General features: G+C 43.6%; 6 protein-coding genes and 10 non-coding genes across 18 annotated transcripts; 3 read left to right on the forward strand and 13 right to left on the reverse strand.

The window, feature by feature from the left end:
- Positions 1–2,918: 2,918 nt before the first annotated feature.
- On the forward strand, positions 2,919–9,001 carry LOC114855724 (interferon-induced GTP-binding protein Mx-like). Of its 2 annotated transcripts, none has more exons than XM_055508955.1 (12): positions 2,919–3,754; positions 4,027–4,149; positions 4,594–4,751; positions 6,620–6,758; positions 6,849–7,047; positions 7,126–7,204; positions 7,291–7,413; positions 7,505–7,646; positions 7,720–7,869; positions 8,020–8,096; positions 8,193–8,402; positions 8,489–9,001. In XM_055508955.1, the coding sequence occupies exons 1-12, from the start codon at positions 3,568–3,570 to the stop codon at positions 8,711–8,713; spliced, it is 1,812 nt and encodes a 603-aa protein (XP_055364930.1). In that variant the 5' UTR covers positions 2,919–3,567; the 3' UTR covers positions 8,714–9,001. The 2 variants fall into 2 exon arrangements, with proteins under 2 accessions (XP_055364930.1, XP_029006952.1); XM_029151119.3 differs by having other exon boundaries at positions 3,618–3,758.
- Positions 9,002–9,063: 62 nt separating this feature from the next.
- Positions 9,064–10,835, reverse strand: thoc7 (THO complex 7). The gene is made up of 8 exons (XM_029151120.3): positions 10,707–10,835; positions 10,325–10,445; positions 10,093–10,220; positions 9,889–9,975; positions 9,663–9,720; positions 9,475–9,541; positions 9,323–9,392; positions 9,064–9,176 (listed from the first exon to the last, which is right to left on the reverse strand). The coding sequence occupies exons 1-8, from the start codon at positions 10,723–10,725 to the stop codon at positions 9,115–9,117; spliced, it is 612 nt and encodes a 203-aa protein (XP_029006953.1). The 5' UTR covers positions 10,726–10,835; the 3' UTR covers positions 9,064–9,114.
- A 715-nt stretch (positions 10,836–11,550) lies between these two features.
- Positions 11,551–30,985, forward strand: LOC114855595 (ataxin-7). The gene is made up of 13 exons (XM_029150880.3): positions 11,551–11,708; positions 13,554–13,653; positions 15,849–16,067; positions 16,262–16,330; positions 21,020–21,124; positions 24,366–24,651; positions 24,962–25,269; positions 25,460–25,542; positions 26,055–26,335; positions 26,447–26,636; positions 26,767–26,888; positions 27,023–28,163; positions 28,454–30,985. Exons 3-13 carry the CDS (start codon positions 15,857–15,859, stop codon positions 28,469–28,471), a joined length of 2,814 nt encoding a protein of 937 aa, XP_029006713.1. The 5' UTR covers positions 11,551–11,708; positions 13,554–13,653; positions 15,849–15,856; the 3' UTR covers positions 28,472–30,985.
- Positions 30,986–31,490: 505 nt separating this feature from the next.
- psmd6 (proteasome 26S subunit, non-ATPase 6) lies at positions 31,491–35,756 on the reverse strand. Its single transcript, XM_029150881.3, has 8 exons — positions 35,492–35,756; positions 34,297–34,502; positions 33,812–33,957; positions 33,520–33,739; positions 33,320–33,428; positions 32,192–32,360; positions 31,787–31,864; positions 31,491–31,712 (listed from the first exon to the last, which is right to left on the reverse strand). Exons 1-8 carry the CDS (start codon positions 35,634–35,636, stop codon positions 31,616–31,618), a joined length of 1,170 nt encoding a protein of 389 aa, XP_029006714.1. The 5' UTR covers positions 35,637–35,756; the 3' UTR covers positions 31,491–31,615.
- A 686-nt stretch (positions 35,757–36,442) lies between these two features.
- On the forward strand, positions 36,443–40,282 carry slc2a9l1 (solute carrier family 2 member 9, like 1). The gene is made up of 12 exons (XM_029150883.3): positions 36,443–36,466; positions 37,120–37,215; positions 37,314–37,474; positions 37,543–37,667; positions 37,875–38,004; positions 38,135–38,283; positions 38,377–38,564; positions 38,641–38,751; positions 38,846–38,947; positions 39,026–39,101; positions 39,172–39,299; positions 39,371–40,282. Exons 1-12 carry the CDS (start codon positions 36,443–36,445, stop codon positions 39,551–39,553), a joined length of 1,473 nt encoding a protein of 490 aa, XP_029006716.1. The 3' UTR covers positions 39,554–40,282.
- Positions 40,283–45,932: 5,650 nt separating this feature from the next.
- On the reverse strand, positions 45,933–106,929 carry prickle2b (prickle homolog 2b). Of its 2 annotated transcripts, XM_029150691.3 has the most exons (9): positions 106,560–106,929; positions 106,117–106,202; positions 56,085–56,268; positions 52,418–52,531; positions 51,468–51,605; positions 50,170–50,373; positions 49,628–49,814; positions 47,598–48,479; positions 45,933–47,480 (listed from the first exon to the last, which is right to left on the reverse strand). In XM_029150691.3, the coding sequence occupies exons 1-9, from the start codon at positions 106,596–106,598 to the stop codon at positions 46,546–46,548; spliced, it is 2,769 nt and encodes a 922-aa protein (XP_029006524.1). In that variant the 5' UTR covers positions 106,599–106,929; the 3' UTR covers positions 45,933–46,545. The 2 variants fall into 2 exon arrangements, with proteins under 2 accessions (XP_029006524.1, XP_029006525.1); XM_029150692.2 differs by lacking the exons at positions 106,117–106,202; positions 106,560–106,929 and adding an exon at positions 60,893–61,385.
- Positions 106,930–115,061: 8,132 nt separating this feature from the next.
- Positions 115,062–115,133, reverse strand: trnag-gcc (transfer RNA glycine (anticodon GCC)). The gene has a single exon. It is a non-coding gene; the product is annotated as a tRNA-Gly (tRNA).
- A 9,922-nt stretch (positions 115,134–125,055) lies between these two features.
- trnag-gcc (transfer RNA glycine (anticodon GCC)) lies at positions 125,056–125,126 on the reverse strand. The gene has a single exon. It is a non-coding gene; the product is annotated as a tRNA-Gly (tRNA).
- A 550-nt stretch (positions 125,127–125,676) lies between these two features.
- Positions 125,677–125,747, reverse strand: trnag-gcc (transfer RNA glycine (anticodon GCC)). The gene has a single exon. It is a non-coding gene; the product is annotated as a tRNA-Gly (tRNA).
- Positions 125,748–125,922: 175 nt separating this feature from the next.
- On the reverse strand, positions 125,923–125,995 carry trnam-cau (transfer RNA methionine (anticodon CAU)). Its single transcript has one exon. It is a non-coding gene; the product is annotated as a tRNA-Met (tRNA).
- A 384-nt stretch (positions 125,996–126,379) lies between these two features.
- Positions 126,380–126,450, reverse strand: trnag-ccc (transfer RNA glycine (anticodon CCC)). The gene has a single exon. It is a non-coding gene; the product is annotated as a tRNA-Gly (tRNA).
- Positions 126,451–126,743: 293 nt separating this feature from the next.
- Positions 126,744–126,814, reverse strand: trnag-gcc (transfer RNA glycine (anticodon GCC)). The gene has a single exon. It is a non-coding gene; the product is annotated as a tRNA-Gly (tRNA).
- Positions 126,815–127,364: 550 nt separating this feature from the next.
- trnag-gcc (transfer RNA glycine (anticodon GCC)) lies at positions 127,365–127,435 on the reverse strand. The gene has a single exon. It is a non-coding gene; the product is annotated as a tRNA-Gly (tRNA).
- A 175-nt stretch (positions 127,436–127,610) lies between these two features.
- Positions 127,611–127,683, reverse strand: trnam-cau (transfer RNA methionine (anticodon CAU)). The gene has a single exon. It is a non-coding gene; the product is annotated as a tRNA-Met (tRNA).
- Positions 127,684–128,067: 384 nt separating this feature from the next.
- Positions 128,068–128,138, reverse strand: trnag-ccc (transfer RNA glycine (anticodon CCC)). Its single transcript has one exon. It is a non-coding gene; the product is annotated as a tRNA-Gly (tRNA).
- Positions 128,139–128,421: 283 nt separating this feature from the next.
- On the reverse strand, positions 128,422–128,492 carry trnag-gcc (transfer RNA glycine (anticodon GCC)). The gene has a single exon. It is a non-coding gene; the product is annotated as a tRNA-Gly (tRNA).
- Positions 128,493–129,435: the final 943 nt, after the last annotated feature.

Raw genomic sequence — 129,435 nt, forward strand, 5'->3', positions numbered from 1 at the left:
GTCATACTGTAACTGTATGGGCCGTATAGTCAACTTTAATCGTTAATAACTAGACTTTGGTGCATAGTTCCAGGCCCAGACCACTTTCCCCTTGTTCTACTAGATGTGTACTATCACCCCACAAAAATTCATGTATTTTTACTGTATAGTTTATGATTTATTAGTACTTGAAAGTACTATGTCATACTGTAATACAGTCAACTTTGATAATCAATAACTTGACTTTGGTGCATAGTTCCAGGCCCAGACCACTTTCTCCTATTTCTGCTAGATGTGTACTATCACCACACAAAGATTCGTGTATTTTTACTGTATAGTTTAGGATTTATTAGTATTCAAAACTTCCAGGTCATACTGTAATACTCTATGGGCCTTATATTCAACTATGATGATGAATAACTTGACTTTAGTGCATAATGCCAGGCCCAGATTATGTCACTTTTCATAAAAAAACTGAGTGAGGCTAAGCACACACACATTAAATCCTTTTATTACCATCTGTTAGGACTCCAAAGTGTGACTTTTAATATTGAAACTAAATTTTAATGTTTAATATAAAGTCATGGAACAGTCAAAAACTGAATATTTATGTGTGAAACATACATTAACGTGGTGGAGGAGTTTGTGTGCCTGAATGACCCCGGGAGCTATGTTGTTGGGGGCTAAATGCCCCTGGTAGGGTCTCCCAAGGCAAACAGGTCCTGGGCTGGGCTGAACTGGAGGAAGTGTCCGGAGAGAGGGAAGTTTGGAGTTTGCTTAGACTGTTGCCCCCGCGAACGCCCCAAGAAAAAGCAGTTGAAAATGGATGGATACTGAAATCGTTATTTGTTCTCATTAAACCATTTCCCATGTCTGGAGTTTGTTTTATCAAAGTTATTGCCGTCTCTGTTCTTACACATTGTAATATCTAGTTTTGAACACTAAAATGTAAATACAAAATGTATATAACCAAATATTCAGGATTAGATTTAATGCAATTATTCTCTCTTCACAATACAGACTTAAAACAATAAAAAAAAAGGTACACACTACACTGTTTGTAGTGCAGTACTTATTGGTTTTATGCTTGACTGTAAGGGCCATATTTCGGCATAACATGGTACTACTAAAATCCTAAACTATACAGTAAAAGTACACAGATCTTTGTGGGGTGATAGTACATCTCTAGTAGATCAGGGGGAATGTGGTCTGAGCCTGGAACTATGCACCAAAGTCAAGTTATTGATCATCAAAGTTGACTGTATTACAGTATGACATAGTACTTTCAAGTACTGCTAAATCCTAAACTATACAGTAAAAATACACGAATCTTTGTGGGGTGATAGTACACATCTAGCAGAACAAGGGGAAAGTGGTCTGAGCCTGGAACTATGCACCAAAGTCAAGTTATTAATGATCAAAGTTGACTGTATTACAGTATGACATAGTACTTTCAAGTACTAATAAATCATAAACTATACAGTAAAAATACATGAATCTTTGTGTGGTGATAGTACACTTCTAGTAGAACAAGGGGAAAGTGGTCTGAGCCTGGAACTATGCACCAAAGTCAAGTTATTAATCATGAAAGTTGACTTTATTACAGTATGTCAAAGCACTTTCAAATACTGCTAAAACGTAAACTATACAGTAAAAATACACAAATCTTTGTGTGATGATAGTAGACGTCTAGTAGAATAAGGAGAAAGTGGTCTGGGCCTGGAACTATGCACCAAAGTCAAGTTATTGATTATCAAAGTTGACTGTATTACAGTATGACATAGTACTTTCAAGTACTGCTAAATCCTAAACTATAAAGTAAAAATACAAGAATCTTTGTGTGGTGATAGTACACTTCTAGTAGAACAAAGGGAAAGTGGTCTGAGACTAGAACTATGCACCAAAGTCAAGTTATCAATGATTAAAATTGACTGTATTACAGCATGACATGGTAGATTTGAATACTAATAAATTCAAAACTATACAGTAAAAATACACGAATCTTTGTGGGGTAATAGTACACTTCTAGTAGAACAAGAGGAAAGTGGTCTGAGCCTGGAACTATGCACCAAAGTCTAGTTATTAACGATTAAAGTTGACTATACGGCCCATACAGTTACAGTATGACATGGTAGTTTTGAATACTAATAAATCATAAACTATACAGTAAAAATACACGAATCTTTGTGTGATGATAGTACACATCTAGTAGAACAAGGGGATAGTGGTCTGAGCCTGGAACTATGCACCAAAGTCAAGTTATTAATGATCAAAGTTGACTGTATTACAGTATGACATGGTAGTTTTGAATACTAATAAATCATAAACTATACAGTAAAAATACATGAATCTTTGTGTGGTGATAGTACACATCTAGTAGAACAAGGGGAAAGTGGTCTGAGCCTGGAACTATGCACCAAAGTCAAGTTATTAATCATGAAAGTTGACTTTATTACAGTATGTCAAAGCACTTTCAAATACTGCTAAAACGTAAACTATACAGTAAAAATACACAAATCTTTGTGTGGTGATAGTACACTTCTAGTAGAACAAGGGGAAAGTGGTCTGAGCCTGGAACTATGCACCAAAGTCAAGTTATTGATTATCAAAGTTGACTGTATTACAGTATGACATAGTACTTTCAAGTACTAATAAATCATAAACTATACAGTAAAAATACATGAATCTTTGTGTGGTGATAGTACACTTCTAGTAGAACAAGGGGAAAGTGGTCTGAGCCTGGAACTATGCACCAAAGTCAAGTTATTAATGATCAAAGTTGACTGTATTACAGTATGAACTGGTAGTTTTGAATACTAATAAATCCAAAACTATACAGTAAAAATACACAAATCTTTGTGGGGTAATAGTACACCTCTAGTAGAACAAGGGGAAAGTGGTCTGAGCCTGGAACTATGCACCAAAGTTAAGGTATTAATTATAAAAGTTTCACAGTATGACATGGTAGTTTTAAATAATAATAAATGCTTAATTTTACAGTAAAAGTATACAGATCTTCATTAGGCGACAGTTTTTCTATATATGCAATATTTTGTTTCGTATTTTTCAATATTTTGAACAGACCAGACGTGTCGCTATGAAAAGAGGAAGTCGCGACGAGCGTGTTTTGTTCTCTGCTGTAAAGCGCGTAATACGGGCGCAAGACGTTTCTGAAGCGCGGCTGGCTGAACGACGGATGAACGAACGACGGCTCACTTGACCGCAGTAGTTGCAACGATGCATTTGCTACATAAATGAGTTTGATCCTATTAAAAATAAATAAATTTTCTTAACCTACTGTAGAGCTCTGCAAACATAATAAAACATAATATAATACAAAAACATAATAATGAAACAGATGCAGACAACGGACATAATTCTCTGGATTTATTCTGGATCGTGACCAGGAAGCGACCGCTGCAGCATTATCCGCGTGTAGGAAACGAAACTTAAGTGAACCCACTTCATCAGGTGCGATTTTCTCTGCGAGACTCGTCGTCCTCTTGCAGCACGAACCTTTTACTCAACGTTCATCTATCGACTTCATTCCTTGTAAATATCGCGTTCACTTAGACAGAACCTGTCGCCATGAACAGCCTGAACCAACAGTTCGAGGAGAAGGTGCGTCCCTGCATCGACCTCATCGACTCTCTTCGCTCTCTGGGTGTAGAGAAGGACTTGGCTCTGCCTGCTATCGCCGTGATTGGGGACCAAAGCTCAGGGAAGAGCTCTGTGCTGGAGGCGCTGTCAGGGGTGGCTCTGCCCAGAGGAAGCGGTAGGTGAGAAAAGTCACTTTGAAGGAAACCGTGTTCGCCTGTAAATGATGTGGGACATTGGGTTTTCTATAAGATTGCGAGCAATTTAATGACAAATATCATATCCGTCTTTAATTCTCACCTTCACACAACCTCATGCAATATAAACAGTTTGCTCCTGGGTGTTGCACAGAAAATATATAAACTAATATGAAAGTATATGAATAACTATCAATCTCTGTTAATGTTGTGTACTGGTTATTATTGATTATAATTTCGTCCCCATTCTCAGCCCCTCTCCGTTTAAAGATGAAGAAAAACAAAGATGGAGCGGAGTGGCATGGAAAGATAACCTATTTGTACAATGAGGAACAAATAGAAGACCCTGGGGATGTGGAAGAGCAGGTCCAAGAAGGTATCTTTGTTGTGTTGGTATTCTTAAATGGCACACAAAGATTGATATTATAACCATTTTAGCATAATCACTTAATCATGACAATTGATGTATGATTGAAATACGCCCTCAAACAGTTGAGACATTAACCCACAACAGTTCATAAGAGCCAACAGGCCAGCCTGGTAAACCCATATAACAGATCAAGTACTACTGTAAAGTTGCTGTGGTGCATGACAAGGAAGTTAGAAGCACCCCATTCTGATTTGTTTTTTGTCAAATCCATTCTCATGATAGTCAGTGTTCTTACAATATTGTGCTGTAAAAGTGTATGTATGTTTTATGTTTGAGTATGTATATTCACAATAGGTATTACAGTATGATGCATTGTACTGAAATACATTTGATTATCAGAGGCCTTTTGCAATTGAAGGCCCAAACTGACTCCCTGATCTTGTTCTCCAGCTCAGGATATAATGGCTAATGGGTTACATTGGGCCAACAGTGATGAGGTGATCAACCTGGAGATTGAGTCTCCTGATGTTCCTGACCTGACACTCATTGACCTGCCCAGCATTGTCAGGGTGGCTGAAACAGGACAGCCAGAGAACACTGGTGATCAGGTGGGTTTGCTCACCACACCTAATACCTCTAAGTTTGACTATTTGCTTGATTCCCACCACTACATGTTGTATGAGTAACTTCTTTCATCACCTCTGGTTTATAGTGTGGTATGAGGTGCCTTAGGGTGCCTTAAGTCTATGACTTATTCAGGATTCAAACAACTCTATTAATCCCAGAGGAGAATTGCACACTTTGATCACTGTCACAGATAGAGGTACGCACAAGACAGTAGGGAGATTAAAAATAAGAACGCTAACACATCTACACACACTCACATCTAATTACTAGCTAAAGTTTTATTATACATGGTATTGCAGATTCTCTACGTACAATGTTAGACACAGTGGCTCCTCTGAAGAAGGCAGTGAATTAGAGGAGGTTAGCTCCATGGTATAACCCAGAGATCTGCAGCCTAATGCACAGGACCAGACAACTAGAAAGGCGTTCCAACAAAATAAATGTAAACTACATAGCATGGAAGGAAACACATTATTCCTCCTTAATCAAGGAAAACAAAAACAACCCCAAGTTTCTTTTTTAGCACTATAACCAGGCTGACTAAAAGTCATAGCTGTGTTAAGCCAACCATCACCTTAAATCACGGCAGCAATGACTTTATGAACTATTTTACTAATAAAATGATCACTATTAGTGAATTAATTCAGCAAGGACTTCCTCCAAATGACAGAAATCACTGTCTGCATCCAACAACTTATATAAACCCAGTCCTCACTTATAGAGCTTTCCCCCCTCATGGAGTTAACTTCAATAATTAACTCTTCCAAGTCGTCCACCTTTATTTTAGACCCAATCCCAACCAGATTACTCAAAAAGCCTTTTGCCTTTAATCAGCTCGTCCATATTAAATCAAAATCAACCAATCTTTACTAATAGGCTACGTACCACAGGCTTCTAAGGTGGCCGTGGTCATACCTTTATTGAATCTTTATTGAATCTAAAAAACTATAGCCAACTATAGGCCCATTTCAAATTTACCCTTTATGTATAAGATTCTTGAAAAAATCGTGGCTAAACAATTATTTGACCACCTGAGTAGGAATAACCTGATTTTCAGTCAGGATTTAGAAAACATCATAGCACAGAAACAGCTCTGTTTAGAGTCACTAATGATCTTCTCTTAGCTTCAGACAATGGTCTAGTTTCGTTCCTTGTCCTGTTAGATCTTAGTGGTGCATTTGATACAATTGATCATAACATTCTATTACAGAGATTAGAACATAGCATTGGAATCAAAGGCATAGCACTGGCACCGGTAGGAAGGATCTCATGGCGTTCTGTGGAGCACCTAATACTGATCAGCCTCTGGCTGAAGGTGCTCCTCTGTCCAGCCAGCACACTGTGTAGGGGGTGGGAGGTGTTGTTTAGCAAAGAGAGGAGTTTGACCAGCATCCTCCTCTCAGCTACAACATGTAGGGGATCCAGCTCCACCCCTAGAACAGAACCAGCGCTCCTGATCACTTTGTCCAGTCTGTTACTGTTTGCTACATTCATGCTGCTGCCCCACAGACCACAGCGTAAAATACTACAATGGCCACCACAGACTCATAGAACATCCTCAGCATGGAGCTGCACACGTTAAAGGACCTGAGCCTCCTCAGGAAGTACATCCTGCTCTGAGCCTTCTTGTACACAGCTGGTTCTTTTTCCAGTCCAGTTTATTGTCCAAGTCATTATTGGTGTTATGTTTATAAGAGTGCAAGTATTGCTCACTTGTTCACTCTGCATCAAAGACTTCTCTTTACACTGAATGTGAAATTTACTCTTTTTTTTAGAGGATTTCAACCAGGTAAAACAGATGTATTTATGACAGGAAACTACCAACAAGAAAAATCTTTTTTGCTTTCAGATTAAGAGACTGATTCACAAGTTCATCTCAAAACAAGAAACCATCTGTCTGGTGGTCGTTCCGTCCAATGTGGACATAGCAACCACTGAGGCTCTGAAGATGGCACAGGAAGTGGACCCTGATGGAGAGAGGACTTTGGGTAAAGCTAACTGAATAAAACAAACCTTACTTTATTACATGTGTCATTTTTTAACAGTTTTCCATTAAGTCTGACTGGTGTCTTTGTCAGGAATCCTGACCAAGCCTGATCTGGTGGACGAAGGCACAGAGGATACTGTGTTAAAAATCGTCAATAATGAGGTCGTCCACCTCAAGAAAGGTTACATGATCGTCAGGTGTCAAGGTCAAAAGGAGATCACAGAACAAGTCTCTCTTACTGAAGCCATTGAAAGAGAGAAAGCCTTCTTCAAGGATCATGCGTATTTCCAGTAAGTTCCTCCTTTCAGGTATTTTGTATCATCTTCTGTATGTGAGTGTTTCACAGCAGCTTCTTGTTCTTGCTGTAGCTCGCTCTACAGCGATGGCCACGCCACTGTTCCCAAACTGGCTGAAAAACTCACAATTGAGCTGGTGCATCACATCCAGGTAAGAAGTTTAACAATGCTTCATATAACTGTTTTATGGTATCAATTGTATTCAGTCTTTGTACTTTGATCCCTGCTGTTTTTTAGAGGTCTCTACCTCGCTTGGAGGAGCAGATTGAGGAGAAAATAGCACAGACTCAAGCTGAGCTGGAGAAGTACGGCACCAGACCCCCGTCTGATGCAGCTGAAAGACTCGTCTTCCTCACTGACGTGAGCTCCACCCCTCTATTTAAAACATTGGAAATGACGAAAAAAGTGAGAAAAAAAAGTATCAGTTTCTGCTGTAATATATGCATTTTAGAAAATAACCACATTCAGTCAGGATGCCATCAGCCTGACAACAGGAGAAGAACTCAAGTTTGGAGAAAGGCTCGATGTGTTTGCCATGAGCACAAAAGAGTTTGAAAAGTGGAAGAACCACTTGCACCGTTCAGGGGAAATGTGTGAGTACTTGATGTTGGTGTGTAAATAGAGCTGCTCGTCAGCAGGACTCTGAAAGTTTTGTTTGCGTTGCAGTTAACAAAAGAATTGACAGAGATGTGGTTAATCACAAGAAGTATCATGGAGAATTATCAAACATCAACTATGACACATTTGAGGTCATGGTCAAAGAGCAAATCCAACTGCTGGAGGAACCAGCTGTTAAAAAACTAAAGAATATATCAGGTATGTGATAAGATCTATTTTTCTTTGTGTCCCGAATATTTTTAAATTATTATACAATCAATAAGATATAACAATAATTCATGTTACCTGCTTATGGTTAATAAGGTCAAATACGGTGCTGCTGTCTCTTCTTTGACTTCCTTTCTTTAGATGCAGTAACGAGAATGTTCCTACAACTTGCCCAGTGTAGCTTCATTGGATTTCCTAACCTAATGAACACAACCAAGGTCTTCTATACATTTGCTGTCTGTTGCTATGTCTATTTAGTTCTGTTTAGTGATAAACAGAGCTAAACATTTACTCACACATTGTATGATCTATAGAAGGCGATTAAGAACATTGGGGAGGATAATGAGAAGGCAGCAGAGTCCATGCTGAGGACTCAGTTTAAAATGGAGTTGACTGTTTACTCTCAGGACATCTCATATATCAAGAAAACTGAAAACGGGAAGAAGGAAGGTGACATAGTTAACACTGTTGGTGCTGAGGCCAACCTGAAAGAGTTAATGAAACATCTTAAGTCTTATTATCAAGTAAGTTTGTTTGAAATATTCTACATTTTTTGTTGGATTTATAATTTGTATTGGACTGTAATGCAAGTTTTCTTTTTAATCCTCAGGTTGTTGTTAGGCGTCTGGCTGACCAAATACCTCTGGTGATCCGCTATAAGATGTTGCAGGAATATGCCATTAAGCTGCAGAAGGAGATGCTGCGAATACTTCAGGACTCGAGAAAAATTGAGTACTTACTGAAGGAGGATACAGACACAGGCAACGAGAGGGCTAATTTGCAAAGTCACCTTAATTTCCTCACAGAGGCCCGCACCTACCTGCTGGAGTTCTAAAGTATGGACACAGTACAACCTACCAAATCCATGTGATTTGTCGGTTTGCGTTCCACCATAAGCGGTTACACTTATTGCAGACAATGCCACAAGTTGTAGCCTTCATATTTGACACCATTTTAAACTTGATTGTAACTGTGTGCAATTAGGCCGTTTCACAATGATGTACTTTTGCTCCCCCTTGTGGTTTATAAAATGAAATAGTTCAGGTTTTATTTACGTGAACAAAAAAACTGCTGGATTCCTGCAACAGGTCTAGAATAAAATTCCTAGGTATGAGCATCATGACTTCCTCAGCAAATTATTTCAAACATAAAATAAATTGTGCAAACAATAAAAAGCAAACCAAACATATTCAAGACAACTTTATTCAAAAAGACAAACAAAATAAACCAAAAAGATCAGTCTCCATTTTCAGCAGGGCTCTCCTGGCTGATGTCATCATTGTCAGATTTCTCATCATCTAGAAAAGACAGACACTATTAGCTAGTAAGGAAACACTTCCATTTTCAGGGCTCAAACATTGTGTAGTTTGGGGTTGGGGCAGATGAGTATCACTATGGAGACAGTAAAAAAAAAAAAAAAAGCGTAAACATTTTGATTACTCACTCTCAAGTGTCTGCTGTAGTTCCTGTATGGTACTGAGTAGGACATGAAACTGTTTCTTCCTTAACTCCAACTGAGTAAGACAAAATTGAGAATAAAATGACTACCAATGATTGGAGGCATTAAAAGGGGAGAGGAAATGTATTTGGCTTTACCTTTGCCTCCACACTCTCTTTGATGTGAGACAGTTGCTGGAGTTCTTTGTCTAGAGCCTCCAACTGCCTGTAAAGCAAGCCCAGGTTGATCACAAACCAATTAAAATAAAAGCCAGAGCTGCTTTGACATGTTAAACAAAACTATTTGGTCAATAAGTGAATGAGACAAATGACACAAGCTGACTTACTTTAGTGTTTCATGACGGTCTGGGTGCTGCTGGATAACCTTAGCTAAAGCATCATACTCTATAATAAAGAAAGTGTCAAATGTAACATTGTTCAGAAATGTAGAAGTTACAGATGTTGCATGAATATTTCCTTCACTGCTACAAAGTGTAACCCTACCCCTAAATAATGCATTCTCTGCACACAGACTCTATAAACTGATCCAGACGTGTCTGAACATATTCTTACCTTGACGATTTTTTCGTATTCTCTTTGCCCTCTGAATTTCCTTTTTACACTCTGCTATTTTTTCATGTGCAGACGTGATGCTTTGTTCTGCAATATGGACATCATATACAGTTGACAATATATGGTCACCTTGTGCACCTATTTAATTAATAACTGCAGGGTAAAGCTTCACAGCCAGCCAGACAATAAAATCTAATTTTGTACCTATGTTCGTGTAGATTTTCTCATAATTCTCCATTTCCCGAAGATTCATGTCATAAACCATCAACGTTTTTCCCATGGAGAACTCACACTGGGACAGCGTTCCCAGCATCCTTTGGTACTGAGTAAATCTGAAAAGCAAGATGATTTATGATTCAAAGCGGGGTGGTTCTGTTTCGAAGCGGATTTTTTTAAAATTCAGAGTCTATTGCTAAGGTCTCTAGAGCTCACTTACCCTTCCTCTGGAGTTCCAGAAGAATTACACCACTTGGTGAAACTCTTCAGCAGCACATTGATCCGGCGGTCATCTCCAGCCCCATCGCCGTCAATAAGAAGGCGCTTACGAATAACTTCATCTACGTTAATCAAGGTAAAACGTCAAATAAGCAGCCTTCTGAGAATAGGCAGATAAATCAAAGCGCTGCTAAGCTAACCATATGCTAACTAGCATGGCTATTGTTTCTTTAGCTTACCTGCTTTGAAAAAATAACTATGTATTAAAACATTTATAACAATAACTATAAAGAAGTATGTGCTTTAAAATTCTTGACTCTTATTTGTACTCGCGTTTGTTAGACAAGTAAAATCAACAATTTTGTTCCAGTTAGCTTACTTACCATCTGTTACAGCCCCCATATCTGTACCCCGGATGTATTAGGTTAACTTTATTGAACAACAGAAAATTAACAAAGCAGTCCGCCCCTTCCTTGAAAGCAGAGAGCGGTGATTGGCCATTGAGAACGTAGAGTATATTTAAATAAAGCTTAATAAGGAAAAAAAATGAAAATACCCTAACGTCAACAGAATGAACAACTTAAAATAAGAACTAAAGAAAATAATCATTGTAATAATAACAGCCATAAATAAATAAAAATTACATATAAAAGAAAAAAATAATGAAACTAAATATAAATTTAGAAAAATTATTGAAAAGGCAATTAGATACTTTTTATTTTGAAACCTTCAGATACACTTTAAATAAAAAGAAAATTATAGAAAGAAAAATGATCAAGGTCATGTGAAGCATTTAAGAAAATCAAAGTAGCCAAGTTTATTTCTTGTTTTAGGTCTTCTTGAGGTTGTGATTGCTAATTAACATTTTAGCTTTTCGAGAAACATTTTATTTGATCTTGTGAATCTTAACATTGTGAAAATTATGTATTCTCTAAAGAAAAAAATAGAAATGACCAGTCTTCATCTAACCAACATTCTAAATGCACTGAAAAAATACTTAATAAGTTTCCAACATTGCACAGTCTAAGAAACGTATTCATGCTTTTGTTGATTAAAAGTTTCAAACAATACACCCCTATACAGTGCAACATAGAACACAGTCTTTTCCGTATTTGTAATACACATTTTCCGAATTTTGGTAAAGAAAGTGTCTGATAATAGAAAGATCCTGTGACTGTGTATGTTGCGTGCGTTCTGGTGAAGTGACGTCTCTGTCCCAGAATGCAGTCTGGTAAACAGACATGGAAGCACCAGGTGAAGACCTCCACAGAGGCTGAGCACTGCATTCGCTCTTTCCCATCGTCTTCTGTCTCCTTCAACCAGTGCATCCAGCTGATATCTATTCGCCTGGTGTGCCGTCTACGTCCAGAGCATACGGAGCCTTGGTAAGAGTGAAGTTGTTGTCGACCTGTGACGACTGCTAATGACTTTTGCTGTCAGGCTTCCACCAGCTTCCTCGCTAACGCTAGTCATGGCTGTCTACAGGGTTTAGCTAGCAGGCTAATGTAGCCACCACTGCTCCACTAGTACCAGTCACAGACCCTCACTGAATGGGGTCGGTTTTCTAGACAGAAATCCTCATACACATTGCATGTTTCTACACATAATGCTTGCGGGTAACGTAAAGTTTGCTTTTTCAGTTTTTAATCTTTTTTTATTAACGTGCATTAGTTTAGTTAATGTGTAGTAGAGGTGTGAACAACACTAGCCAATAAAATTGGAGGCTCTCGTTGATCCCTGCTAACTAATGTTCTCTAACTCACTGGGGTGTCATGTCTAGTTGTTCAGCTGCTTGTCAATCAAAAATATTGTGATTTTAAAGGCATCAACTTGTATGTTTGGCCAACTATTTCCTTTGACATGCTTTCTATGTAGAGGCCACCAGACAATTAAAGTCAGGGAAAGCTATGATTAATTCCATGTCATGTACACAGGGATATTTGTTTGGTCAAGGTTTTATTTCCATTGCTTTCTTTTTAAATTCAAGTCATTGTCAGTGTGTATGAAAAATTCACATGGGTAACAATTTAGTTTTTGGTGTATTTAAATGACATTCAATCAGTACAATATATTTTGTTGTGTTTGTACACATTTATCTCACATAATTATATAATTGGGTAATTGCTCAATAGCAATAAGCAACATTCTGTTAGAATTTGGTTCATGTTAGCAATAAACAACACACAACAACTGTTGCTTGAATGCCAGGTGATACTTCATATTGTGAAGCACAGTGATATTGAAAAGCCAGTTAGTAGTTGGACATTGATTTAACCGATGTGGCACCCCCAACTGTTGCACCTAAATGTTTATTACTTACTCTCGCATAAACACTGCAATTTTAGCATAGTTTGTGTGTGCCAGAAATGGAGCAATTACTACTAGGTGGGGGGAGGATGTGAGGCAAGTACTTGGGACATTGTTAGGTTAGAGACAAAGTGGAGAAGTGTAGGTCTGAAATTGACGAAGTGGCAGTAAACGTTGGCTGATTAGAAAGGTGATGAGAAGGGTAAATGCAGAACCCTAAATAGACTAATTCAAATTGGTGTAACAACAGGGCTTTCATAAGCATTTTAATCATCACAAGCAGTTCTGAGTTAGCAATGGTCTGATGAGAGTCTTTGATTATGTTAATGTCAGTAATGTATGAAATATTAATAGTTTCAAGACAATTGTATTCATCCAAATTTAAAAATGGTGTTGAATGTAGTGACTTAAATGTGTGTTCAGAGACTCAGATGTTACCATTGGTACAGTAATGGACTGGAATGTGGGAGACCTGGGTTAAAATCCGGTCTTACTCACCAGCAAGATGGCTACTCTAGCCCCCTGGGTGCCACACACGACTGCTTACTTTTTCCCCTAAGGGTGGAGGGTTAAAATGCCCAGCTCTATTTCTCACTGAGAGCTCAATAAAGTATATTTAAAAAAAAGTTGCAGAATTGAGTCATTGGCTACCTTTTGAGAATATATCACAGTATGTTTTATATAAGAAAACAAAAAGATTTATTATTATCTATTAGTCTTTAAAAGAGATTACGTAGCAGTGGTTTGGGATAGCACTTAATGTACTGGATTACTGTACGGGGCTAATTCTCACGGCAAAGCCTCGGAAGAACAGCATTACTTTTTAAACCCCCTATTGTAATTCCCCGTTCACTTCTTTAAATAACTGATACTGACTTGTCTTTCCTCAATGCTTGTTGGTGTGTGCTTATGTGTGTCTCCAGATTTCATCTCCAGTGTGTGTAGCAGCCAGCAAATATCTAAACTGATGAGGATCGACTGATTGAGTAAAAATAAAGTTCCTTTTAATCATATTTTTCCAAGGTAAGCTCTCACAGCTAACACCACCACATTTATATTAAGTATCAGCCAGAGTAGCTATACAGTTTCTATTTGTATACACAAATGTAATGTATGTTTAGATTGAAGATTGCTTGGTATTATCAGAAAATAGATAAAACAACTAAGTACATAAATTAATGTGTACTTTGCATATTAAGCAGATTTGGTAAAGGTTTTCTCGACTGTGTACACTGTAGGATTGACAGCCAATACATGGCAGAAGTAAGGAAAACCCTTTAAATGATCCAGAATCTAATACACTTACGCCAGATCAGCAAATATCTTCCACGACATGTGTAGTATTGAAATGTTTCATGAAATGTGTATCTTAAGTGTGAGCATTTGCAAATGCCTTTTAATCAAACTTTAATAACATAACAGAGCAAAAGAATAAATCTTCTATACTAACATTGGATTACAGTGCATATACAAAAGGGGGTTAGGGAAATCCTGTGAATTATCTCCCTCTCTCTGAGATTAAGCATTTAGGATGCTTTTTAAAACAGACCAAACATCTGGTATCAAACCTCACTGTTGCTCGGTGTAGATATACTTGGACTAATAGTAGGACTTGTGTGCTAGAGAGGCTAAAGACAACTGATTCATGCAGACACACTGTGGGTATTTTCATATACTGTTCACTATACTGGAATATTAAAAGTTGACCCAAGGTTTGAATTAAATTGTAATTCGAACATTCTTGTCTCTCAGAAGAAATACACCATCTTAATAAGTGTCTGGATTGTTCTTCTCACCCAGTTGCATATCCATATAATTAATAAAGTTAAATGTCCTTGACCAACTTAGGTTCAACGTTGGGCATCGGTTTTACGTTTTTTTTGTGACATCTTATGTTTTGACAATTCAGTTAACAGTGTAAAGTACTGAATATTCTGAAAGTCATGGTATGGACATGTATTTTCTAATTTAGAATAGAAAATGTTTATGCTTTTAAATTGTTGGAATGAATGAGCAACTTCATGACAAGAATCTTGATCTGTGGTAATTTTGTCGTGGTCAAACAAGTTTCTAGCTTTACACTTAATAGTAACAACAGACGTTTGAAAAATTTCAGCTGAAATAGAAATGTATTTAAAAAAAAGTGTCCTATTGCTTGTCAGCTTTTATCAGTAGAAGATGTATATAATTACTGTAAATCAACTCATGGTTTGAAAGTGAAAGTAAAGAAAACCTGACAGGAGATAACTTCCTCTCATGTTTGAAAAACAGGCCCAACAAGCGGGTGTCACTGATTAACGTTAATGTATCTCGCAAACTGTGTTTATATTAAAGATAGCTGGTCTACAATGTCAATATAGATGGATCTGTAAATAATTTGAGGAAGCACATCAACCATGACACTGGCAAAGCATGATGTGTTAAATGGCACGAGGCGTAAGTATATGCATTTCTGTTGTCCTGATGTTGCTGCAAAGACGTGCAAGAACATGAAGGTTGACTCCTACTGTGCATTGCCTTGTGTCGTCTCATAACTGATATGGGTTTAAATGCTGATATTTCTTGATGAAGGTAAAGAGAAAAATGAAATGCAATTTTTTATAGTGCAACCATTGAAATTGAACAGAGATTATTAATTTTAGGTTCTCAATGTACTGATATACACTAATTTATGTTGAGCCCAGTATGATAAAACTGAGGCTGTGGATTTTCACAGCGGAGCTTTAAACATTAAAAAAAATCCAAGCAGGCTCTGCTGACATTTAGCTGCTTATCAGTTGTTTTCAGTTTGTATTGCAGGCTTTATGTACTTACAAAATACAACACCATGCTTTTTGTGTAGGTGAGTGATGTAATGATAAAATTCTACACATTACATTGCAACCAGTGAGGCAATGGGATCGTCATGGGCTATTTAATAAGCCACCTTTCACACTAACCACCAGGACAAGTCGTTAAACATTGCATTGAGTGTAAGACATTAAAGCTGGCGCTTGCCAAGGACCCAGAAACCTCCGGATGACCTGCCGGGGAGTCGGTTCGGTTCGGAATATGGATCGTTGTATAAGCTTTGTACTTGTTGCTTTACTATGCACGCACAGGCGGGTTGTTGGGGGGCGGGCGCGTTGAAATAACACGCGTTTACCCGTGTCAATCAGCAAAGAAGTCCTCCTATCCCGAGCCCGACCAACGCTGACTCTTGTGTTGTTACATTGTAGCGGAAAGAATGTCGGAAAGGGCCGAGGATGACGTCAGGGGGGAACAGCGCCGAGCGGCCAAGCAGCAGCTGAAGCAGCAGCAGCAGCAGATCCAGCGGGGAGAAGGCTCCACAGCAATGGCGACTGTTGCGGAGCGGAGATCCTTGCCTAGTCCAGAAATAATGCTGGGACAGCCTTGGAGCAACTGGGTCGACGTCGCCAAACTCCACGGCAACGACGGTGAGTCCCCCAGCGTCCCGAATGTGCGCGACGGAGCGAGGTAGAGCGCGACAGTTGCCAGTCCCGTCCTTTTTTTGGCCGTTTGCATGCAGTTTGTGGTGGAATACGGAGAAACGCTACTGGTAGCAACAGCACGGGCAGGCGAGCAAGTGCAACTATTTATTTGTCTGTGTGTCGGATCGCCTCGTTTCCAGGTGCTGAATCGGAGGAAAGTTTCAAAGACTTGGGGAAAAATCGAGAAGCCATGCGTTTGTGCAGAGAAGGTGAGTGTTTCTGTTACCTCTAGGGCCAAAGGTGTATTTTGGATCTTGGGGGGTTCGCTCACAGACGCGCACACATGGGTCCAAAGACTTCACACGCGTCGCTCGGCTAGATGTAAACCTACTGTAAATCATGCGCGTTATGACTGACTAGATCCCCGGAAATAATGTGGGAAACGTGTCAGCCAGTCCTGCGTTAGTTGACATTTACATATGTACCTAAAATAAACAACACACTAACAAGTTAGATTCAGTGTGGTTGAGTGGAGGCCCATAGTAACTGTCATGTGTCAGTTTTAGGATTATTTTTAATCGAGTTGCCATTTTACAAATGAATCTTATGGGCATATTTTCTGCTTTCTCCCTCAATCCCAAGATAACAGAGATTTGCCTGTATAGTTTTTAAAGTAGCAAAAGCATTCAAAGTTAATAGAATTTAATCCCAGGTGATAAACTGACTGTTACAATACTACTCTTTGTAAAAAGTCACTGCTTAGTCACAAATATGAACAACTGGTTAACACACAAACCTGGCTCAAATGCTAAACATAAGCTAACATTAAATGTTCTTTCAACTACTTCCTCTGTAACCGTCATTGTATAAATGCCAAACACAGATCTGACAAATGTAAACTCGCACTGATCATGCTGATGAGTTGATTACTTTCTGGTTGTCCCAGCATTTTTCTCTCAAAATTTAGAATGTGTTCTAGGTTTAGCAAATAGGCTCTTCTTCTGTGAAGGTTAAAACTGTTGTAGCCGAAACACGAAAGTGTTCAGTCGCGGTAGAACAAAGAGAAACGGCACGAACTGGTGTAAGTCGTAAAACCGACATTGTCAGAAGTACACATCACTTGGCTTCTGAGCCACAGTGACGCTTCACAGCACTTTGTACTGCAATTTTATTTTTGGAAATGCCTTGATTAGCGTTAGCTGATTTGTCCTGCTGGCAGGCCCGGATTTAGTGCAGGCTTCACCACCAAAGTGAAATTGTTATACTTTTTTGTTTAATTACAATTTTGTTTAATTACAGATGTTCTAACATGCTGAAGTTCGTGTGGTACATAGAACACACCAAAGTGATATATGGTATTGACAATTGGCATGATCATTTGCAAACACACTTTCTGTGTAGAACATTAGATTTATATGGAGGATGCCTGGGTTAAAATCTGGTCTGGGTCATCAGGTGTGTCCTCAAAAAAGACACTCTGTGTTTGCTCTCCTAGCGCTGGAATACATTAAAAAATACTAAAATAAAATGTATTTAACTCAAAATGAAATTTAAGCATGAATGTCTTTGTTCTTACAGCAGTTGTAGATTGTGGCGTAACTCGCTGAATGAAAAGAGCTCTGTCCAATCATGTCCAATAAACTGACCAAACATTTCTTCAAACATTTACTTTTGTTTATTCCACCAAGAAATCCTCACAGTCTTTTAATCACTCTGCTGTGAGATTTCTTGTCTCCCTCACAAGGACACATGAACGGGCCCTGTCAAAATGTGACCTTGCTTTTATGGGATGGTGATTGCATTGAGTAGGGCTCTAAAATTATTGCATCTTTTCTTTGAGCTTTGTTTCAAATGTAACAATATGTCTTAGGTGTAGCCATCACCCACATCTTATTTTCATTTATAATTTGGCAATAAATAAATCTGTAATTAAGAAGGTATTATTGAATTTGAAAGACCTCAGTATTAGGCGAGTTTGAACAGTGATGTGATGGGAGTGTGTTGGAGCATCCTTTGCTCAGCTCATACATCTCGTCTCCAACTAGGTGTTCCTCACTTCCCATTATTCTGGCCTTATGTCACCTGCGTGTTTCTGTTGGGGTAAAGTCAAGGATTAATTTCATCCTAATTGCCACAGCACAGATCCAGTCACGTTTGCACTGGCCAACCCTGTGGCATGTTTGCATGCTCTAAGGCCATTGCACCATTTTAGCAGCAGGTGTCGGCTTCATACTACGTACTCACAGACACAAGGTTGCGATGAACACAATATTTAATAGTGTGATATGCAATAACTAAGTGTTTAGGTGTTCACTTAACAGTTGCTCTTCACATACTGAAGAGCCATTAAATATTCAAGGCTCTGAGGTCATGTACCACAACTGACTTGTAACATGTCTGTGTCATTAGGTAGCGTCTGTCAGTTACTGTTGTTTATGTCATGAGACTCAACAGCTTGTGGCAGACGTGTGTGTGCAGTCGGGGTATTACAAGTGGATGACTACACCTCTCTGCCATGACTCACCACCAGATTCCTCCTGTGGTGTCACACTAACACACAGATGATCCACACGCACGTTGTAAAAATGTATGGCAATTAATGAGTTGGTGAATCATCTGCATTTTTGCTTTTTTTTTTTTTTTCATTTCAAATTCTACATGTATGCGTCACATTTAGGGAAGCTGGGAAAGCGTAGTGCCAGTGTCGGCCCCTGGTCAGATGCTGCTAGCGTGCCTGCTGCTCAGGCGCAGCCATGGCTGCGAACCGTTCCACCTAGATCATTCATCACTGCCATGGATGAGGATGCTGAAATTAACTGGACTCTCCTTTTTTCCCGTCTCGCGCTCACAGGCGTTCTCCTGCTTGAGCGCAGCCCTCTTGCTCGCTGTCTTTGTCTCGCTGAGGCTTGTCTTGTTTTTGCTGCTGTTTCTATGTTTTTCACCTCCATCCTGCTTGTTGTGTGGCTTTACTGCTTTGTTTCTTTTTTGACCTTCACAATGACTTCCCTTCTCTTTCTGTCCTTTTTCATTCCCTACTAAAACAGGGAGAAAATGGAGATTCAGAATGGGGTGCATGCGGTGGCGTTAAAGCACATTTATAGCGAGCTCGTCTTAGTGGTACAGTGACTGTGGCAGGGTGTTGTAGTCATGTTGGTTCAGTAGTTAGATAACTAGTTTGGTGAATGCTCCAAGTGAACAGCAACAGTAATTTGGGAGTGGGTCTCATTTGACCTTGCTATTGATCCGGTGATGACTAATGGTTGGCCTGTTAGACTCCACACTTCTTGACCTATTTCTGTAGAGGGTACAAATGCATAGGAACCTTTTGATTTGGCACATATGTTTGCTCTTACTTAGATTTTCTACTTGTATGCGTGAATGACAACAGAAAAGTTGCCCAGGACCTACATGCAGACGTCCAACTCCTGCTTTAATGCCTTGGGCTTTTGCAACTGTCACTCAGTAAATAATCTGTATATGTTTCTTGCTATTGTTCATTAAATGACGTCCTCTGTGGCAGACTTCAGCTGCTACGAACATTAGTCGATCCTCTCCGTTGTTGTTGAAGGAGGCTTTAGAAATTTGTCGTGAATTAAGTAGCATCAGCCTTCAAGCACATCAGGCTTCCACTGGCCCTGAGAAAGAACCCACCATGTAGGCTCTTGATATGATCTTTGCTTAATGGCCCTCATCCCGTCCACACTCGACGGGTGACTTTGGAGAACCCTTGGCATAGTAGGTATTGGAGAGGGGTCCACTTCTTTCCTCTTGCGTCCGCTTCTCTGCTCAACTCATAATGGCACCACAGGCAGTCTCTTAATTAGCCTCCTTAATTAGGTGTTTTCTGGTTTTCTGCACCAGGGTAACTTTTGATCACATCCTGGTGAGGAGCAGCGCTTCCTTCTGTTTTGCCTCAGAGTGGCTTGTGAAGTGTCAGACCGGGTAATGCTTTTGTGTCACTAGTGGTGTTGGAGACGATTAAACCTCCCTGTGTTTTTGCAATGCGTGCCTACACTATATTTTCTTCTACGTTTGTGCTGCTTTAGGTTTTCTACTTGAGCTTCAAGTAAACAATAACGAAATCATGTGCATCATTCAAAATTAGTTTTTTTAGTTATATTTATAATTTTTCAGATGCTTTGTGTTCATGTTTATTAACCTTGGCTTCCATGTTAAGCACACGTTTGATTAAGATAAGGTGGTCTGCTATAATACTTGATTAGGGAGATCAGTGTTTATGAATCAGTATTTCTCTTCATATGAAACGTTCAGAACTTGACAGGCAAAACCCCATGTTTTTGGATCTGTATTGGGGCTGAAGTTTTGATTTTTATACTCAGGCGATGGTTTGATGTATCAAAATAGTGTCAAACCCCTCTTATCATTTTCAAAAGCCTGAGGCGAGGATGTTGTCCAGATGCGTCCAACAATGCAAAATGCAAAAGCCCTAATATATCTAGTTTACACCAAATAAAACCAGAGAAGCTCCTTGAAAATAACAAAAGGAGTAAACCTCTTCTCTGCAGAATTATGTTTCTCAGTAATGGCTCAGTAATAATAGTCTCAAGTCATTCCCTCTGTGCTATATATATATATAAGTGTTGGTTTTGTTTATATCTGGGACACATTCTTTGACAGCGGGTAACCTTTGGATTGCTGACTCTGCCCTGCTTCTTATCACTGCAGCGTGTTCTCCATGGTAAACAGAAAGTGTACTTGAGAGTAATCTGTATTTACTTATTAGCTTGTCTTGAATCCACTGTTTTTAAAATTCTCAATTTTCTTTCTAACGATGCCATCAAACTGGAAATTACACCTCTTGCGCTATGACAGTGTTATGACAACAAAATATCTTGTACGTGTAGGTCCAACGACAAACTAGGGCACCAGGTAAACACTACTTTATTTGCCTCTCCTTGACTTGTGCCCTCTTTGCTTGATTGTTCCCTTGTGCACAGACATGCCTATATTCGGACAGTGCCCCGCACAGGACGACTTCTACCTGGTGATGTGCAGCCATTGCAGTCAGGTAGTCAAGCCCCAAGCCTTCCAAGCACATTGTGGTAAGTGTCCTGCACGTGCACATATTTACGGGAACATTATTAATAGTATGATCTATTATGAGTGCAGGATATAACCCATATAATCAAAGCAACAGTTATATTCTTCACACTCTTGTCTGGCTTCTGATCCCTCTTTAAATGGTCTCACCAGGTTCCCGTAATAACCTGATCCAGTAACACAGACTTGGAGAGTTTTTTGTAAAACTGTCCTTATTTATTGATGTGTTTATGTTTACATTGCTACGGTTAATATTTGATGAGGGAGTTCTGTGTATCTAATCTTAGATCTTTTAAAGTGCTAAACTAAATGGATTAACTGTAGATCAATATAGGCAATGTAGTGATAGTTGCACCTGACTTGAAGAAGAACCTATAACCACCTGGTAAAGTGAAGCTACAATGTGCAACATTTGGGAATTAAGCTAGTGTCAGATACACAGCCTCTTGGTAACTATATGTACCTAATAATATTTTGCTAATTAAAGAGACTGTGTGGCTCTATGTAAGTGTAAAAAGGAGGATGAGGTGTCTGTTCATTACATCTTAAAACATTGTACCAGATTGTATCAGACTAGGTGCATGCAGTACACCTTTTTACATCATTGCTGCCATTGTGGTTCACTTGGTCCTGGCCACAGTGTGGATTGAATTGAGCCACTGAGTTCCTTTCATTGATACGTTTAAGCCGGTGTGACAGCAATTACATTCGTCAGGTGTAACCACAAGAGGGAGATATAACACACAGCTCCTAAAGCGACCGTCTCTGTTACTGTGTGTGAACAACACACACAAGCTAAATAGACAGAAAACAAGTCTGCCTGGACCAAAACTATTAATTATGCACTGCAGCATCCAGTTAGATTTTTAAACCTGTCTTTGGATTTGACTAAGAAGTCGACGGACACTGGAGGGTCACTACGGTGTCTGTCAAGTAAAACAGCGCTGACAACATCACAGCAGGTGGCTGTGTACATCTGGAATGTGGTGGTAGTGTCGATGCAAAGTGTGCACAAACAGCCCCGTGAAGTTCAAGCATCCAAATTAAACAGTGATTTGAGAGCGAGGAGTTTCTAAGATTGTTTTCTATATGTTAATGCCTAATAATAACTATAGAAACAGCAGCCAGGTCAGTCAGTGCCAATGTGTTAAGATGCCTATATTTTGATGTATTTCAATCTACACAGAAGCCTGCTTTTGGCCACATCATTCTAGGCAGTAATAATCTTTTTTTAATTAAACTGTGATTGTGCATATTTTTCACTTGTTTTATTGAAAATAGGTGAAAACTAGTGTAGCGGAGAGGCAAAAGGCGAACTTCCCTGTGTAAAGTGTAACAGAGGAAAATGCAGGGAGCCTTACAAAATGACCTCGGATTGACTAATCGTCCCATCATACCTCATGAGGGTGACTTGAGGGCCTGATATCCTCTAATACAACCTGTGCTCACAGCCGTGCACCATGTGGCTTGATTGCCATTTTCCACGGAACAGAGATCTTGTTTGGTCCCACTTGCACATTTGACAGGCGTGAAGCAGTCCGGTGATGCTGCAGTGAATGTTACGCAGCCTCTTTAATATCATCAAGCATGACGGGTTTTGTGGTGAGTTAGTGAATGTCTGAGTAAGGATTTGTAAGATAGCCAACAGTTCCCTGACTACTGTGAGGTGCTGGGGAAGCTCTTGCTGGAAAGCTGTTAACTTAGCAGATGACATTACAGCCATATTCTCTAAGAACGTTTCTCGACCGTATCTCTCTTATAAGGTCATCAATCTAAACTACAGTAAAAGGAGACTAGTAATAAAATGAACTACAGTATTGTATGGAATCCTGTTGTCCACGTCTCATTTTAGCACAAGGTTAAAATATTCTGGTTTTCCGAGACATGGGAAGTGGTTGTTGAACAAAGGCACATCCTCAGCACCACTAAGATGGTTCCCTGTATGATTCAAGCGTGCCTCTTTGAGCCCATCTGTCTCCCGTTAGGTGTTTGTACTTCTTGGCTGAGGCTGATCGCAGCAGGGGTGACACACGTTGCAGGACAGAAAGCTGCGAGCTCCACTGCCATCATATCAACCCGTTTATGAACCTGTCGCTCTGCTCACACACACGGTCTAGACTCTAGGTCTTATTTGTGCTTTAAGGCCTTTTTTGTTGTCTATATTTGTAATTGCTCACTCAAACTGGCCTATGCTACAGTTTTTGCTTGGGGCCTGTAGCCACAGTGTTGAGGCCATCACACTATGCCAACTGTTCAGCAGTGTAAATAAGAATAAGAACAGGCCTCTTATTTCTTGTCTGCCACCAGACACACACACACACACACACACACACACACACACACACACACACACACACACACACACACACACACACACACACACACACACACACACATTTTTCTTGCTTCTTGATTTCTGTGTGGACACAGCAGAGGGTGTCACGCTGGGGCTTCCTGACGCTACTTTTTTTGTGTACAGGGTGTGCTGTCAATTGTGATCGAGACAGGACACGACAGCAGGGGAAGGTGGGAGAGATGGAGAGATACAAAGGGTTTTGGATTATTCGGCTGCCAAGCAGTGGGAGGGAGGGAGATCTAGAGTGTGTTGTTAATGGGTGTGTAGAGAGAGGCCCTTAGGTGACAAGAGGGCACTTGAAAACATTTGAAGAGGAGGGAAAATAGAAGAAGGCTAAGCAGTTTGGACATGTGAAGGAGGTGCATGAGTGTTGATATTCCCTGTTTGTTTTCCTGTGAAGCCCAGCCAATGGTTAGCCTCACCCCACTGTGGCTGCTGGTAGCAGGCAACCTGTTGGGGCTTCTAAATCTGTATACCAGTGTTTCTGTGACTCAAGAACCAATTCTGTTCATTTTGAAATCTGTTTTTTAGTGAGCCAGTAAGCAGCCTTCTATTTTTGTCCTTCCATCCATTCTAACCCTTTCTGCTTCCTGCTGCCTTTTATCAGTTTGCACAGTAGCTGCTCTGAGAAGCTAGGGCTGGAAATTAAGCTCTTGACCCATTGACTTGTTCTATTTCAGGCTGAGTTGGCATGAATCACAAAGGTATAGTGCTCACCACGGGCAGAAAGGTTTCTGTGTTCATGTGTCTTGTATTTCTTCCCTGGTTTGTGGTCAAATATGAACCCACTTGCCCATAATTCATAGATTGGTTTACTCATCAAATTGATTGACTTACCATGTATATTGGCTTCTTTCTCACCTTTTGTGTTTATGCTTTCACTCCAGAGAGAAGACACAGTTCAGCCAGCAAGCAGGCCTCAACGTCGCCCTTCTCCGTGTCAGGCAGGAGCCGGAGCAGTGGGCTTGTGTCTGGGCTGAGCTCAGGGGCTATTGCTGGATTAGCGAGTGGAGGCAGACCTTCCATCACTGGATCTAGCTTATCCTCCTCTTTGATGTCCTCCTCCAATCCAAAACTTCTCAAGCCAGAAGAGAAGAGAACCAAAGAGAAGTTGCCAGGCATTCAGCGACGACCTCCCTTTGCACCCTTCAGGGTGCTCCAGCCAGACAAAATGTAAGGGACAACAGCAATGTGCTGCTTGGGTTGTGCAGTATGACTAACTGCGTTTTTGTTTTGAGATTCCTGCTTGAAATAGTCGGTAGATTATAATATATATATATATATATTTATAGAGATATTTCACTTCAGCTGTGTTAAGGGTTTGTGGCTGTGATAAACGGACCGTATGACCGTCTGCTTTGTTCTCCAGCTCCCATTCATGCATGCACATCTGTCTCTTAACCGTGCGTTTCTCACTGGCTCAGTGTCTAACTCTCAGCTTCCTCCTTGCTGCCCTCCTCATTTCTGTAACCTTCTCTTCCAGCCTCACTCCGGCTGTCAAAGTGGAGAAGATGCATCTGAGGGTGGACCCTTCATCTAAGCTGGTGCAGACCCCATCTGCCCCCGCCACCACCTCATCCTCCTCCACATTCTCCTCTAGCACCACTGTGAGCTCCAACACTACCACCCTCACCACCTCCTCTCCAGCCCTTAAACCAGGCCTTAACTGTCCCTCCATACCAAAGCCTCCATTATTGGCCCCGGGGCAGATCCCCAACGGCAAGGGCCACCTCTCGGACAAGAAGCAGGACAGCGCCAGTAGCAGACGCCACATTAGCAAGAAAGTGTCAGGTGAGTAAGATGAAACAGTTTTGTTCTGGTAACTGTATGGTCTTGTATTGCTAGATCAGATTTAATTGAAATATGTTGAATTATTATTAAACATAATATAAGTTGGAGTTTAGCAAAGATCAACAGAAGCCGTGATTGTGCACAGTGCTTGAAGGCAAATGTTCACTTCTTTGTGTGTCTGTGTCTTCAGAGCGTGAATTCAATCCAGATATCCACTGTGGCGTTGTGGATATGACAACTAGGAAACCATGCACAAGATCTCTAACATGCAAGGTAAGCACTTCTTCTGAATATGTATTCATCTTTCCTTTTGTTTTTGGACATTGTTGTTTTTGAGATGCCTTAGATTCTGTGGTCTGCTGCTGTTTGGACCAAGCGCTTGGACGCTGTCCTCAAAACTAAATTGTGCATTTGTCAGGGACTGTTTTCAGCTGCAGATTGGTGCACTGGAGCATATTTTGGGTACAGTGGTATGTGACATTAAATAGTTTTTGGACAACAATGAAGTTCTGTCGCACAGAGGGATAAGCTGTACTGTGCTTTATGTACACAGACTATACTCTAAGGTAGAATCGGGTTTTAATCGGATTCCAGACGGGGGAAAAAAAGAGACTCTGTTAAAGTTTGTTAAACAATGGTTAGCTGTGATTTTTTTCCCCCGGCCATGAAAATGTCACATATGTCCAAACACTGTGTGTCAAGCACAAACCAGGCCCAGTGGAGCACAGGTAGACCCTCTTGCCAAACAGTAATCAGGACCACTGACCTTTCCGATGTCCCATCAGACACATTCCTTAAGCCAGCGCAGGGCGGTGCCAGGGCGGAGGAAACGCTTTGACACGTTGCTGGCGGAGCACAAGAACAGAGCAAGGGAGAGGGAGAGAGAACGAGAACTCCACCAACCCCATTCCCAGCAACCCCCCCCTCTCAGGGAACTACACCCCTCCTCCCACCTTGCCACTGCACATGATGCCCACCAAGTGGCTCATGGCAATGGCCCCGCCCCAGACGCCACCAAGCCTTTGCCAGTCAGCAGGCCCAAATACCACAGCCCTGGTCTTCCACGGTGAGTGACGCATTCAAACACATTCTAGCACTTCACTTTACTGTTCTCATAGTCTTACAATTGAGCGTTTTTTTTTTTTTTTTGTTTTTTTTTTTTTTTTTGATCATTTAGATTAAACAACAGTCACGGAGGTACTACCCCCGTAGACCCTGCAGTAGTCCACGAGTCACCACATCATCACCAGACTATACCAGATGGGTTTTCCCGACCGTCCAGTGACGAGGGGGAGAACGAGGAGCGGGAGGACAACAGCGACAAGCTGGACTGTCACTATTCAGGTTATCACCCTCGACCGGCAGCTGTAAGAACCATCTCTCACCTTGACAAGCATGGACAACATGACATTTGTTACATGCATTTAAATATTTTATCACGTATTTTGTAATCCATTCCGAGCTGATCAGGACCATGTTACCATTTGTTTTTTTCAGTACTGTACCTTTGGAAGTCGACTGTTTGGGAGAGGCTATTACTCCTTTGACAGGCGTTTAGACAGAGTGAGATGTGCCCTAACCACAATGATGGACAAGCATGTCAACTCTCAGATGTGGAAGTAAGTCCAGATTTATTTATTTAGTTATTTAAATTGGTTGTTGAATCTCTTAATTGTTTGTGAATTAACCTAGCTTTGCTTTCTGACTTTTCATTACCTAAGAGGTCTCACACAAATGCTTTTCTTTGTTGCAGGAAAATCCCCTTGGCCTTGGAGAACTCCTCCTCTGTTGCACCTACTCATAGGACAAGCACAAATTCCCATGGTAGCACTCCCACTTCAGGCTTCCTGGGCCCCCCTGCCACCTTGCCCCAGACTCTTTATAGCCAATCCTATGAGGGCAAGTCAGTGCTCTCTTATGGGACCACCTTAAATGCCCGCAGCTCCCCACAGGGTGGGGCTGAGCACCCGGCCTACGGCACCACGCAGGCCCGACAAGTGTCTTCGTCGCCGCAAATGCCTTCAGCCCACTCATCCTCGTCCTCTTCTTCAACTCCTTCCCTAGCCTCAGGCCGGGCGGTTAAGTCCCGCTCCTCCAGCAGCAACACTACCAAGTCCTCATCATCGTTCAGAGCCAAGGAGATCTCTGGCTCCTCTACCCCTGTCATGTCCAATTCCACTGGTGGAGGCAGTAGTGGAGCCAACATTAACAGTAGCAGCACTAGCTTCACCTCTGGAAAGAAGAGGAAGAACAGCTCCCTCCTCTCTTCATCACATGGCTCCTCTGAAGCCTCCTCATCTAATGCCAACTACACTTCCTCCTCCTCTTTCAAGAAGAACTGTGCAAATGTTGGCAGCTCAGGGAGCAACTACCACCACAGCCCATTAGGTCCTTCATTGTCATCAACATTATCTTCCTCCCACAGTGGAGTCCACAGTGTGGGGCTAAACTGTGGCCCTACTATGCGGACCAACTCACTTAGCCTCAAGGCCGAGCCTTCTGGAGGTTCCGCGGGTGGCTTCTCTGGGCCTCCTGCACGAGGTCCTCCCTCTGGTAGCCCTGCAGAGTCCATCAAGCGTATGAGTGTGGTGATGAACAGCAGTGACTCCACCCTGTCTCTGGGTCCCTTTGTCCACCACCAGTCCTCCTCTGACCACCACACCAGCTTCAGCCATCACTCAGATGGGCGTATGGAGGGCAAGAAGCGCAAAAGCTCACCGGCATCCAGTGGCATTAACAGTGGTGGTGGTGGCGGAGGTCTTGGTGGAGGAGGAGGACCGGGACCAGGTAGACCGAAAATGGCCAAGTCACCTGCCATTAACAATATTCATGGGAAGCATGGGCGGAGCATTCCTGGGACACCCGGGCTGCCCAACAACTCCCATTTACATCAGGTGAGTTGTGTACCTTAAACACCAAAATGCATTTTAATACCAAAGATGACGGCCTGTTTAAGTTATACATTCAACCCCACAACATAATTTCTTAGAATGTTTTATAACATTTTTAGTAAGGTCCAAACCCAGACTGGGTCTGCTATGGTTATATAGCATGCACTATAACCACCAAGTTGTTCCTGAAGTGGATCCAGCCTATTTGATTATCGGACTACCTTTGGTTTTGAACTGTTGGTGTTTTGATATGATTCAACATTTACTGAATACATTTTTTTTCTTCTCCACAGCCAAAGGCTCGTCCCTGACATCGGTGTTGGACTTCACTGTACGGCACTGGCATGCAGACAGGGAATAGTCCAAAGGAGCCCATATGCTGCTCTGGACTGCACGAGGCCTTTTAACCCACATTACTCTCAGCTTCCCACAATCCTCAGGGTGGAGATGATCTGGACTGCCCAGTGAAGTCAATGTGGTCCTTACTAGTTCTCCCAAAGCCATGTGTGTGTCAGGGGCACAGCGGCACTGTGTGGGCATAGTGGCATCGAGTGCCAGGGGTCTAATGAGCAAGCCGGGGACCCCCCTCGTGCAAAATTTGAGAGGTCTTCCTGTTTGATCAGAAGTAGGAGGAACAATAGCAAGAACCACGGGCCTGTTGACCTGTGGTTCAAAACTCCTTTGGTTCAGGTTAAGGGCTGCTGCAGCGAGCCACCATGATGCTGAGCAAACTGGGGAGACCACAAGCCGATCTCTTCTTTTTTTTTTTTTAATGAATGTGTGTGTGTGACTGTGCGTGCGTGTATGAGTATTGTTCTCATGTAAGATTCTGCTGTACTACTGGAATTTCCAACTTGCGTACACCCCCAACGCCTGATATCAGAAGCCTTGGAAAAGAGAGCAGGAGAAGCAGTAAACTGTTACCTTGCAACACCTTAAACAACAACACACAAACTCACCTTGTTGTTTCAGTTTTACATTAGTCCAACCCTCTCTGGCGGCACATACAGTAAGCACGAGTTACACTCAGTAGCTTGAGATAAGCCTGTAGAGAGATGACCTGGTCAGTTTCTTCATTACCCAGAATAATTATGCAAGTGTTACCTTTTTAGGATTTCCTATGAGCTTTTTACACTGAACTACAAATAGTCTTTGTAGGCCTGATGAAGACAGTTGTTAAATGTGAAAAGAACGCCTGATGTGCCCATCGGAGTTATTCTTCTGTTGGAGAGGAGGCTTCCACGTGTGGACACCTGTTAACTATGAATCTTTTCATTGTGCAGAATAACAAATGAAAGCCAGAGTAGACCTGCCCCCAACTGTGAACAGCACTATATAACTACTTTATCCACAGGCTCCAGCCAAAAGCTTCTGTCAGCTTTGCCAACTCCTTTTTTTATTTTTTTCTTATAAACTAAGAAGTGGACAGTCTTGCTTGTGAAGGGGCGATGGTGCATTGCCTGTTTGGTTATAAAGAAAATCTGTGCAAACCAGATTGTTATGGCCACAGTTTACCTACTTTTCCCCTCACGCAGCTGTAGATCCACAAGTAGATGTGAATTGTAACTTCTTATTTTTTTTCCTAAATACGGGAATCAGGTATGGTACGTCTAAACTGGAGCAACTTTTATGTACGTCCCTCCTTTTGTGTAACCACTACTCAAGCTCTGGATGTTAATGTTTCAATGCCTCATTGTAACACTACGTGTGTGTTTTCAGAAGAGATTTGTTGCCAGGCATTTTACTCTATTCCTTTGTCAAAATGGAGTCTTAAATCAGGCAGCGCTCGCCCACATCACTGGGGTGACGGCTCACTTGGCAAAGAGGGTTTTACGGTGCGAGATTCATGGAGATGGCTTCACGAGACATATTTGAACTTTTTGGTAGCCGGTTGATTTATGGAACCTCCACTGATGTCAGACGTTGAGAAAAACAGAGACACCTTTTTTTAAAGAATCTTAAGAGCTTTTTTCTTGTAGCCTATGTATCAAACTAGTCTTGAAGTATCCCTATTTCAGAATACATATTTTGTTAACAGATTGTACATAGTGAAATATGTATTTTTGCACAGGCATTTTTCGTACACGCTAAATTTTTGGTACAGTTAAAAAAGTCATTATTTATTTAGTGAAAAAAAAAGAAAAGTCAGAGAACAGACTATTTGAAGTGGTTCACTGCCAAGTTGAGATAATGCAATACGCCTATATGTAGAAGCTGAAGCATCTCATGAATCATGTACTGAAATCCTTTATGGAACAAAGGTCCAGTGTTCCCACTGTAGCATGCGTCTGTATGAGAGGAAACCTTTATTCACCTTCCAAGGTCTCAATCACACGTGCTTTTACAAGACCTTTTACATTGCCTATAAATCACCATAACTTAAAAGATACTATGTGACCCATTTGGCCTGTCATTCTTTTGAAGTTAACTAGTTTCCACAGATTCTAGTCACTTTTTTTATCCTTAAACTCATTTCACGATCCAAACACTTTTATAAGGCCGAAGGAACTTGAGCAGTTACTGCTAGAGGAATACTTCAAACAATCCAACTGTTGCATTATTGTTGCCAACCTAGTAATTTGATTCACAGCTTTCGGAGAAATAGTTTGCAACTTTTCAAAGAAATATCAAGTTAAGAAAGTGCCTGAATTAGTTTCACCCTGACTGTTTGGGGACAGTATTCTTTGGGTTGTTTTACCTTACTTGAATGTTCGAAGTATTTAGGAGTTTGCTTTCAACTCTGCCTATGAACCCTAAAAGTGGTAAAACCTGAGCATGTCAGCTGCCCAGTACTTTAGTTTTTTTTTTTTGTTTTTTTTTTTAAATCCCAAGTTTGCAAGACCACATGGAGATTTACTTGTGGCATCAGTGTGTAGCTTAGGTTTGGTCCGGTTTAGTGGGATTTATGTTTTTTTTTTTTTAAAAAGTTTTCAATCAAGTTTTTTTGTTTACCCTAGAACTCCACTGATATCTTGACCATTGTTTCCATTATGTGGAAATTTTGCTTTTTTTTTAATAGAACCATAGACTTGGAATGTGAAACTGAGAGAATACAATTCTTGTCTGGGAGGACAAAAATGAATCCACCATTCATTCTATGTAAAGGAGTGTATAGATTTTTTTTTGTACACATTATCAAAATCATTTTCAGCTGGACTTCTGTATTGGCTGCTATGTAATTCATGAACAAAAATAGGTTAGAATTAATATTTAAAGAAAAAGATTGTATAGTATATTTGTTTTGTAACAGGTTTCTGTAAATAAAATAATTTATACTGCTATTTATATCAAATAATGTCTCTGCCTCATTCCTAAAAACACAATAACAGGTTCAACAGTTAAACAAATTTTATTTTATACACAATATAAGTCACTTTGTCTGACAAACGACAGGTTTGGGTGCCAAGAAGAATCATACAGATTTCCCTTGCAGTAACTGGGGGAAAAATGGCCTGTTACATGTTGATAACCCTTGACAACTTCTGGACTCTGTTGAGCAGCAGGTCTCCCTTCTTGATGGTTTCCTGGTACTGCCAGTTTTTACTATCGGGTCTGAGGAGAAAAAACAGCAAAAACATCTAGAGATCTGCAACTGTTTATTTGATAAAACTCTTTTTGAAGAATACCTGTTGGTTTCCACGATCTCATTCACTTTATCAATTTTACAGTGAAGGCGGCCAGCAGCGATGAATCTGGACAGTTCCCTGAGAAAAAGATTCAAGTCAATTTGCCAGAATAAACTTAACATAGCTTCCTGAAAAATGAACTGGGATACTTAAAAGTTTTGTCTGTATGATATATGTGAAGCTACAGCCAGTGGTTGCTTAACATAAGGCTTGAGAATCCGACTAATGTAGAGCGGTTCTAAGGGTAACAATATCTGGCTACTAGCATTAGTAAATCTTACATTTGTTGTAGTAAAAACTTCATTAGCATGAAATAATCTGCAGGCAACAAACACTGTGCCACACTAACTGTAAAATAAGGTTGTTTGAAAAGAGGTAGCAGAGAAAGGTTCTAGAGGAACTCACTGGTCAATGAACTCTGTGCTGACACCAAAGGCCTCAGCCATGTAGCCAAGAGTGAGGGAGCGGTAGGACTCTAGCAGCTGGCTGTAGGCCTGAATTCTCATCTCCCTCACGTAGTAGCGGTAGTGTGGCGCAAAGAGCCAGTCCTTCTTCATTTCCTGCTCCACCATAGCTGTGGAATTAAAACAGTCAATTTACAATTATATCTGAAGTGTGTAGAATCTAATCTAACAATATCAGAATGCAGTGATTTGCAAATATCCTCAACCCATATTGTGTTCGCAGTGGAACACAGAAAACACATTGTTTAATGTGAGAAAAATGTATCGCAAATAAAGAAAATAAGGTACATTTTAAATTCATGGAAACAATATTGCACTACAAAATGAGGGACAGGGCAACATTCCTCTACTAAAGCTCTACCAGGCAGTTTCCTAAGTTCACAGATGTTTACATTGGTAAGAGGATGCTGCATTGTGGTAAACACTGCCCTGTCCCCTATTTTGTAGTGCAATATTGTTTCCATGAATTCAAAATGTACCTTATTTTCTTTCTTTACGATACATTTTTCTCACATTAAACAAGGTGTTTTCTGTGTTCCACTGTGAACACAATATGCCTGCCTCTTAGTAGAGAGGCATGTTGTTTACTACTGTCCAGATAAAAAAGCTTTCCCTACGGGTGAAATGAAACACAAATAGCACCATGAACTGTGTTGTCAGACAGTCGGAGCCGTGTCAAGTGTCTTGCAGGACACACCTGGAGCCAGAGAGACTGAACTGAAGACCTGCTTCCCAAGCCAATGCTCTAGCTACTGAGCTACCAGGCCAATGGAGAAGACTCTTATTTGCAAGGGACAGAATATTCTGAAATAGTTTTGACAATTTGTAGATGCAGGCTTTTCACAATTTGGTGTCACTAAAATTGAGGTTCTGAGCTTTTACTTCTAAAAAAAAACTTCTAACTGTAAAATCATTTTCTGATATGGGATATGTTTTAGAAAATCTAATTGGAATAAAATTATGGGTTCAAGAGATTTTTAAAATCCATGTATTTTTTGTAGACTTTAAATAATGTATCATAAAAACTGTCCTGAAAATAAATAAAAGAAAGAAAAAAAAACTGCCTCACCCAAAGACTGGAAGAAAACAGAATAACGGCACTCGTAGAGTGAGAAAAGATACTGGCGCACAGCAGGTAGACTATGTAGGACCTCCAGGATCTCTGCTCCCTTGATTACCTAAACACATACAATAATCACATTGACATATATATGGTGCCACAATTGTGTACTATACACATCTTAGTGGACTGTGATGTCGTTCCCCTACCTTTTCACGTAGGTCAGGCCTTTTGAGGGCGATCATGCAGACGTAAACTGTATATGTGACAAAGGTCTTATAATCCATGAGCTCATAAGAAGTGAAGGTAGAGACTGTGTCAAGGAAGAGCTCAGCTGCTTGCTTGAAGTCTCTGATGGCCACACAGTATAAACCCTGATAGACCTTGAGGCGATTCCTCCGGTCCCAGTCTCCCCCCTCCTCAATAAGGCTGGAGAAATAGGCAAGTTGATGATGAACAGAAGAGCTGGACTTTTCAGAACAACGATGTAAGAACATTTACCTCTTGGCTTTCTCAGAGTTGCGTGTGATGAGGTCACTGTCCATATAGAATAGACCAATCCTCAGCAGGTAAAAGACAATGTCTAGTCTGTGACCGAGAGCCACTGTCTTGTCATAAGTCTTCCTGAAGGCTGTGAGGGCGCCCTCCTGTGATCATAACACAGGTACAATATAAATTAGTATAATAAGTGTGGTGAGTGACAATTTACAAATATAGAAAATATACAGGTTACACAAAACACCACATTGGTTTATATTAGAGGGTACTCAGGAGTGAGAGTGTTGTTGACTTAAGAGCAGCATTTAGCAGCTATCGTAATTCAATGGGTAATTGTGCTTTTGAATGTTATGTCCTACTGTTTACTCAACCAACATATTTTACAAAACAATAAACAATTGAATCTACTTTATGAAAAACATTCTGCCACACAAGGCATATTTCTCTGTATCCACAGACAAGCTCGTAAGCTAAAGGGAAAATCATACCTTGTCTCCAATTCTGATCAGATATTCAGCTTTGGCCATCATGGCATCACGTATCTCACTCTCTCCCAGGTTCTTTTCTGCATCCTCTAGCACATCATCCAGACGCTTCAGCTCCTCCTCATTGGCCTTTTTCATTTTACTGAGCAGGTCACTGTCCAGCTGCCACTTCAGGTCCTTACACAGACCTTCATAGTATGGTGCCATGTCTGAAGAACATAATATTAGTTTAATTTAAAGGTAGATGACAAAAAATAAAAATGTGTGTGTATAAAATAAAATATAACATGTTATTTCAAACAAACAATGTGATTGACATTGATTCTACAAGGCCTTGAAATTCTACTGGACAGATGCATCAGCATCTTTCAACAGACACTTTATAGAGTATAAGAATAGAGGAAACATCATTCTGTAAGAAGTTTGTAAGTCCATCAAGACACAAATGTTTTATCACAAAACCGATACAACCCCTATACAAAAAAAATCATTTTTGTGTGCTTCATCATCATTTCCCACTTCATTTATGGACAGTGATTGTGGATCCTGCATCACTTTACTCTAAAATGTCCAGTCAAATGCAGCAAATGATACGTGCATTGTCCCCGTGTTCTAATCACTAACTGTAGATTTCCTCTTACAGATCAATGATTACTCCCACTGAGACAGTGGCTTGTCGAGTCTTTAAACCTGCAGCTCCCGTCATTAGTGATTCGACAATGAACAACACGTCGCTGTCAATTACATCTTCCTCATGGTATTTTGATATAATCCACTGATCCGGCATTTTCATAACTAAGCACCGCAATAACTAAACATGCGCACATTGAGTGTTTCTGTTAATCTTATTTTTTCCTTTATTCTATTACTATTGACTTTATTTAAAGCCTAGTGTTAGCATATTAGAAGCAGTATGGCTTTTGTTATGCCAACTTTAAATGATGGGAGTCCTTTTCTTCTGAATATGAGCTTTGATCAGTCACAACAAATGCAAAGCTTAATTTTAAACATTAACGCTCAAATGCTGCTGGCTAACGCTTCAACTGGTTCCGCTGGACGATGAGCACATTTGTGTTTTATTTCAATAATGACTAAATATCCACGCATAAATACATTAATGCCAAACGCATGTACATAATGACCAGGCGAAGGACCGTTTCAAGTGAGACAGCGTTAGAGCAGTGAAATGCTAACTCACTGTTAGCTTTGATAGCATCCATCAGCTCCGTTTTCACTTTAGCATCCTGTCGGTGACCGTCCATTGTCAGCAGAAACTTCAGCTGTGCTATCCTCAGGTCGGGGTTTTTGGGCAGACCCTCTTCCTCCAGATTCTCCAGCGGCATTATTAGTCAGAAGTGTAATACCAAACGCGCAGACGAAGTGGTTTCTTTGTGTATCCACCAAGCAGTCCTTGCAGTATTGAGCTAGTGAACGATGACTACGGAAAACACTAAAGCATTTGCTTCCGCCGGAGCGTCCGTCGGAGAGGAGAAAAAGAGAGGACAGTCTGGGGTTAGCGATCAAGCGGCGGCGGATCGCCCCCTAGAGGACGGGAGGGTATACTGCAACGTTGAACGACCTTACAGGTCAGTTACTGTACGTATACTGTCTAGTGGTTTATTATTTACCAGTAATATTTGCCTGTATAAGTCATACATTTATATGTCATTTATAAAAAAAAATACAAAAACTCGCCTATATATTAGAGTACAAAGTAAAAATATTAAATACCTGCTCCTTTATAATAATCATGTTTTAATTATGTAAGTTAGTAGAGACATATTCAAACAGTCTTAAAGGAAAAAGGCAGTTCAATAAAATATTGACTTTGAGGGTAATTGTTATCCAACCAGTGAAATTGTTCTTGATTCATGTTTGGATATGTTAGAGTTGTATCTTTTACCTAAATATTATTAGTTGTGCTGAGTGATATTTCTTTTCATTATCTACTGTGAGCCAGCATTTACGTACAACATGAATACATTCAGGCTCAAACTGTTGGGAATCATTGTCAGGGTGGTACAATTGATACCTAGTTTAACCCAGCTATCTACTTTTTTGTTGCTCTCACAAAGTCTGAGAAGTTAATAATAACCAGCCTGAAGAATTCACTTTTAGCTGCAGGGTAAAGAAGTTTACTAAAGCCAAAATGGAAACGTTGCTGCAGCAGCTGGTAAGGTTGGATTTTTATTTACAATGTTCACAGGACGCGCTTAAAAAATATATGTTTCACAATCTGACACAATTTTTCCAGCTCTAACAAACTTTTATCCCTAGCAAAACATATACAGTATATATGTAACAGTGGTTGTATTTGAATTAGTCTGAGCTATTATTATATTAACAGTTTAGTCAAGTCCCTACTTTATATTTGCATAGTATACTATGATAATAAAACAGCAACATGGCTTTATGGGTATAAAACCCAAAAAAAGCTCTTTAAGTTGTGAACGGTTTCCTGATGTTTTGATCAAAGGAGACATTAAGTGTATTTTCTATGGTCTTAGTATTAAAATAATAATCAAGCTTTATTGATTAGGTTACAGTGAAGGCAGATGTGCTGATCAAAGTACATAGTTTAAGTTGATGATTTACTTCCCAGCAAATTTTCCAGTTTTCTACTGTCTGCCACAAACTACTGTAAAGCTGAAGCTCACATGCTCCTTTAGTTTCCATTACTGCTCTTGGACACATGCAAAAATATCATTTATTCTCAATTAAATTAATTTTTTAATTCCCATCAGCCTTGATATTCAACAGTGCACATTTAATATTATTGCTAAATATGTTTTAAGTCAACTTTCTGTTGCTCACTCTGCATTGCAGACGCGTGGAAATGTACTCTTTTTTATTATAATTGTGGGATTTGGAGGAAGTTTTCAAACTGGCTACCACATCACCGGCTTAAACTCTCCCTCACCGGTGAGAAACGCCTCCAACATTCTCTAGCACGTTGCATCAGATCCCTCATTCCATTCAAACTCTTAACCGCAAAGTGACCTTTATGGTTTCCACTGCAGTACATAAAAAGCTTCATCAACAGCAGCTGGTCCGACAGGTACCAAAAGCCACCACCTACAAAGACGGCGACGATAATCTGGTCTCTTATGGTCTCCATGTTTGCTGTTGGTGGGCTCTGCGGGGCTCTGAGCATCAACTTATTCTCAGGGAGGCTGGGAAGGTGAGTAAGTGTTAAGCCCTTCAGCCTGACTAAACATGTATGAAATGATCTCTGTTTTCTCTAACCAGAAAAAGGGCCATGATATACAACAGCATGATCTCCATCATTGCTGGGGGGATCGTGCTGGCGAGTAAAGCGGTCGGGTCTTATGAAATGGTCATCGTGGCGAGGAGTCTGTATGGGTTCTCTTCAGGTAAGCCAGCAGGATATATTGATGACAGTGGCTCAGTTTTCACAAAGTTTGAAATGAAACCATGAAGTGCTTTATTTTGAAGGAACGACCACAAACATAAATGAAAGTCACTTCTCTATTTATCTGCATTTCATTTGCCGTCTGTCTCTTCCGCTTTTAATAAATATTGAACTACGAATCTTATTATAACCTAACTTTATCTTACAGGCGTGGGACTAAGCCTTCACCTAATGTACGTTGGTGAGAGCTCACCCCGAAATATACGAGGCAGAGTGACCCTGACGGTGGCGACCTTTTTGTCTCTTGGCAAATTGTCTGGGCAGTTTTTTGGATTAACGTACGCACTTTGATACATATGCCAGCTCAGCAAAAAGAGTTTCAACCAATTATTAGAAAATGCAAACGATGCATTTTTTTCTGGTAGAGATGTTGGAAGTAAGCTGTTGCCATTACTCTGTGTTCCTCAGGGAGCTCTTCGGTCGTGAGGAGCGGTGGCACATCGGCCTCTGTGTCCCGGCATTTTTCTCAGCGCTTCAGGTTGTGGTGTTGCCCTTTCTTCCTGATGCTCCCAGATACTTATACATAGAGAAAGGTGATGATGAAGCCTGCAGAAAAGGTCAGTGTAGCTCCCCACAGCCACTACTGGGCTAGATAGGAACATTTAGGTACATTTTCCTTCTTCTTGTGTGTATGAACGGTCTGATTACAGCTCTCCAGACTCTGTGGGGCAAAGGCGACTACCGGCAGGAGATGGACGACATGTTGGCCGAGCAGGCGGCCGTGAAGGCGGCGCCGCCGAAGAGTCCGCTGCAGCTGCTCAGAGATGGGAGCGTGCGATGGCAGCTCGTCACCATGGGCGTCATCTACAGCTGCAACATCCTGTCAGGCATGCCTGCGGTCAGCACCGGCTCATATCAGCACAATAAACTTTACAGCAGCTCAGGCTATAACCAGCGTTTCCATTCCTTCCCAGATCAGCGTTTTCTCTTTTGACATCTTCCTGGAGGCAGGTATACCGAGAGACAAGATCCCCTACATCATCGTTGGTCTCGGACTCTTTGAAATCTCCTCCTCAGTTGTCTCTGTGGGTAACTCCTTCCACTTATTGTTCATCTCTTCGAATTAAAAGTCTCTCCACTGACGAGGCGCATGAATCTCTTTTTATTGCACCCTCTCAGGGTTTCATGGTGGACCATACGGGACGGAGGCCGTTGTTGTGCGTGGGTTACGGTGTCTTGTCTGCCCTCTGTGTGTCGGTCACAGTCACACTGAACCTGAAGGTAAAGTTATTATGTGAGGTTATGAGTTTGTATTTGCATCTATCAACAACCACATTAAATATACTGTCCTTCACACAGGACGCCAGCTACTGGGTTCCTTATGTCACTGCCGGTTTGATTGTCCTCTTCATCATCAGCTTTTGCGGAGGACCTGGTAAACTCTGGTTCGCGACACAATGCTGCTGTGTGTAGCTCCTTTGTTCAGCCTCTGCCTCGTCTTCCAGCGGGAGCCACAGCAACCCTCAACAGTGAGATATTCATCCAGTCCCATCGAACTACCGCGCTGGTCCTGGTAGGAATGCTGCGCTGGACCATGTTTGTCTTTCTGGGCCTAACCTTTCCATTCCTCATTGTGAGTATAACACATAACTACAGCTCATTCAAAAAGCAGGAGGTCTTCACGCCTTGTGTCTTCCATCCCAGAACGCCCTCAACGCTTACTGCTTCGTGCTGTTTTCCTGCATGTGTCTGCTGGGTTGTCTCTACACCTTCTTTGTTCTGCCTGAAACTAAAGGCAAGACCCTTCTGGAGATTTCAGAGGAATTTAAAAATATCACCATCTGTCAGAAATCCGTCTCAGAGGAAGTAACGGAGAGCAAATTGTGAAGCTGCACAGATTCAACAGCACACATCTCATCATCAGATTCATCTCACTTCAAGCCCAAGATGATTGAAACAAGCTGTAAAACTCAGCCCAGATGTCTGTTCCTCGGTCGGTGCCAGGTTGCCCTCCAGGTTATCCATACCTGACACCCATTTAACTGCACCTGTGGCTGTAATGTTTTTGTCACCAAGAGGTCAGCGGCTCCATTCCAGCCGCTCTGCAGCAATAAATCATCCGGGTTCTGCTTTGTGTTCTTTGACCACTGCAGGGAATAAAATTAATGGAAACTGTCCCACAAAATCACACGTCATCTTTTTCTTTTCTCTGCATCCCAACCTGTTGACTGAGGTTGAAGACATGATGGTGACCTTGCTATTAATCAGCACAACAGTACTTTGCTGAAGTACTGCAGCTACAAGTATAATTATTGCCTAAATGCTTCTGTGATTCAGCCTGAATTATTTCTACATGTACTTGTACATGTACATGTTTTTTCCCTTTGTGTTCCTAGCATCATTAGTGTAATGTCAGTTCCAGCCTGTTGCTCCCATTCCTGCTTGGAATTGCTACCTGTGTTGAATAATATACACATATATAAGATAGGTCAATCCCTACTGCAGGACGTCCCAGGGACAATAAAGCTATTTAAGGATTTATATTCTCCCCTGGAGTTACTAAAGTCTAAACTCTGGTCTCCCTCTAAAGTAAAACATCAACACACCCCCTCGAGAATCATTAACCCAGGGAAGTGCATGTGTCCGGTCCCTAATGGGCCCTGGTGGATCTCATGCTTTTAATTTACTGACATGTCTGTAATGACTTAGGGACACCAACAGGCGGCGTTGTTAACCTGCTTGAGACGCACATAACTTGACTGATCGAGGCTTTACAGCGTAGATTCTAAAATACGTCTGTGTCCCTTTCCAGCTTTTTTTCATTTACAGATTTGAAAATTAATTGGTACTTTTATATTATAGAAGAATTTAACTAAATATTAAATGTAATACGTTCAAATGTACTTGCAATATATTTATCAGTATAGTTTGTATTAAATGTATTTATTGTTATACTTATATCCTATAAATTCAGTTTTACAATCCCTGTTTTAAGCTTTTATACATTTTTGCTGAAAAGCAAATCTTCTTGCAGTGATGAAACATCCACTGCAATAGAGCAGTAAACTGAACATTAATTTTTCTCTCGCCTGGCAACACTGCTGCAAATCAGAGGCGAGTGAACAGTTGGACGTGTTACTGATAAAATGAGTCATTGCTCAAGGGTACGTCCATCAGAGATGCTGTTCTGTTGCTGCTGTGTGAAAATTAAACCATATCAATGAACAGGCTGCAGATAAACATCCACCAGCTGATTGAACTGAGCAGCGAGTCGGTAGCAGATCTACTTTGTCTAAGTTGAGGAGAAAGATGAGCAGATGTCAGGGGAAGTAACAGGCTGCACTCTAGTAAACAAAGAGTGGAAGTCGAAACGACTAAAGAACTAAGATATTCCCAATATTAAAAAGCTTTTCATACTATGATACAGTTGCACCATGTATGTAAAACCATGAACTATGTGAGATCAATATATCTATAATGTAGAGTACATAAGGTGCTTCATTCAACTGAAACCACTTCAGCTTCAGCCGCGTGGTGAGCTACATACGTGAGGCTATTTGCAAGTGCAAAATATCTTTGGGACAAGGTTCGCGTTCGTCAGTGGTCTGTAAGGATGTCTCAGAGCTCTCGTTTCGACTTCCACTCTCTGTTTATACGTGTTTAGTTTGCTCACGGCTCTATTGTTCAGTTGCAGTTTATACTTTTGTCGTGTTTAGCCAGAGCAAAAAAAACTGTTTGAGCTCATGTGTGGTCCAACCTTTGTGTCGTTCAAACAGCTGCACTGGACTGCTAAACACCCCCACCATCCTATTAAAGGAGACCCCGGCCTGGGAAAACAGAGTTGGCATAGAAATACTAAATATACAACAATTAAAATACGTTTTTTTTAATTATACAAACAAAAGACTGCTCTGTGTGACAAGGTACAAAGAAAAAACAAATAGTACTAATAACTGAGCAAAACGTAGCAAAGATATCAAAGGAGCTGGAGGTTGAGGAAGTGAACACAGAACAGGAGACACGCAAGGACCAGGAAAGACACAACAAGCGACAGAAGACAAGAGGTGAGTATACTGTAAGTGTATACTGTACAGTGGCTAACGAGGGGAACACACCTGACAGAACACAGGAAACACACAAGAAGTCCTTTGCCACCTAGAGTCTTGGAGGAACAGATTGTAACATCTAATAATAATAATATTAATAGCGTAATGGCGTAGAGTAATAATAATATTATTAATGGCTTGTGCTAAAAACAATCCCAATGAAATGCTTAAAAAAACAATAATAATAGGAAACCTCTATGTATATACTGTATCTAATGATAAATAGAGAACATTTTGTGAATTTACCAGAAAAAAAGTGCAACGGTAATTTGTAGGTATTTAACTGTGTTGGCTGTGAAGTCACAGAGCTGCTCAGTCTCATTTACAGCTTCAGGAGGAACCAGTTCTCCCATTATGTCTGCTGAGTAGGCACGGAGGAGTTGGTGGGAGAGCGATGCATGAATGGACACTCACACCGCTCATGTGCTAAAACTAACGTGAAAGGCATCCTGCATTAAATCCCGCCTGCTGTGGTGATTTCGTACAGGTGGCGTGCAGATGGGACCCCTCCCGAGGCCTGAGCTCGTTAATGTGTCACAGCATGAGGGGGTGGTATGGGCCGATATCATGTGCCAGACGGCGCTGCCTGGCTGCGCGGCACCCAAGGTACCCAGCACGCCATCCTGCATCATGGTCGTGGCCCTCAGGTCGTTGGATCTGTCACGGATCTTCACCGTGCCACATGTCACACTGAGCAAATACTGGAAATGAATTGGTATTACCGTCTCTCTAGCCGTCTCTGTAGCTGACTAATGAGGATCCCCATAGTGAAACATTAGGAGTTTTAATCACTGCAGTGTGTGCGTCATAAGTCCTATTTAAATATTTCAACAGCTTGAACAAGTATCTGCATAACCTGGATTATAGGCAGACGTGAACACAAGCTGTATAAAGTGTGGACCAATCAGAGTTGAGGCCACTGGAAGGTTAAAGGTCAAGCTTAAGTGGGAGAGCATGCATTTTAAGATTAAAAGGTTTAGTCAAGGTCTAATACTCTCCATAACTGCTTACTATTATTACATGGTTTCTCTGCAGACAGTTGGAAAAAATTGAAAGAGAAGAGAAGAGAAGAGAAGAGAAGAGAAGAGAAGAGAAGAGAAGAGAAGAGAAGAGAAGAGAAGAGAAGAGAAGAGAAGAGAAGAGAAGAGAAGAGAAGAGAAGAGAAGAGAAGAGAAGAGAAGAGAAGAGAAGAGAAGAGAAGAGAAGAGAAGAGAAGAGAAGAGAAGAGAAGAGAAGAGAGGCAGATGGACAGTGGGCTTACTGTCACACAAAATTAACACATCCACCTCAGGAGAGGAATGAGCCCGTCAGGCCAGACAGTGGGTCTAACTTGCTAACAGAGGGGATTCTGTGGATGGGTGATCAGGGAGGAAATCTCCTGCTGACCTCCTGACCTTTACTGCAGTTTAAAATATCATGAATATAAACAGGTAGTGTTAGAACACAAGGCTTTCACACAGGGAGACTATGTACATTTCCAGTTTACTTTCATTTACTTTCATTTACAGTCCACACGTGCCTTTAGAGTCAGACTAGTGGACTTGTGTCTGTTGACCCTGGTCTAGTGCCTTGGTAATTGAGCACACATGATGAGGCTGGTAAGGCCTCAGCCACACGTCTCCCATTTACCTGTGTGTGTGTGTGTGTGTGTGTGTGTGTGTGTGTGTGGAGGTACTGGTGCTCCTGAAGTTTGCGATCCAGCAGTCTGTGTGCTGACACATCACCGGCATTGTTCATTTGCTAAGAATTGAATCAGGCTATTTCAGTTTGCTCAGAGCACAGCTGTAATTTGCTGGACCAGTAATTATGGCTTTTAAGTTCCCCAAAACTACTCAAACAGCATTGCTTCATAGCAGCTGTGTGTCTGGCCCTTCACACACACACTAACACGTGTGCGGCTGCTAATTAGACTGCAATGTTTTCGGACTGAAGAGGACGTCGACAAAAACATTTCACGGAAAGACAAAGTTTTTGAACTAATGCAAATGTTCAGCCTGTGTTAACAGAAATTAAGCCTTTTATTAGTCCTCAATACAAAACGAATAGAAACATGTTTACCTACAGTAATTGGCACTAAACATGTGTGTGTATGTTACCATGCATACCATAAGGGTCACAGGTTTAATATAATATTAACCGCGACACAAGACAATACAATTCTCATGATGTCATTTGAACAGTCCAGACTGGAAATTCTGTTTGCACTGGGTTAATCCTAAAAGTCATTGGCTTCTCAAGGATCTAATTTACTGTCAGAGCTTGGCCGACAATGTGACTGTCACAACTGGAAGCATCCGTGCAGCCTGAGGATTATCTCCCCACCAACCGCTACCTTGAATGTGGCACAGCCCAAGAAGCATATGGCTGCAATCTGTGGCACCCCTCACTGTACAACAACCATTTGCTTTTAATTAAACACATGGAGAACGCACACACACACACACACACACACACACACACACACACACACACACACACACACACACACACACACACACACACACACGGGTAAAGGTCTAGAAAGAAACAAACTGTTATGGACCAAGTTACTGGTGAGGTCAGCGAAGCTCATGTGTCAAGCACAATACGAGCCTGAGTTAGTGAGGCCAGATCGGCTTGTGTGTGTTTCTTTGTACGCCTCATTACACTTAGAGTCTGTGATTGCCATTGGTGTGTGTGTGTGTGTGATGTGGAAAAAAAGCAAAAGCTCCACATTTCTAGACCGATATCCTGTATCTCACGTTTATGCAGCTGGTATTGCAGCATCACGGCTGACTGAACCGGGAGTGCGTGGGTGGGATACGAACCTCCCACAGTAAGTGTTAGGACTCCTTAGAAGTTGAGATTAGGCGAAGCCAAAGAAGCGATGCCCATCATGTCAACAGCATTAGCGCTGTAAACGCTCATCGAGGCGCTGGCGTTAACACACCTTGTTCCAAACATATGTGTTTGTGTGCATGTGGATTATGGGGGCTAGGAGCAGTAATCCTCTGGCCACATGGACGTAGGGTGCAATCCAATTTACACCAGAACTCCGCTTAGCGTTTACAGATGCAACCTGTTATCCCACATATGCCAATATTTACACAGGTGAGGTCACAGAGGCCACAGTCGCACCAGTGGCCAAGAGATGCTCCACTTGGACACAGCAGTGCTTTAAATGAAATGATTGGATAATGGTACTTGTTCCATGGGTGCGTACAGGCGTGATTCACATTATACAAATCTATGACAAACATAAGATAATTCTGGTGTTGCAACATTATTTGAATATTCCCCCAAAGAAAGCAGATCATAATATAAGGCATCAGGTAAACGGATGGATCTATATTAATACTTAATATCATTTTGGTCTCGCTAGCCTGCTAATTAGCAATGTGCTAATGTCAATATGTTATAATATTTGGAAATTTCTCCATTGTGGGATGAATAAAGGTCTATCTTATCTTATCTTGTCTATCTTATACACTAATAATCACAGTGGTGCCAACCGTTAATGTTAGCTCCTCAGATATTAGCTGAGGAGTTTTACTCCAGCTCCAGCTAATGGAGCATGGTTGTGTTGTTGAGTCCATTAACATTTTGTCCTGGCCTTATAAACTCCATAAGAGTTTTTTTCAGTCAGATATTTTCAATAAGACAAATAGAGATTTGGCATTACAGAAAATATACAACTTTTACAGAGAAAGGCTGGAGCTCAGTAGTTTTGCATCAAACAACTTATTTATTTATTTATAAGCATGAGAAATCAGAAACGGGGCGTTAAAGTATGTCTTCCTAATTAAGTTGTGGTGAAGGTGCTAATTGAAGGAGATTGCCTGTAACTGCGATCCATCCTCTGGGAGACAAAACTGTCCCAGTCACCAGGTTTTAATAAGTAAATCTCTAGACCTTCGTCAGCAGTTTCCAACTTGTATAGACTGATGCAATAATAGCAGAACTACAGTGGCATCTGTGTGCAGGACAATGACGCTCTGTACGCTTGAGTGCGGCTGAGCTCCCACTCATTATCGTCTACGGATGAAGATCCAGTGGAGGGTGACTCTAATCATCCTATACACTACATTATCATTCATTTATGCATTAAACAGATGGAGGATTTGGCCGTCACACACACTGTTGTCAGTCTGTGACAATGAAGGAAAACCAGAAAAAAAACCTCAACTGAAATATTCCTTTATTCCAAAAGCAGGACCAGGTCAGCCAAATAAAACATGCATACGTTTGTCATCTCTACCTCTACATTATAGATATTTAATACATAAATGATTCTATCCATACAAAATATAAAAATATGTGAGGCCTCATTTACAACCATATTTACACAAACTTCCTTAACTTAAGTGAAATTAATAATTCATATATCTATGTACATACTGTGAGCTGGACACCATAGTACAGTATATGCTATGTCTAAGTCACGCTGAATGAAAAAGCTAAACGGTACCAAACGGACTACCTCGCACACATGTTTGCTCTAAGTAGTGATAAGAATTACTGCACGCCTGCTCTGGATAACTTTTAGGACTGCACGTTTGTAGCAGTGAGCCTCGATACTCAGGAGATACTTCAAAAACATTAAAATGAACAAACATGCAAACACTGGCGCTTTGTCACTGTTTACCAATTGCAATTCATCACTGACTGTCAATTACATGATATCCAACACTCAACAACACTGAATAAATGAACTGAGTTTGTTTAGGTGTTTTGTTCCAGGTGGAGAATGTTAACCTGCAAAACTTGGACTTTTTATTGAGCCAAATGTGGATTTTAGGAGATAATGCAATTCTTGCTTTTCCGGCGTTTGCGGGTGTGTAACTGTGCGCTGTGGCTGGGTCCTCCCATTCCCGTGTTGTACTTGTGGACGAGCTCCTGGCTGTTGAGGTAGCGCAGCTGGATCGGTCTGGGAATGGGCTCACCCAGAAAGTAGCCCTCGTCCTCAGACTCTGAGGATGAGGAGCAGGTTGAACACCAGTCATCGTCGTAATCGTCCCACGAGTACTGGTTCAGGCCAGTGCGCCGGCTGCTGCCTGGGTTCTGTAGCGTCAGGTCTGAGGTGGTCCTGGGGCACTGTCTAAAGAACTGGGGCTGGTATCTTCCCCCTCCTCCCATTCCAAATTGTTCCCTCGCGCTCCTCGGTGGCGGGAAGCGGTCGTAATCCTCCCGGACGCACAGCTGGGGTCTATCTTGGGGCCTCGCCCTTTGCTCGGCCACTAGGTGGAGAGCGTTTTCTGAGCGGGAACGTCGGGACCTCCTGGAGCGGTGGTGGTGATGCCGGCGCCTCTGCGGAGTCACCTCAGGGGTGTCCATCCGAACGCCAGCTCCCCTGCCGCCACTGCCTCTGCTGCCAACGCCACTCACCCTGCGCTCGCTGATGGGCGGCAGGCGGGAGGCGTTGGCGCTGCTCACTAAACTAACCCTGTCCTCCTCCTGAAAGGTGAAGCCAGGCGGTAAATGAGTGACGCTCACACCAGGGTCAGAGTACTGCAGTTTGTACTGGGAGGACCGCGGCGGGTCCATTTCCATGTAGGGCTGACTGGCTGTAAGGCTGTGAATGGACTCCGAGCTTCGAAACTGTACTGAAGAGTTGAGGGTGTCCATGTTGCTTTTCTCTGACACATTCATCCCAGAGTCTTTGCTCAGGTCCGGCATGGAGAAACGAGAAAGGTGCTCTTGACGCTTCCCTTGTCCATCTGCTGAGTTACCTAAAAAGACATGGAGCTGAGTTTAGCATCAGTCAACTATAGTTAGAGAGAAACACCCAAACTTGCAGCCGGGTAACAAACGCACATACTAAAACATAGAACTACTATGATACTCACCTGTGGCATTGGACAGAGCCAGGGACTCCATGGAGCCTCTTGGGGTCTGCTCTAGAGGGGTCAGTTGCTCTGTGAAGCTAAGTGCATTGATGGGGTTCCTGCTTCTTGCCACCTGGGTTGCTGATGAAGGCCCCGTGTCTCTCTCTCTGTCCCTCTGAAAGCCATGGAGGCTGATGGAGCGCTTCTCAGGGGAGAAGCCGTTGTGGTGCTGAGAACAATGGGAAACCTCGGTGAAGCTCTTCCTCAGTTTGGGCGGGTAGTACTCCTCGGGAGCCGGCGGCTGGAACCATGCCTCGTTCAGCGAGTGGCCCTTCATGGCTGAGATGGGGGGCCTTTTTAGAGCTCCGTTCTCCTTCACCCTGTGATCCTGCTGCTGACCGCTCTGTGCGGCGTAGCCGGGGTTATATGAAGTTCTGATATTGCACTGGCTCAGGAGCTGCAGCGGGGTCGGGTTGGGACTCGAAACCGATTGAGATTCATAATCAAAGTCATCGCCCGCCTGCTCCTGGTTCTGCCAGGCCGAGGGTTCACGGGTCAAACTAGGTGTTTGGCTGGAGAGACTCAGGAGATCCATCTGCAGAGAAAGTGGGTCCACCTCGCCTGAAAACCTCTCCGCTTGTCCTCCTCCTCCACCTCCATTTTTCCCTGTCTTGGAGCTGCGTCTGGACTCTCTTGTGGAACGAGCACTTTGAAAGGCAGAGTCAGAGGAGTCTGAACCATTAGGTTCCTCCCCCAGGCTGCAGGAGCGTGAGCAAAATATTTGGCCGTGCTTGGGCAGAAAGGGCCGACCCAGAAGAGAGCGTTTGCAGCGGGCGCAGCAGAAGCATCCCTCGGTGGCATGCCAGTGCTGCCCGTCATAGGTCATCTGGCCTTGATCAATTCCTGAAAACAACACATGACACCATTTTATGGAAAAGGATAGCTCAAAGTACAATAAAAAAGGCTTTAAGCTCCTGAAATCAAATACTGCTTTTTGAGAGAGTAGCAGTACTTTAGAAGCTGCTTGTTTAGTTTAAAAAATGAGCTAGAGGCTGTAATTTAACGGCACTTAGGGGCAAACTCATTATGGAGGCATTCTATAAAGACGTTGCAATTCGAGTAGGTTTCCAGTTGTCGCAGGGGGAAAGAAAACCAGCTATTTGCTAATGGCTGCCATCTGGTACGAGCGTGTTTACCGATGGTTTCAATTTATAATCAGTCGTGCTCTTTAGCCAAAGACTTCTGAGTCCCGTCTGACAAATAATTACTGAGCAAATTTGTTGAGAGGTTGTTGAAATCACACCTGGGCTTCATGTCAGGTGACACGTTCGACACACCCAAGGACACACACCCACACACACACACCCACACACACCCACACACACACACACACACACACACACACACACACACACACACACACACACACACACACACACACACACACACACACACACACACACACACACACACACACACACACACACACACACACACACACACACACACAAAGCCAAGAGGAGCTAACATGAACACTTCCCACTGGAATACTCTAATTTATCCTCACAGTGGATTTTCCATTTACGCAATCTCACAAAAAATAAAAACACAACTGATCCTTGGGGTAAAGAGCTGTTTGATATGTTCATGCATTTACTCCATATTGTGTATCATATTAAATGATGTATAATGTACATATAAAACAGAAAACGTCAGTCAGTGTTATCAGATGCAACCTGCATGGACAGGTTTCCGTCAACTGTGTACAAGTGGACACTACGGTTTAACTCAAGCTTTTTCAGCATGATGCTGCCTCCACCATGATTCACTGATGGGATGATGTGTTTGTAATTATGTGCAGCGTCTTCTTTGATGGTCAAAGAGCTTCATTTTGGTTTCATCACACCATAAAACCTCCATCCAATTGACTTCAGGTAATTACTATGCGCTTTAAATTAATCATTTAGATTCTACAGATCAGTCTTCACCTTTTCTGTTAATCATCAGCATTATTAATATACTCCAGATTCTGTTTGACCTGCAGGACATACCAATGTGTTCCCCGCAGGAGTCGCAGTACTCTGCGTAGAGGGACTCGAAGCAGGAGCAGCAGTAGGGCCGTCCCTCCTTCATAATGTAGCGCTGGCCCCCCAGCACCGTCTCGCACTCGAAACAGCAGAAGTGCCTCATGTGCCAGTGTCGCCCCTCCGCCTCGGTGCACTCGTCCGCGAAGATGATCTGAAGAAGCAGAGATAAGAAAAGAATATCGCTTATCACAGGTCCTTGGAGGTAAAAGCTGGGCTGAGTTATAACTTTGTGCTGAGTGACAGGACAAAGGCCTGGGTCACCTTCCCTCCCCCTCTACATGCAGCACTCTCTCCTATGTGGGAGGAAAAATGTTTGTGTGGAAATTTAGATGGTGCATTTACTTTTCATTATGCTGCTGTTAAAACACTGGCTGCGTTTTAACAGCAGTGCCCTTGTCCCCGATTGCAGAGAGACTAAGTCAGTGTCACTATATTACATACTGGACGCTGACCCCATTAGGCACATGTTAAACGGTGGCAGCTACGTGTCTGTGGGTTGCACGGACCTCGTCGCAGGCAGTGCAGCGCGGCTTCAGCCTCTCGGCGTGGTGCCGTCCGCAGTAGATCTTTCCCTCCTGGTAAAAGTAGATGAGGTCCACCAGGAGCTCGCTGCACATGCTGCACGCGAAGCAGGCCGGATGCCAGCACATGCCGTGTCCCGCCCGCGACGCGAACACGGCGATGTCGCCGCCGTTTATCTGGCCGCCGCACTGGAAGACAGGAAACGGGTTGAGACGCTGCTCTATTTCTGCTGAAGGCCATGAACTACACACAAAAGCTTTGCATTTTATAAGAATGATGTGGCGAAAGAGAGACTTCCAACGTTCTGCTGATACAAACAATGACAAAGCATGAATTCAAAAGACTTGTAGTTTTTGGTAACACAAAGCAACACAACATTACAGCTGCCAACTAATCTGTGAACTATTTGGTGAGGAAAATCTAAATCCATACTGCTATAAAAGGTGAAGGTTGTAAATTGAGTCTCTACTAATGTTTTGGAAAAGAACAAAAAGGGAGGGTAAAGGGTAAAAGGAAGACTAAAACAGCCAAAGGTAAAGACGCCAGAAAGATAAATGAGAGGAAGACAGGAGGGGAGGTAATGTAGGTAAAGAAGACTCAGGGAAGAGAGAGCTGGATTGGGAGACCTAAACAATCAGGTTATCTAAGTGGAAAAAAGACTGCTGCAACCAAGAGAGTGGGGGGTGGGACATCCAATCAATACCAACGCTACACTGTTGTTCTTGTGCCTCGGGTGCATAATGCTTCAGAGAGCAGCTCCAGCAAGTGTGAGTCTGGCCTGAGACGCAGCCAGAGGATGCTGACATGTGCTGGTTTGAACATTTACTCTGCCGTCCCATAGGACCAATACAAAGAACCGTGAAATATGTGCGCGAGTGTGAAAACAATTTAGCTATGAGTTTGTCAGTGCTGAGGGGTTTTCAGCGTGGCAACATTTAATGAAAGACAAATCCTGTGAACGTTTTAGTCCCGCAGCTGGAATGATGACAGGAATAAGACACGGCAAAGATCCACCACATCTAGATCCTCCACTCACAAGGTCACTCTGTCCTCAGAGAGCGGGCGACTGGCGAGTCTGTGTCAAAATAAAGCACCTTTCACTGACCTCAACACAGACCTGATAAGCCACCAGGCTGCTCAATATGCCCGTCACACACACTTCCACCACCTCTGATCCTATCACACTTAATTCAGGCACTTTGCAGGACGCCGCTGATGACAGCGCTCCCGTGCGAGATGCAGGCCACTGTCCGATCACGTCATAGATCTCCGTGTCGCCCACCTGCTCACAAATGGCCCCAGTCATGGTCACGGGGAACGGACGCACGCTGCCACGACCCAGGTTCTCACGTTTGCGTTGGTTACTGAAGAGCTTCAGCTCGCGCTTTTCCTCGTCGTCCAGACTGTTGCAGTAACGTACCTGAACAAACAAACAAAAAGACGGGGCATCAACAAGGGTTTGATTTGTTCCTACAATAATTAAAGCAACTTCACAGATTATTATTAACTTACTAGTACTAATAGCCTGTGGTTATAGTTTGAAAGAACAAATGACAAACTTCTGCTTTGTTGTCTGCATTTTTGGAGGCTTTTATTACTTTCATTATGGGTTTGGAAAACAAATGTGGATTTAATTTAATCACCACTGTGTCTTGTCTAGTGTCCCAGGAAGTCATATTGAGACTCTAAAGCAAGATGTACAACAGCAGGACTCTGGGACTCGAGCAGTAAATTGTTTTCAGCTGTGCTTTTTATCACAGTTGGAAATGCACCATCTCAGCCAGCGATTTGTCCAACTGCCTTTACAGAGGAGGACGAACGCGCTGGAAGTTATTATTATTACTTTTTCATTCTAGGAAACAACTACATTAAGATCTTATTTTGTTCTACTGCAGAGGTTAGTACTAAAAGAGGAAAAAAATTTCTATGGTATATTATAAATTAGAATGAATGAATGATGCATGAATGAAATGAAACACAGCCAGCCAGGTGGCAACACTAAGTTCTAATATGTTTAGCCCATTAAGGCTGAGGAAGGTACTGTAAGAGGCACACACACACCTTAAGATCTAATTCCTGCCCATTAAAAAGAACAAGCTTTGTTTTTACTGCGGCTGCATCCTCCCCCTCAGCCCCTCTCTCTACATCGCCCTGAAGGAAGGGCAGGTGACTGAATGGATGGATGGATGGATGGAGGCAGTAGTGGGGGAAGGAGCCAGTTTGGACTCTCACCTCATTGTCGTGGGGTGGAAGCTGGTGGAGCAGCTGTTTGATGCGATATTTTTCTCCTGGGCTGTTCACGTAGGGCACCTTGTCCTCGGGCAGCGAGCTGTAGTACTGATGAACCTGAGAAAGAGACGGACACAGAAATGAGACAAAGGATTACTACTGTTTTTAATGACTGTTTTGTCAAGGTAATGTAAGAATAAATGCTCCCGATCTGGGAGCATCAAATTTTGTATTATCACATATAAGCATTGTGTTTATCCTGACGTGACAATGAAACAGGAGAGAGTAGAACAAATAATTTCTTAACATTTTATATAATTGCCTTCCTCAGGACACGGACACAATCAGTCACACGCACGCTCAAGCTTCAAATCACTTTGATTTATGGCCACTGGTGGACACACACACACACACACACACACACACACACACACACACACACACACACACACACACACACACACACACACACACACACACACACACACACACACACACACACACACACACACACACACACACACACACACACACACACACACACACACACACACACACACACACACACACACACACAGTGATTAACACCAGAAATGACTACAGTACGTACGTGAGTGTGGCAGCAGGATTAATTCTAATCCAGTCATTCCAAACAGCCGGGGCATCTTTAACATTACAGCGGCAGACAATCAGTGTCGTGTCACTGTTATTTATTGCAGTTTTTTTTTCTATTAAACCGTAGCAGGGGGTTGGTGGGTAGTAGAGGTCAGGCAGTCATATACTGCATGGACAGAGACTGGAGACATTGGAACAAACCCTAGGAGGTGAGAGAGAATGTGGGTGTGGAACTAAATAGCATTATGAATATAGAAAGGACAGAAAGAAACAAGAACAAAACTGCAGCATGAGGACTTAAAGATGATCAATAGCTCCTGAGTGGGTCACGTCAATCTTAATGAGCAGTCTGTCTACTGAATGGATCTGTGTCATCAGCTTTGTCCTTGGCAACAACACTCCCTCTTCTCTTCTCTCGCTTGAACAAATGCACACAATTTTTTTTTATCTTGAATTGATGGGAGTGAAGACTAAACTAAAACTCACTTTTTAGACCGTAGTTTTCCTGGACTTCATTTGACACATTTAACCCAATTCTCTGCTGTACAGGGGATCTGTGTTGGGCAGCAGCACACTGTGTGTGTGTGGTAAAGAATAACTCAGAGACAGACAAACTGTGGCCAAACAGCATCAATGCACATACAAAGAAAACTACATATGGGTACACACACATCCACACACACAGATAATTATATATTTCTCCAATAACAGGGTTACAATCTGCAGGTGAAAGGGACAAAGCCCCGAGGAAAAGATCTAAAGACTGACACACACACACACACACACACACACACACACACACACACACACACACACACACACACACACACACAGGACACACTGGACACACGGTGCAGCAAAGAGTCAGGAAGAGCAGCGTGATAATAACTATAATCAAGAGCAGACAAATCTAAAGACAGGGCAGAATTCGGAAAAGCCTGCTTGAAAAAAAGTGTTTTTTTAAAAGCTAAAGCAAATGGTAGGACTTTAAAAGTGAGCCACAAGAGCGATGGCCTCACACAGCTGGTTTGTATTGTAGCCAATGGCCAGAAAGCCAGAGGAAAAGACACCACCAGGCACCAGGCCTGACATTCTCTCAACAAGCCACTTTACAGTGGTTAGTGGACATAGATATTACATTGTTGGGAAAGCGCTGGTAGTCGCAGCCAAACATGGTGGGAACGATGGTGTTTTCACAGCGGGTTTAATAGCTGTGTTTTCATTCTCTGTCCGTCTCTTCTCACGTCTTTGCTGAAACGTGCGATGCCCGTGATTTAGCGTTGTCATCTGGCACAGTTGTGGGAACAAATGTTTTGTGTCTGAAGGTTTTAAAAAAGGCATGAGATGAGTTAATTAAATATATATGAGCTAGTGTGAAGGTTCTAAGATGTGCACGCTACTTTAACAAGTCCAAAAGTGCCACGTTAGCATCTCTGAGAAGCAGTAACAGTCGTGGATGGAGCGTGGATGTTAAGTTACTGTCTTTGCTTAGCAAGAAGTGATTTGCTTGTGCTCCACAGAAAATTAAAAGGGACAAACACAGCAAGCCGAGTCTCATGTTTACCCTCTGGGAACCATGAACGTCTGCACCGACTTGAATTCGTCACATAGCTGATGATTGACCTGTATGTTTTGGTGTGTAAAACACCAGATGTAGCTCACAGTCTCTTTAAATAGCTTCGTCCTTTACCTCTCGCCCACAGCTGCTGGCTGCAATCAGGCCAGGGCGGGTGTTGACTGTATTCAGTGTCCTTGAATTCAAAACTAGCTGCAGTTTATTTATGAATTTCTATTGAGACGTCAAAATGCACTGATCCTGATGCACTGCACTGCAACAGCGTGCAACTCAACGGCAGACAAGAGGAAACAGCAAGTACAGGCCGCTGACATTCTTGGTCTTGAGAAGAGACGAGAGCGAGGGGACATGGAGGAAGAGAGAATTTTGGCACAAATTCCTTCAAACTGCAAACAACAACATCTGCAACACACCGAGCGATGGCTTTGTGTTCTTTCCTAAAGATTCACGTTGTGTTATTGAGTCTTCTTCAGCAACTGTTGCCAGAAATACAAACCCACCGTGACGAAGGTCTCATCATTCTCAGCATGTACAGAATCTGATGCGTCAGTCCTAATCTCTTGTTACAGAGTTTGTGACTTTACACCTCTGCTGGCTGAATGGCAGCCTCATACACGACCGTGGCTCCCAGAGGTGAAACCCACACCCACGGTTCAGATCCGGGAGATTAGCTCTCTCTTTTCTCACCCTGCCTTTACCGCTCACAGGAGGGGGGCAGGCCGCTGAAAGGCCCGTATCAGCGGTAGATCTGCACCTCAATGAGAGGTCACACGTTTCCACGGCTTAAAAGGTTGACTATTAGAAAATGCCACACCTATGAATAGATCTCATGTAGGTTATTATGAATGGATAAAAACAACCAGGCCTGACTGAGTCCTTTCATGTTTATTGTCAAAGGGGAGGAACAGTAAAACATCTCTCTTCTATTGCTGTTCTGCCTGGTTTCCATTATGGCCTGACTGTGTCCAAGGTCAAATGACCGGTGGACGCTAATTTACACTAGGAATGGATGTTTCAATAGAAAGGGGGAAAAAATAAAGCTGCACTGAGAGATGAAAACCACGTACAGGCCATTACTTCACACTTCAAAAAAAAAAAAAAAAAAAAAAAAAAACCTCCTATAAACACTTCTATTGAACTGTAAAACTGGTGGCCTTCTAATATGAACACCTACGCTTTAATAGCATTTTATAAAAGCTGATTACTTCTCCAACAAGCGTGTGGGAGAAAAAAAACTATAGCCATGTTTGCAAAAAAATGATTTGTGGATGTGTAGAAGACACAGTCAGCATAACTGGTGAGCTATGAGGTTGAGATGCTGAGGGAAGGAAATAACTGTAAAATATATGTTTAAACTGAACTGAATTCAAATATCCCTTTCCCCCAATTGGGGATATGCTAGTGTGTATCCAGCATCCAAATGCATCGAGCCTCATTGTGAAGCGGTGCAGGGTGCTGTAGAAGAGGACGTGACAATACCTGTTCAGGCTTGAGTCCTGGCGGTACCCAGGCGTACTCCTCCAGTGCACAGCCAGAGTCGTCATCGGAGGTAGAGTTCCTCTGGAAGTCGTACATCAGCTTGGTGACCGTCTTCTCCATCTCGACGGGCATGGCTGTTACTGCATGCTCCTCACGACGACACTTACAGTGCACACAGATCTTCCTGCCGCAGGCACAGGGAGACAAAACACGTCAGTCAGGCCAGTGCCGCATGCTAAATACTCATTTATGTTCCACAGAAAAAACACAGAGACAACTTGTTAATAAAAAGGAAAACTTGTTCAGAGTCTCTGTCCATGTGTGAACTTCACACAGTTCAAAAGGTCAAGGCTACCAGCAGCAGCTCCCATAGTGAACCTTTGGATCAAAACAGTTCTGTTGTGTATCAAGTATAAAGATATAATAACAATGAGCAGAACACACAAAGATGGTGAGACAGGCTCAGGCTCAGGAGAAGCGGCCCCACCCAGCTATTAAATGGCTTCCTGAATACTTAAAGGTGTCCAGAGAGCAATTAAAGGAGTCATTATATTCCATACACCATTCAACTACAACTATTCTAAAACATTACTCCCAAGGGAGAATCTTTAAGATACGTCGCAAAAGAGGATGTTGTCTTATTATTAAGAAGAATAGAATAAAATAAAAAATGTAAATATCTGGATATATACAGAGTCCTGTGTCCTTGACAGATTTAAGCCCACACATGGTGAAGGAACTCTGCCAGAAGGCTGCATCCCACTAACCCTCGCTGCCCCTCAGGCAGCCAAACGCAGGAGACAATCCCATTACCTTCCCAGACGGATGCCAGGCTGGCTGACAGACAGCCCCACACGGGGGCTTAAGGACACTCAGGACAGCATTTGAGGGACTGACAGCTTGGTTGGCTAAAGACCTGTTAGTGTAGCGCTCAGAGGGCAGACAGCAGCCAGTGGAACACAGAGTGTGGGTCAAGCCTTTTCAGGTATTTGGCTCAGCCTCTTTTATTGTGACCAGCAAGCGCGTCACAGCTGGCTCCAGGCGTTACCATCAGCTCTAGCTGTGAACACAAACCTGAACAGGAATTGGAATGCAAGGCTCTCTGCTGTCATTGTAGAAGGGCAAGCCACCGACAAGACACATCTCATACATAAATATTAACAAGCGGGCAGATGCCTTCTATGAATACTGAAGCGATGGATCCAGGGGCGACACCGCTCGCCTCATTACAACGCGGCAACCTCACCATAATCACTCATTGGAATCCGATTAGCTGGATGACACACAAATCCTGAAGGAAACACACTTAAAGGGATGATGGTGATTGAAAGTTGAAGAGAAATGGCCAAAAGGGTGTTTAGAGGCTATTTCTGCCTCGGGTTCAGGAGGGACCCCTGGAGATAAGAGTGTATAAACAAAGCAGTGAGGAGTTGGAGGAAAGCATTTCACACTGGAGGACACATCACAGCGACCCGGCCCCACAGCCTAACCTAAGCTAACAGTATCTGTAGCCTTAAACCACACAGAGAAGCTTGTGACCTTTCTGACCCACTCCTGAGGTCCAGATGTGCGACGATGACCTTCCTCCAGTGACTCGGCCCTGGCGGGGGGAGCTACAGAAGGGCCTGTTGCTCATTCCTCACCTTTTATCCCCGTGATTTACAGCACACTTAATGCACATGCTTGGGGTTTTCCCTCCGCTGGAACTTAATCCCAGAGCTTCCCCTTGTAATCTACATGATTTCAATTAGGGGAGACTTGGGGACTCTTGTAATACAAGTCAAGTACATCACCAACGGCTCATAAATGACTGTGAGCTAGGAAGAACAAAGTTAAAGGACTTGTTCTTCAGTTAGACCTGGCTGGCCTTTCATCCCCTGGGAGACGTCAAAGCTCTCAGACCATTGGTCCATTTCAGGGAAAGGTTTGTTCAGGACTTGGGGGGCATGTTTTTGAAGAATCACTGTGACCATGATGTCAGTTGACAATGATTCACCATTTCAAGTTAATTATTATCGCAACGGCTGCTACTAGAACCCTGTAACCCGGGTAACCATTGGTTTTAATACAAACCTAAGAAGGTACTGTTCCTTCCTATAACGTGGTAATACAACGACAGAGCAAAGTAGCTGTTAACCCAGTGAAATCTTTGCATCACCCGGGATCCTAACTCTAATTCGAAAAGGCTGGGACTGTACCGGCTGGCTTTTATTGTGAATGAGACCTGGCTTTGCAGCCCAGAACCCCCCACTGAGGTCGTGCCCAGCTGCACCACAGGAAAACACTGGGGAGGACTGAACTTTCTGAATCTTGAATGAAGCAGAATGTTGTCTAGCAAAATACACGGAGGAAAGGAGGACCTAAATGATGAGCCACTTTGTCTCTGTGTGTGTGAAGGCACCATAATTCTAGGCTTAGGGGTCAGGAGCCGGGTTAGTTAGGAGAAGCTCATCTGGCTGGGCTGTAAGCAGCAGTTTGAACAGCGTATCCCTGCAGGCTTTGAGGCATTCCACCATCATTCTTGGGCAGCTCCCAAAACCGCTGCAGCTTTTCCACAGCATCGCTCTAGATGCTCAGATTAAAATCCCATTTTTAAAGGCAGCTCGGCACAAAGGCCGAGGCTGGATGACAAGAGACGAGAGCGCAGAGAAGGGAACAGCTGGGTGCACGTTACAGCCAGGCTCCTCTCCGTTCCGGCCGCTGCTTTTGTTTGGCAAATGGCGGGGGATGAGGCACAGACTCTTCTCTTTAACAGCCTTTTGTTGAATGAATAGAACATTTATCCCAAGTGATTTGAAGCTGTTGTTCGAAATTAAAAATTTTAGTAAACGACCCTGCCTTCTTAAGTAAATTATACGCGAGAATGAAAAGAACCTACACTGGGCTCAACGCGCACGTCAGACTCATTAGGGCTTAATCTCAGGAAAACATGGTGAGGTGTTGCCGACAAGAGTCAGAGCCGACAAAGACGTTTTCCATTAGCAGCCAATTAGTAAGAACCAGATGCTGAGCGTTCCCCAGGACAGAGATTAGGCCTGTATTCACTGTCATAACAAATTATAGAGGGCAAAAGTCTTGCCCTCGCTCTTTTCCACTTGCCTTGATCATATGTTGGACCCATTACTGTTATGTACAATAACACAGAGGTCACACAGATTCGCTTATTAACCAAAATATAGAAACGTCTCTGCTCCTAGTCAGCTAACATAAAACACGCAGGGTTTCAAAGGGACACTCGACCTGTCGTTTGACTTATTCATCTTTAGTTGATTCGCTCCATATAATGAAACCACTATGGTTGCGACAGGAGGAGTCAAGGGACAGACATTGGCCCAGACTCCATAACATGCTCGCACACCAAAACCCTGAATAATCGTCACCTCCTTTAAATCAACATGACGTTCACACTTATTACACAATATAGAATAAAAGTCAATCTGTGAAAACATTTGTTTAACGTCTGATGCGGCCCTGGATGGAGCTTCACCAAATTAAAAAAAAAACAACTTGATATGATTAGAGGATGTAGTGATAGTCAGCAAAGGTTGTAAGACCTAGTTGTGGAGATTAAAATTTAGTATGTTTGTCTGCTTTAAATCATTCTTTTTCATTATCCGGCTCTTTTTAGAAGGGTTTCAAAGGAAAAAAAAAACAGAAACAGTGGGTTTAATAGTGCAACTAAGCACCCACGAGGACCATACGTCTGCCATACGCCATTAAATCGCGCAGGATTTGTAGGAATTGGTGATAATTGAGCGTAAAGAACAGAGGAAGACTTTTACGCATCTATCTTGAGACTGGATCACATTACTTATTCACCCGGTGTTGATGTCTTCCAAAGCCTGACACGCCTTTGAAGCAGGGATGTGTTTCCCAGACAGACACAAGAACTTGCGCCAGATCACGTTAGCCAATATAATTAGAATATATTATAGGCGAGCTTGTGCACAAATTCGTCAGGCCATTTTGATGTTTTTTTTTTAACCTTTCTTCCAAAAGCATTAACCGGCGTCATTTTGAGGACCGTACAAACACCGCCCGCTTTGGCGTCAGACGCTCCTGTCAGTGAAGTTGATGTTTGGGCTTCTTCCAGACGCAAGGAGCGCAGCGATTCAGCCGCTAAAGCCACATTATCCAGCTTTACCTCGGTCAGCCCATTCATGTGCTAATCCACTGACCTTTTACACAGCTAAAAAAGCAGCCATCATTACGGGTCAATTAGCGCGCGTTGCATCTTGTGATGTTTTTTTTAAATAACTGTCATAGTGAGGAGATTACTTCCTGCTCGTTTCTAAGGCAGTTTGCAGCAAACCGAGGGGATTCTAACCGCACATAAAATGGGATAATAAATGATGACAACATAACAACGGTTGAATACAGACACGCGCTTTTTGAGTATTATTATGAGCCATAGCGTTATATTGTATGTCCACTGATTTTCTTTTTTTTAGCCATTCGCCATTTACGGCTGCACAGTAGCCGGGCCACCGCGCTGCAGGGGGTGGGGGGGCAAACCAGCGACAACGCGTTCATAAACAAATGACACCCAGTGTTGAAAACGCAAGCAGCCCATTTAAGTCTAGCAGAAAAACACCAAAAACGGCTCCTCAATGAAAAAAAAGTACCAGATGTCTTGGATGTCTGTTTAACTTTACGCACAAAAGAGAAAGTAAACTAATAAAGTGAATAAAGTCAGAAGCTAATGCGTTTGGAAGCAGACACGTTAGTGATATACAGACTTAAAGCAGCAAATATGGACGAACGGCTCTAAAAAAGAGCCCAAACACGCTCAGTAATGTAACACGTACCTTGTTATAAAGTGCGGCCGAGGAGAGGCATAGCGCTGACCTCGGTGCGGGTTGTGCTGGTGCGTCTTTTAAAGTACGTCTTCCTCATCGCAGAATGTCTCACACAAATCCAACGCCGCCGCTTCGACACGGAACCAGCTCCCCCTCACCCGCCGTGTGTCGGCACTTCTCCGCTACATTTATCCCCTCGGCTGAAAAAAAAGCCTTTTGTCAGCCCCCTGCTCTCCGCAAACACACTCGGGGCGTCTGCGAGCGTGGGGGAGACGAAAAGCCAACAAGTGCGTAAAAGCAGATCTCCCCCGGCAGCAAGTCGCAGTTCCGAACAAGAGCGCGGACTCCGCCGGTATAAATTCAATCCCAGCCAATAAAACTCAAATCACAATTGACGGCAACGCTGCTGCCGCGTCTGAGCGGAGACCCGTGCGACGCGTGAAAGCTCGGAGAAGTGGAGCTGCTCCGCTCGCTGCTGATCAGCCCACGGAACAGCAGAGCTTTAATCCTAAAAGGCAGCCAAGACAGCGCGCATTACGTGGGCGTTTCCTCTCTACCCTTTCAAAATAAGTGCGTAACTGCGAAGATTATGTTGCTTCATAATTTAACCTAATAACCCACAAACACATTACACTATGTAATGCATACACGTGCATGATATATAACATATATAAACAGTGTTTTCTCTTCCTCCTAATGAGTCTGTATTGAAATAGCTCGAGACTAACTCAACTTGTACAAGCTTGAACAAGACAGACAGTCTTCATTGTGTAGCTGTTTTTTCTTCTGGGTTTGTCCCCTAGAAGATTAAATGGATCAGGAAGTATATCTGGATGTTCACTGATCACAGCAGTCGATCGTTAAAGGTTAAAGTGCTTTCCATACAAAGATGCTTCAGGTTTCTTTAGGACTTTAAAATTTCCTTTTAAGGCTTTTGTTTCCAGGCAGAATTTGCAACTTCCTGTATTATTCTGAACCCTTGTTCTAGTTGGCTTGATGCGCGCACGCACACACGCACGCACACACGCACGCACGCTTTCCCCCCACTGCTTGCTAATTTCCCGGTGTGATGTCAGCAAGTCAGCTCCCAACATTGGTGTAATTAGCAGCGTGAATAACTGGTGTTCTGGCAGAATTTGCATGTGAATTAAACCACTTCCCTGTATCGACTGGCCAGGGGCAAGAGGACAGAGAGAAGCTGCAGGGCGCTGACCCGTGAGGAAATGGGGAGGTGAGCCCCCGTGAACAAAACCGCTGCTTAACATAAGAAGCGGACAGTAGCTGGTGATCGGATAAAAGGCTCCCTATGAAAACCCACTGAATGAAAAATACATGGAGAGCTACATAGGTCATGTAATTACATCAATAGTAAACTTAAGTCATTGTGGGGCATTTTATCACTTATGGTTCGGCTCCAACCTCGCAATAAAACATGTACGGTTGACAACGAGGAAGAAAGGACCTGACAGAAGGCTCAGCATGAGCTCCACGATAAACAAGCCACACGCCTCAGTTCTTAGTGACGTCACACAGAAAACAGCAGAATTACTTCACCCCCTGCCACCATCAGCCACTTTGGTTCGCCCTCTCCCACTTGCTCTCTCTTCTCTTACTCCTACAGTGTGGTAGGAGTGTGTAACACCATCCCACTGCTGCCTCCTCGCCGGCTTATTTGTGTAATGCACAGTGTGTCATGAATAAGAAGAAACAGACAAAAAAACATCCAAAAGTTTTCTGGCAGTCAAAGCTCAACAGATTTGCAGAAGATTTCAAAATGCATCTTGGAAGACAGATAGCATGGATGTGGCTTAGAGAGTAATTAAATCAAGATTTGTGTATATTTCTTCCAAAGTGCCTCGCTGTAGGTTGGGAAGAGACAAGTGGAGCTGCATGGGGGCGATTTTTAGCAGATGCTGCTGAAAACAGCCAGCAGCTTTTGGGGGGACAGTGCTGCGCTGTTTACTCCTGTCAGGAACTGTACCTCTGCTTTTCCCAGAGCCTTGATTGTCCGCTCGTCTGTGGCAGAGACTGTGTGTTATATGAACACAGCCACACTTAGGGCCTATCCGCCACATTTTACAAGGAATCCAATGTCCCGTGGACACAGCAGCCACAGAATGGGCCAACTGGTTAGGAGTTGGCCACGTTCCCACAAAGTCATTCCCGTTTCCGCTATAAACTGACCGTTGACTTGCAGTGAGCTGTTTCAAATGGCATTAAAAGTCTGAATAAAAGCTGGGAGGCCATCTTGGGGGACATACCACAGATAGCAGAGCCTGGATGAACTCCAGAGAGCCTCTGCTCGGTAATTTTAGACCGCGAGCCAAACAGGTTCACTCCCTTCCAAAGCACGCGCGAGCATATCGGGACTCTTGTCTCTATCAAAGCGCAGGATGAGCAACGCTGTAAATACAAGTTCCGTTTGGGGTCAGGCGTCTATCTGGAGTACTGCAAGAACATTGTACCGCCTCGAAGAATCTGAAACTACAGTGACATTATTCACGTCCTACCAGGGGAAGGAACTGATTTATATGCTGTCAGATATGGCAAGACAAACAATCCTGATAAATCAATGCCTTTATCTAGATTTGAAATGTAGCCAGCGACCCAACAAGAGCCCCCACCCCCCATCTTTATTCCTTTTTAAGAACACCAGTCTGCTCTCCTTTCATGTGACAAATGCTGATGGCTATCACTCTAGAGTCAACACACGAGGCAGCTGGGACTCACCCCAACAGCTGATAGCCAAGACAAGTCGGGAGGGAGGTAGAGGGCTAACTTCCTCTCCCACATAGCAATCCCCAAGATGTCTTCCCTGTTTTTACTATTTATACAGCTTTAAATCGAGGCCAGCAACCGGCTACGTGAATGTGGTGCAGGATGTTAAATCGACAGCTCAAGACCAAAACCAATTTTCAATTTTTTAACACATATTTGACTGGAGAAGATTCACCATCATTAGGAATTTCTACAGCTGGATGTACGTCGGGAGTTAATGGAGGTTAGACAATAGATGGAGGGTTCTGATAGATCAGTATCAGTTCCACCTGTTCCCAGGACCAATCCAAACACCACACAGACATAAGCTACACAATCAGGCCACAGTCTTACTCATTGCAGTTACAACATAGCACTTTGCATTCTTTCCTTGCAGTTGTCTACGTTCAGCTCCCACGCTCATGTCTTACCAGGTGTCGGCGCTGAAGAGAAGACAACTTTCATGCAACTGCTTTTACTCATTCATTCACTGCCATTCGTGGAATGTGTTGACCACGGCCAAGCAGCTATAAACATTTTAGCCCAAAACGAAGGAGAAGGACTTAGTAATCTGTGCAATGAATTTAATGAACACCACATTGGAGCTGATGTGGAAGTTGTTGCCAGCCACAACCCACCTTTATTGTTATCGTTCCTTAAGGCTGTTGGACGTGTTCCCTATGCTACGTTAAGGGTGTAAAGATTCATGTGAACACCTGTGGAGAAGGAAACGGCTGCAGAATCAAACTACTTTGCTCTCGATGCAAAAGTCCTGAGACACAACACAGGGACTTACTACTAGATCATCTGCCCGAGAGCACATCCACAACGAGCTCCCGGCTGATAAGTGGCCATTATTCACCCCGCGCCGAACGCTAACGGGATTAATTCCGCACGGGCTGTGATAGATTTTGTCCAAAGAGGGGTGAAACGGAGAGGAAACGAGGAGAGTAGCCAGTCTAATTAGCGGCAGAGTTCGTTAGCACACAAACTGTGCTCGTGCTGCAGTAGTTCTGCGGACACAAATGCCTGGGTAAGCCATTAAGCCACCGAGGGGAAAGGAGAGGGAGACGGCGTGGAATCCTTCCCAAGGAAACAATGATGGACGCGCGGGTACGGTTTCATGCGCAGGGCCGTGGTACCGACGTGACCTTGTGGACCTGCTCCTGAAGGGGAGTGGAGCTATACTCCGCCCCTCCTGCCCCACTTGGACGAGGGCTCCTCAGCGCAGAGGGAATAAAACGCACTCCACTCCAGCCCTCCACCTCTGTCCACCCCTCGGACCATCCGTCTCCACCGCAGACAGCTCTCTCCGGGGCAGTGCAGCTCAATTTCCAAGTGCGCCGCGTCCAACAGTGGTGGTGGAGCTTTCGCTTTTTGCAGGAGCGCAGTACATGTGGATTATGATTATGAAGTGGGTCATGATCTGAAACAAAAAAGTTGTAGGAAGTATAGAAATACCGTCGTGGACGCAGTGGGACACGAGGAACGGCAACCGGGAGACAATGAAAAATGAGTTTTGACATTATTATTATTCCTGCGCTTAGAAATACAGACACATGTGGGAGAGATGTGCTGGACGTAAAACCATCTGTGCTGGAATCGGATCTCCTTCGGAAGGCGCCGAAGAAAGCGAACGCACACCTCTCACTTCTCCCGCAGCGACACATGGAGCCACGCGGCGCTCTGATGCAGCGCCATGAATGAACTGCCATCCTCCTACACCGACGGCCCACGTTCCGCCTGCAGCCATTTTTCTTGCTTAGCTCACTCCTTCCTCCACTGATGCTGCTCTTCCACAGCGTGTCAGTTGACGGCTGTGGGTGTTGATACTCATTTGCAGACTCCTCTCTTTTTCTTTGTGTAGTTTTTTTTTTTTATTTCATTCACTACATCACTTCATCATCTCAACCGCTTGACTTTCATTTCCAGCATTTTCTATGTAACAAATCACCTTTCAGCTCCCACCCGTGGTCACAGTCACACGCTGACTGACCAGATGTCCCGACATCGATTATAAATATTAGCATATACTCATTAGCTGGACCGCAGTTGTGGTGTGGCGGCCTTAACATATGAACATATGAGTATTTATTTTCTGAAGCATTTTAGTGTGAAACCTTCAATTTGAAGTAACTATGGGGCTAAAACTAAATAGGTTCTGTGAGGCGGCAGCAGAGGAACATGCGCTACAAGGTGGAGATTATGGAAAAAAGCCACAGCAATGCAAACATTGGCTGGGTTTGATTTAAATATTCTATGCCTGGGTGCAGATGTACACTCCACTTTCTCCAGACATTGCCTATAATGGTTTAAGCTCAAACTTTAACCTAAATAAACCCCAACACCCAGCTATGCTAAATTTAAATATTTAGCTTCAGAGGGACTTGTGGGCAGAGCAGCAACAGACGGGATTCGGCCGTCATTCGGAGCTCGGCACATACAACCGGACGGGAAAAAAAGACTCTCTCACCGAGCGAGCTGGACGCGCGAGTTTCCCCAACGCTGTTGTTTACCAGCAAGGTTTTGGGGGAAGTATGATTTATGACAAAGACAATAGTTAAACATGAATCATAGCAGTCGAGCAGGAATATACGCCGAGATTCCGTTTGTGATGTATTTCCAGACTGGCTACAAGATGCAACATGTTGGCGGTGGGAGGAGCTTTGTAGCAGATAATTGGCACCTGAAACTTGAAGGGACAGTTTGTTTTATCTCGATGCAGACACTCAGTCACAAAGTCTGTAACGAACAAAGGAGGAGCAGGAAAACTGGAGTGGAGCCATCTGTTTAGACTGAGCAGCACAGAATGACGATCATGTCCATATTCATAAGGCCATCGGAGCATCCTTCTCCACCAGCCTGAGGAAGTTACCGCCCTGGACGTGACAGACTCTGTCTGTGTGTTTCATCATGGACCCATGGAGACAGTAAACCCAGTAAATGTCTGCAGACAGGGAGGACAGACGAGGCTGTGGAGGAGGCACATGAGGAGGCATGAATCACATGAGCCCGCCACACACACACACACACACACACACACACACACACACACACACACACACACACACACACACACACACACACACACACACACACACACACACACACACACACACACACACACACACACACACACACACACACACACACACACACACACACCATTAAGTAACTTTTAACAAACCAAGGTCAAACCTTCCATGTCAGCGGATTTCCGAACACAGACAGAGCTACAATCCATCACGTCAGGCCTTTTAAAATGTAACATGGGCTTGTTTTGAACTAGGCCAATGTCCTCCCGAGCTCGTCTAATTGCAGTTTGGATCCACTTGTAGCCTTTTCTTCCACCCCTTCATTTCCCCACTGACAGCTGCTCCCTCTCTACCAAAAACACGGCCCATTAGGAAGCAGCTAAAGACGGCGGCGCCCTGAAAGAAGCCAAGTGACCCAGCTCACTGCTGTTTACACCAGAACGGCCTGCTGCTCGGGCCGCTGTTTATTTGAACTGCGAGCCTCCATGCGAGGTGTGTGAAAGGAAAGTCAGAATGGGTGTGCACGTGTGCAGAAAAGACAGAGTTTATGCTGTGGGGGTGAGGGGGGAGGGGGACCGGACCGTACAAAACCCAGTGTTTCACCTTCTCGTTTCATTCACACCTATCCTAACACGCATTTACTCGCCCCGTGGGCTTCTGCTGCTCGACAGGCTCCCAGGGCAACAGGCGGGCCTCTGTGTATGCTGGCCAGGGCACAGCGAGGCCTAAAACAGACGCCTTAACACCACTCCAGACACAATAACGTCCTTCTGCTGACCTACGTATGACATCACAGGCCGGTCTGCACGCACACGCACACACACACACACAATCCCATGAAAAACAGACACGTCGGCTTTGTGACGTTTACACATGCTCACGCGGGTAAGAATGCAGGCACTTGTTCGGAAGTATAGAGATTTTCCGCTGAAAGTGGGCTCGGAGATGATTTAAGGCTCACACACACACAGACACACAGAAAACAGCAAGGTCAGTGTGGGATTGGTTAAAAAGTAAGGAGCAAGGCATTAGAACACATCAATGAAGCCAGTGTTTAAAAAGCACAGGGCGACTGGAAGAGCAGAGAGGAATCTGAACGGCTGCCAGGTATTCAGGCATAGGACACACACACACACACACACACACACACACACACACACACACACACGAAATAAGAAAACCTAATGTCCACAAGCCCACGTCAGGAGAGAGCTGTGCTCCTGTAAACGCTGCCTGATGAACACTCCGCATCACCTACCAGTGGTGCTTCACTAGAGACAAGCTGTTGCTCTCCTGGCTCCATTTTCATGTGGGTGGCTCTGAATTAGCGGCACAGGCGTCAGTGGCCATAAACATGCCGTTCACTCTTCTGAACAAACCATCAAACTGACAAGGAAAAATGATATAACATTACTTTTTGTTCTTCCACAATAATCCGACGTGTGTGAGGCTCAAACATGCGAAGACCGCAGGAGATGGGAAAATAGCAGCCAAAGCCTGGTTTCAGTTAAAAGGATGACAAATAAGTAATAATCAGCATGAACTTCCTTCAGAATACTCACATATGACCAACCCAGAGATGCTTTAAATCACTCAGGCTATTTGGTGGGAAGAGGCGTATGTGAATCACTGTGTAACGCTCACTTCTGCTGCTGGGCTCCACATGTTTCACCGGCATCCGCAGTGAATTAATGTATTATTATTATTATGATGATCATATATTAGCTGGACAGAGTGACTACAGCGAAACTGTGCCAAGATTCCAACCATGCAAGCAGTAGGTGGATCCTTATAAGCGATTGCCTCCTTAAAAACACAACAATGCAAACAAACAATGAATAATCTGTGGAAGGCCACTGTTGATACCCACTGTGTCTAATCTAATCAAACACAGCGGCTCAGGTATGTTCGCTGGCTGTTCAGGCTCCACTCTGGTATCTGGGGCAGCGTCCTGCACCAGCCAGCAGAGTAAACTCTGGATGGGGAAGGCTGCTGTGTGTGTGTGTGTGTGTGTGTGTGTGTGTGTGTGTGTGTGTGTGTGTGTGTATGTGTGTGTGTGTGCCAAGAACGATGCTGGCGTCACACTGAATCACATTCAGCCTGCTGTTCCTTCCCTACAGCACACTGAGAGGATAGCTATGAGGGAAAGTCACAGATAGGAAGGGAGAGAGAGAGATCATAAAAACAGATCATAAAAAGAACATCAATGGGTGAAGCACGAGGAGCGAGAAAGCATGAGAGAGAGAGACGAGTAGGGGAAGCACGAGGTAGAGGGAGGGATAGCACATGCTCTCACCAAGCCCATCCATCTGCAGCCAAGCCACATGCCAATACATTCAGGCATTCTTTCTTCTGACCTATAGATTTGTCTAACTGCTGCTCACATCCACACGGCGTTTAAGGAGAACGCTGCTGTCCAGGAGGAGAATGAACCCCGCAAACAGTTGTTGAGCTTGTTTGCTTGATGTAACCTTGCGTCCGGCATCAAAGCCGACTCTCTCCTGGAGACCTGGAAAGAACTTGGAGCCTTCTCTGCCGATCATCAGCTATTTTACATTTGGCCTGACCCTGCGACAGATCAGTTCACCTCTTCACCTTTCATGAACTCTATTGATTAACTAGGAATGAGTGTATTCCAGCTAATCCTACTGGGACAGACGTCCGTTTTTCTCTGATCAATACGCTGAACGCGTCAGAAGGAGAAGAATCACAAGCTTCCCCCCTGATCTGGTATCAGAACGGGAGAATGAATACACGGAGGACATAAACAATAGGTAATAAACATGTCCAACGGGCTGGAAAGTGGATATGAGAGAGCACAATTTTTGATGACTTAGCATAGATCCTGGGGTGTAGACAGCAAAGCCTGAACGACACATGAACCCCTCGCATCTGGGACACATTTGGTACCCATGTGCAATTTATTACGCATTTCTGGAAACGAAGCCACGGCCGACTCTGTAATCTGTTGATGAGAGTCTATTCTTGTTGTTCATGGTTTGGTCGGCTGTGACTTTAAGCACGGTAAGCAGAGTTTTTAGGCGCGACGTTGACAAAGAATGATGGGGTGATGACGGAGCAAGGGGTCGAAACGGTTGAACGGAGAGAACTAGGGTTAGAAAAAGTATGTGGAACTAGCAGTAAATGACTGTTGTAGAGCACGGGGAGGGGGGGGGGGGGGGGGGGGGGGGGGGGGGGGGGGGGAGCAAGATTTGTCAGCCTCGCAGTCGACAGGCTGGGTAAACTTTAGAGATCCTGTGTCAGCCGTCGACTTGAGGAGGACTGGCCTAAGACAGGAGGAGGAGGAAACAGGTGAAAGATGGTTCACACGCAAATATCACTGAGAAATATACACATTTACCTTCTGGTCAGCAATATATCATAAAATCTAGTAATGTTATATGTGCAAAGCTGTTTGATATGGTCAGGAGATATAGGTTTAGATCCAGGAGGGTTGACGTGCTCACTGTTGTCTTATTTTAGTTTCATCTGTACAGAAACCATAATGGGTCCTGCACATAGTGGCATTTTAGAGTCACTGCTCCTTCCTCTATAAAAGCAGGCCTCAGGGTTAATGCTAAGCTAAGCTGGCATCACCATCATACGTAACAGAGCGATCTGAGCAGCAGATCAGTCTTGTGCCTTTAAAATGACATTCCCTTGCTTTTTCCTTCACCGCTGCCATCGAAGCTCTAGATCTATGACGTTCTATCACTTTTCCATTCCTATATCCACCATTAGACATGAACCTTGAGGTAACTTTCCCTCTTGTCGCGCTTCTGCGTGAATAATCGCAGACAACCATGTAAAATGGCGCTGGGAGTCTTCTGGAGGAAACACACGGCAAGCGGTGGGAAAGCGCCCACGAGGGGAACTGTCTGTTGCCATTTTACGCCGGATAAAAGTGATGAAAACAATGCGTGCCTTGGACAGAAACCTGCAGTAGCTGTAGAACGTATTAAGAGCGTTTTCACCAAACCACATCAGTAACTCTCCTTGCGTCCCTGCAGGACTGAAGAAAGAACAGTAAGAACGCTCTTTATCAATAATTACAGAGTAGTGCACATTATCGCTCACTACTGGAAAAAACAAGCAAACACAGCATGAAACCATGTCTGACGCGTCCCATCACTGACCCAAAGCCAGGTTGGATCCTAATAGGCCACACACACACAAACCGACGGAGGCGTATGGACCGAACACATCTGAAGCTTCATTCAGGCTCTTTTCACTCAGCGTCCAGTGTCTTTCTGGGCAGAATGCTAAGTACCAGAGTGGTGGTGAAGCTAGTGGCCACGCAGCCACATCTGGACCGCTGGCCCCCACTCACAACTCCACCGTGGTCGACTGTTCAGCCAAACCTCAGGTTTCACAGTCCCAACCAGTAACTGGGTGTATCTGAATGCGAGTGCATACACGTACCCCTAACCATCATATACTGTATGGGATATTGACAGAAATAGGAACTGGGTGGACATGTGAAACCATTCAGTTATACCCTAAATAAACCAGTCTGAAGACAGAGGTTTCTCTATTTCTTTTGGAGTGATCTGCACTTATGTGGGATGGGTTGAGGGAGGTGTCAGATTTGAAGCAGAAGAGCCAAAACCATGTCGTCTTTATCAAAGTGAAATATTACAGGTATTTCCTTTAATCCTCTTAATTCTGGGCCATTTTGGACCAAAGCCAGCACCTGATGCTGGACGAGTGTGTCTGCAGTAATTAAAGACATTCACATGAACCATCAATGAGAAAAGATAAGTCAGACTCTGATCAACGCCGACGTGGTTGATGAAGTGATTCCTACATTATCTAATCCTGGCTAATGTAAGGACAGGTTTACTTCATGTCTGCTAACTGAGCTCATAGCAGCAGGTGTGTGTGTATACACATCATGGTTTATTATGTATATTCCACATAGCTGCAGCTTCTGGATTTAGATGGTTTAAAATACACCTGTGCTGACTACAACAAACTTTATGTGGTGTAAGTTTCCTGACTTTCCCTTTGAGGATAAATCAGTTTTATCTGATCAGATTATGTTCTACATGTCTTCTCAAACTCAGTTTTGGTGTATGAAGTGCAGGTAGAGCAACAAATGGTATGAAGTCATCTAGACATGTTGAGGATATCGCCGTGTTTGGACTAAATGTGTATATGCACATGGACACGTTCCCACACTATCTGAGCCACACTATCCTAACAACCCTGGCTGCTCGCCTCACCTCAGGCCGAGACAAACTGCATAGCAGGCCCACGACCACAGCGATCGGGTGGAAGAGGAATATTTTTAGAATGACAGGGATGCAGTGACCAGCATTGGACTCCGCCGCTGCACAGATTGCGAACAATTAAGCTCGACGAAGCAGGTGGTGGCTAATGTGTCATTTTTAGGCAGATATGAAATCTGGCAGCAGAAAATACATAAGCAAAGTGTGACATGTGCGATTGTGTTTCCCCTGTGGAATTCAACAAGAGTTAATAAGCAGTGGGCCGAGCGAAAGGCCGCATGGTCTAGAAAAAAAACATAAGCTTGAAGTGTGGAATGTGACAGATCTGGGTTAAATAAGATGCTGAGATAAAAGACGGATGCCAGCCAAGGGCATGTGCACGTTTGTGCCTGCAGGTGCACGTGAGGGTCTGGGAGAACGGCAAGGAAGATAAATGATGGCGCAGTCAAGATAAACAGGACAAGGAGCAGGGATTCACATTTCTATGGTTTCATTTCAAGTCCACAGCAGACAAGAGGAGGAAGTAAATAATCAGTGACAAATGGAAGGAGTATCTCTGTCACAAAACACTTCAGCAGCTCCAATGACAGAAGTGTACTCTCAATATATTGACTTGTAGCAAAACACAAAGCAGTGTTCTGTGGGCTCAACCGTCGCGTCCCGGTTGCTCCTTACAACATTGATTTTCTCTGCCGTTGCCTTGTGGCTCAGTACAACATTCCTCCAACATCTTAGGGACAGATTCACCGGGGAACAGGGGAATACTGTGTGTTTGTGTGCCTGGAGGTTGGAGACCTGGTGCCAGAGCATCTAAATGTATTATACAGATTAATTAAAAGCATGACTCTGTTTCCTATTATCTTTGTAAGCTTGTAGATGGGGGTCCGCGGCCACATGCAGAGCTGCGTGGGGGTTGCGGTCTGATCCAATTACATCAGAAGAATCATTTTAATGACCAAAAAATAAAATGTTCAACAAATCTTTCCATCATGCCCTCATGGCCTGCAGCAAAGACTCCTCGCCCAGTCAAAAGAAAAAAGGTAAACACACAATAATGGTTCCCACAGATTTGCCTTTTTCTTGCTTAGTCAGTTACACGCACACACACACACACACACACACACACACACACACACACACACACACACACACACACACACACACACACACACACACACACACACACACACACACACACACACACACACACACACACACACACACACACACACACACACACACACACACACACACGACCCGCTTCTTGTTGTTTGTGGGGGTGGGCTGCAGAGGAAGTGTGTGTCTGTGTATGAATATGGAGGACGGTTGTCAGAAGGAAAGGCAACAAGTTAGAGGTCATTGTCCAACTTCAAAGGATCCTCCCCCAAACACAGCTCACTTTATGTGCTGTTTTATGACACAGAGCCAGACAGACACCCCTGAGTTTCAGGCACAGGGGATGTGGGGGTGTTGGGGGGGGAGCAGGCAGAGGCATGGATGGAAAGAGGTGCATGGATGGATGGAGCAAAGGAAGGGGGATGGGTGGAGGAGGTGGGAAACCAAACTTTCTCTGCTACAGCATTGACCTCGAGCAAACAGAGGAGCCCTTTATCACTTCAGCTGGGGGCTGGGGGGCAGAGACACGGACTGCTTTTACACCTTACTGTCACTGCCATACGTGTATGTGTAAGGTTTGGTTATAAGCGACATGGAAAAGTCAGCCAGAAAACGACAGAGATGGTGCTGATGTTGGAGTAAAGAGCCTCAGTCACTCAGTGGTAGGCGTACGGCGACAGGAGTTTTCCTCTCTTATCTTCGGTTTGGCCTTTTTAGAGGCTGTGGGAACACTCATGGGTGGTCTTAATCAGACAGGAGAGGAAAACCTGCTCCTTCAGACGTAATAATGCAGAGCTGAAGGCTACAGGACAGGGTAAGCTGCCTTTACAAACACAAAGGGCACAAATTAACCCTTGAAATAATCATATCAGCTCATTGTTGTGATAGTCTATGTATAGAAGCTACGGTCATTTCAGCAAGGATTATGTGCGTGTCTGTGTATAGTGTGTCCCTGTGTGTGCGCTCATCTTGGTCTAGCGCAGCAACGCCTGTGCTAAGCATTTATGAGCTAATTAAAGTCTGGCCAGAAGTGGAAGGCTGGTGATAAGGCCTGTCTCCGGCCCTCTCATTAGTGTTACATGCCCCGCTGGAGCCGCACACACACACACACACACACACACACACACACACACACACACACACACTTCCAGATTTCTCAGATTTTGCCATTTGGGAGCCTGGCTGGGAATTCTTAATAAGTAAAGGAAACTCGGTGAGGAAACGCAAAGGAAGCCAAAGCGTTGGGTTACTGTGTCCCATTAGACTGGCAGGCATTTGCTGTGTAATTAGTTAATTGATAATCGCGCCTGTTTACACAGGAGATATACAATGCAACTCATAATTAACGGATCAAACACACAAACTTATTCCGCTCCTCATCTTCCCTCCAACACCTGATAATATCCCCTCAGTGGAGCTACAAATCAAAAACAAACCAACACACAAATGTTTCCAATTGATGAGATGAAACCTCAGCGTTTCACAGCGACAACGGCACATGGGAGCTTTCTTCCCTTTCTGCATAGAAAAAGAGAGCGCAGCAAGAGGGTCGCTGATCGCTGGGAATTTATCTCTAAACCGCTGGTAGATAAATTATATGGAAAAACTCAAGAAAGACAGGAACGAATCCTGCAGATGAGGACGTGTAGCAGGGAAAGGAGCGGTTTGGAAGAGAATCGCGGGGAGCGGTATGTAGGCCGGTTTGCTTTAGAGGCGATTCGTTTGGAGTCGGACCATCCACTGTCTTGTGTGCGTAAGTGAAGCGGAGCCAAAATGCACACGCTGCCAGCACCCAGTGACTTCCACTACCCTAAGGTGATAAGATACTCTTCATTCTGCCTGTGTATTTATATATCTGCCTTTGTGTGTAACGCTGGGCGCTGGGAAGAATGAATGGCGCAGTGGCCAGTCCATCACCACACTGACAGGGATCGGCCCGTTGACTGACAGACAGACACTGGAGCCCGTCCCTGCTGCCATTCGTGCCATGGCGGTTTGTCCTGGACAGGTCAGCATTCTGTCACAGGGCCACGCACACACACAGCCATTCACTCAGTCTCACTTACACCTTGGGGCAATGTCTCTAGTTAACCTAAGGAGACCGGGAGGAAGCTGGAGAACCTGGACAGAACCCACGTACAACATTCAGACTCCACAGGCAGCACTAATTGATTTAACACAGTAATTAATTCAGTTTCAGTAACTTACAGTACCGTTTTCATTTATCACTAGCAGACGATCCAGCGAAGAGGAGTGAAGCACATCTCATCATGTTTAGGTTTTCAAATTTATGCTCTTGAGGTTAATGATGAAAAGGTTACATCTTTAATCAGTGTTTGTGATTTTTTTCCTCTCTTTTGATGTTGTCTGAGATTGGACCTGCTGCATTTTTTAGAATATGTGCAAATGTACATGGAAATGAAAGTGTTCAATCGACGCCTTCACACCCTCGTGACCCTGCTGATTTTTGTGCCATGCTCATTAATCTGTGACAGTAGGTGTGCTGGGTCCTGTCTGCTTTAAAAAAAAGTGGGTCAACGTATGATGGGTTTATTTTGGAAGGAGTCGGCACAGTTAGAAAATAATTGGGTCAGAGTTCCCTCAGAGAAATGAGCCAGCGAGGCGAAGAAGCTGTGTGATGTTCGCCGGTTGCAAACCCTGGATGTTGAACCCTCTGACAGGCTGCAGTTTTATTACTGTGGAAATGTGCAGGTCCAGTATGTGGGACACACGAGCACTGCGCAGCACAGATCTCCTCCTCTGTCCCAGCGTCAGTGTTTCTGGAGGGATCAGTGAAAAAGCAGCCCGTCAGCAAAGCAGAGGCCGCTCTGTGCATTCAATCAAAGCTTCCCTTTAATGCAGGGCAACACAAATCCATATTCCACAGCTCCACAGCAACGCAGCTACTGCACGCACTGTTTACTACACATGTAAAGGTTCGATGAACAAACTGAAAGGACTCAAATGCCTACAAAGCGCGATAAAGCAGAAACACTTCAGATTTATCTAAAGTCCATCTTCACCTCATTGATGTTCACCAAAACCCTACAGCATAACTTCTTTGTGACAAAACATTTAGATATTAAGAAAGATGCATCGTTGTTTATTCATTATCAAAGAATTGATTTTTATGACAATTAACAATTTCTCTGTAAGTCTTAGAATTGAAGTTAAATATACGTTAAATGTGTGTTTCTGATTAGTCAAGGTCAGCTTGATAAAGTTTTACACTTTTGGGAGAAAATCTATTTATGTGATGCACTTGCTGGAAACTAAACAAAACAACCTGGCAGACACGGGTCTAGGCTTTTGCATGTGACAGTGTGCTGTTGGCTGGTTCGTCTAGTTCTTGCACACTGTGGATGCATTGTTTACTCGTCTGTGGCAAATGGGGAGGCTGCTGTTTTGGTGAACTGGTGACAGCAGCGGAAACCAGTGGGCAACATATCTAGTTTAGTAAAGAGAAGGAATTTATCATTTGTCCTGACTTCCAGCGATGAGTGTGTGTGTGTGTGTGTGTGTCGTACTAAACAATAGATTGTTGTAAAGAGCTGACACGCGACAGTCCTGCCATTCTGGCCTTGGGTGAGACACAGCAACAGAATGAAGGTAAGAGCACATTTGCTGGTGATGAGCATCAGTTCCTTTGTGCAAACATGTGTGTGCTTTGAAATGCAGGAGCTGGTTTTAAACTTCTGTGGATCATCTAAACTGTGTGTGTGTGTGTGTGTGTGTGTGTGTGTGTGTGTGTGTGTGTGTGTGTGTGTGTGTGTGTGTGTGTGTGTGTGTGTGTGTGTGTGGCTTGATGGAGCAGGTCTCATGTCTGTGCCAAGGCTGTGGTTATGTTGCAGCCAGAGGCAGAGGAGCACAGATACTCCATTATGGCCTCATTCATCACCTCAGGGACAGCTTGGCACCCCCCCGTCCCATCTCACCTCACTCTAACCTTGTCCTTCACTCTCTGCACCGGTCCCTCACTCAGCATCTCCGCTGCCTTGTTCACTTCCCTCTCTTTCACTCTGCTGCCTTCTTTGCTCCTGCGTCCCCCCTCCCCCCATCCCCACAGCTTTTACTCCATAACCTCCCTCTCATTTTTAATTAATTCTCTCTAATCCATCCTCCCAGGCTTTCAATAACTCCCCCTTTTTGTCTTCTTCCTGCAAAATCAGCTTGTTCTTGCTCCTCCTCCCAACATTTGCTCAGTGGGTCTGTCGTTTTAGTTTAGCTGTGCCATCAACTGCATTGCTCATCTCCTGGCACTGGGTATATACAGTATGTCAGCGTTGGGTGATTTGGGAAACCCAGAGTGCAGAGCCAGGACGTGATTAGCCTAAGTTAGCATTGAGACAAAGAAGAGGGAAGGAGCTAGCTTTCCTTCACAAAGCAGCCTCTGTGTAGAGTGATTTGGTATTGACGTTGTGTTAAACTTATTTAAACCTGTAGCCATAGCAACGGCAGAAAGACGAGCGAGGAAAGTGGTACTGGCTGAGCTGGTATCCACATTCCTTGAGTCCTTGGATCTGCACATCTTCATTTCTGTGAAGCTACAGTCAGGCAGTGACTTCTTGGAGTTGTCAAAGAAAAGATGTTGCACAGATGTTCTGCCCGTGTGGGCTCTCTTTGCAGCCTCTCCAAAGACATGCAGTCTGGTTGAGCAGAGAGGTGTGAGTGTGAGAATGAGGTCTGTCTCTATGTGTGGCCCCGTGACGGACCGGCAACCTGTCCAGGGTCTGCCCCACCTCTCGCCCAATGACAGCTGGGATAATCCAGTATAGACCCAAGACTAAGCAAATAATTGTCAAACTGTATCTTGAGGTTGCAGGTTTATGCCATAGGCCATTAACTCAATTCTTTCCATGGCATAAGAACATAAAGAGGAGCCTACAGCACAAAATCTGGTGCTCAAACTGTTACAGTAGTTTTTTTCCCCAAAACCCTTTAATGTGTTTGTGTACCGTATGCGTGTGAGTTTGGACCACACGAGTGGGAAGCCTACCTGCTGTCCCATATGGTTGGCATTGGGCCTAATTAAAGCTTTTGTTGCCCCACAAAATGGGTGCGTTACCATAAGTGCTCCCCGACGTCCTGTATTTATGGCAACTTGGCATTATAAATAAAGATAAAACGGAGAGCAAAGACGAGTCTGATTTTGCTGCGTGTCACCATAGAGACAGAGGAAAAGTTCCCAGGCAACACAGCAGCCAACCAGCGATGCCAGCTCACATACCCACATTATGGCTAGAAATAGTGCCAGTGTCATAAACTACTTTTGATTTTGTGTTTGTTTTGATTTAATACTTTCTTTGGGCTTACAACTTGTGGCCAGAATGGAAACGAAGCAGTCATAAACGTTTAAATGTATGTGTACCACATTAAAAAAAAAGAAATGGAGCCAAATGAAGCTTCTTTATGAAAATTGACTGATGTGGCTCTAGGGCTTTGGCCTTTCATGACACGGATCAAGCTTTTAGTTATGTAATAAGCAAGGCACTGCTCTCCAGCCTTTACAGTACCTCCCTCTACATGGCAACCATGCTTTAGGGACTAGTAAATGGTGACCCAAGAAGAAGACATATGACACTGAAACTCAAATGCATGACCCTGTGCTGGCAGAGCAGAGAAGCTGACCTTGTGTAGCCTGAAGAAGGGCCATACCACACTAGACCCACAGCATCCGGTCGCCATACAGTAAATACAGACTGAGGCCTCTGTGACCTGCCACTGGATCAGCTCTGCTAAGGGTAGGAAAGCTTTGCTCTAGTTTGGTTTTCTAATTATCCTCCATCAGGACTTTAATGAACTGTGCTAGAGCTGGCGCTTCCGCCGCTCGCTGCGAAACAACCAAAAATAGCTTTGTTTTGTGAGCAGCACATGCAGCAGATGGATCAAAAACAAAGAATTTCCAGTGCCAAAGTTTCCATTGTGGTGGAAGAGCTGGTGTGTCGAGCTGTTACAAGGTGCCGTGGTCTCCACTGATGATGATGAAAAACAGGAAACGCGGGAGGCGCGCAAGGAAAACAAATTAGCTCATTGCTAATGCTGTGGTTCAGCTGCGGCTCTCTTTTCCTTATTAACCCTTACAGGAGATCTAAGGCTCATGAAAGTCCAATCTATCTCTTGATGTGTGATGAGCACTTAACAGGAACGGAGGAGGGGCCTCCGCTAAATGAATGCCACTCAGTCGACTTTCATAACAGTGTCAAGAGATGGTAAGGGGAGATAGATGGAGGAACGGCATCTGGGGCCTCTTTGATCGCTAATGACTCCACATGTGGGACAAAAGGAGTAAGAAGTGTAATCTGCAAGTAGCAACATATTACTATGTGCTACTGAGGAGAGGGACGAGCACAGACAACCGCCTGCCTTGTCAGCAGAAGGGTGCAGTCAGAGAAAGGTTCAGGAGGATATCGACGGCCTCATGACAACATACTGAGCCTGCACAGCACAAACTAGTGCTGTTGTGTTCCAATCCTGATTGTGTTTTCGAAAACCATCTTCCATCGTGACCCTGAACAAAGTCCTATTGTTGCGTCCTGGACTCTGCATCACAATGACTTGATTTCATCTAGATTTTTATGGTAATTACCTTAATCTCTGTAACCTGATAATGGTGTAAAGCAGTAAATTAAAAAAAAAAAGCGTGGCTAAAGCTGGTGCGGTTGAAACTGAAGCCTGAAGCTTTGCTGACAGTTGTTGTTACAGATGGGTACAGAGGGTTTGGTTGTCATGTGACGAGAGGATGAATTCTTCCTCCTACTCATTTCTTTTTTCACCAATTCTTCATGGTTTCACAGATCCCGTCCTGGCTCATTTCACCGCTTGTGACCCTCATTCACTCAGATTCTCGTTATTCATCCGACTCCATTCTCTCAATCCCAGGCCGCTCTGTATACGTCTCCCTCCCTCTCCATCTTCCTCCCTCAAACTCCTCCTCTCTAATCACTCCCATCACTCTCGTGTGAAGGGGGCAGGGGAGGGGTCAGGCTCTTGCGGTTGATGGACAGGCCCCGAGTGCAGACATCTCCCCACGGTCGACCTTATCACTGGTCTGGCCTGGCAGCGTTGAGTGGCAGCTAGCTTTTTCTGGCTGCACTTCTCCCCCTCCAGAGTAATCTCCAGAGTGTGTGTGCACATGTATCTCAAATGTGTGCAACACACAGTCTGTCTGATAAAACATCTAGGTACACTAGAGACTAGAATTGCAATATGTCGTTTAATTAAAATTAGGCCGGTATTTCAATTATAATGACCTCCAGATGTCATTCATTCACTTCAGTGGGTCTTTACTTTGATTTAGGCATCACCATGGAACTGTATCACAACCTAATTACCCTCATCCTTCGATCTGAAGGATTAGGGACGATGAAATGGAATGACAAAAGGGGTCACCGCTGGTAAACATCTTGAAAATGGATGTTTTCTGGCCCTGGGTGGATTCTGCTCCATCCCACGACTGACAAACACTATATAGAAAACACTAAAACAGATGCAGTAAAGAGGAAGGGGACAATAAATAGAAAACAATACACTAAATCAATGCAAAACTAGCTGCTGTGGGACATGGACCTTATTCATGTGGCCAACTCCAGCCACTGCAGCTCTGGATGCTTTGAGAATTGAATTTTCCACTAAGCAGAAGGGGGCCTGACATGGATTTTCAGCAGAAATAAAATATTCATTGGAAAGACCCACAATCTGGACAATTTCCCCACTGTAAGCGAATACTCAGCGTTTACATTTGTGGAGATCACTATTCATAGGACGTAAAGGAAATCACAAATGATTTCACCAAGTAACTGGATTATTTGCAGTCTTTGAATTACAATCATCCTTGTGAAACCACTGCCTGTCTTTGTCTTTAACTGCATACATATAATTAATTAATTGAGCAAATAATTAACACAATGATTGCACACATGTCTAAAATGTAGGTGGAGATGTGTGGTGAGGTGTGACGAAATCGATAAAAGTTACATATCTGCATGTGACAACTGAAAAAAGAAAAACCTAACATCTAGAGCAATATACTCAGCCCAACCAGTCATGTACTATGAAACCCAACCAGACCACTGCCTGACTCCAACTCTGACATAAAGCTGTAACACCAGAGCTGCCAGTCTCAACAATCTGTCTCTTCACCGGCTTCTTATCACCCTTGTCCAAACTGAACAGTGGACCATACATTTAAGCTCACGTGGCCCTCGATGAACATCAACCGTGTCTCAGTCAAGCTCAAGTTAGGATCCCTCCTTTATTCCGAAGCTCACTGGAAAAGCTTTGAAGCATATGATGGTTGTCTTGAACTCTGATGCATGTTCTGTAGTTTCTCCTTTTAAATCATTTATGCAGAAATCATTTGTTGCATGTTGAGTGTCTTGTGTGCGGGTAACACAGGAAGCTGCAGCATCAGGCCTCACTGGGCTCTAACTCCAAGCCTCTGTGACCCCACCCCCCCCCGCCCCAGTCGTTAGTCTTTTTACCAGCCACTCACACAAGGGTGCCATCAACAGAGCTGGCAGCATGTCTGTGTGGAATGCACGACGGCAATTTACGGTCACTCACTCACGGTCAATAAACACGGGTGAGCCGGAGCTCGATCCAGTTCTTCCACTTGTCATATAGAAGCATTACACAACACAAAGTGGAGGTTTAAGGGAAATTAGGCCCCGAGACACCACTTATAGTGCCGACATATACAGTATAAGAGTGCGGTTACACACAAAGTCAAAGCTCATGAGACACCAGTCTGGATTTGGACACTGCCTGGACGTAAGAGCCCAATATAGGTATCGGGGTTAAAAATAAAAAGGCATGTGGCACAGCTGTGAGATTTGTGTGCCGTCAGCCTACTTAAATCACAACAGCTGAGAAGACAAGGGACTGCCTCTCTACCTTCTCCTCTCCTCCCCTCCGTTTCTCTCCCTTTCTCTCTCCAACACATCATCTTTCATCTTCCTACCCTGACACACATTTTCTCATTTCTGTTGTATCCGCGTCTAAAGATAAAGCCGCCCACTCCTGACGACTACATTGGCAGCCCAACAAAGCAGCACCCAAGGGAACGGCAAGACTCAAGTGATGCTTGTACACTTGTCACCAGTTAGTCGTAAATCACTGGGGAGAAGAAAAAGAGAAAACCCAAATGGCACTAGAAGTTATAATCACACTGACACTGGAGGACGAGTGCGCAGATCATAAAATGCCCAAACTGTCACTGTATCCGTGACCTCTTGAAATTAAAACATTCCACGCGGCCTAAAATCACAAAGATACTTTTCTAAAACACACTATTGACCTAACGGCTCACTGTGGGGACCAGCCATCCAGACCCAAAGTGTCAAATCCTCCAAATTTACACCACCCAAGAGAAAACTCTTGACACCCGGCCAAAGACAACTCCCCTCCACCAATCAGTGCCTCGGAAACCGGCACGGACAAATCAGCAGTTGAATGAAGAGGATGAAAATGTTTAAAAGTTACTCACCACTTCCCGTCGTCCCCACTCGCTGTGCTGGGAATGAAGTGGAAAGGAGGGGGGGGGGGCACAAACTAAGCAGCAAGAGGATCCAAGGGGGAGGCAGAGAGAGCAGCAGCGGTGCAGCAAACACTTTCAGCGGCTCATCTTAATTGAAAAAGTCTGTTTCATCTCTCTCGGATCGGCAGCACACGTGGGACAGGACGGGGAAAAGTTATAATTGCCCCGGGGCGGACGTGACGAGGGAGACAAGCGATTCTGCCCCGAGATGGTCGGCGGGGTGAGAGCAGGAGGAAGCGGGGGGATGACAGAGGGCTTTTCACCAAACAAATGCAATCAGGGGTGACCACCGAGCTGGCTGCTGAGAGGGCAAACAGTCAGCAGCATTAACCCCTCCCGCCGCCTGCCAACTGCAGTCAGCGCTTTTCCCCTGCGCCCCTTCCCCACAGGCACTCACAGGCCTGCGAATGTTCCGGCAGTTTTCTGTGTTGACATCATGTGGGAACAGGAAGCAGAGTCAACCTTCCACGTTACTTTACCGAAATCATTTGAGAATAAAGAAGATTTTCCACTTATACCATATACACGTAAACGCTTCGTACTTTTTATCAACTAACCTTCCTTGTGTTTCAAATTCATGAGGTAGGATTCCTGCCTCTTTCACACAGTAGCCATCCATGCTGTGCGTGAACACAATGAACAGTGTTACAGTTTGATGCAAAGGATGTTGTGTAACGACTGATCTTTTAAGTTTATAGAAATGTACTAGTGTAGTACTCCCACTTCAGCAGTCAATCAGTCTACCCTCCTGCAGATCCACAGGGCCAGTGGTTTATGGAAACATCTGCTAGAGCACTTCTTAAAAAAAAAAAAAACAAGACTAATGCGCATTCAGTGAGCAGCGGATAACTTAAATCAGCCCAAGTTGCCTGTGTCCTTGTAATAGGTCTCTCGATGCCACATCCTGAACTAATCGTAGGCCAAAATGGCTGAAATACTCCCGAGCCCCCCTTCCTTCCCTCCCTGCCAGTCATACGTCAAATCAGTACAGGAAGACGAACAGCGAAGGGGAGAGCGAGCACAGTAGAGAACAATCTATCTCTGTGCAGCTCGACTTTGAGGTGTCTGGCGTCGGCGGCGACCGTGATGCGGGCAACATCACGTCCACTGTGAGGTGCAAAGCACTGTTCTAGAGAGCACACGGGAGCCGTATTCAGCTGTAAATCTGGAGAAAATCTGGAGAGCAAGAAGGTCTGAGCGCAAAGGGAGGAGGCCCCTGTCCTCACCTGACAACAAAGACTCGTATTGTTTCCGCTAAGCGTATGCACAGCGTACTTTACATTTGGCAACGTGCTGCATATACCCAGGTATGAGAAGAGAAAGGTACAAAAGAAACCAAACACAGGACAAATGTGGTCTTTTACCATAGTGTCAATCACCAGCCTTAATCACACACACACACACACACACACACACACACACACACACACACACACACACACACACACACACACACACACACACACACACACACACACACACACACACACACACACACACACACACACACACACACACACACACACACACACACACACACACACACACACACACACACACACACACACACACACACACACGTAGATTAAACTAGTCACAGGCAACAAGCCACAGTATGTCATGTTTTCCTCTCGGCTACTATGGAAACTGAAGCTCTGCAGTCCTCATCATTTAAATCTGGTACAAAAACCGACTATCACACCCAAAACATGCTGAGAGTCGCCCCGCTGTGCCAGCAAAAGAAAAACAGCAGAAGTCACAAGGAAAGGGGCACCGTCTGGCTGCACGCGAGAGCCTGCTTACGACAAAGGAAAAAAGCCCTCACGCCTCTCTCCCCTAATGACCGACCTCATGCTTTTCAAAAAAAAAAAAAAAAAGCCCATTTGTCCCTGTTAAAAACAAGAAGCGTGTGCAGAGGGCCTGAGGTGCGTCCAGGAAGAGGCGGCGAAACGCCTCCTCATCACTCAGTCCCCACACAGAGAGGATAAGTCATGTACTCATCCGCCTCTTCCCTACGGGAACAAATGAAGTTATCAATCAACCTCACGGTCCTGGGGGGTGGGGGGGGTGGGGGGTGCAGAGGAGCGGAGGGAGCAGAGCCGAGGTGGACGAAAATGCGACAAAACAAGATGGTTTTAAAGCAGCAGAAACACTATAAATAGACTTTGCAGTAACAATACTGGTGTTAACAGCACCTATTTTATTATTAATTACAATGTGTCTAAAGAAATTGAGCCTAATTTACACATTAACCACAAGTCTGTAAGGTTTTCCCCAGATCCACAAAACACTTCATGATAGTCTGGCTTATTGTTTCGGGTTTTACAGTCTGCAGCCTTGTTGCCTTTAACTGCGTCCCTCTCATGAGACCCTTGCCAAGTTCAGCTTCATTTTGAAAAAGATGTGTAGAACCTTACAAAAGACATTACTGCAAAGCTTTAAGCTGACAATTATGCTGGTAAAGGATCCTCACTTCTCTCAAAATGCTTAGATAAGAAGAGAAACCAAACAAATTTCATTCTGAGGCATTCACACAAAATTGCTGCTCATGAGATCAGTCAACTTTGTGTTGTCTAGACACTTTTTAGGGCCATCATCGTCACATGTAGCCACAAAAAAGGGCCTTGAATGCAAAGAGTACAGCTTAGCCATGAACTCATCATTTGATGGCTTCTGGCTGTCAGTTTGTTCTGCCTATGAGCTTAAGCTGTGTTTCTCCCTCATAGGAGCGTGATGGGTGACAAAAGGTGAACCTAAAAGACTGAGAGCCAAGAGTGACACTCTATGGGAACGAAGCGCAAGAATGAAGAAAGGGAAAAAGAATACAGAGAGAGAGAGGGAGTAGAAGCATGTAGGCTTTTGTTTGAAAGAGAATAAAGACAAAGTGTGATAGGAAGGAAAAAGGAAAATAAATGGACTGTGCAGCTGGGAGAGAATTCAAGAGACTGAAATAGAGGAGATGTTTTTTTCTCTTCTCTGGCCTGGCAGTCAGCCTTTTGGCAGAACCTGCGGTCTCCTTTGCAGATGGGTAACCTTGTAGAGACATACATAAACAAATAAATGGGGTAAAACTGAAGAAAAGCAAACTTTCGTCGTAAAAAAAAAAAATGTCAGGGGCGAAGCATTACAGCTAACCGTGCGGCGAAGACGAGAGCACATTGGACAAAATATTTTTCACAGCTGTTTCTGATCTGTTTGTGCTTCACGTGGACTGAGAAGAGAAGTGAGGAAATAAAGGCAACGAAAAGATGCTGACAGTCAACAGCACGTTTACCGCATGCACGCGCACACGCACACAGTTAACAACGTTCTCACTGAGCTCCAGGGCCAGTCTCTCCACTTAGGGAAAGGCTTACATTTCACAACACCCAGCTGTTTCATTTGTACCAGTAAAGACCATGAAAATTCCTGCTAACAGCGAAAAGGCTCATCACTATGGACACACTTACACACACTCCTGCAATCCTTGGGAACTCGAGAGAGAAGAAGTTCAAGCCATTAGGGCTTTTATTGTTGATGTATGTCTTCATCTTTCTGTCCATCTCATCCTCCTGTTTCTTCCCCTTCTAAAAACTCAACAAATCTTAAATGTCTGGGGGTTAGTGGACACACATGCACACACACACGTTTATTCGCAGCACGTTCACACACTCCCACATCCATTTTAGCAGTCATCCCATTTAGTGATTGTGTCATTATTAACTGTCCGTCTCCGGTAAAGTACACAGCAGCTAATAACCTGTGCAAAGTGGGTGTCAGAGCTGTCAGTCAAACTGTGCAAACACCAGCTGTCTGCGTGATGACAAGACCTTTATGAAATCAGCATGTAACAAGAGGTGAGTGGAAAAAGCTTCTCTGCACCCAGTGAAATTTAACTCCAGCACATTATATCACAGAAGCTTTCAGGAAGTGCAAAAGCATAAAGAAGTCTATGAAGCAAACTCCCCACAGCAGCGATATACAAAGCTTGCAAAGATGTTGAGCATTTCTTGGACCACTGCCTCTCAAACCTTCATCAAAACAGACCAAAAACACCTGATTCTCTCTCTACTTGGCTGCTTCCGTAAAATGGATGTTGGCTGGTTTTGCCAAATTCAAGATGCCCCATTATCATTAATATAGTGTAGTATGCCCCAGAGGTTGAGCCTTACCTCTAGACATTATTAATTATTAAACACATTTAATTATTTATAGAACCTGCTAAATGGTAGCAAAAATCGATTTGTTCTAATTAGGAAAGCTCATTGTTTCATTGTACTCTTCAATATTCTCCATTGTTAAGATTCTGTCGAGTCTATTTTGAAAATTGCTTTTTGTAAAACCAAGCAGCTTAGGGTTCATGAGAGAAAACATTCAAAGCAGCAAAGTCACCACCAGTTACTGAAACAATCCAGGCTCTACCAACTACATAAAAGCCATTAATGCAGCTATATCTGCCTCATGACAGCAAATATGATAAGATAAATAGTTACACCCTAGGAGCTTATTGCTAAACACATCACATTACCAACCATCTGGGAGAACCCCTCAGCAGGAGCCTTGACAATACATGCACAGTCTCCCATTAATTCAAGATTCGAGAACTCACGGGACACACACAGTTAGTCTCAGCTGAGTAATCGATCATTAAATACGGCCCATCTGCACTAGCTTTTCTGATTTAAACCCAGCAACTCATCACCAATAAATGAGCTGCAATGAAATCAAACCCAAACTCAGCCAGGTCAGATTAGGCCATGACCTGCTTGGATTATCTGTGTGTGGGGCCATAGTTGGATCATGAGTGTGCTCACAATTCTGAACAATGTCTGAGTGTCGGAGGAAACTGTCTAATTCTTGACCTAACCACAAAATGCATCCCCCACATTCCTTCATAAAAAGGATCAGTTGGTGTCATGTGTTTATAGTGTGCTTCTTTTGTGTGTGTTTGTGTTTGTGTATGTGTGTACAGTTGTGGGTCTTCGTGGGCGAGGTGCTGCATTTGTTTAGCACTCCAGCCACATTGATGAACTGCGGCTGAAAGCCTCATGCTATGTAAATCCTAAGAATAAGTCCGCTCCCTCCTCGGACCGGCGGAGGGAAAAAAAAAAATGGCAAAAACCTCCCTCGAATAGCGATTCTAAGTGTAATCCTCCAGAGCTAAAGCTCTCACAATGCTCACAAATATAAGAACACAAGCAGAGAACGAGGCGGAGGAGCTGAAGCCGCTGCCTTACTGGCGAGTGTGGCTGCACAATATGCGATTCCTGGAGTGTTTCCAAAAGAGGCGCGTGGCCTCCCCGTTGTGAAAACAGCTGAGGCCTCCCACCCCTCCTACCGCTCGGCAACACACACGAGGTCTCCCGGGATCAGCTCTGTGTGACACAATCAATCAGTGGATATTACTATTATTGACAGTCTCCAGAAGAGTCTCCTTCTGTTTGATGATCTGTCGCACCCTTTTTTTTGGCCCGTCTTTCTTCCTCTCATGTGTTTCTTTGTTCTTCTTTCAGCCTTACACCAATGTTGGGGTTCAGGAGCATTTCTCTCTTATTCTGTCAACACCTTCCATTCCATAGACCTCTCGTTCCTTTTTCATTTCCTCCAGACGAGCACAGGCACACAAATTCATTGATCCCAGCCTCTAACCAAAATCAGACAACAACAAAAAAGATTCTTTCCTTTGAGGGGGAGGAATGAGGAGTTAGGGAGGGCGTCACATCACAGGAGCTCATGCATATTTCATATTTACTATGATACACTTTCTGCTCCATGCATAATGCAGACACTATTTAAGGATGAGCGTTGGGAGGTGAGAGGGGGATTTCAGTGGGGGAAATGAAATGGAAAATGAGATACCACCAGCTCGTGGTCCATCACGCCACGGTTTGAACACGGTGGGCTGGCAGAAAGCCGGTCATCAGAACAAAGAGCAGACAACTGTCTCCACTCTTTAATCCAAGAGAACATGTGATGCACTAGGAGTGTGCGTTTCTATATTCGGAGGAAAAATACCCAAAAGGTCAAAGGTCATTCATTCTTTGCAACAACAAAGCTGCAGCTTATGCTTTTACACACAGTAACAACACATACAACCAAAACAGCAAAAATAAGCCCAAGTTCAAATACGGTGGAACCATCCTTTAATGGAGGGAGGTTCCACTACATGGAAAAAGAGAAAACACAGAATTCCCCAAGCACTAGCTAATGTTCCCCCTACGTGCATGATCCAGCTCCAGTTAACCAGATGTCATATATCAGCCTCTCTGTGAGGAAGCCAAGCCACTTGTCCCATCAGCAAAGCTTTCAAAGCATATGGTTCGAACATCCTCTGCGCCCCGACTTAACATTCAACAGAAGACTGAGAGTCAAAGGGGGTGAATGACGGTGACAAAGGAAATCCCTCCTGTTCACTGGCTTTAATACGAAGCTGTGAAAGATTCCTCTGCTTTATCAGTGGACCCACATCTAGACAGGAAGTGGGTTCTAAGTGGACGCTGGAGGAAGAGAAGAGCCTCAGACGTCTATCACCGGGATGGAAACGGGGCAATAAGCTTTGTGGCTGCAGCCTGTCAGTTTAACGAGGCCTGATGCTGTCCTTCCTCTCCTTTTACAGTCTCACTTTCCCTCCACGTGTCAATGAGTAACTCTCTCACACTCTTTGACTCCTTCCTCTCCGTGCCTGCTAATGGTTTCAGGAGCGCCGTCGGACGGCGAAAGACGGAGTCGATTTTCAGTCATGTGTATTTCAATCCAAACCATGTCTTTCTCCCCTCTCTACAGCCCCATCCCGCAAGCCAGACGCACAATGCATCGAAAAAACCATGTACTGCAAGAGTCCAGTCCAATTCCAGTCAAACAGATGTCATACATCAACCCCTCTGTGAGCGAACCCATGCAAAGAGAGAAGAAGAAGGGAGGGAGGAAAATAAGGAGGAACAAAGGCATTAACAAGTCAGACCCCACAAGCTACCACACACACACACACACACACACACACACACACACACACACACACACACACACACACACACACACACACACACACACACACACACACACACACACACACACACACACACACACACACACACACACACACACACACACACACACACACACACACACACACACACACACACACACACACACACACACACACACACACACACAATTACACGATTGTAACAGTTGTGTAAATGTGCTTACCACAAGCAAAAGCTTTTTTTAAAAAATACCATTTACGTTCCTCTCTTACCCCCCCCCGCTGTCTCCAGACTTTCTCTAGTAAACAATAAACTAATTTGAGGTGAATTTACTCACTCTTCCATTGAGACTACCCATTGTGCTTTTGCTCTCAGGCTAAGAGGCACCATGAAGGTTGTCAGATGGGGTCATTATGATTTGTTGGTATCAAGCAGGAGTCATCAGTTACAATAGAGAGAGGGCTGGCAAGATGGGGAGATGATGGTTGGGCAGTTTAATGGAAAGATGAATGAGCCCAACGCATGGCTGTGTTAAGCGTCCTGGGTAATTAGGTTCAAATTAGACAATGGGAAAAAAATGTATGAAATCCAATTATTTACTCATTATGTCATTGTGGGCTATCTAGAGTTCTGCTAAAGTAGTAATCAACTTAATAAATAAAAATAAGACACAATAACTGATAACAATAATACAATAACTTTCCCAGAGGTGCATCCCTACAAGTCAAACGATATGTAGATAAAGGAAAATCCACATTTTTGCAAATATGATTATGCTCTAGTGCCTCTTCAACCTGAAGAACAGAAAGAGAGATAAAAAATAGATGAGGAGGTGTAAATATAGTTCAAGTATCTAAGCACCAAACCAAACCGGTTAAGTTGCTTGAATAATGGATGGATAGACAGATTATACAAGCTTTAAAGTTCTAAAAGTCCATGAAACCATGATGTAAATGTGAGAGAAATCGATTATGCATCACCACAAACTAACTTCTACATACTCATAATCAGCTAATAAAGTGTATAACCATTAATATTAAAATATTAAACTAGCAGCTAAAAGGTGAGCGGAGTTCAGCGCCTGTCGGCATAGGATAACGACCATCATTCCTTAATTCCTCTCTTCCCCGTCTCTGCTTTCATCTTCCTCCCTCCCTTTTCGTCACTGCGCTGGTGTCCTTTCTGTGTCCGGGCCTTTATGTTCATGGTTCAGGGGCTTCTATCTGCCTAAAATGATTCTCTTGTGGCACCATGAAGCGAGACAGAGGGGGAAGAAAAAAAAATCTCATTAAAAAAAAAAAAGGGATCATCAGCTGTCAACTATCAGTTCGGCCCCAGCCGCGCTTGGACATGGAAAAAATACAAATGGCTGAAAGGCCCAGCAGTAATTTGGAGCACTGCCATGCTGTACATTGGACTGTTATTAAAGAAAAAACATTGGCAACATCCAAAACTATGAAACATCTGCTATCAATGTATTTGTATTGAAATATCAATGAAAGACATTTAATGATAAATTAAAGAAAGATTTTTTTGAAACACATTAGGTTCTTATTAACTGCTCGACTTCAGGTACTGAGAGACGTCAAATGCTTATCTAGCTCTCATGAGAATCAAATTGTGTTAGACCTGCAAATAACTACTTACTATTGATTAATCTACTTAATTATTTATTGATCAAGTTCAAGCTTTTCAAATTTGCCATGATATTAAATGGACAAAAATACAGAGGCTTCTTAATTTGAGAAGATTTGATTTGATTAAATCCTCTCTTTTGGCACAATAACAGAAGTCACAAAGGTCTAATTACATGTAGCATCATTCTGTACCATAATTGTTGAAGAACATTTTCAAACCAAATAGTAAGTTCTGAATGTCCCTTTCTTCTTTTATTACCACTTGCATTGCAAATTTTCACCTGGAAAAAAGTTGCCTTAACTCATAAAAACACCCCGTTCCAAATTCAGGTCTCATTAGCTAAACTTAAAATGAGGTTACTTTTTGCACTACAAAAGGTTGGAAAAGCAAAGATGTAAATTGAGGCAAAAGTGAAAATGGGAGATTATGAAAATAAAAAGCCATACAGAAAGAAAGAGACACTTCAAAGAAGAAGAATCTTTTCTTCTGGTGCAGCTGGTTCATCATCTCTGCGAATCAGCAGCCAATTTACACCACGAGGAGATGAACTCGCCAAGTATAGCCAACACAAACCTAGGCTGAAAGCAAGAATCCACTGAAACTCCAGTGGCTTCTCCCACCTGCGCTTCTCCCAGATTCCTTCTGCTACCAGGTAATACTGCTCAATATTCAGGGCTCCATGAAGGTCAAGTGGTAGCTCAGTTCTGTGCAGCTCATGAACACAAACCAACGGGTTAACGGTGGTTGATCAGGTCATCCAACCTGCACGTTCACTCAAAACACTGCACTAAGTCCACTGTGGAGGCATGTGGCCCCGTTCACATCTGAAGCTTTGAAGTGAGAGACGAAGTAGCAGTCAGCAGGGTTTACTAACTCACTGTGTATGGATCATTGGCCGGTCTGTGTATAGACACCATATGGAAAACCAATTAGACGCCACACAAATCACTGAAGGGCCCAGTGTGCTGAGCAGGGATAGCTCCGGATGCTTTTCCAGCTGTGGGTTGTGAACAATGAGAAAACCTGTCCACTTCTGCCAGGACTGTAGTGCCATGGAAACCTTTACCTTAGTCCATATAGGAAATATTGACGCACGGCCATTTTATACGTTACGTCTTCTCAGTGACAAGGCAAAATAAGTGATTTCTTCAGAGAAAGTGAAAACAAGCGCATCAAGAAGAGAAGCTGTCGACTGCGGCACCCGGCCCACACAGCAGCAGCACTCGACCTCACGTAATGCCCGCCTCCACATTAGCACAACTCCGCTTGAACCTTCGTTCCATTAAGGTGCTGCACACACGGTCTCCTGAAAGGAATAATTCACCGCTGCCGCAATTCAAACCTATTTCAGGAGAAAGCTGCCCTGAAATGGGATGAGTCACGGCGCCAAAGACCATCGGAAATATCACGGAGAAGAGTTGAAGAACAAGTTGCCGTGACGCAAGAGAGGAGAAAAAAGGAAAGCGAGAGTGGGAGCGACAAAAATATCATGACGAGAGCAAACCGACCTCTGAGCCGAGCACCTAAACACCTCCTAGATGAATGGGCCTGATTATTTATTGACTGAAACTTGGGGCTGATTGCTCCTAACAAGCAGACGGATCAGTCTGACAGAAACGTCCTCCTACTCTGGTAATAATTGGTTTAGTTTGCGCTTGCTTCATGCAGATTGTGGCTGAACTGCTTTAAGTCCAGGTCAGAGGTTTCAATCTGTGAGATCACTGTCCAGAGGCATCTGTGGGAATTATTGTGTCCCATTAGTTGGTTTTTAATAAACTGCTGTCTCTCCTGGACTATATATAAAAAAGAAAAAAGTGACACTAAGCTTTGATGAGTGTTATTCATCAACTTGCTATAATTACAAAAGCATTTTGTGCAAAAGGTTTAAAACCAAAGCTGGGTACTAAAGTAAAGCACATGGTAGTTTCTATTTATCACTCAATTTCCTGCGAGAGCGAACATTTAATGAAAATCACCTGTAAAACATCACTGGCTTTGTACAGTTTTACAGTGACTTGGCATGTAGCAGGGGAGCTGCTTGCCAAGACTTTGTTCCAGTGACATGCATCTGCTTCAGTTCCTGTTAGGACGCTGTAACATCTGTAGCAGGAGTCCTTATTCCTGTGTCTGAAGATGGCTCTCTGTGATTATGGAGTTTGAGCTTGTTGTCGTGCCGCAGAATTAATAAGTCTAAGTCGAATGTTAATGAGCTATTTGCAGCTACTGTCAGACAGATGAAGACCAATTTGATGGATGATGCTATCAAAAATAAACCCTCATACAAATGGGCAGGTAACCGCAGTGTCAGTCTGCTTCCTGTAGTGTAATGATTAGTCCTAAATCCATGAATGAAAGCATTTTGACATATGATCATGACGGATGTCCACTTAGCAAGTGAACCCAAAATCTAGCTGCCCTGTCTGCCAGGCGAACCCCTGGACTGAAATAAGTCCCACATGTGAACCTTCAGCAGAGGCGCGACCTTATTAACCCTAAACAAGGCCCGAGCTCCGCCTTGCAAATGACACCCCTCACCCCTCTAACCCGGCCCCGTCCAGCCCTCGATGGCTGACTGACACACACATACACCACATTACTGGGCATGGACGCATGGATGCACACAAACTTGCATTCTGTGAGGAGGAGGTTTAAGCATCAGAAGGATATTAACGCAGCTCTGAGACAGCTGAGTTCTAGTTGCACCCTGATGGTTTTGCTATTGCAGGTTTTAGTTCCTGCAAATGAACAGTCTTTGCATTCAATTGTACAGGCGTACCTAATAAAGTGGCCAGTGGGTTTGATGTACAGTATGTGACACTAACCACAGGGGTTAGGTTTATAACTCTTGGAAACAAGACTTAAAAAAGATCTATTCAAACCTCAAAATTATCATGATTGCTAATAAATGTCCAACTTTCATGTTTTACGTTTCATTTAGTTTTATCACATCCACCTCCAGCAGGAACATGAATCAATGTTTACACAGCGAGTGACTAATGTACTGAAAGTCACAATGAAGGGCTGAAAACATACAATCCACACACGCAAACTCATACAGGAGAATCAGCTTCAGGGACGGGCAGATGCTCAAATAACATGTCTCTCTATCTATATAAAATAAGCCCATGTGGAAAAAAAGAGACTATTTCACCAGTAATTACAACAGGCAGAGGGTCCGAGACATAACCTATGCTCAACATGAGCGTCTTGGTGTTTCCTATTTGTTGTGCAACACTGACTGAACAGTCATCCACGCAGCTTTGCAGGTCGTCATCACAACCCCCCCGTGTCTGTCTCATCTTAGTTTACTTGGCAGAACATACACAGATGCATTTTTATCGCTTTCCCCTCATTACAACCTTTTACGACTTGCAGATGTCAAATATACGAAATCCAATGTCATCAGTCAGTCAGTGAAGCAAAGAAAATAACCGTGAGTGCGTGTGTGTCTTTGCAATTGTCTAGTATAGATCCATCGTGTTTGAGAAGCGGTCCCACTCTGCCTGCTGTTGTCTCACATCAATTGATCAAAGCAGACGGGACATCTCTGTGCTAATGACATGCACCGCTAGTTCTGACGCTAGAAAGGGAGACAGTGACCCGGGCCTCGACGTTCAGGTGATTACACAGTTTAACCTTTTCAAAATCTAGTTTCCAGACTGCCACATACGGTAAATCAATACGTGTATGTCTCCATGCAGCTGCAGCCACAGATGAATGTTCCAAATGATGTGCTGTGCATCAGCCCTCTTACAGTCAGACCCGGGATGTGGGGCCAAGAAGACAAAGAGGTGAGTGAAGAGGGCAGCGAAGGTGACGTCAGTGAGACCTACAACACTCGCTGTGGTCTTTTGACTGCTGGGCTCATGTCTCCCTGAGTTTTTACACCATCAAACTACTGTAAATTAAAATTATTCATGGATGTTTTGTTTAGTGGTTCAACATGTGGTGTTGCCGACGGATCAAGAAGCAAGAATCAAAGCAGAGATAAACAGCCAGTCTTTCCAAAGAAGGAACTAAATCCATTTGGAGAGCGCTCAGTAATTGAAGCATTTCAACGTGTTTGTTTCATCTGCACAAAAACCTTCAGTCGCCATAACTACCGGCGACCTTTCCACAGAAGCAGACTAATTGCAAATAACTACAATCAAACTTCTGCTAATCCACTTGAGTGTTTAATAGAATTGAACTGTCACACACACTAAGCTTGGACACAAGTGTTCCCTGTCCCCAACCCAACAACGAAAGCCCACAGCATACTGATGAAAGCCAACACAAACAGGAGCAAACTTCCACAAAGATCACATATACACACACGCACACACGCACACACCCCCTATTATTCAAGGACTTGGAGCACAGCTTGTCTGAGTTAAAGCATCTGCATTTCAAACAGGCCAAGGGTGGAGCAGAGACTCCAGAGAATCGCCTGCTTCATTTTGTCCTACAGTACTTTCAACAGCACCTTCCAACATGATGCGCACACACACACACGACAACAAAGACACAACAAATGTCCAGATGCAGGAAACGAGTGGAGCGTGTGAAACAAAGAGGACACACTTTCAGTCCATTGTACTAAGACTGGAACATGAGATTTGGCTTGAACGCGACCATAAAAAGTAGGGCACGCGTTCTGGCTCGTGTGTCAAGCTATTAAATATTACAGGTTACATTCGTCATATGCTGCTGAGCACGTGTGTCAGCAATACGCCGACCCGCCACACGCGTGGGCCACGCCTTCCTGCATCCTTGAGGGAGCGCCCGCGTCCAACAGCTGCTGCAGCACGCGCCCGTCGCTCTGCAGCTGTCACTCACCGGCAGGTCGCATCCCACCTGTGTGGGCGACAACACTGGGGCCCGGAGGAGAGGGAGGCCGGACCATTCACAAGGCGTCTCACATGACGGGGGCTCGTTGTCATTACGAGACGCTTAGTCTTAGGTGTCAATCAGAAATGAGAGGCTTGACCTGACTGGATGGGAAACCGATCAGCAAAGCTTCGAAACGCGACAGATGCGGATCAAAAGCTGGCGTTTAAAGAGGGAAGAAGATGAAGAATGGCCTTAAAATAAATGAGAAGATAAACAAACAAACAAAGCCAAGAGTATCATAAGCCATCCAGATGGGAGGTATACACAGGCCCACATAACAGGAGAGAGGACTTTCCACACACTGTGGGTTACCCGATCTGTCTTACTCCTGTTTCATCATGAGGAGCTGCAGGCAAACAATTTACATTTCACACAGAATGTTCTCACACGACGTTCATTATATGTCAATTAGTTCCCGCTCGGCGACGGCATTAATGTGGCCGAGATGAGGAAGAGGAGGTTTGAGTTGAACAGATAAATAAATAAGCACACAGATAAACAGACGGGCAGATGGGAAACGGCCACGTCAGAATCAAACAAGGAACAAATTACACTCCAAGACCACTTATAAATATTGGAGGCTTTGATCCCGGCGTTAAACGAGCTGTTCGGTCTGTGGGGGAAATGATGAGACTGAGTAATTTGGACTGTTTGCCCCAGGCAGCGGGGTTTTACAGGGAGGGTTGAATCGAGGCGACGCTACGCTCACTGGCAAAGAATGCAGAGATACAAAGTGCAGCCGGTATCCCTGACTAAGCAACTTCAGGTCAGATTTACTGGTCTAAACTGATGATGCTGCGTTGATGCAAATGTGGACTGATGATACCACCGGTGGAGAGGAGAGAGCATGATGTGTTTAGGAACAAGTCCAGGACAATAAAAGCAGATAAGGTCGGTACAAGTCAGAGCCTAAACAAAAAGTGTCCAGACACAACCATCAGTGAACTCAAGGCCTTTCTCAACCCCATCCACAGGGCTGTGCACGCAATAGTAAACCCAGTCTTGAGAAACTGATGTGTGTGTGTGTTAGTGTTACTAATACTAATCCATCCACAATCTGAACAGCTTATCCTGGTGAGGGCTGCAGCACATCCTAGTTGTTGTGGGGCAAGGTTGGTCCGCCCGAATCATGTTGTCGGTTCATTACACTACACACTTCACCACTATTGCACATTTAAGCATCCAATATGAAGCACTGAAGCATATTTACATTGCTTTAACTTCGTTAATATACTGTAGTTATAGTTGTATATATGGCATTAAATGTTGTAAATGAACCAAACTCATAATGACATAAGAGGATGTCTATGCAACTTTTGCATACATTTTTTACAATTAGCACACTTTGTACCATATGTTACACATTTTAGAAAATCTTGCTGGAAATATGAAAACCTATGTTGTCCGTGACTTGTGAAAGCAATGTGAAGCTATCGTGTCAATTGATCTGCAGCCGAGTTGGTTCTTGATGAGCCTGCTGGTGTGGGAAAACCCCAGGGCACAGGAGTAAACGGGCAAAAAGGCCACTTGCTGGTTAAAAGCTGACCTCTGACATGGTAACAACGGGCTTTTGATTCAGCAGATCAGCTCATTGTGGTGATTCACTGTCATGTCTGATATGGGACAGCTTACATCTTATGTTATAACAGAGACAGTTGTCAGTCTGGAAGAAAGGTTTACACACATTAACGTGTGACACAGCGGTGTCGTCCATGTGAACGATCTTCTACACCGGTGCACATGACACCTGTTTTGATTTCACTTCCACATGTGACTTATTACTAATCTACTAGGTCACATATGCTCCCAGTGTTCAGTATCACAATCACAGTCAAAGCAAATCTGACCTCCTTCAACTTCAAACTTCAGTATCACTGCAGTCCATTTGGTAGCCACAACTACAAGAGTATCAGGTTGGGAAATTAATCACAGGGGGCTTTATGATTGGGGCGGGGGGGTCCTCCCTATTCTCTGGTTTCAGATTGTCAGACTTTATAAATGCAGGGCATACTCCACAGATCAGGGTCTCTAGGGCCCACACTGTTCAGTCAGAAGGAACCCGAGGAGGTTCTTCACATACAGTACATCCAAGTATTACACTCTGCAGACGTCTGGCTTTAATTCCCCACATGCATGTTTCTGTTTTATGTTTCACAAGCGGAAGTAAATCAGTCGACAGACGCTATTCTTCTAAAGCTGCATTCTCATATCTATAAACTGAAGACACAAACAAGTGCTCCGATAGCATTGAAGGCAAATAAAAATATACACTTTATCAACTGTATGTGGTGGTGAAAAAGCTGATAAAACACAATTTGGATCACAAAGTGCTAAAACCTTTCAGTGAACCATAGCCTATAATAACCACAAGAATAATGTCGCTCCTTTTGGGCATCTGCTAAAGCCTTTAGCTCTTCTGTATTACCGACCACAAGAAAACTCAGTCAGATGTGAAGTGAGCCACACCAGACTCTTTGTTTCTCTCTCCTGTGACTGCCTGACTAACTCCGTCTCCCCTCATTTGCTGCTGCTCCTATTGTCGCACTGATAGTGCCGCTCTCGTCTGGCTGGTTGTCAAGGCAGCGGGAAACTTACAGCGGAGTCATCGCCCAGGCAACCGGTCAACCTGCACAAGTAAACTTGGCCAGATGAGCGATAAAAAAGAAGAACAAGAGGCTACAGGGAGGAGCCAGGAGAAACTTTTAAACACACAGAGCGCTAATCGGACGAGATGGAGTAACGCACACACAGTTTTACCAAATAAGGGTGATAATGGATCGGCTGACGCAAGTTTGTCAAAACCCACTCCCATCATTCATCCGTCCTAATCCAAATGACTCAGCGTCTGTGTCTGAGCAGAGCCCACGCAGTCTCTTTGCAACACACAAGCAGAGTATGTCACATGCTCATGTCTTAACTTAAATTACTCGTTCAGCTTTGATCTGGGGCGTCTTCTCCATTGACTTAGTGAAAACATACAAACAGTTGTTTAAATTTACTTGCAAAATATACACAACTAGGGAGAGGTTTGGACCTCTACTGTACACTGATTTTCTGTCCAAACCGTTTCGACTAGTCGTAAAGAAGGTGCAAAGACTAAGATTTCACTAGCAATAGACCCAATGTGTCTGCAAATACCATAAAATCTGTTTTAAAGAAAAAGCAAGGAAAAACATCCAGAAATGTCCAAGATGCTGTTAAGGCTATTTATAACCTGCATACATTCCTCTGATCAGCAGCTCTGGCGATGTCAGCTGGTCGGCAAGTCGAGTTTCCTCTGGCTCAGTGATGATCTAACTGATGTTTTAAATGGGAAAGGTATAAGACTGTGCTTTTGAATCACGTATGTTAACAAGCTTAGAGTGGATTGATGTGCCTGCCATTCAGCACAGGCATTCACACACTCCTCTACAGGTATTCACCCACCATGTTTCTTTTAGATATGACTTTGTCTCAGTCATGGCAGTCACTATCCCACAGTCATCCTTCCACATCAATGAACTTCTTAATAAAAAAAAATTAACTGCTGTTAAATGGAAATATTGACACCCAATTTAAATTTTATAGAAAATTATGTTACAGAACAAATATAGAAATGTTCATGGTTTCAGAAAACACATCAGCTACACAACCACAAGCAGGATGAATAGTAGCCTTGTTGTGTACATGCTCAGCCAAGGTCCTAGTGAAGCAGTGTGTTACTTCTGGCCTCCATCAGAGGAAGCTGGCTATGCTTCAGAGCCTTTTTCATCTCCTGCTTCCTGCCCCCCTCACATTCTGCCTGCACCCAGATCAGTGGATAGATACCTGAACAGTCTGGCACCGAGAAGCGGCCCACTCTCTCATCCATGAAATGCAGCATTCACTTAAGGACCCGCTCTGCTATTAATACTCGCTCACCAATACACGTGTACACACGGGCACGTGGATGGAAGGGGAAACAAAGTGCTGGTGAACTAGTTGAGAGAAAGCAGGAGCGGCATCACGGCCCCCCCAACCCATTGGATTGAGTCCTGACTCATCCAGAACTGTGAGCGGGACCAAGACGACACCTCGCCCACTTCTCAGATGATGACAAATCGAGCACAGATGAGAGACGAGCAGGCGGAGGATGACAGAAAGGCAGGGAAACGGGAGAAAGTTCCTGTTTGAGGAAGCCAGTTTGTCCCTCAGCACCGCTTGATAGAGTGGCTGTTGAGGCCCTTTCTCCCAAATTAGATAGTCACAGTCAAATCCCTTAGGTCAATATGTCACCAATAATCAGTGGGCTGGCTTAATCAATAAACCAATCAAATCATTTAACACGGCAGAGTCATCAAGCTCCTTTGTTCCAGTTAAGAAAAATGAGGTTTGAGGTTTCACTGGGGTTTGGGGTCTGCAATAAAAATAGCACACATCATTAAAGTAATGGGAAGGTCACAGAGGAACTGTCAGCATCTCTTCAACCCGTAGGGTGACCTTATAAACTAAGGCAGGATCTGTCCGGTCTAATGTGCCACTGTTGGTCCGAGCATCTGACAAATGCACCTTCATCTGGACATTTTAAGCACTAGACCATGATACGAGGCCGACGACCAGCTTGCTGCTGTACAACGCTGACCTCTATTGGCTGCCGAGTTGCTACGGCTCTGATCAAGGATTTTCTCCTCCACATACTGTAGACATGCAAACACAGCCCGGATGAGAACAGGTGGCTGGACGAACAGAACGAGGGCTTGGATGAAACAAGGCAAGGAGAGAATCAAAGGGATCTTTGAAGTGGTGCACTGCTTAAACCTAACCGCGCTGGGCCGGCCGGATTTAAAGTGGATAGATGAGGAGATGCATGAATGAATGGGTGGAGGAGAAGGGGAGGAGAAAAAGGGATAAAGGGTGGAAAGAGCTGGAGTCACCAGGCTCAAAAACAAATGAATAAAAGTAAATATACTAACTGAGAAACCATACAAAAACATAATATAACATAAAAATCCTTCATTATTTTCCATCAATGCCATCCTCCCTGAACGTCTTAATTATAGAACAAAATCCATTTTCATTGTCACGTTGCAATGATATCAGCTGGAGTCAGAAGCCGAGACAAAGAGCAACGTTGGGAGCGACGTGAACTAAACGTGGAGACGAGGTGGGCGGGCGCGAGCGGGGCACAGTAAATGCTAACTTGCCGTGCGTATGACAGCGGTGAACCTGCCCCCTTTATTTCCAGTGACAGTTCAAAGAGAGTTTAGGCCGCTAAGCCTTCATTAAGGCACGGATCAGCGCCAGGGCAGAGATCGGGCCGAATCAGTATCCCCACAGAGAATTACACAGGTTTCCTGATGTGAGAATGGTGAAATCTAGCCACAAAAGACACAAGATCACTAGTCTGGCGTGTTGTGCCAATCTGTCACAACATCATCCTAGATTAAAAAGTGTTGCTTGTAAAGTAGATTTGCTCTAGTTTCATACACAACAACAACAGAGCAGGTTTTGTTTTCGAACTTTCTTCCTACACACACACACACACACACACACACACACACACACACACACACACACACACACACACACACACACACACACACACACACACACACACACACACACACACACACACACACACACACACACACACACACACACACACACACACACACACACACACACACTTCCGTTGAGAGTCTAGACTAAGGACTTTTCTGATGCCTATCGCTAATCCAGAGGCAGAGCCACCTGTTGGAGATGCCCTTGACAAGAGAAGCAGGGGAAACCCTGAAGATCAGGATCAGAGTAAAGCCAGTAGCTTCATTTCAGCTGCAGGAACAATGACAGGCTCACGCAGCTGTCATATACAATAAATCTCTACTGCATATGTCTGCTTTGATTAGAGGCAAAGTAAATAAGTGAAGTACGACTGAAGAACAGAAATGAAGTCATGATGATTAAACAAGACTTGAATGTCTTCCTGGGTGTCACCGTATATTTAAAATCATCTTTCATAATTTGTGTTTGTATGGCAACATTTTCTGAACATCCAAGAATAATTTTCTCAATGCGAGAAAAGTTAATTAAAAGCAAATCCCATTTCTGGTCTTCTGGGTACAGTTCCATGTTGATTCTGTTGCACATGAAGTGGTCCCTGGAGTTTAAAGTGTCCAGGCTGGACGTGCTTGCCACCTGCTGGTCAGTAAGCTACACTTCACCAGCACAGAGCTAAGCAACAGCTCCTTTAAACAGTATGAGACCAAGTTCGTCCAACATGCAGGTTCTTAACTTTATGCGTTTAAGTTTTTTTTTAAGCATTTACGGTTTTAAAACAGAAGAAGAGAAGATGGATGGGAAACGGTGATAAAACCAAAACAGGCTTAAAGTAAACTCATCAACTCCTCTCATCGCAAAGCGGGAGATAAATAAACTGTCCACAAACCAGACAGTTAACGTCACTTAGAAATGTGAAGTATTAATAAATCTATCTCGTACATCAGACCCTGACCTTTGCGCCGTGAGGGAGTGCAGCCAGCATGCGTCAGAGATGCTGAGGTGATGAAGTGGATTTCACCGTGCTTTGACAGGTGAACACTGACCTTTCCTCCCTCAACCTCTCCTCCGCTTTAAAAGAAGACAGCACAAAACCAATGTTTCTTCTAAAGAGCTTGCAAGCTGCAGACACTACTCAAAACCAAATACAGCTTAAACGCTGGCACCGGTGCAGCCCAGCACCTTGACGGCTCGCCCTGAACCCAACCAGGACCCAGCTCCTGGATCAGACTCCACCACCTGCTGCTATGCCTACAGAACCTCCAGGCCAAAGAGGCACGATTATTAAAAAAAAGACCAGTTTTGCACTGTTTCCAGCACTGGGATCCTCTCCAGGGTGTCATACGAACATTATTACCAGATAAGGGGGATCATTTCCTCCCATCTGATAGGGTTACAAATTTGTGGTGTTATTGCAACAAATCTAAATGAAAGGGCATAAAACATATATCCTGTGTGAAAGCAGCAATAAATTTGATTCTTATCGCGGTTTCACCAGACACCGGTGTGTTTTCTTGCCATGGGCGCCATGCGCTTCCCTACCTCTGCTCTTTAATACTCCCCCATGTGAAGAGGACCACTACGGGAATGCAGCTGTCACACCACTGCCTCTGTGTATACGTTGCGCGAGCCAATTCCGATGCAGGGAATTGATTGGAATTGGCCATCTGAGCGTCCCTTCCCTCTGCATCTGAGCTCAGCTCGGCGTTAACGCCAGCTGTGCTGCGCGGATCGCTCGTCTGCATGGGGACGTAGCGTTAATCGCGCCGTCTTGTGTGTTCACCTCTGTGTGGTCAGGGGTGACAGGAAGAAATGAGAAGAGGGGAACGCCAGGGAGAAGCAGAAAAAAAAAGAAGCTGCAGCAGGGAATAAAAGCCGAGGGAGGAGAAGGGACGTTCCCATCCCAACCAGAAAGGTCAAACTGTGATTTATATCCCCGGCTTTGCATTATCTGTGAGCATCAGTCATACGTCACGTAACCCTGCAGTCAAAGATTAACCTCCTCCGTCTCTACCAAGACAAAACGCCACATTTACACAACAAAAAGCCCAGCTTGACAAGGCCTCCGCCTCCCGACCCATGCGGCGAGTGCTACCATGGATGCGGCCGTCTGCTTCCAGCGCAGCACCGCTCCACGAGGAGACGGGCTGTGTCGCCATCGCTGCCAACAAACACACACCACCTCAGCGTAAATCAACCCAAGCCTCTATTGTGTGGCACCGACCACCAGCGGCTTCTTCTCCCCCCCCCCACCCCTCCCATCTCAGCCCAGGTTTTCTTGGCCGAACCAACTCATGCGCCTCGGCTCCCTGACGCCTTTATTTGCCAGGCCATCTTGTTAGCACAGTGAATAGCGGCGCCAGCCTGTGTCATGCAGATCTCCGCGGGTTACCGAGGGGACAGACGTCAGCAAGGCATTCAGGTCTCGGGTTAAAACTCAACTTCTCCCCGTGCCCCCTCCACACTGCTGCCGGCTCAAGTTTCAGCTAAGGCCCAGCTGCGAGCGAGGGCCCAGCTTTGCCCAGACCTGAACTAAGACTAAGGAAATGAAGCAAAAGGCATGAACCCTGCATAGCGTGGTCCATATCGGCGCCATGCTAACCCCTCTGCAGCGGCGTACATTAGCGGGCGCCGTGCGGAGGAGCGCCACGCGAGCTGCTCGATCGAATGGCTCGTTCACACTCAGGCGCATGTTAATAAGCCTGGTAATGAGTCTCATTAGCACAAAGAGGATCAATCAGGCCAAAGGCAGGCATAAATAATGCAGCGGGCGCGCTGTGCAGGGACAGTCTACTCCTGTTGGCTGTCTACAGCAGCAAGCGCAGCTTATCAGGTTACCTACAGCAGGCGGCCAGGTTGAGCTAATCCACCAACCGAGCGGCCTGACGGTGCAGGACCAGGCTCCTGCTTCGGCACACACAGCTTCCTCAGTTTAAAGAAGCAGTTGCTCAGCAGCGAACGGTCAAGAAGAGGCCGAGCGCCCGGCACAGAATCCTAATTTCACTTTATTCTCCTTGCAATCACATTCTTTCAGTCGCTAGGTTTTTTTTCTCTCTTAAATAAACTTTTTTTGTGCTTCAGAGTTTGCAGAGGAAAGAGCTTTTAATGCTGGTTAACACCCACGACTGAGGCAAACAACACCTACGGCGAATTCTTGAGGCCCGTGTTTTCGTAGGCCTGGGTGATTTTAAATACCCGACACCAGACTGGCTCCTCTGTTCACCGTGAATGAGAGACGGTCCAGCACACTCAGGCAACCGCCCGTAAACAGACCAGTCTGACAGAGGAGGGTAGAGGAGGAACTGTACATTCACTGAGCATTTCAACAATTGTTGATAATTCAGCGACGTCTGAGACATCGTAGTGACGGGGACTGCACTGCTTTGGCCTAAACGGCTACAAACAAGCAAAAAAAAAGAAAAAACAGCAAATCTATTTCAACTAGGCTTCAGTCGACTGACCATCAGACATGAACATCTGCTGTGATGAGAGCAGACGGTATGTGCACACCTTCGTCCTGCCCTCGCTGACCTCAGGGTCGCCTAAAGTCCACCGCATTCCCAAACACATTAGCACCGCACCTTGTTCAATCGGCACGGAACGACATTTACATTTGTCCGACAAAGAGCCGGGGAAATTCTTTGTGAAATTGGCCACAAAGAGCAGCGGGAGCTATAAAACCGCTTTTGCCTTTAGCCATTTTATTCTGGTTTGTTGGAGAGGAAAGAACTATAAAGACAGGCAATTACAGGCCGCATTCCTGAGCCCGCTGATGTCCCGCTAATGGTTTACAGCAAAGTAAACTGGATGGTTCTTAGGAATCGGATCCGCTCCTTCCAACACACTGTAGTTCCCAACACACACAAAAAGAAATTAACACACCTATAAAGGGAGGAGGCTTCTTTCTGCTTTGTTGGTAATTTATTCTATATTTATGAGAAATACCTGTGTTATAAATTATTCTCCTCTTTATCAGGATAAAGTTGCACTTTAGGGATTTTGAAATTGTAAATACTACTTAATCTTCCTTAAACTTTTCTTCCTTCCAGGCACTGCTCAGTGCTTCTTCTTGGCTACTAATCCTCCAGGGACCAATCAAGCAGCTTACTGTGCGCCACAGTCACAATGTACCGTTTGTAACGAGCACATAATGTGCTTCTGGGTTCTGTGGCTGCACACTGGGTTTCAGCAGCCAACGAGGTTCAGGCTGGCTCAGCACATCTCTTGTACAGCGTGTCAGTGCTGGTAGTGGTGAGACACGCACACACACTCTGACGCGGCCATGCAAAGCACAGCTTCTCAGCACATCCATTTTAATGTCCTCACAGCTGCGTGAAAGGTACGGGGAGTACAGGACAAAGGCTGTGTGCATGGCTCAGTATGTAACGCAGCAGTAGAGGGCTTCAACGAGCATCGATACACAACTCAACAACACAAAATGAGTCAGTGTCAGTTGTTAGTGTCTTAGTGCTGCAAAATGAAAATGATGCTCAAACTACAAACCCTGTGTTGACTGTGATGGTCTTCCTATGGGGTGGACACGTGACTGTGTGGGAATGTGTGTTGTTACCTCCATTTGTGCAGCGCAAAGCCAGGACACTGTTCTCCGCGGGCGGCGCAGGGCTGTCCTCCGTGTGGTTCATCTGCACGGGTCAACTTCAAAAAAAACACAAGCGCAGGATGACGGCTCCATTCAGGCATGGCGTTCAAATGTCAAAATGGCTGCAGTTCTTTGTGTCATTGCATCTCCTCAATTCAACTAAGAAAAGCCACTTGTTGAAACAGTGTTTTTTTAAATCATCCTGTCCATTGCCGTCAATGCGGCTCGTGCCAGCGCGTCATCATAACACAGGAGATGTAACTTGACGCCCTTGACAACAGCGGGCGGCAGAAGTGCACAACAAACTACAACAGACACCATGTGTTCGCAAAACGGATTTGTAAAGTTAAAGAACAAGTCGGAGCATGTGACATCGCAAACCATAGCTCCCACTTTGCTTTTTGCCCACTTACCAATCTGCTAGAACTGTTCTTGGAGCTGCGGCTGAACATGACGCGCTGATCCCAGGACAGCAAACGCACCAACGAACGGGGAAACCGGGAGATGTTCGAGCTGCACGACTTTCGCCCGACGCGCTCCGGGTCCCACCCATTAACCTTTGATTAATGAATGGAGCCGCGCGGTTCCGGAAGGCAGCTCCACCCCGTTCGCTCCCGGCCAATGGACGCGGAGAAGGAACTTTTTCTGAACGAGGCAAACTGTAATTTGGATAAACCCGGCGGTGCGGCGGCAAATAACAGCGTGGACGGATGACGTCCAGTCAGATAATATCACAACTCAAAGCAAACGACGGACCCTGTAATCAGCGCGGAAATAAACCCGTTTGCTTGCATGCAAACACTGTTCTTAATTAAATGACCTGCATCTCTTTCCTGTTATTTCCTAAAAATGTCAAAATGAAAAAAAAAACTTTTTCCTATCTAAGTAAATCCTACCCATGATTCATTTCCTATGGGGTGCCGAATGTAAAAGGAGTACCTATAACTAGTTTTCTCACATTTAACTAAATGACACAACATGTTTTCTCACATATAGTTAAATGTGCAAAAGTCTAAATGTAAATGTCAAATGTGAAATTTAAACGTTAAATGTTAAATCTAAATGTTAAATGTAAATCTAAATGTTAAATCTAAATGTAAATGTTAAATGTTAAATGTAAATGTTGAATGATGAACTGAATATTTAAGTAGACTCCACCCCCTATTATCCTAGATCAGTGACACGGACTCAAACACGTCAAACAGTACGCATAGCTCCGCCCACATCGGACTCTGGATCGGTGCACGAAACTACTGGAGAGAAGCCTGAAGTCGAAGCCATCATGGCCGCCAGCTCCGACTCCCTTACCGTTGGGGGAGATTGAACGGGCTGTAACTGTTGTGACTCGGCTTCCACGCCACCAGGGGCAGCCTGGTTTCACCCTTTTGGTTTTGTGTCCTTGTTTCCTGTATTAGTTTGATTGGGTTCACCTGTCTTGTCTTGTATTTAAGGTCTCAGTTTGTGCACAGTCTTTGTTGGTGCATTACTTGTTACTCGTTACATTATGTGTTACTTGTTACCGTGCCATCGTGCTCTGTCCAGGTTTGTGTGTTTGTTTGCTGATTACGTTTGATACTGTTGTTTGCATGTTTTGTGTTTTAGGATAGTTATTTAGTTTCCTGCTCTGCAGCGATCTTCAGTTCAGCTGTGAGTTTTATGTGTTAGTTTGCATGTTTTGTTTTCTGGCTTATCCTGCATACGCAGCGTCCTTAGTTCGTGTTGTCCTCTGTCTACATGTTTAATATATTAAATCATTATTTGTCAGTCCTGTCTATGGGTCGTGCATTTGGGTCCTACCCCCAGTTTGTAGGCCATTGTAGTTTGTCTCCCCCGCTCTAGGAGCGTGTTTTAGAATATTGTGAAGTCTAGTTTGACCCTCGTTTTAACAATAGTAAACCGTTCAGTCTAGTTTGACCCTCGCCCGTAACAGTAACGGCAGGTGTGTGGGCTGAGGCTCCGCTTCAAACTGCTGTTCTGTCGTAAACACCATAAATGGGAAGTTAAGTAGGTTCAAATAGACTATTTCTGTGGCGCCGGTGGAGAATTAGTTGGCTAACTATACTAGCTAGCCGAAGGTACGTCCAGGCTAAAAACAGAAGTTTCCAGGTCAGATGTGGGCGGGGTTTGCGCGCACTGTTGGAGGTGTTTGAGTTCGCGTCTCTGATCTTAGACCAGCGCTGTTTGAGGGTAGGGGTGGAGTCTACTTGCACATTCATGAATATTCAGTTTACACTCGGCGAACATTTAACATTTACATTTAACATTTAACATTTACATTTAACATTTACATTTAGACTTTTGCACATTTAACTAAATGTGAGAAAACATGTTGTGTCATTTAGTTAAATGTGAGAAAACTAGTTATAGGTGCTTCTTTTACATTCGGCACCCCATAATTTCCTACCTCTGTTTATTTAACCAGCCACATTTTATCCATTGGGTGCTTCCCCTTGACAGAACTGCTATTAGTCAACAGAGAAAAGCTTTTTGAGCACCAGAGTTACAGTCTGTGTGAAAGGGCCCTGACACAAAGGCATACGCTCCCCAGGTTATTATGATACATCACAATGGCATCAGTGTCACTTCTGCTGCATAATATCCATGTCTGAGACAAAACAGGCTCCAAAACTCCTCCAGCATTATCATTTTAGATTTGGGGCCTCTGCAGTTACTTCCACACACAGACAGGTGACAGTAAGAGGTGAATACACACACACACACACACACACACACACACTAGCAGCCCTCAATCTGTTTCTACTCTCAGATACTGTAAACACAAACTGTAACTCAGCATCCAAACTATTTGCACTCACTTTACTACTAAACCTCAGTTGATCCTAGATTACCTTGAGGAATGATGGTGATAAATGTGGTGGAGGGGCACTGAGCCTGGGGGTTCTTGGCTTTAAAACTCTCCTCATTGTTGCTGGCAAGACTAAGGAAACAGCTTGTATGCATTTCTGGGAGGAAAACAGGAAAGATAGTTGGCAAAAAAAGCTCCGTCTGGGTCTGGGTATTGATGGGACAGTTAGAGACCTAATGTTGGGCGCTTTTGCCTGAGCTCTTGTGGAATCCATGTGGCATTATCTCCAATATCCCACCTCTATATTATAGACCTGCTTGTTTGGTATTCATAAGCAGCTGGTAGAAAGGCAGTGGACATGACATTCAGCAGTGTTTGGAATGTCTACAGCCCAGAGCCTCCAGCTGCTTATGTCACCGGTCTAATCCTTGTGAGAAGGTCTCAGGGAAAAGCAAAGGAACAAATCTGCGGCCCTGCTTGTCAACATGGACATCTACAGATAAGTAGACTCTGGCTGAATGTAAAGTAAAGCTCTATTAATAACAATGGCATTCAGGACAAGGAATGATAAAAGAAATCAACCCGCACTGTTCTCATAATAATAAAGAAACTACTTATGAAGCTGAACTGAGCAAATGTTGCAGAAACTACATATTGTAAATACAACATGTAGTTGCCCCTATTTAACATGTAGTTAAACAGGGGCAGCAAAACCATAGTAGTTATCACAAAAATAACATCCCTTAATGAATGCCAAGGCTTCAGTGAGCAAGTGGTGTGAGTTTTATGTTCAAGGACCAAAGATTGTGGCCACAGTCGCAATTTCAATATATGTCTCCTTCTGCATTTCTTCCAAACGTCTGCCTAAAATTATCACTAGAGTCTATGGGGAAAATTCAGGATCTCTCTGCGCTTTGAGGTTAACTAAAGTGAAGGTCTTAGAGCTAGAAAGAAAACAAGTATGACGTTAGTGAAACAATGAAAACTGTGGCTGTAGTGACGAGTTAAGAGAAGGAAGAAAAACATTTAACAAAAACCACTATATACTTAAACAACTATAAATCAGAAACTATTATAGTTATTAAAAAGCTGAACAATAGATCAATGGTTGAATGACGATTGTTTTGTAGTAAAAATGGTGTCTGTATGTTGAAGTAGTTAAAGCTGAAAGAAGGCAAAGCTAAACAGGAGATAAAACGCTTTCTCTATTCATTTAAATGGGGCAAAAAAGGTTGAAAAAAGCTATGAATCAGAAAAATAATAGCTTGCATCTCCTTAAAAAGCCGAATATTTTGATAATTGGATAGTTTCTATAGCTGTAAGTATGTGGGACTAGTTAGATGTAGAAAGATGTACGGAAGAAAAACAAGGAGGAGGAGGGAATTCCCCCCACAGTGGGGAAATTTGTTTTCTGCATTTGACCCATCTCCCTTGGGAGAGCAGTGAACTGCCACATGAGGGCGCTCAGGGTGCTAGTGCAAAGTGTCTCACTGAAGGACACATCTGATGCTGAGGTAGGGAATAGAATCAACTGAGCTACCAGGCCACCTCTCAACTACTATAATAAAAATCAGAAAAACATACGTGAATGCTAGAAGCATGATAATAAAGATTACTATAACAATAGTAAGTGATATATAATGATAAATAATGATAAAAAAAGTTGCTGAAAGCAAGGGCAAAGATATAAATAGTATGAGAGCTGTTGTCAGCCTTACCACTAAATAGCTGATGTGCTGAATCACTGGCAGCAGAAGCAGCATCCAGGACTCCAGACCAGTGAGTTACTAGAGGGTCTTCCTATGATTCTCAGACCAAAAATCCAAGATGACAACCCCTCAGTCTTTGCTTTAGGCTGACAAGGGGAAACATTCTTATTGGATAGCTGTCAGTTTTTTTTACGACTTGTGAAAAAAAGTGTGAAGAGTGAAAGCTTTGGCTGTGGTTACAGGTAAAAACTAAAATCAGCTCCTCACACTCTAGTGGGACATCACCCACAGACCAGACTTTCTGCCTTTCACACCAGCGGAGTCACTGAAACCACAAATGACCCAAAGCTGTAAAAAGTGGATGATTAATTGTTGCATATTTGAATGGTGTATTTGTGTCCTGAAAAATGGTGAAGCAGTTACAACTGAAACAGTAGTTGCAAACAGTAGAGCAAATCAACTCTTCATTCATTCTTAAATAATACTCAGACGCTCCAGAAATGATCACAGAGCAAGTAAAGAAAGTGCTCAAAGTGTGTGTGTGTGTGTGTGTGTGTGTGTGTGTGTGTGTGTGATGTAGACACACACACACACACACAGACACACACACACACACAGACACACACACACACACACACACACACACACACACACACACACACACACACACACACACACACACACCACTTCCAGTTATTTGGAAAGTTGACCACAGATCTTGAGCCACATCTGAGGCACGTTGAACATTTGATGTTAATCTGTAGCAGTACATTAAAACACAAGTGGTTCATGATAAAGAAAGGACATTGCGTGCAAAAGGAAGCAATGGCAGTTTTTCAGTAATAGCAGAACTGCTTATTCTTGTTTCGGTCTTATGCTCCTTTGCTGATTCTGGTGAAAGTAGACAAAGTTACTGTGAGGCTGCTGACACTGTTGGCCTCCTTAGATCCAGATGCAAGTATGATGAAAAATTATGATAAGACCCCACCCTCTTTTCTGCCCCCTGGTTCAGCTTTATTGTATTTTCCAGGCTTTGGCCAGATCATCTAATAGCCTTTATTTGTCAACATACAGTTTATGATCCAATCATTATTCTCACTGACATGGTTGATTACAGCCGTTTAAAAGTTCATAATTGCGGACATTAATTAAAGTGTTTTCATCAGATCAGGTCTAGTGAGTGAAAGCAGCAGACTGGTCTCGTTCCTACTAATTACAAGGCCAATTATTGTAAGCTGTCACAGTTCTTAAGCAACGGCTTGGACTGTGTGTGCTCCAGAGCATAATCCTTCACAAATAACAAAATAATGGGAGGCCACTGCTTCGAAAGGAGCCAGGAGATAGAATCCCCAGCAGGGACGTTTCAAGGACATTCAGAGAAAGACAGTGAGGAGGAAGGTATTACTGTAGGGAATAAAGTACAGCTTGTATTCCCTTCACATAGAGCTGAGGACTGGCAAGATGCTGATTTGACTACTTGTTAAAGTGATGGATTCCAAAGGAAACAGGTCTGAAAAGTTTTTTTTTTAATTAACTAAAGCTTTCAAATCTCCATTATGAAGATAACAGACAACCCCCTGAGTTTAGTCCACTAGGTTTCATGATCCGGTTCTAGTTCCTCTTTTACTTTTATGGACTTCCTGTTTCATCCAGAGCACACATGTTTCTTGTTACCTCCGGTTCATCAAGCACACATGCCAGTAGTTAGCAATCACACCCAATATTTAAATACCACCTCAACCAGCAGTCAGACGCCAGATTGTTGAGTATCCTTACCACTTTCCAGCGTTTACAGTATTGTTTTCTGACCGCCGATTCCTGCCTGTCCTTGACTGTGCTTACGCCTGGATTTCGTGGTAACTATCTGACTGTCTGACCTCGTTATTGCCTGCTCCTTGTTTGTACCTCTGCCGAGCTCACCTGTGTGCCGAACCCTTGCCTGCTTCCGGAAGCGATTATTGCCTGCTCCTTTTGTGCCGTAGACTGAGAATTTTTATGTGTGACCTGGATTGCCCTGACCTCGTGTAAAATAAAAGATTGATTGATAATTGATCACCGTGTCCGCACTGTGCATGTGGGTCCGACTTTTGCCGAAGGCTGACAGAACAATCTGGCCAGAAATGGACCCAGCCAGTGTGTAAAACCTCCGTGCTCAGCTCCTTGCACGGGGGCAGCGACTCACCGAGCAGGAAGAAAACACCAGTGTGGCACTCTAGAAGCTAGCGGAGTGTGCACTGCGCCAGGAGAACGCGGTGGCAGGACTGGCGGAGGCGGGTAATCGTCTGGTTCAAGGAACAGCAGGGTAAGCAACGTCGATCCAGGTCTCAGCGCCCGCAGCAGCGAACCCGGCTGCTGCGGGTCCGGATGCCCGACTGGGAGCACCCACGTGGTTCTCAGGTGAGTCCGGAGACTGTTGTGCTTTTCTCACACAGTGTGAAATACATTTCACTTACATGTATGTGTGTCTTACATCAGGCAGCATATTTGTGGTGAGGTCTGGGAGCTCACGCGTAGATTTTTATAGCCACCGCATTCTCAACAGGAAACCCTTGTCTCTTCTTCAATAGATGGGAATAGAGGCAGCTGGAGCCCGTTTGTGCACTGGAAGGGGGTGAGGCCGGTGGACGAGCACGTAAGGGTCTTGTGCGCATACTCTAGCCACACCAACTGTTGTACCCAGGTAGAGAGACTCCTGGACGAGGGAAAGCCCCTGGTTTGTCCTCTGTGTTTGTCCATTGGACTACGGGTGGTAGCCAGACGAAAGGCTGACTTCTGCCCCCAGCAACGTGCAGAACTCCTGCCAGAACTGGGAGACAAATTGAGGAACCCTGTCAGAGAACACATCCTTTGGGAACCAGTGGAAACAGAACACATGCTCCAACACTGCCTGGGCCGTCTGTTTGGCGTTAATGAGCTTGGGCATGGGAATGAAATGGGTTAGCCAGGATAATCGATCTATGACAGTCATGATTACCATGTTCCCTTGAGAGGAGGGAAGTCCAGCCACAAAATCCAGGGCGATGTGTGACCAAGGGCAACAACAATCTGACAATCTGACCCATATTCTTGAAGTAGCACCTGTTCATCCTTAAAGTTATATGTATGATATTTACATAGTTGCCTATCCTGTAGGTCTAAAAGTACTGTGCCTCTCTGCCAGTCAGTGGTGGTTAACAAGGTATTCAATGAAATCTAAAAAACGGCCTGTATGAGGTTTGAACTCACAAGAATAAATTGAAATGAGCAACTCACGTTTTTGGCTGCTGCTACTTTAGGTAAGTGTTTTGTTTATTGAGAAAGAAATTTTGACCATTTTTACCAGTACTGTAAAATACTGTCTGTTTGCACTGCCTGGGATTTCAACCCAGGTCTCTCGCATGGAAAGCGACAATTGTACCAATAAAACACAATTGGCTGCATTTTCTAACTCTATATTGCATCTAAAACCATAGCAACAATCTGACCCAACATCTTCTTGAAGTAGCACCTATTCATTGTTAAAGTTATATGTGTCCTTAAGGTCTTTATATAGTATAAAAAAATAAAAAATACCACCCCTCCCTGCCAATCAGTGCTGGTAAACAATTAATTCAATGCAATTTGAGGATAGCATATTTTCCGTCTGCAGCAAATTGCTACTAAACGCTTAAAACCTACTGCGCCAACGAGACATAGAAAACTACATCGACTCCTATGCAAACTCCACAGGTAGACAAAGGGTTAGGCAAGCCTAAGATCTGACACAACTCCTTCCTGGAGGACAACACATTGGCCAGTATAGGGTTTAACCTATGAACAGATATGCCTTAAAACCTGTCAGACATGCTTGAACACATGAGAGCATGTTTTTTCCATCTGCAGCAAATTGGTACTAAATGTGTAAAACCTCACATACCGACTAATGGTTTTCCAAGTAAAAGAGGACTAACTACAAATATAAAAGAGATCCACAGGGCGGAAGCAATTTGGCCAAATATTTCCACTGAAGAATTGGTTCTGATTGTGCTTACCAATAAGTAGGCTAAAAAGTGCCTGGTTGCACTGGCTGGGAATCAAATCAAGGTCTCTCGCATGGGAAACGAGAATTCTACCATTGAAACACCAATGCCTGCGATTAATAACTCTATATTACATTTAAAACAATGGCAACAATCTGAACCAACATGTTCTTGAAGCAGCACCTATTCATCGTTGTAGTTAAATGTGGTCAGTGGTGGTTAACAAGGTATTCAATGAAATCTAAAAAATGGCCCGTATGAGGTTGAACTCACAAGAACAAATTGAAATGACCATGTGACACTAGTAGTTTTAGGCCGGTGCTGCTTTAGGTTACCATCTTGTCTTCTGAGAAACAAATCGCAAGCTTTTTTACCAGTACTGTAGGCTATACATTATTGGCTTGCACTGGCTGGGAATCGAACCCAGGTCTCTCGCATGGCAAGCGAGAATTCTACCATTGAAACACCAATTGCCTGCTTTTTCTAACTCTGTATTACATCTAAAACCGTGGCAACAATCTGACCCAACATGCTCTTGAAGTAGCACCTACTAACCGTTAAAAATATACTGCGCCAACAAGACATAGAAAGCTACATCGTGTCATATGCAAACTCCACAGGTAGACAAAGGGTTATGCAAGCCTAAGATCTGACACAACTCCTTGCTGGAGGACAACACATTGGCCAGTATAGGGATTTTCCTATAAACAGACATGCCTGAAAACCTGTCAGACATGCTTGAACACCTAAGAGCATTTCTTTTTCTTCTGCAGCAAAATGCTACTAAACGTGTAAAAGCTGACTTACAGACTAACAGTTTTCCATGTAAAACCTCACATACAGACTAACTGTTTTCCTAGTAAAAAAAAAAAGGGGAGACTAAATGAGGCCCAATTAACAAAGATAAATTAGATTCTCAGAGCAAGAGGAATCTTGCCTACTGTTGCTAATTTATATAGCCAAACATTCGTACTCAAGAATTGATTGCGAACCTGTTTACCAGGAATGTAGGTGTAGTATATTTATGTATCATATCATATATTATTATATAGGTAGTGAACAATCTGTTCGGGTCAGGTTAAGATGCAGTGACTGTTCCTCAACCCTTGCAGTTCGGCAGGGTCGTTGTCTGGGGAGCATCTGGGATAGACTCCAGGAAACAGACATTTACATTTACTTTTAGCAGTAAAATTGATCATTGCTTATGAGAGAAGTACAGAGAGTAAATGGGTTTGTGTGTCCTTAGTGACTGGGGTGAAAGGGTTTGCTTGAACTGGGTTCGCAGAATCCGTGTTCGCAGAATCTGTTGTTGTTAACAATGATTATCCAAGCTGTTCCTAAGGAAATATTCAAAATGTCACGCCGACCTGGGAAAGGAACTGGGAGGTTGATGGTGGGCCAGATGCAGCTGGAGCTGGACAGATAACACGGCCCAGCGCCAGGACTTTCCAAGTAGCCGAGAAAAACATCTACACGTCCTTATTTGGACATGTGGAAAGATTTTAGGTGGTGGTTAAAAGCAGGCCTTCACAGGCTGGGGTTTTCAGAGCGCTTCGCAGAGGGTCCGCTCGTAGCACACAGCGGACCTTTTCCGACCTCTCGGTTCTCTCTGCAGAGGAACAAGCAGGTGAATTCGGTCTCTGCCTCTCTTGTTATTACTCTTTTGTAATCATTATATGATTGATTTAATTTGTCATGTATAATAAATTTGGATGCTATTGATTTAAACTTCAAAGTTGAGTTCTTGTGAAATCTCTGTCGTGGTTGAAGAAAAGAGAAAATACACGACAGAAATTGGCGTCACTCCAAGCAGGCAGGAAAACTGGGTCTGAAGCCGACAGGTGCCCGACTGCACCCAGCCCGAGACGACTCGTCACTGGTGGCCACAGGTGAGATGCGCTTAAAGCTCTTACATTTCCATAATTTACTTACGTTCATAACTTCATACTATAACGCGACCAGCGGTTCATGGTCTTGGCGATTCATGCACTAAGTAATACAACGTTGTCATCTCGTGATCACATGATGATGATGAGACGCTGTTTTTCCAATAATTAAAATAAAAAAACTGCTTCCACTCAGACTCGAACCCCGGACAAAAAAAAAACCTTGTGGCCATGCACGTTAACCACTAGGCCACCAAAGACCTGATCATTGGTTGTTCTACAAGAGCCTATATGACGTAAGCAACTACGATGTTTCAGGACCAAAAGTGGGAGTCAATCGCCACCTACAGGCCAGAAGGACGTAACACACTCCTCCTGCAGTACAAACCCGCCACTGACGCGGCAGATTTGAAACCCAAACACGGTGGGGGTAGACACTTTTACCGGCTGCCTCTGTATATGACGATTCTCTGTGTTGGGGGCAGTGTGGGCAAATGTTGGTTATATTAGAAGATTCTAAATTCTGATTCGGCTATTTCTAGAAAACAATCTGTGTGGGAATAAGCAGAGAGAGGCAGTGGAGAATTTGCTTGTATAATTTGCTGTATATAAATATAACTAAGCAACTGCTTTATTTGTGTGCTGTACTTTGCTTTCATTGTGGGGAAATAGAAAATGACATGGCCTATTGACCTCTAAATGTTGACTTACATGTTAACTCTTTGACAGACGACGTTGGGAGATTCTAAATAAAGGGCTTAAATAGTCTGTATGTGTCTAAAATAAATTTAAGGCTGTGTAAGTACGGTAACTGACGTTGGAAGTGCATATATATATATATATATATATATATATATGCTTATATATTTAAGGCACTGTAGGTTTATGTGCGTATGAGGAGACCTACATTAAGCTTGGGACTGATCAATCCAAGTGTAGATTTTCTCATGAGTTGTGAGGCCTGAGAGACATAGGGAAATCAGTAAAAGCGCTTTCTGTGATATGCATATGAAGTGTGCTGGCAATAATGTATGAAGTTTAATCAAGTGTGTATTTGTGTATATACGTATGTGAAGTTAAACGGCGTAATAGTTGCTTGTTGCTGATTTAAATTTGAGTAGGCTGGGTTGACAGCGGCTCCTCTACTCTGGTGCAGAAGGAGCGTGTGTGTGTGTGAGGGAGAGAGGAAAAGAGAGCAGGAGGGCGGGGGAGTGAGTGTGTGCGTGTGTGTGGACTAGAGAGAGATCCCCGCTCCTCTTACTGTACGTGTGTGTCTTCAGATAGTTGGGGGGAGACGTTGGCTTGGTGCCAGGTGGCGACGAAGTTTTAATTTTTGTAGTAGTTTAATACTGTAACATTTTTGATTGTCCTATATTGTGTTCACTTTTCTTTGTACCTTTATAATCATTTTGACGTAATCTGAGTGTTTTAGTGCATTTTTTGTGACGACGTGTCCGCACTGTGGTTGGGAGTGGTCAAGCTGGTCACGGAGTGTAAGACCGCGGCTGCTTTGTTTATTAAAATAATAAAAAAGGGGGGAGTTGAGGCGCGGTCTCTGAATTGGGTGTGGAGGCGTCAGCTGTGTGCCTCTTCTGTTGTTTACGCTCCCGAGAGAGTGTGTGTGTGCGTGTGTTTTACTGCTCAGAGCATTAAGCTCAAGGGTGTGTGTGTGTCGTACTAGTCCTAGCAGTAGGCTCGGGTGTGTGTGTGTGTGAGTGTGCATTGGAGAGACATAGACACATAGTTGGCAGACTGCACTAAAAGCCTTAGTTTTGTTCCTATTATTACTATTAGTGTAACGGACAGCAGCTAAACTTCAAAACGTTTACTACGTTGGTTGAAGGGGAAGGAATTTTACTGTAACGCTAACGCTTCTAAATTGGCTCAGAGCCGTCAGCCGTGTGCTTCTCTAAGAGCAGAATCAGACTGGAAGTACAAAGACAAACAGAGTACTTACGAGCCTCCATCTGTCTGAGGCTCCGCCTCACCCCTCCCCTGAGTTTTCACTAACTTTTCAGATCAGATGTATGTATGTATAGACTATTAGTGCCTGGTTAGTATTAGGTGAGAATAAATGTTAGTAATACAGTAGGTCAGAATAGAACCGCAGGGGTATGCGATATACATGCTAGTGGACTAGTAGTGGTCTGCAGCGTGTTGGTTATACTTTCTGTCAGTGTGTATTGGTGGGATTTAGCTTCTATTTTTTCATTTTCAGTTTCCATTTTTGTCTGGTTCTAGGTTAACTAGGTTATTTGGGTAAAGTTAATAAATATTCCTCCATTTATATCAAAGGTCTTTCTGCTCGACGCGTCTGTAGCAGCTGCATTCTCATGAGCAAGACCACCATTTGTGACCTAATGTGGGTTAGGCACAGCATGTGACATCACTATCACGTTAAATCAAGTGTTGCAATTATGCTGATTTTGTGTAAACCTAGTAATATAAACAAAGCACATGATCAGCTCCAATAAGACGCTTATAATTTTTCTTCAGCAGTTGCTCTGAAGTGGGCGTTTCTGCAGTGGTTTGGTTTATCTTTGCATCAGACTTACTCTTTTATTCAGAACAAATCAAAACTCATCAGCTCAACAGTCACTAGGAATGATTATCGGGCCAGTTGCTTAAAACAGAGGTAAAACCAAGATACCCAGAAAGGAAGAGCGTCTAATTACAATTTAACTGGTTAATATTTATGTTGCTTTTCACTAACTATGGGTTGTAAAGACAGGGAACTTACTTCAGTTATGAACACTGATTGAGATTAGTTCAGTTACAAGTATAATTAGGTGTAATTAGGGGTTGAAATCATATCTTCAGTAAAGGTACATATTTAATAATGAGATCTGTGGATGGGAACATGTCTCCAGTCGAGGTGTTGATGAAGGAAATTCAGAAATGCTCAGACAAATGGAGCAAGCAGACACATGAATCCACGTCGCCCTGGCCTTCAGAGGGGACATTTGATCTGAGGCAGTGTGCAGAGATGCAGGGTTTTATAAAAACCTATAAGATAAAAGACAAATCTGTAAAGCGAGGCCTTAAACGGGAAAAAGAAAATGCAGTGTTGCAATTGTTTATTAACTGTGCAAAAATGATGGGCAAAAAGACGACTCAATGTGGTGATAATCAATTTGATCAGATCTCTATAACTAAGTCTCTTTCAGATGCGTCCCAGATGGATGCAGAAGAAACAAAACCATTACGGACAAAGAAGCCAGTTCACCCTGTAGCTGATCTAGAAGGGACAGACAGGGCAGTGGAAAGGGATGAGTTGTTAGAACTGCCCGACATTTATTTAAACACAGAGAAAATTTCAATTGGAAATTCCTGCAGTGAAAGTGATCTGCGTGACAGAGCAGGTAGATCACTGTGGGCTGAGTCAGATGAGGAATCAGTGTGTGTGGGTGACGAACGGGTAAATGAGGTTTCTGATGGACTTCCTCTGCTGGTCAAAAGGGCAAAGTGTCAAAATCTGCCCTGGCCTTCAAGACCGGAACAGAATGATCTGACTGACACTGTGGGACTTTGCAACTTGTCACTAGAACAAATAACTAAGCATGTGATTCATGCTGTTGAGCTGCGTCAGAAGCAGGCAAAGGAGGCAGTGAAAGAAGCAACACGCCAGCAGCAGCGAACAGAGGGGGAGAAAAGAGAGAGGAGGATGGTCTCTGCTCAACCAGCCAGCGTGCCTCAGACCCCACCTACACCACCAGGCATGGCCACACCTCAGGTGATGTACATTCTACCAGGAGGGTGGACAAGACGACCTCCTATGAGGAGAGGAGGGTTCCCTGCAGACAAAGGCAGAGGAACAGGAGGCAGTCATAAAGGAGGCGTGAGATGCTACTGCTGTGGGAAGACTGGTCACGTAAGAAGCCATTGCTTTGATTGGCTACGAGGCTCACGAGGAGTGCCGAGACCAAAGGGATCTGCTGATCAATGTGGAGGCCACTCAACTGGTTACTAGAGAGGACCAGACACCTCCAGGATTCATGAACTTTGTTGATGGGCTCCATCAAAAGCCAAAAAGCCAGATGCCTCTGAATCTGTGACTTCACCTTGATGCACACTTTAGTACTTTGAGACTCAGACAAATATCTAAAATTTGGAAACAAAATAAACAAGTCGGCTGGTGAGAATGACTTAGTCCTTAAACCTGCCAACAGAGAAAAAAATTAAAAATATGCCAATTTTACTAGCCAAGGGAAAGACAAAGGTATAGAGAATATTTCAAGATAAAGTTCCCAATTCAATCACTCTGCTGACAAATGCTCCACCTGATGCTCAGTGGGTGACGGTGTTAAAAACAATGTGAATTGAAGTATGTGGATGAAGGGACTGTGTGCACCAGACTTTGAGACATGCCTCATTTCATCTCTCCAACTAACACTAACTGTAGACAGTTGTCTCATTATATTGGTAAAGACTCATTCTCATTATTGAGGTAAGGAAGTTTCACTAGACAAGCCTTAATACTGTAGGAAGTGCCTCCCACATACCATAAAGTGAGTGAAGTATCTGAGGAGGTCAATCAGCTAAAAAGGGAATGAGGAGAGTGTACATGTTTCCCTCATACAGTAAACAGCAGTTTGATCCCTACAGTATGAAAGCTAGTATAACGCATCATGCTCTCATGTGTTACAGAAAACATTAAACTTCAAGGTGACTAAAACCAGGTGTGCCTTTCACTGCTACTATGCCAGTTCCCCAATAGATAGAAAAACCTAACCATTCGGAACCTGCAAGGTGTAACTGTTGCAACAATGCTTAGCCTTCTATAGTACTGTATTGTAATGCTACGGATTGTGGTGCTGCAAGCAGCTACAATTCACTACACTACATTTAGGATTTGCACAGTCCGTCTACTGTTTAAGCGAGGCTGCAGTTTTAATGATCACCTTGACATGTTTTGATGAGGTTCCACTTAGTTCTTATCATCACTATCATTAATATATTCCAACAGAGCAGAAGACACATTTAGCAAATGGGTAAACCAGGTCTCAGTTTTTTTTTTCTTTCCATCCTTTTCCTAAACAGTTAACATAGATGTCATCAGTCTGCAGGCCTTAAACAAATGTGACAGGGCTGTGGTGTTCTTTACGGCATGGAAGGAGAAGGTCTGGGGAAGAGACTAAGTAGCAACAGTGACGGTGCTTTATCCTGCAAGAGGTTTGACTGTATGTGGGTTTATATGGACTTTCTTTAATAGGTTACAATACTTCAGTTATCGTCCACAGCTGTTTTGTTATCACTACAAACTCTGACAGTCACAGGGGAATTATAATTAGATGTAGCAATAATTGTGGGGTTGTTTGAATTTCTAGGGTATAGCTTTGCATTTCCAACAGTTGACTAGGTTGTGTTATGTCCATCTGTCATTTCTGATAGTTTGTGAGGATTCAGCTTATTTAGTCTTTACGTTAATTGTGTCATGAAGTCACTTAATGCATGCATCTGCAGTGCTTCTTGAATTCAATAAGGTTTCCTACAACGCAATGATTCTGTGTTCATAATGAGATTAGTTCGTGTTGATGTTGTAGTTATTAAGGTCTAAACATTCTTGTTCCTTCTATTGACATCGTCCTTAATTTCACTCAGTTTTATTCAGGGATTGATGATGATCCCTGGTAAGGATAAATACATAGGATAAATAAGAGTAGGAAATTACTTTTAAGGGTTTTGCTAGTGTTCTTTTATCCATCCATCTTAATTTAATGATTTAATCGGCTTCAAATTCAATGGACAGTTATCTGTCTATTGAGGGGGGAAAATGTATTGTAAAAAATTGTTTTGATTATTGCTTTATGACGGTCCCTAGTAACTGGGGTACTTGTGTGTGTGGCATCTGCTGTGAGAATGGACTATTCTGTTTCTGTTGTGTTTTATCCCAAGTTGGTGAACTTAATCCATGGGAGAAAGGTTGTGGTCGAGTTGGCACAAAATTTGATTTGGTATATACTGTAAATAGCTTACGCTACAGAGGAATATGATCTCACAGCGGGACTCATTGTGGAGTGATAGGAAAAGTGACAGGAGCAGGGTATGTCAGGAAGGAAAGGAGTTAAGGGAAGTCGAGGAGTGAATGAAAAGGAAAGTGTAAATGTGACAATGACAATAGAGGGATGAAAAAGTACTGTGAACATTGCATTTTAGTGTGTAGCTTGTAAAAATATGCCGAACGCATAGACTAACATTGCACGAAGCTTTGCTTGACGAAATGGTGTTTAATGCATCAACCAAGTTTCTATGTGAAACAGATGATTAATATACGCAGGAAAGCTGTGTTGTTCCATTGCAGGAAAGAAGAGGACAAAGAAGATCAAACTCTGGATCACTGATGGGCCCTGAGTGACACTGCTGACTCATTTAGCAGAACAAGGTCACAGGCTAGCCTTTCTAAATTATAGTTCTCATAGAGCAAGAGGTTTCTCTCTTAGCTCACGTGCACGACAAAAACCCTGAGCTCATGACATGACTGACTGATACTGTATATGCTCTGCGGACTGACTATGACACATGTCGATGATGTTTCTTGTTGTTGATTTTATATAATGAGGGTTTAACAATTTTCATTCTGCATCTCAGTGTGTTGTTGTACACAGGAAGCTCACATTAACAACTTCAGCCCTTCTCTCTACACAGAGCAGCAGTGGAGAAACTGTGTCAACTAATTTTCTAAACTAATTTTTTTCCCTAACCAACTTCTCTCCTACTCTTAACCTCCATCCACAGGTTACTTCAGTATCAGAGGAGGGTGTGTCTTATGATCTGCTACAACTGTGGGTTTTTATATTCTCTGATCTTTTGATTTCTACAGCAACGACCTGGAATAAAAAGCAAACTATGTTCTGTTCACTCTAACCCTAACCCTAGCTCTGTAGGATGGTTTATGCTGCACTATAGTGCAGATCTTTCTGCCTCTCAGCTATCAGCTCTCAGGTCACAGCTGGAGCACCAGTCTGAGGGGGACAGAGGATGGTGCAGCAGAAGTGTGCTGGAGCCCTGAACGGTCCAGAAATGAGGGACTCTGTGTTCAACGTGAAGGCAAGCTGGGCCAACTGGGTTGCTAGCAGAAAGGCAGGGCATCAGATGAGGTTCCAAGGACAACGCAGAGGGTGCAGTGCCACAGCTTCCAGTACAACCGTGACGGACGAAGGAGGAGTCGATGGAGCCGAAGGAGCTGATGGAGAGTCCAATTATTCCACTTCCAGCTACACTCCTCAAACAATCCTCACCCACCTAATATTGTGGGGCTGCGCTGACCAACACGGCTATAGGGTGTGGGCGGAGCGCCGCCCTTAGCTGCATCGTTGATATACACTGATGTTTGAATTTGCCTGTGCATGAGCTGAATTGCAGATGCTGGATGACGTGGGATCACAGACCTTCATGATTGACTGTGGTTGGTGTGGAGTCTGTGAAGAATCTGTTGTGATAAAGAGGACACTTATGTAGAATGAAAACTGTGAGGTTTGTTACTGAATGTACTTGTTTACAGGCAGCGTGGGAGGATCACCTGTTGGAGCTGAAAGAAGAGCTTAGGTGTTCTATTCACCACAGATTTTGTGAATCTTTAACTTTGCTGTGTCATCTTAATGTTGAAGTTCATGTCTATTTAATATAATGCAGCATGATGAGTCAAAGAGGAGCTTTCTTGGCCGCTCGCTTTCAAGATTGATGGGCATTAAAATGCCCATGAGGAGGGGATTTGTAGTATATTTATGTATCATATCATATATTATTATATAGGTAGTGAACAATCTGTTCGGGTCAGGTTAAGATGCAGTGACTGTTCCTCAACCCTTGCAGTTTGGCAGGGTCGTTGTCTGGGGAGCATCTGGGATAGACTCCAGGAAACAGACATTTACATTTACTTTTAGCAGTAAAATTGATCATTGCTTATGAGAGAAGTACAGAGAGTAAATGGGTTCGTGTGTCCTTAGTGACTGGGGTGAAAGGGTTTGCTTGAACTGGGTTCGCAGAATCCGTGTTCGCAGAATCTGTTGTTGTTAACAATGATTATCCAAGCTGTTCCTAAGGAAATATTCAAAATGTCACGCCGACCTGGGAAAGGAACTGGGAGGTTGATGGTGGGCCAGATGCAGCTGGAGCTGGACAGATAACACGGCCCAGCGCCAGGACTTTCCAAGTAGCCGAGAAAAACATCTACACGTCCTTATTTGGACATGTGGAAAGATTTTAGGTGGTGGTTAAAAGCAGGCCTTCACAGGCTGGGGTTTTCAGAGCGCTTCGCAGAGGGTCCGCTGGTAGCACACAGCGGACCTTTTCCGACCTCTCGGTTCTCTCTGCAGAGGAACAAGCAGGTGAATTCGGTCTCTGCCTCTCTTGTTATTACTCTTTTGTAATCATTATATGATTGATTTAATTTGTCATGTATAATAAATTTGTATGCTATTGATTTAAACTTCAAAGTTGAGTTCTTGTGAAATCTCTGTCATGGTTGAAGAACAGAGAAAATACACGACATAGGCTAAAGACAGTTTGTTTGCACTGGCTGGGAATTGAACCCAGGTCTCTCGCATGGCAAGCGAGAATTCTACCATTGAAACACCAATGCCTGCTTTTTTTAACTCTGTATTACATCTAAAACAGTGGCAACAATCTGAACCAACATGCTCTTGACGTAGCACCTACTAATCGTTAAAAACATACTGAGCCAACGAGACATAGAAAGCTACATCGTGTCATATGCAAACTCCACAGGTAGACAAAGGGTTATGCAAGCCTAAGATCTGACACAACTCCTTGCTGGAGGACAACACATTGGCCAGTATAGGGATTTTCCTATAAACAGACATGCCTGAAAACCTGTCAGACATGCTTGAACACCTGAGAGCATTTCTTTTTCTTCTGCAGAAAAATGCTACTAAACGTGTAAAAGCTGACATACAGACTAACAGTTTTCCATGTAAAACCTAACATACAGAGTAACTGTTTTCCTAGTAAAAAAAGCGGAGACTAAAAGAGGCCAAATTAACAAAGATAAATTAGATTCTCAGAGCAAGAGGAATCTCGGCTACTGTTGCTAATTTATATAGCCAAACATTTGAACTCAAGAATTGATTGTGACCCTGTTTACCAGGAATGTAGGCTAAAGACAGTGTGTTTGCACTGGCTGGGAATTGAACCCAGGTGTCTCACATGGCAAGCGAGAATTCTACCATTGAAACACCAATGCAAGCATTTTCTCAACGTGGATTACATTTAAAACAATGGCAACAATCTGATTCAACATGTTATTGAAGTAGCAACTACTCATCCTTAAAGTTGTATGTGTTGTTAAGATCTTTAAAAAGTTTCCCGTGTATCTGTGCTGGTGCTGGTCAAAAACGTACTATATGCAATAAAAAAATTGCCTCGTGTGAGGCTTGAACTCACGACCTTCAGATTATGAGACTGACACGCTGCCCACTGCGCCAACGACACATCGAAAGCTTAGTTGTGCCGCGTTCAAACTGCCCAGCTGGACAAAAGCACATGCAAGACTAAATTCTCTCACAACTCCTACCTGGAGGACAACACATTGGCCAGTATAGGGTTTAACCTATGAACAGATATGCCTTAAAACCTGAGAGACATGCTTGAACACATGAGAGCATGTGTTTTTCCATCTGCAGCAAATTGGTACTAAATGTGTAAAACCTCACATGCCGACTATTGGTTTTCCAAGTAAAAGAGGACGAGACTAAATGAGGCAAAATTAACAAATATAAATGAGATCCACAGGGCGGAAGCAATTTGGCCAAATTTTTCCACTGAAGAATTTGTTCTGACTGTGCTTACCAATAAGTAGGCTAAAAACTGCCTGTTTGCACTGGCTGGGAATCAAACCCAGGTCTCTCGCATGGGAAACGAGAATTCTACCATTGAAACACCAATGCCTGCGATTAATAACTCTATATTACATTTAAAACAATGGCAACAATCTTAACCAAAATGTTCTGGAAGCAGCACCTATTCATCGTTATAGTTATATGTGGTCAGTGGTGGTTACCAAGGTGTTCAATGAAATCTAAAAAATGGCCCGTATGAGGTTTGAACTCACAAGAACAAATTGAAATGACCATGTGACACTGGCAGTTTTAGGCCGCTGCAGCTTTAGGTTACCATCTTGTCTACTCAGAAATAAATCGAAAGCTTTTTTACCAGTACTGTAGGCTATACACTATTGGCTTGCACTGGCTGGAAATCGAACCCAGGTCTCTCGCATGGCAAGCGAGAATTCTACCATTGAAACACCAATGCCTGCTTTTTCTAACTCTGTATTGCATCTAAAACCATGGCAACAATCTGACCCAACATGCTCTTGAAGTAGCACCTACTAATCGTTAAAAACATACTGCGCCAACGAGACATAGAAAGCTACATCGTGTCATATGCAAACTCCACAGGTAGACAAAGGGTTATGCAAGCCTAAGATCTGACACAACTCCTTGCTGGAGGACAACACATTGGCCAGTATAGGGATTTTCCTATAAACAGACATGCCTGAAAACCTGTCAGACATGCTTGAACACCTGAGAGCATTTCTTTTTCTTCTGCAGCAAAATGCTACTAAACGTGTAAAAGCTGACATACAGACTAACAGTTTTCCATGTAAAACCTAACATACAGACTAACTGTTTTCCTAGTAAAAAAAGCGGAGACTAAAAGAGGCCAAATTAACAAAGATAAATTAGATTCTCAGAGCAAGAGGAATCTCGGCTACTGTTGCTAATTTATATAGCCAAACATTTGAACTCAAGAATTGATTGTGACCCTGTTTACCAGGAATGTAGGCTAAAGACAGTGTGTTTGCACTGGCTGGGAATTGAACCCAGGTGTCTCACATGGCAAGCGAGAATTCTACCATTGAAACACCAATGCAAGCATTTTCTCAACGTGGATTACATTTAAAACAATGGCAACAATCTGATTCAACATGTTATTGAAGTAGCAACTACTCATCCTTAAAGTTGTATGTGTTGTTAAGATCTTTAAAAAGTTTCCCGTGTATCTGTGCTGGTGCTGGTCAAAAACGTACTATATGCAATAAAAAAATTGCCTCGTGTGAGGCTTGAACTCACGACCTTCAGATTATGAGACTGACACGCTGCCCACTGCGCCAACGACACATTGAAAGTTTAGTTGTGCCGCATTCAAACTGCCCAGCTGGACAAAAGCACATGCAAGACTAAAATCTCTCACAACTCCTACCTGGAGGACAACACATTGGCCAGTATACAGTTTAACCTATGAACAGATATGCCTTAAAACCTGACAGACATGCTTGAACACATGAGAGCATGTGTTTTTCCATCTGCAGCAAATTGGTACTAAATGTGTAAAACCTCACATACCGACTATTGGTTTTCCAAGTAAAAGAGGACGAGACTAAATGAGGCAAAATTAACAAATATAAATGAGATCCACAGGGCGGAAGCAATTTGGCCAAATTTTTCCACTGAAGAATTTGTTCTGATTGTGCTTACCAATAAGTAGGCTAAAAACTGCCTGTTTGCACTGGCTGGGAATGGAACCCAGGTCTCTCGCATGGGAAACGAGAATTCTACCATTGAAACACCAATGCCTGCGATTAATAACTCTATATTACATTTAAAACAATGGCAACAATCTGAACCAACTTGTTCTTGAAGCAGCACCTATTCATCATTATAGTTATTTGTGGTCAGTGGTGGTTAACAAGGTATTCAATGAAATGGCCCGTATGAGGTTGAACTCAGAAGAACAAATTGAAATGACCTTGTGACACTGGCAGTTTTAGGCCGCTGCAGCTTTAGGTTCCCATCTTGTCTACTCAGAAATAAATCGCAAGCTTTTTTACCAGTACTGTAGGCTATACACTATTGGCTTGCACTGGCTGGGAATCGAACCCAGGTCTCTCGCATGGCAAGCGAGAATTCTACCATTGAAACACCAATGCCTGCTTTTTTTAACTCTGTATTACATCTAAAACAGTGGCAACAATCTGAACCAACATGCTCTTGACGTAGCACCTACTAATCGTTAAAAACATACTGAGCCAACGAGACATAGAAAGCTACATCGTGTCATATGCAAACTCCACAGGTAGACAAAGAGTTATGCAAGCCTAAGATCTGACACAACTCCTTGCTGGAGGACAACACATTGGCCAGTATAGGGATTTTCCTATAAACAGACATGCCTGAAAACCTGTCAGACATGCTTGAACACCTGAGAGCATTTCTTTTTCTTCTGCAGCAAAATGCTACCAATAGTGTAAAAGCTGACATACAGACTAACAGTTTTCCATGTAAAACCTCACATACAGACTAACTGTTTTCCTAGTAAAAAAAAGGGGAGACTAAAAGAGGCCAAATTGACGAAGATAAAGTAGATTCTTAGAGCAAGATGAATCTCGCCTACTGTTGCTAATTTATATAGCCAAACATTTGTACTCAAGAATTGAATGTGACCCTGTTTACCAGGAATGTGGGCTAAAGACAGTTGTTTGCACTGGCTGGGATCGAACCCAGGTCTCTCACATGGCAAGCGAGAATTCTACCATTGAAACACCTTTGCCTGCATTTTTTAAACATAGAATACATTTAAAACAATGGCAACAATCTGATTCAACATGTTATTGAAGTAGCAACTACTCATTCTTAAAGTTGGCAAGCGAGATTCCCGGAGGCGGCCCTGGTGCCTTTCTGTGTGGAGTTTGCACGTTCTCCCCGTGTCTGCGTGGGTTCTCTCCGGCTTCTCCGGCTTCCTCTCACAGTCCAAAGACGTGCATTAGGTTGATTGGCTTCTCTCCATTGCCCGTAGGTGTGAGTGTGTGAGTGAATGGTTGTTTGTCTATGTGTTGCCCTGCGATGGACTGGCGACCCGTCCAGGGTGTACGT

Source organism: Betta splendens, chromosome 5 (genome assembly GCF_900634795.4).
Source record: "Betta splendens chromosome 5, fBetSpl5.4, whole genome shotgun sequence".
NCBI classification, from domain to species: Eukaryota; Metazoa; Chordata; class Actinopteri; order Anabantiformes; family Osphronemidae; genus Betta; species Betta splendens.

Bases quoted from the DNA above. Each gene is read 5' to 3' on its own strand.
- LOC114855724 (XM_055508955.1), top strand. From the start codon at position 3,568: ATGAACAGCCTGAACCAACAGTTCGAGGAGAAGGTGCGTCCCTGCATC. The intron at 7,647-7,719 runs GTGAGTACTTGA...TTTGCGTTGCAG, and splicing joins GCACCGTTCAGGGGAAATGT to TTAACAAAAGAATTGACAGA. The intron at 8,403-8,488 runs GTAAGTTTGTTT...TTTAATCCTCAG, and splicing joins ATCTTAAGTCTTATTATCAA to GTTGTTGTTAGGCGTCTGGC.
- thoc7 (XM_029151120.3), bottom strand. The intron at 9,721-9,888 runs GTAAGAATATGT...TCTTTATTATAG, and splicing joins AATACGAAAAAATCGTCAAG to AGTATGATGCTTTAGCTAAG. The intron at 9,393-9,474 runs GTAAAGCCAAAT...TGTCTTACTCAG, and splicing joins AAGAGAGTGTGGAGGCAAAG to TTGGAGTTAAGGAAGAAACA.
- LOC114855595 (XM_029150880.3), top strand. From the start codon at position 15,857: ATGTCGGAAAGGGCCGAGGATGACGTCAGGGGGGAACAGCGCCGAGCG. The intron at 16,068-16,261 runs GTGAGTCCCCCA...CCTCGTTTCCAG, and splicing joins CAAACTCCACGGCAACGACG to GTGCTGAATCGGAGGAAAGT. The intron at 16,331-21,019 runs GTGAGTGTTTCT...CCTTGTGCACAG, and splicing joins CATGCGTTTGTGCAGAGAAG to ACATGCCTATATTCGGACAG.
- psmd6 (XM_029150881.3), bottom strand. From the start codon at position 35,636: ATGCCGCTGGAGAATCTGGAGGAAGAGGGTCTGCCCAAAAACCCCGAC. The intron at 34,503-35,491 runs GTGAGTTAGCAT...TATGTTCTTCAG, and splicing joins GGATGCTATCAAAGCTAACA to ACATGGCACCATACTATGAA. The intron at 33,429-33,519 runs GTAGGGGAACGA...GTATGTGTTTAG, and splicing joins GGCCTGACCTACGTGAAAAG to GTAATCAAGGGAGCAGAGAT.
- slc2a9l1 (XM_029150883.3), top strand. From the start codon at position 36,443: ATGGAAACGTTGCTGCAGCAGCTG. The intron at 36,467-37,119 runs GTAAGGTTGGAT...TCTGCATTGCAG, and splicing joins AAACGTTGCTGCAGCAGCTG to ACGCGTGGAAATGTACTCTT. The intron at 37,216-37,313 runs GTGAGAAACGCC...TTTCCACTGCAG, and splicing joins GCTTAAACTCTCCCTCACCG to TACATAAAAAGCTTCATCAA.
- prickle2b (XM_029150691.3), bottom strand. From the start codon at position 106,598: ATGTTCAGCCGCAGCTCCAAGAACAGTTCTAGCAGATTG. The intron at 106,203-106,559 runs GTAAGTGGGCAA...TTTTTTTTGAAG, and splicing joins AGAACAGTTCTAGCAGATTG to TTGACCCGTGCAGATGAACC. The intron at 52,532-56,084 runs GTATTGTCACGT...TCTCTTTCTCAG, and splicing joins CAGGACTCAAGCCTGAACAG to GTTCATCAGTACTACAGCTC.